The following is a 121,896-nucleotide window of genomic DNA, read 5'->3' on the forward strand; positions in this document are numbered from 1 at the left end:
CTTGGTACTCTTATTTGGATAAATGTTGCCTTTTCACCCAATGTTCATTTTTTTCTGCTAAAATGTATAGGGCACTGAAACTTAGTTATTTAACTTGTTGGGTTCATTTTGTGTTTTTCTTTTTTTTTAATTACTCTTTTTTTTTTTTTAACGTTAAATAATCTATATGTGGCTTGCCATTTTTGTTCATTTTTACAATTATTCCAGTGATTTTTTTTTACTAGGTCACATTTATTCCACTTGGTATCAGAGACATATTGTCACTGCATTTATCTAAAATCCCTTCTAAATTTCTCAAATTCATTTTCATGAAAGGTTAAGGCTCAGGAAGTAAAACTGTCCAATATTTCATGAACCAGTAAAGACTAGAAAATAGTACAAAATAATTTTCCAAATTTACATAGCAAAATATGATTTATTTCCACTTTTATTTATCATCTCATTACCCCTGAATTTATTATTTGACTCTCTGGAGGGGTCCAAGTCATATGTTAGGAGCTACTCAAAAAAATTAAAACAAATATATTCTGTATGGTATCAAATATTTAAACATAGCTCCACTTCAAGTACAACAGTAAAATGCAGCGTCAATCAGAATAATAAAGCATTTAATAATTTAGCCCCGAGAACTGTAGAGCTTTCTAAGTAAATAGAGCTGTTATTTTGGCCTTTTTCTTTAGCAGATCTTTACCTATAACAGATTTTTTTATGCTCTGTTATTTATATTTTCACCCAAGGAAGAGATCTGCAAGATTCTTCCTACAAGTCCCATCACCAGTCCAAAAACAGCCATCTATGAAGCTGTCTTCATGGCCAATGGTGAAACAAATCGCTGATTTACTCTAAAATGTCTTTCATGACGTGAATCTCTGACTTTAAAAATAAGATGCTGAGATTTGTACTGAATCAGATGAAGAAGAAGGGATTCACCCCAGGCGAGCCTTTGCTACACTCTCTGCAGGGTAACAGCCACAAAAAATAAAGGTTATTTTAAAGATGCAGAACTGTGAATAATATAAAACTAAGCTCAGAGAAGGACTGCTTTGCACACTTTCAAACCCACAAATTATTTGCACCATAATAAATCTCAAAATTATGCAAATGCATACAGTACATGCTCACATGTGCACACGCACTGACAAAGCAGTCATCTGTGCATGGCTGCTAAATCAGCAAAGTCCCTGAGATTTGAGAGAGAAATAAAAAAAAAATTCTTATTTAGTTTTTCAATGAATTTATTTATGGGGCTGTTTTGATGGAGTTTGGGTTTCTCTTACTGGCTGATGTGCTTTTGATGGCATGGCGTTGCATTCTGGGTTATTTACATTTTTTAAAGAAGATGAGAGGTGAGGAGGAAAGGGGAAAGTGAAGGGGAAGGAGATGAACACAGAAGGTAGAGACAAGAGGGGGAGATGGGAGAGGGAGGGGAGGGGAGGAGAAGCAAAGTGAAAATAAGCAAACTGTGAAGAGAAAAATGCACAGAGGGGAATGGCAAGGTGAAAAGAAAACAAGGAGGAAGAGTATGAATAAGTTAAAGCCATTTTTACACATTCACTTCAGCCCTGTAGTTTTATACACATTATCCAATGGAGGTGCAAATGAGAAAGCAAATGTACTATGCAAACAGAGTGGACATTAATGATCTTTAACCTCGCTCCCAATGTTAGAATAGCACTGGTAATAGTCTGGGGTATTCACAGCTATTGAATGGTCATCCTGTGTTCTGCCTCCTGCATTCCTAGGCAGCACTTTCACTAAACCAGAGTATTTCCAGAAGCAATACTCTGGTTCTGCTGTGTGCTGCATGTGAGGTTAAGCAATTCCCTGACCTGATTCTTCCAACATTTTCCAAAGTTAATGTGTGAAAATACCTTTAGGGATAGTCAGGAAGAGAAGGAGTGGATATGGAAAGAGGCAGAGAGTTAGAGTTAGTTGAGTTAGACTGATAAACCAGTAAAACTGAGTTGAACATCAGTGCTGGAGTACAAGGAGACTACTCTGACTCTATCCAGTCCTCAAAAATATATTGCATTTGGAATACAGACTTATTCGAAGAGGCACATTTGAGAAATGTCGCTTTTTAATTTGTATTTCCTGCTGAGGGCTACATGAGGAGAGTGAAACAAGCATAAACCTAGGAGGCAGTTAGCTTAGCCTAGCATCAAAAATGTTTCTCACACCAAAATAAAAGATTTGTGATTTTTTTTTTTTTTTTTGGAGGCGGTAAATGTTAGTAAATGTTACTAGGCTGCAGCTATTACTACAGAGCAGTTTGCCTCACTCTATAAAGGTTTTAATTATGATCTTTTTGTTGGCGGAAACAGAAACATTTGCCATCAAAGCAAAGCCAACACATTTCAAGAGGCTCAACTTTTACGGTCTCCATTTCCAGTTCACCGTTTCACTGCAGCTCAGAGTAACTGGTCAGTGTTTGTAGACAAGTCCATCATTTCCACTGAAACTACAACTACAGCAATATGCTAAGAGCCAAAGCAACTTCTAGGAGGTGTTTAAAAACTGGTTGAGGAATACACGTTTTCCCTAACAACAGGTGGTTTCCAGGGGGTCACTGACTGGTCTGTAGACGTGTCTGAATGCTTTAGTCGCTGCCATTAGGAAAACTCCTGGAGGAGTGGTTCCCAGAGGTGTCCAGCTGTTGCAAAATGGTCTTTAGGCCTGTGTGATTGGGGTTTTATTCACTTGATCCTAAAGTACCACCATGATGGTCACACAAAATGACAGACAAGTCAACAATATGATTAGCGGTCACATATCTGCAAAACCTTAATAGTATGACATGCTCTAAAGGTTCTGCCAACCATTTTTTGTTTCCTTTTCTTCTTTGAACTGTCCGAGTTAAAGTTAAGCTAAATATATCATCATGTACAGAGCTATTTAGCTTTACTAAATAGCTCTGTACATGATGATGTAGGCAATTTTCCAGTCATGTTTCTTTGGTGTTAATAAATTCACCATTCCTTTACCAGAAATATTTTTATTATAAAATGTGGCTGCAGAGGCTTTTTCACCATGCCAATTAGATATTGACACAAAAGCAATTCACAAAGCACTGACTTTAACCTTCAGCAACCTGTGCAAACATCTGATATCAGCTTCTGAAAACTCAGGCTAAGGTAAAAGAAGGAGAGAACAAAATTGGAGGTGAGCGTAATGAGCAGGTTCGAAAAGAGAACGGTATGAATATGGTAAATGAGGATGTCGAAAGAAAGGGAAAAAGAAAAAAGGGAGCGTTCCGCATTGAAAGTGTAGAATACGGGGCAGTTGCTGAGGAGCAATATCAGGCATGGATGCTTTTTAAGACAAAGAGAAACTGCATGAATCAGAGCATTACGATAAATAAGAATTGCTCATTCAGTATCTTTTATGCTGTTGCGGGTATGAATATCAATGTCTCTGGAAGCATCCGGTTTTAAACTGGGCTTTATGTGGAGCAGATATGTTGTTTGTGTTGTCTCCACTCCATTTGCTGTTGCATTAGATATAAATCTCTGTGCCGATTTGCCCCTGTATTGAATCTTAGCGGTAATACAATGTTACCACTGTTTCTAAAAGTTCTGATCCCACACTTTACAGGGAAACACACTCCAGAAGCTGGCCTTTTTCCCAGCTGATGTCCCCAGAGTGGAGATTGGTTGGATCATTTATGTTCGTGGTATAAAAATATCATTGCACTGTTGTTTTTTGCTTTGTTTTTTGTTTTTTGTTTTGTTTTGTTTTGTTTTGTTTTGTTTTGTTTTGGGGTTTTTTTGTGATGTTGTGTCTAGGTGAATTATGAATCTTTAAGGGATGGCACTAGGATTTCTTGTGTAGAACAGTAGAAATCAAAACAGCATATTTTGACTCAACTGTATATCAGGTATACCAACACAAATTCTCCCCTGCAAGAGTAGTGAGGTGTTATGAGATATTTATGGATTTAATATGTCTTATAGTGATATTTTAGCACAAATATTGATTGCTACAGTTGCTGTAGTCATTCATTTTAGCCTTCCTGGCTGGGAAGGGACCCATGGGTACCTAATGAAGACTACAGCAGATTATAAACAATCTCAACATTAAATTTCTATTGTCATATTCTCATTCTCCCTTCTTTTGTTGTTAGTCTCTGTGATGTTTATCCAAATCTCAGTAGGATCAGAGAGTAGCGTGTATAACTTCTGAGAAACAAAATTAACTTTTTCACAGTTTTTTCCATAATATGTGCTGCATGAAAGTCCGTGTATTTTGGGGTCAAAAGTTAATTCGTTGGTTGCAAAACCTTGCAGAAAATCTGAAAAGTGCATTGTGCAGTAACTCACACAGCTAGGTGACAGATCATCGGGGCTTTTCATTGGAAATAAGAGCTTTTCTTTCAGTAAGATTGAGCGTTTGGTGTGACAGATGGATAGCCAAAAACCACGGCAGCTAAAGCTGCAGTAATGAGAAGCTTCAGCTGTTTGACAACAAACACACATGAGATTAAGTCAGTGGGAAGAAGATAAAATTCATTCATTTTTAAGCAAAACCCTGAAAGCATTTGCTCGTTCTCACTTCTAATATATGAAAAAAAAGTCTGCTTTCGGCATCTTTATATTATTATAAATGCAGGTTGGTCGTATTAGATTTAGGACTGAAAATAATTAAATAATAATGAGCAAAAGATTCTTTTTATACATTTTTTTTTCAAGCACAACTTATTTAATTTGTGGATTTCCAGCTCACAAACTTTTTTATTGTTATTATTTTTTTACTATTTAACATACTAACATACATAATCACAGGCTTTAGATATTTGAAACAGGTGTTTTTAAGAGTTTTTTTCTGACCTTTTGTAGACTAAATTATTTCTTTTTACTTCTTAAGTTCCATCATCTCAGGCTTCGGCTATGGGAAGTTGTGATTTCCATAAATTGATTCTCTTTGGCGTTGATTTAATAAAATAGCTGACAGATGAAATAAAAAGTTGCCACTTTACCGTATTTCTTTATTAATGTGTTCTCGCTCTCCTTGTTTGTTACAATATTTTCTCAATAATCAGCATGTTTCCTCTTTCGGCTCCTCTTTGGCTCTCTTGGTTTCCTTTCTTTCTTTAATAGAAATTCTATCTGTATGTGTTGCAGGATCACTCTGAATGGGATGAAGGTGTCTAGGCCAGACGTTCGCATCGGCCGCTACAGAATGATTAAGCACGAGAGAGACAAACACAACGAGCCCAACCCACAGAGGTACTGCATCACTGTCTGAAGTCGTTCTCCAGCTTTATATTTGGATCGATCGTGCTGCTTTTGTTTCACAGCTACTCAGTTCAGACATTTCTTTCTGAATTTTTCATCTCGTTTTGAAAGAATTATGATAACGTAGCACTGCAGAAGTCATCAGTGGCATGGCTTTATAATTAATGTTACCTACAGTACAATATACTGCTCTGAAACATGAGGCTGTGTAAGTGGAGCAGTGAGAAATAAGAACATTTTATTGTGAGTCTGCTGTTCACTGCTGTCGTCCACATCATCCACCGTCACTCTGTCCAGTTTTTCAAGACTTAGATGCTAAAGATACTTTAACCTTTAATCGGAGGTGTTTAAATGAGGACTTGACCTTTATTTTTAGCTGTTTCTTACACTGTGCACATTCACACTTGGGAGCTGCCTACAGCTGACAAGTTCCACAGCTCGTCATAAGAAACAGCAGGCAAAAGGAAATTTACTGCCTTAGAAGTGTTTAAGTGTATTACAAAAGACCTTTTTATATTACTTCACTAGCCTGAGTGATGCAGCTTGGGGCAATTAGTTGCTGTTTGCCGAAGTTGAAGATGGCAAAATGTACCTGCAACACCACAATATTGTTTTTGTCTACTTGGCAAAGACCAAATGAAGCTGATCTTTTAGTGGCAACATTTAGAGATAAAAGAACATTTTTTGTTTTGCTGTACTGATCATTTCATATCAGTGAAAACTGTGTTCTAGGGAACTGTAACCACAGATATCACTGTATATACAGTACTGTTCAAAAGTCTTAAGTTACCTCTCATTTCTTTATAGTTTGCTTCCACAGAGCCACACTTTCTTGTAATTTGTTTAAAGTGGCCTTGAGCAACAGTTCTCCAGGCTTTCTGAAGGTCTGTCAAAGTTTTTCATTTTCACTCCAGTCCTTGTGCCTGGCCATTTTCAGAGGAATGTTTTTGTAAGCCACTTAATACCAACCTATGAATCATTCAAGCATGACAAAGGTCCCTAACTCAATGATGAACCAGTGTTAAATCTACACACTTATACAAAAAACCTATTGTATCTTGATGGCACTGTGTTACGAGCATTTTGTTGCGAGCACTGTGTCACAAAACACATAATTTCTTCCCATTTCTTTAGTTAAATCTATGAAAAATGCCAAAGATAACACAGTTTTATAGGCATAAAATAGTGTTTTTGCACCAGCAAGGTGTAGTGGCAGGTCTAAAAAAGATCTACAGCAGATGAACAGTATCTGAAAGTCAAGTCCTTAAGAAACATGAAAAAATCCAGCAAAGACCTGACACAGGACCTGAGAGATGCATCTGACTCTTCAGCTGATCCATGTACTGTTCACTGAAGCCTCATCAGAAATGGTCTCAGTGGGAGGGTGGCTGTCAAGAAGCCATTATTAAGGAAGCGAAACATGGAGGAAATTACAAATTACACAAGTACTGGACTGAAAATCAGTGGCAACAGGTCTTATGGAGTAATGAATCCAAATTTGACATCATTGGCTCAAATTGTCAGTATGTATGCAAGAGAGGAGAGAGGCACAACATCTGTAAGGACAGTGGAGGCTCTGTCATGGTTTGGGGCTACATTTCAGCCAGTGGTGTTGGGGATCTTGTCAAAATTGATGGAATTATGAACGTAGGAAAGTACAGGTGGATTTTGATCCACTATACAATACCATCTGGAAAGCATCTGATTGAGCATCTGACAATGGCTTCATTTTTCAGCATGACAATGATCCCAAACTGTACTGAAAAGCATACCTGGATAGAAAAATACTCAATGGAACACTTATCAATCATGGACTGTCCTCGCCAGAGCCCAGAACTCAACATTATTGAAGCAGTGTGGGATCATCTTGACCTAGAATGGAACAAAAGGTAGCCAACATCCAAAGAAGAGCTTTAAATGTCCTTCAAGAAGCCTGGAGAACTGTTCCTGAAGACTGCTTAAAGAAATTACAAGAAAGCTGCCTAAGAGAGTTCAGACTGTGTTGAAGAATAAAGGTGGTCATATCAAATATTAACTTTCAAGTTTGAATTGTACACACTCTTTTTTTATTTTTTTTTTTGCTTTCCATGTATGTTTGCACCTCTTTAAGACGCTGCACCTATTTCCTATATTCATAGCAAAAAATAAAGAAATAAGCAGTGGTTCAAGACTTTTAACACAGTACTGTAGTGCATCAGTGATGCAGTCTCAGGTGTAGGTTTAAAGTTTTAGCAAATTATATTCTGCTTTTTATTAGTTGTTTCTAGTAAGTAATGCTGGATCTGAATGTTTTCTTTCACACTTTATGGTACAGTACATGATAAATAAGCAGCATTAATGCAACATAAACATAACACACCTTTTTGCCCCAGACATTCCAAATTAGCTTAGTTCAATTAGTGGATTTGTATTATATGTGTTAAATATTTTCTTGTATTATTTAATCTTTGCAGGTCACGCTGTCGTTTTCCTACAACTGACTGACAACTAAAATGTTTCACTCGTAGGAAGTGTTAAAAGATTTGAGCAATAAACCAATGACAAGTAGACATGTTACATAATTAAAATCAATGTGGCTTGAAGATGCAATTATAAATTCTTGATTGCTGTTAATATTAGGTAAATAGTAAAAATACGAGCATTGTAATTTGCTCTCTTGTAAGTGCAGAGAACAGTAGATGGAAACTTCATGTCTGAAAGTGTCAGACGCCTGAACAAACTATAAATAAAACAAACCTCTGAAGGCCACAGCTCAACCTCTGTGGTCACCAAAAGATTGGGAGATTTTAAAATGCCAAGGACAAAATGTTTTCACTAAAACAAAAATTGCTTTTCAGAGATACAGCCCAGGGGCTTAAATGCTGCTCTTTTGGCTACACCCATTTAAATTGCTTTTCAGACAAATGCGTAAAAACCTTCCCCTATAAGTGTGTTATTTTATGGTTTGATGAATGAGACCCAATATGCAGAGATGAGCCCTTCTAGACACATTAATCACCAGGAGTATAGCACCTCACATTAAGCTGCTTAAATGTGGATTATCACTGTTTATTCTCCTCTAAGAGCCCCCGTTTTCATGCCTGAATAGGCTGGGCAATGATGCCTCTCAACACAAAAAATCAATAGTTGCTGTAGCTCGGGCAGAATGAAGATATAGTGAAATCTGTAGTCTCTTCCAATAACATTTAAGTGTGATCTCATGTGACATTACTGCTTTGCACCATTCTGACAAACTGTGCTGCCTCGTGGTTCAGAGGGAGGTCTGGTTTAGTTGTAGCTCCTAAATTGGTTTATAAGAAGATTAAAAACTGCTGGCAACAAGAGCCATGAGTGAAAGAGTATTGACTGTGTTTGCTGGAGCCAGACAAATTCTGACCAGCTTGATTTGAATTTTGAAGATAGCCTCTGAGCACTGTGTCTGATACATTGTTTCAGTTTTTATTTAATGAGCTAGCCTGAATGGGATCAATATCCCTTTGACAAGAAAGGTTTTTGTACAGCTAGTGAAAAAAAAAGCAACAACAACAAAACACATCAGAAAACGTCAAAAACTGAATTTGGAAACTAAAATTTTTTTTCTTTTCCTAATAAACTTTAGATAAATCTTCTAAGCTTGGTACTCTGACTTTCTCCCACAGTCCAAAGACATGCCGTGAGCTAGTCTGCTGCTCTGTCTTTCAGAATTTTGCTTGTTGGTAGCTCATTTTCTACAATACAAAATCAAGTCACAGCTATTGGACAACTTTTGTGTATCTGACAAATTCAAGGGAACCGATTATGATCATTTTCAACTCCATATTTTTATTCTTGGACTCTATTAGAGCAGCATTGCATGAGTCACAGTTCAAAATAATCCTTAATTGTCATAAACTGCACCTTGGTGCGTCCACTTAGTTCACCGTCCATCTGAAACATGCCATTTTAGCTCCTCTCCCTTTAAGGTGAAGGGTGAGGGTTTTTGGTTGGAATTCTGTGACTCCCTTGGTAGATCTGGGTTCTCTGGCGCAGTATCTTAAGCCAATTATCACAAATTTAGGAGTCAAAGAAGATTCAGACCTTAAGCTTGACCTTAGCCAGGTCAAGGCTGTAGTTAAGTCAGGCTTTTTTGACTTGAGACAGCTGGCCAAAATCTCCAGATCTCCAGAGGTGAGACTTTGAAACAGTAATCCATACCTTTGTTACAACTCGGCTGGATTACTGTAATGCACTTTCTATGCAGCATAGCAGGTCCTCTATGGCTTGGCTGCAGTTGGTGCAGAATCCCACTGGATGTCTTAACTGGTGCTCGCAAACCTTAGCACATTTCACCTGTTCTAGCCTCACTGCACTGGCTGCCTATTCATTTTAGGATCCTTTTTACAATTATTTTATTTCCCTTTAAATCCCTAAATGGACTTGCCCCCCCTTACCTCTCTGAGCTGCTACAGTCGTGTACTCCCATCCGGTCTCTTGGGTCAGCAGATCAGCTGCTCCTGATGGTGCCTAAAACTAGGCTTTCACTGTAGCAGCACCAAACCTGTGGAACAATCTACCCCTGCAGGTTAGACAGGCCTCATCACTGACTCATTTTAAATCACTTTTAAAAACTCTTTTCTTTGGCTTTTAACACCAAAATATTAATTCTGTGAGCTGTGTATTTAAATGCTTTGTGTATGTTATATGTAATATGTGTCTTTTAGGTATTTTATGTATTTATTGAGTTGTGTTCTATGAATTTTATTGTCCTACTGTACAGCACGTAAGCCCCTGTGGGTGATTTAAATTGCTTTATAAATAAAGTTTGATTGGATCGGATTGGGTGGGCTTGAAGGAAGCATGTCAGCTTTCTTCTGATTGGCTGCCCCACACAAACAAAAATTTGAAGAGCGGATGGGCAAGGCTACTTTTCTCATGGCCAAATCTATGTGCAGGAGTTGACCACATTAAGGATATTGGTTCTCTTTTACATCATCCTGAGCCAAGAGGAAAAAAAAAATCCAAACCTTTAAATGGCCTTCAGAGGGGTCACTGTGCTGAAAGGCAACTGCAGGGGCTCATTCTTTATGACACATAAAGAATGAGACACTTGTTTGATTTCACACCGGATGCCCTTCCTGATACAGGCCTCCCTGACACAGCCCTCCCCATTTAACTCCCTTGGGACTGGCACTAGGAATACACTGGCTTCTGAGATGATTTTTTTTTTTTCTTCAATTTGGTTGGTAGCTTGAAGAGAGAAATTCTTTCCCAACTCCTAACCTCAGATTTAAAACATGCCATTTGATCTTTTCTTTGTTTTAAAAAAATATATATATCTTCCCTTCTTCATGCCAAGTACAGTCTGCAAGGTTAGAAATTAACCAAAAGTGTTAAATCACCAGAAACAATATGGAGAGAGACAGAGGTTTTTTTTTTTCATGCTTCACGTCTCCAGAAGTAGAGATGTCAGACATTCATCTAGATGTGGTTTAACTTTTAAATTAACAATCTATACTGGAAAATGGCAGCAAGAACTTAAATGTGAAGATGTCTAAAATAACCAGGCCTGTGTAATGTGTCATCTATCATTGTTTTGTGTGTGTGTGTGTGTGTGTGTGTGTGTGTGTGTGTGTGTGTGTGTGTGTGTGTGTGTGTGTGTGTGTGTGTGTGTGTGTCAGAGAGAGAAAGATTCAACGATCCGTCTGTAATTGCCTGCTGAAATGACACCGATAGAAATAGGAGCCAGCTAGGTCAGACTGGTCTAGTTGCCTTCATCAAAATCAATAAATCAGCCAGTAGACTGAAAGAAAGTGTGTGCGTGTGTGTGTGTGTGTGTGTCCAATTGATACTGCTTTGTCGTTTTCCTCCTTGTCTTGCTGGTCGCTCTGGACTCCCTCTCTGGTCCATAGACCACACTTCCTCAATAAGAGGTGACACCAACAGGGACGCTATTTATTTGAGGTCGATGTATTATTCATAACTGTGGCGAGAGGCAGAAAATAGCTGCCTATTAGTCGGCAAAAACTTCATTTCTACAGCCCTTCTGGACACTCATTATAATGTCTCGGAAATTTCAGCTTAAAGGATCTGTTGAAAAGAAGCAGGATTTGGGCTTAAATAAAGCATAGCAGCTTAGAATAATCAGGAGGCTGTGAAAGGAGGAACGGCCACCTCATGGCAGTGTTCAGGCAGTGTGGGTGAAAGGAGAGTGTTTCTCTCTGTCCTCTCTCTGTGTATCTGTCTTTGGACATTATATTTAATTCACTTTTCATCTCCCGAAGTCAGTTTTGCATTTATTTCAATTCAGTTGTAAGGGTTTTTTTTCCTCTGGAGGAAATTTTTAAGTCAATTCAATATGTCAAAACATCTGGGGTTTTCTGAAGAGAGCATAAAAAAGGGCAGAAACAAGGGAATAGTTGTTTGGTTACAAAGGTAAACCGTGTTCATGGAGACACACCAAAGAAAACACATCAAGCTCACAAGAAAAATGCATATGACTTACTTTCTGATGATTGTCACTAAACCTGAAGTGGTATAAATATCAGTGTATGTTGTGGATATTTGGCTTTATACAAGATAGTGCTAGATATAACTTCAGGGGAGCACTAAAGTTTTTACAGTTTATTTATAATGAGGCATGAGTGCATTTGCTGCTTATCTCTGAAGATATTCCAGTGTGGACCAAACTACTAATTAACCAACACGTCCATCTCTCACACCACCAAGTGCAACTCAGGAAGGTCGTACGTTAATCATCTATCCATAATAATTTATATATATATATATATACACACACACACACACACACACACACACACACACACTCAAAAGTTTGATTAATTTTTACTTCAGCTGTACTGACATGGCCAGCCTAATGCATGCCTGACATACTGTGGGTGAGCAGGTGCTTCTAGTGTGATTGGATTAGAGTATTGTTAATGCTCAACACCACTGGATGGAAGCATGGACAGAACCAGCAGGAATAATACTGTGCACATTTACTCGAGTACTAAATTATAGGTCTTTTGTATGTGTACTTGTAAGTATCTCTATGTTATGCTACGTTGCTGTTCAATTCTACTATGGCAGAATATAAATATTGTACTTTGTACTCCATACTGTTTATTTTAAAGCTTTGGCTAGTTATTATTTTGCCAATAAATTGCATTATTATGGATCAAGTTGCCCAGCCTTATATAGGAAATTTAAATCATCAACAGCTATAATAATCCAGTAATATTATGTACAGTACATGTAAAGTACCATTCTACATAATGAGTATGTTAACTTTAGGTACTTAAGTAAATGTAAGTGTATAATTTCATCACAGCTTCAGTTACACAGGCCTAGAGATTAGTCAGTGACCCCATGGCAGCCTCTAGTCGCTAGGGAAAAATGTGCATTCCCCAAATGGCAGACGAGTGGCCCCTTAACAAGTCGTTGGTGGTGCAGACAGATCAGCGTCTTTCATACAAATTACTACACATGAAAACTAGTGCAGGCTGAGGGCCATGAAGATCCTAAAACAGCCCAGCCACCCCGGACACTCTCTCTTCTCCCTGCTCCCATCAGGCCGGCGTTACCGCTGCCTGAGGACTAAGACTGAAAGGTTGAAGAAGAGTTTTTACCCTCAAGCCATCCGTCTGCTCAACTCTGAGCCCTAACTGGACTATTATTGCACAATGTAAATATTATAATCTATAATTCCATGTAAAAGTGTGTATAGTGTATAGTATATAGAGTATAGTGTATAGTGTGAATTACCTATTTTTCTTTTTATTCTTCTTATTTATATGTGCGTGTATATATGGTTGCAGGTACAAAATACATTTCACTGTGCATTGTACTGTTTATAACTGTGCATGTGACAAATAAACACTATCTTATCTTATCTTATCTTATCTTATCTAACTAACACTGTGACGTTAACTTGTCCACCATTTTGGACGTATGACATGGTGACAATACAGGATCAAGTGAATAAGGCCCAAGTCACGCAGGTCTAGAGACCAGTCTGCAACCATCTGGCAACCACCAGTTGTAAGGAAAGAATTAGTATTCCCTGATCGGTTGTAAGTTTTTGCTGGAGGCTGATGGGAGTTTCTGGGAAAATAATTGCTAAAACCCCAGTCACACAGGTCTACAGACTGGTCAGGGAGAAACTACTGGCGATCGTGGCAATCTGGTAGCAATCAAAGGAATCACTATGAGGCTTTTGGTGCAGCACCTGCATCTGATTGCATCTGATTTCACCCAGTGAGAGCTAGGAACCTCCAGGAATCTGATTTCTGATTATCTGATTTCTTGTGAGGTCCCCTGCTGTGTTCTTGGTCCCTGGCATCCCATTTAAAAAATCCTGCAAATACCCCTGGTCCTGAGTTTGCTGTATAACATGGATTTGGAATCACTGTAGCTCAGGAGGTAGAATAATGTAGGTCCTCTACTAATTAGAAGTTTGGTGGTCCAATCCCTAACTGTTCCAGTCTTCATGCCCAAGTATCGTTGGACAAGATACTGAACCCAAAGTTGCTCTCAGATTCATCGATTGGAGTGTGAATATTAGATAAAAAGCATTTAAGCGCAGAAAGAAGTGCTTGTGTGAATGGGTGAATGAGGCATGTTGTATAACACGCTTTGAGTGCTCAAAGTAGATACATTTCTTAATTCTACTATAATTAATAATTATAATTCTTCTATAGCTTGCTATGTTTTCCATTTCAGGTAGGTTTTAGCTGATTCCTAACTTTACACTTTCAACATATTCACTCCACTAACCAGTCAAGTTGCAATCCATGTCTGTCCAAACTTTGACCTTTAACCACCAACTTCTAAATCAGTCAGTCCTTGAGTTCAAGTGATGGTTTGGCGATACTTTCTCAGAGCATTCCATTGGGATTCTATACTGGAAATTATTCAAAGGTTGACTGGCTACCATAAATAGGCTACATTTAAACCATTTTAAGGACCTTGCTCTGAAGTACATCAAGGACTTATTGGCTTTTGGCCCCTCATGTGCCTGGGTGTTATAAAGTAGATTTTTTTTCACATTGTTGATTTCTAACAGGAAAAACTTTTCCCTGAGGAACCCATCTCTGCTTTGATCATACTATACTTTGAGCACTAGACTTTCTCTCTGACCTGTCTGCCTCACAGTAATATAAAATGTTTACCTACTTCATATAGTCAAAGTTTTGTGACAGAGAACAACCTACAAAATCAATTTGTCTTTCAGAAATATAAAAAAACAGTTTTGTTTTAAGGTTGTTCCTGCAGAGGTCTGCCAGTCAATTATACTGATAAACTAAGCTTTTGTTTCCACTTTTTGTCTTCAGGTGCAGAGTTTCCTCTCTGTTTAGATTCAGATTAATGATTGAGCCTTTTGGGAGAGTTTATCTGGAGTGCCTGCGTAATGTCCAGCTTTTACCAAGGGAAGCGTTGTCTCGACTGTCTGATGAATGTTTACTATCTCCTCTGCACACATGCATTCACATTCACTCGAACATTCACAGGAGTCCATTCTCTCAGCTCATCTGAAATGCTGGTTAGGCATAGCAATGAGATGTCGGGTCGGTGGATTTAAGAAAGAGGCACATTCATCACATGCCATAAAGTATCAGTTAGAGTGTGCACGCACATACATACACACTTTGTGTCTGGCAAACAACACCCTGTGCATTGCAGTTGAATGAGCTGCACAGCAACATTGTTCAGTATGTCATTCCTTTGTTATCATCCTGGGATAATGCAGCTCGAGAGAGTGTGTATTTGGGATATGTGTATGTTTTTGTAAGAATGACCGTTGAAGAATTAATTTAACCTGAACATGACTTTAAATTTAGTTTTATTCAAAATACAGTAGAAGTGGGAAGTAGCTCATTCCCTTTATTACTGAGAGACCAATGATGATTAACATTAGCTTAGCTTAGCAGCTAACAGCTTCATAGTTACTATGGCTTGCTGGACAACAGCTAAAATTAAGACTAAATATAGAATAAATAAATAAAGGTTAGGTAATGTTTCTGATGGAGGGTTGATTGGACAAAGCAGTAAGGGTACTGAAAAAACTTACCATTACTTCTGCCTGCATTTGTTGTCCTGTAAAAAACTAAGTACACCCTTTAAAGCTGAATTTAAAAATAAGTGTTTTCAGTTACAGTTTTTAGAGCATTTGTAGCACCATCTTTCTCTTAAAAAACTATTTGGGGGGGGTCACTTTTTGTTGCCTCTGGCTGCAGCAATGAGTTTTATGTTAGAGACCAAGAAAAGAATATACACTTATAAATTTTTGTCTCTTAAGCTGTAAGTGCTTCTTCTTTGTTGGCTAGCCGCACTGAAACAGGAGAATTCACCTTTTAGCCATAATGCTGGGAAACAACATTGATCATAAAGCACATTATCCATTAGGACTGTGTGGAGGAGAGGCTGTTGGAGTCAGGTGCACCGGTGGTCCATCGGATCGACAGGATCAAGTGGACGATGTCCCCTGTCTATTTGATTTTTCCTTGTTGGGTTGACGGTGGAATGGCGCAATCAGCTGGCTGAGCATATATCCAGAAGATATGATCTGCACTTTTACTATCCTTCAGTATCTCCACCAAAAACAAAAAGCCACCTGACAGTCACCTTCACAAGTTTGACCACATTATTTCATTGAGCAATGGCTCAAAGGCCAGACCTTAACCTGAGTAAAATGCTGTGGCAGGACCCTAAGAGAGCTGCACATAATCGAATGCCTGCAAACCTCAATGAACTGAAGTAACACGATGACATGAAGTAACATGATGACATGACAAGAAACAAATAAATTACCCAAACTGTCAAACTATTCCTGTAAGCCTTTTTTTTTTTTTCCAACAAGGTTAAGTGGGTCAATTCAAAATGTGGCACTAGAGCAAAATAACCCTGATTAGCTGGCAAGGCAAGCTATTGTTGAGATCCTTAAACAGAAATGTTTTCCTGTGAGACCCTCAGTGGAATTAAAAGGAAGCTTTACTTAGCCCAGTCAGGACGTCTGGAAATCAGGCTAATGAATATGTAAGGAGGACTGTCTTTGGCTCGCCCTCTAACTCTATAAAGTAAGTCTTACAGCCTTGAAAGGATACATAACGTAACCCACTCTGTGTGTGTGTGTGTGTGTGTGTGTGTGTGTGTGTGTGTGTGTGTGTGTGTGTGTGTGTGTGTGTGTGTGTGTGTGTGTGTGTGCATGTGTTTACATGCATCTGATATTCTCTATACTGTATGTAGGTAGGGATTATGTTTAATATCCATCATATGATAGATTCATCCAAAGATTTAGCTTTTTTTTTTCTAACCCTCATTCACTTTATTTTTAATATCAGTATATCTCTGTCCATCTGTCACACCCAGATATGTTTATCTCATTGCCTATCTGTCCTTCATTTTTCTTCCCTGTCATCCAGCCACCTTTTTTTTTTTTACCTTAAACACACTCCCGTTCCTCTTCTGCTCCTCTCCCTTTCATTCCCCTCTTTCTCCTAAACTAATTTCCCCTCCTTTCAAGGAGAAAGTGCCAGCCTTTTGTAAAACACGTGATTCTATTTATATGTTATTGTATTATATATTGTGCAGCAGGAAGATGCTTGACAATGTTTTTGCCCGGCTTCCATTCATGCCAATAAAGCTTTTGATTTGATTTGAGAGAGAGACAGAATGCAAGAAGAGAAGCAAGATCTTCACTAGTCAAGCTCTGACAAGGATCTGTAGGCTCACTGGTCCATGTCAGACTCAAGTGTCATCTCCAGTTGCATGTCCAAGCATATCATTAAGAAGACATCTTTTGTTGCAGTCAGTCTCGGCTGCCTTTTGAAGTGAATGCAGTTCTAGGTGTTTGCACGCATCAGCTTTTTTTCTGTTCAGTGACCCCCCCCACCCCCCCACCCCCCCACCCCCCCTACCCCAAGAAAAAAAAAAAAGCATTTTAAAACAAGAGTGTTGTAAACACGCTGGTAGACACTGTGGCCTCATTTCCATTCAGACTGCCTGCAAAAACTCATACTACTACATGTACAACGGTGACAGGCGGGTTTGTGTTATGAATCACTTTTAATGCCAAAGGTTGCATCACAAGCTGAATTGAGGCTCAGCAGCCGCTCTGTGTAACTGCCTGACACACTGTGTGAATTATTTTCCCCTCTTTAATACCAAAATCAGAGCAGTTTCTGATGTAACTGCTGAATCACAGCCAATGGGGAAAGATATCCCAGCATAAGTCAGACAAACCCAGGTAGATATTATAGATCATACTGTTCAGAGTCCCTGCGCTAGGTCATAGCACCACCTGTTGGTCGAGTTATTTCTTATCTGTGCATTGTCCTGTGTGCAGAATATGATCTTTTGTGTATAATTGTGCATTGTATGTTGCATTTAAATATGTACCTGCAAAATAAAACAGCTGTGGTCTGTGCAGAGTGGGGCGAGTATAACTTTTAACTTTTTAACTTCCTCCTATCTCTTCAATTTTCATGTAAAGGCGGGACTTAGCAGTCATTATAAATTGTAAAAATTAAACCCCACCTCTCACCCTATGACAGTTTTGATAGGCTCCAGCTCAACCAATGACCCTGACTTGGATAAGTGGATGAAAATGGATGGATGGAAAAACTGTCCAATCATGGCACAACTTTAAGGTGCTGTTTAAAGGGCTTGCAAGAATAGAAAGGTTATAAATCACTGTTCTTTTTGATGATGGTATAGGTGTCAGTGTGACATGCAAGTGACTTAATTTTTTTATTATTAAATACTTGCAATGGACCCTACAGTGAAACTCTTTTTCCTTGTTTTCATTCTTTTTTTGTGTGTCCTTAGCACTGTGTTGGGCAACCTGAATTGAATCTAATTTTCTTTATTGTCTCCCTCATTTCCCACCCCCTTCCCTTCTCTCTCTTTATTTAATCCATTAGATTCAATAAAATACAGAACACCAAGAACACAATGAAGAAGGACGGCATCAGCTCTCTGGCCTACAGACTGGTTCAAGTCAAGAAGTATCCTCTGTACACGAACATCTCTGTGGAGATCGGCAAGCCACCACCTCGGCCCATTAAGGGCTAGAAGAAATGAAAGAGAGAAAGTGGATGATGAGGGGGAGGATGCATATTAACTGGTCTAGAGTGAGGAAGATGTGAAAGAACAGAACTTAAAGGATGGGAAATGTCTCACAGGCATCTGAAAGAATCTGAAATTGAAAATAAGAGAGTAAAACTTGGCACAAGCACATCATAGTGTCTCTTTCTGCCTCTTGTCCACTCTATTCAGCTTGATATTTCTCTCTTTAAGGACTCAGGCTCTTTCCACCAACAACTTCTTCAGGCAGCCAGTGGGTGGTATCACACCTGTAACAATCGATGACTGCAAAATTAATAACTTGTGGACCAAAGGTGGATTATCAGTGGCGTCAAACTTAAGTTTTTTTGTTTTGTTTTGTATCAAACTGGAGGGCAACCAATAGCATATCGACAAGGAGCATTAACAGGAACTACTGTTGGGTGATTAAAAGAATAGACAATGTCATGTAACACTTTATGGGAATGTTGGCAAAGGATTTCTCGATGCATCTTCAGACTGCTGCCACAAGAAAATGGACTTTTTCATGCATATTAAGACAGTTCAAGAAAGAATTAACTTTGTGCACATTAATAGCCCCTGGAGGCAAGCTGTAACATTACCAAAACATAATGACATGCAGTGATGGCTGTGAAACTGTATCTGATGGCTTGCATATCAGAGACATCAGCTTCTCTTGCCCTATGATGCTAACAGACAATTTACTTTGGACATTTTCGTCAGGGAGTGACTTGTTTGGATCTAATTACTCAATCAAACCCTCTGCTATCAATTAATGAATGTGTATTGTGCCTGCATCTACGGCAGAAGAGTCAATTGAGCGCTGATGAAACATGTTTGTCAGCTGCTACAGACACCTGGGAACTCTCTTTTTGGTCTCCGTTTTTCTACGTATATATGAACTTAAACTCTGGAAGCAGAAGCTGACTTGTTGGGAGTTTTGCAGCAACAGTAAATAAACTGAAAACATGAAAGGGTGTCTCCTGTATGCAGTGTAGTGGAACTATCTTGGGAGATTTAAAATCAAATCAAGGAACTGATGACAGCAGGTCTGATACATACTGACAGCTCAGTTATGATTTTGACCCCCTGCGGCACATAAGGAGATTATGTTTCTGGAAAGTTTTTTTTCACTCATCTTAAAGTTTTGTTAATATGCACTTTAAAGTCAAAGTTGAACTATAGTCCTTTATAAAATATTGGAAAATTACCATATTTTCTGCACTTTTTCCTTCCCCTGAGCTCCAGGTATCCATGGATGGGGTTTTTTTTGTTTGTTTGTTTGTTTGTTTTATTGCTAACGTCCCCATTACAGCAAAATTTGATTGAAAAGTGAGGGGGTGAAAATTTGTCTTGTTGGGATGCTGTAAAGATGTCTAAAATGGGATAAATTTGGTCCAAAAATGAAAGCATAATATTAAATTTAGTGCACAGAGTAACATTACTGGACATTCTGTTCAGATGGGTCCATAATTTGTTGGACAAAGACACAAATTTCCATCACTGTGGATTTTAAATCATACAATCAAGATGTGATTGAAGTGCAGACTTTCAGTTTTAGTTCAAGGGGTATTCAGGAATTACAGCCATTTTTTATACATAGTCCCCCATTTTCAGAGGCTCAAAATGAATTGGACAATTAATTGATAATCAGTTTCATGGCCAGTTGAGGCCTGTTCTCTCTTGTTATTGATTGACGAAAGAAGCAGACATAATATCTGTAATTGATTCAAAGTGTTGAATTTGCATTCTATAGCTTTTCACTGTAATTTTAAATATGAGGCCCAAAGAGATGTCAGTGGAAGTGTGGGAGGCCGTCAGAGAAAGAGCAAAAACTTTGGAAGTGGCTAAATCAACAATCCTGTCTATTCTTAAAAATAATGAATGCACTGATCAGCTCAGCAAAACCAAATTGCCTGAAAGACCACAGAAGACAACTAAAGTGGATGATGGCAGAATTATTGCTATGGTTAAGAAAAACAGCATCAGAACATCTGACCATGTCAAGAACACTCTTGGGGAGGCAGGTGTGTCATTGCCAAAGTCTACAATCAGGAGACGCCTTTGTGAATGGCAATAGAGGGTTTACAACAAGCTGCAAACCACGGGGTACACTCAAGACCAGGAAGGCCTGATTAGATTTCATTAGAAAACATCTAAAAGAGTCTGCACAGTCTTGGAAAAAAAAATCTTTGGAAAGATAGCAGAATGACGGGAAGAGAAAAGAATAGAGAAGGAGAGAAACCGCTCATGATCCAAAGTATGCCACATCATTTATCAAGCATGGTGGAGGCAGGGTTATGTCACAGGCATTAATGGCAGGTCACTAGTATTAATTGATCATGTGACTGCTGATAGAAGTAGCAGGATGAATTGTGAAGTGTATGGTGCTATATTATCCTCTGCTCAGAATCAGCTAAAAGCTGTAACACTGACCAGACAGCACTTCACAGTTCAAATGGATAATGACCCAAAGGATACTGAAAAATCAATCAAGAGTTTCTCAAGGCAAAGAAATTGATATTCTTCAATGACCAAGTCAGTCACCTTATCTCATCCCAACAGAGCGTGCTTTTCAGTTATTGAATACAAACCTGAATACAGAGAGATTCACAAACAAGCAGCAACTGTAGGTGGCTGCAATAAAAGCCTGGAAGAGCATCTCAAGGGTGGAAACACAGCATTTGGTGATGTCCATGTGCTCCAGCCTTCAGGCAGTCATTGCAAATGATTTTCATGGAAGTATTAAAAACAATCCTTAAAATTATGTTGGTTTGTTCAGTTACTTAGTTACTTCTGAAAATGAGGGACTGTCTAAAAAAAAAAAGACTGTAAATCCTAAACTATTAATGCTAATTTTTATTAAACTTCTTGAATTAAAGCTAGAATTCTGCATTTCTCAGTCACATATTGATTTAAAATCCAATGTGGTGTATACAGGGGCAAAATTAGAAAAATTTTGATTTTGTCCAACAAGTTGTGGACCTAACTCAAAGTATGTACACACATCTAAATGATGTTTCTCGTGGGTTTATGTCTCACTGTGCGTTGCGTAGAGTTGGTATTTGTATAAGCCTCTGGACAGTCTAAACACATCATTCAAGCACACTAGAGTGGCACAGTAGGAGCAGGATAGCACTGCAGCCTCATAACAAGAAGGTTTTGTGTTTGAATCTGCTGGCCATCAGAGGAAGAGCGTCCTTTTACTTTTCAAAGAATTTTAGACAGGAAATCATTTCATTGATCTGAGAAGACTGCTTTTCATCTTTCACTTTTTAACCAAATCTTGGATGTTGTTCAGACATCTGGCAAAACTGTCTCCCAGACGTCATCTCGCCACTTTTGAACAGGTTTTTGCTCAGTGGGATGTCAGCAAATGAGCTGTCAGATATGTTTCATGAGAAAAAAGCAGTGTGAATACAAAAGCTGACTCTTGCTCCACAGGCAGGACCAGGTGAAACAATTCTCAAGGTCTTTTTTAAGCCTAAAATGCAACTTCGTAGTTTTTTTTTTTTTTTAAGTATCACAATTCATTAAAAGTCAGTTGCTACTATTAATATCCCATTTTATCTCTGTGCCATCTTTCAATTGTTTAGCAAAAGACGATCATATCCGGACAGAGGAAATTATGAGGTGATGGTCTTTGGCTGGTGGAAATTGTTAATTTAAAGGCAGTAATGAGAAGTTAGAGTTTGAGAAGCGTGACTCACGTCTCCATTGCTGCTTCAGATTTTATCATCATCAGCTGTCAAGCCTACACACTAATCTGTTTTATCACACATTCAGATTTCACAAGCGATGGGCTAAATTAATTTTTTTTTTTTTATTGCAATGATATAAAAAGTTCTGGAACTTTTTGTCTTATATGTTTACTTCTGTCATTTCTTCCATCACCGCATTGAAATCTTTGACTGTTTTGTATTTTGATGCATTGCTTTTCTTCTTCCTGTTTTATTTTTCCTGGTCTCTACTGTCAGCGGTGTTACTATTGACGCCTAAATGCCAAACTGATGCCTTTATAAGTTATCTGTACTTAGGGGACGGGAAGGTTATCTTTAATTCCTTCTTTTAAGCAAAGATTACTTGATAGAAATCTGTGTTTAAATGAGCATGTTTGTTTCAGTGCAAAGATAGAGGAAAACATTATGAAGATGAAGAAGCGAACATTTGCAGTAGTCCATCAGTTGAACAGGGAAAAGGTTTGTATAAAATCTTGCAGCTGCTTGAAATTTGAACCACACGGAAAAATGTAGGGCTTTTATTTTGTCAAAAATTGAGCATTGTTGGCCTCCTCTCTGGTTAGCCTTGAGGCAAAAATGTTCCCATCTGTTTGGCGCTCTGTTATCTTTGCCTCAAGCTTGTTGGAAGGTATCGATGGTCTTCTTTTCTGCACACACTCGCGAGCACATGCATGTATTCACACTGCCCCCCTTTTCTATTTTTTTTTTTTTTGCATTATCTCCCTTTTCAGTGCCTCTTCTTTCTTACTCTGCCAGTTTGGGTTGTTTGTGGCAATGGCACACTGTTGTGCTTTGTGATGGACTCACTTCAGGCGCAGCCGTGCCTCACAAGGGTGCTTCGTCTTTCAATAGATATTGACAGGGCCTCTCTTTGAGTCTGTGAATCCCTGCCACTTACTGTATCTTTATTTTCTCCATTCTCTCTTTCTCAGCACACATTCCCATTTGTGAATCCTTCTGTCTCCCTTCTTTTCACATCCTCTGTGCATGTCGGCTTTTTACTTTTTTTTTTTTTGCAGTACTCTCCTGGTGAGTTTCTGTGTCCTCAGACTACACATGGAGGTCAACAAGAGCCCTTCTCTAAAGTGTTTACAGCTCACGCAGTGCAATATTATAGATTCATTCACATCTACATCAGGTTTTAAAGGCATTATTGAGATGACATTATTAAGGACTATTTTAATTTCTAATACAGTAATATTTTCTTCAAATTTTGTCTAATAAAATTGTTGATTAAAAATGCCAATAGAACATTACAGGCAGATCAAATTACAGTGATTCTAAGATTTTCACAATTCTCCCCACATCAGAAGGACAGTGCAGCAATTTAATGTGCTTTGTAAAGTTGTGGCACTGTACCCTAGGATATCTAAGCAATGGGGTAAGCTTTAAACAAAAAGTACAATGTCTTTCATAGTGTTGGCAAGTGCAATTAGAGACAAGAGAAAACTCTTTCAAAAAGCATCAAAAATATGACCCTGTTTACAGAAAGTTAATAAAGAACTAATATTCTGTAGGTGCATTTTGCATGGGCTTATAATGTTGTTGCATGCTCTGCCCTTAACTATGGATCAACCATGAGTGGATTCACTACTTTGTTTTAAATCAGTTTGAACAAGCTGCCCCCCGGATAGGCTGCTCTTATTGCCGCCTAAGGCAGTGGGGGGATTCATGGGTACTGTGCTATTTCAAGCCACACCCCACTCACAAATAAACTGAACTGTAAAATTGGTGGAGTGTCCCTTTAAACTTAAGCTCAATTCTTCTGACAAATTAATGGAAGGCCTTCATGAGATCAGTGAGAAGCTGACAGAAAGTTGGAAAGAAGTGAAGTTCATAGCAGGAGAGAAATGGTTGCAGTGCAGTGTGTATAAAATGTGGGTTAAGGATGTAAAAATCAGCAAAAAGAAACTTTAGCATAAGTAGTATTTGAAAGAAAGTGCTTGATGTTTCTTGTTGGACTTTTTGACTTTTGAAGCTGTTCCAGCTGTCAGGCAAACCTGGTGGTTGAAGTATTCAAAGCGCTTTTTCGGATACACTTTTTGTTGATCTGCTGCTGACAGCAGACGGGACTTTCAGGCCTGTGGGTGTTTTTAAAGATTTACTGTACCTAGCTATGTTTTCTTTTTCCTTTTTGTACATTGAATGTTGAAAATGTTATATCTTATATAGAATGCATTAAGTCATATCAAACCTACTTTTTCTATACAATCAATAAATCTGCTGTTGAAAAGTTAGTAGGATGACTGGGTTTTTAATGTGTTTGAGATCGAGAGGAAATAGTCAAACAGTCCAGCTCAACTTCTGCAGACTTTATTTTCTCTCTTCTCCTCCCTCCTGTAGTTACGGCTACAACACTAAAGCCATTTCGCCCTTTCGTTAATTGCTGCTTCTTTTTGTTGTTGTTGTTTTCTTTTTTTGTCCAGGAAGCTGCTTGTTTGACGCTGTCATCAGAAAAGCTCCGCAGGAAAACTAGGGGGGGTCAGAAGCCTGGTCAGAAGCCCAGTAAACTGTTCACTCGTGGGTAAAAAGAAGTGACGCAAAACAGGGACAGCAAATGGGCACGAAAAGGTGTTTTAATTTGGAAAATTTTAATACAATTTTTCTGCAAAGCTGGTGTGGATTACCAAAAAAAAAAAAAAAGACATACTGCATCATGCTGAGGGTACGACACATCACATCAGCTCCTTTCATTTCAGCCAGTGAATGAAAGCTGCGCTTACAGGAATTGTTCGATGTTTTGGGAAATACGCACACTGTTGTGTCTGCATAGTAATTATAAGAAGCTAGAAAGGTGCAATGGTAATGATGCACATAGCAGCCTGAGTGTATTATGTAACATAAATGCCATAAATATACAGTATTAAGCTGAAATCGCTTGATTTTCCTCTGAAGCTCCCTCGTGATTAAAGTGATAGATGATGACAAAGTACAGTAGGTAGACTTGCTGCTTATAAATGTTTACAAAATGACAATATAGTCATGCTACATTTAATTCTGAAAACAGTGAATCATAATTTTACTGTACCCTTGGAGAGTGTAAATAATGTAGAAGGTAGGTTGTATAAAAGCTGCACCGTCTTTCTCGTGAAAAATGAACAAAGTTGCAAGTTACAGATTGTTTTTCCTGCTCTACAGTGTACATGCACAAGAAACATTCCCCTAAATGAAACCCCATTTTCAAATATTACCCTTGTCTACAACTACTGTACAGTCATATGTCACTGCCATACTCATACATTATATTTCAATTAGCATGGAAATTGAACTACAAGATTTATAGAACAGACACAAAATTGTTTAGTGCTCTGTTCTGCCATTTCCTAGTCTAAATTGCATCACAGTGGTGCATGCATTTTACTGTTGCATCAGCTGGTGACAGGTCAATTATTATTTCTTGTCATCCAATAATTACATTGGCTTTGTTATGCTGCTTAAAATACCTCCATGGTCCCCCCCCCAAGGTCTTTAATAGCCCAGTCATCTCTCACTCAAAAAACCCCCACAAATCTCAATAGAAAGGTCACTACTCAAGGGCTGTTTAATTTTCATGTTCCTGTTAGATTTGTTTCATTAGAGATTCTTCTGTAAAACTGCAGGTATTAGGAACAAAGGTAGGTGTGTTTGTTGTTCCATTAAAACAAAATAACTGGAGCCTAATTTTGGTTTTTGCATTGTTAGAATTCTCCGCTAGTCTTACCTGTCCTTTTTTAAAACACTTCAGGCTTGTTTGTTAGACTGAAATGTTGGATTAAATATCTTTGTCCTGTCACCTGAGGTACAGTGCTGTGCAAAAGTCTTGAGCCAAATCTCATTCCTTTATACTTTGTTAGATTCAACTCACTGTCATTGTGCGCACAAGGCACACAACGAAATGATCGTTCCAGATCACTCATACAAAGACGAGCATCTGTGGTCATGCAGCCAGAGACCAGCGCTACCTTTAGACAATGTGGTTTAAGTGTCTTGCCCAAGGACACAACGCAGCGCAGGGACAGGGACTCAGTCCAGCAACCCTCCGGCTGCAAGGGGAGCGCCTACCCACTGTGCCACTGCTACTGCTACTAAGAGCGTCCAAAGAGCCAGCCTTTCTAGTAATATTTCAAAGTGATCTTAAGTAATATTTCTCTACAGTGATGAAAGTATTTAAAAAAAAAAAGCACCTAACTCAATGGATAAACCAGTGCTGTGACAACTTATCAAAGAATCAATTTTAAATTGTATTTTTAGGCACTTTGTAACTAGCAGCAGCACATTATTTGTTCTTACTTCTTTAATTGAATCTACAAAACAAAAATGCCAGAAATAACGCAGTTCATGCTCATACCAAACACTGACTTTCAGGCTCGTTAGAACTGTACAAAAAAATGAACTGTACAAACTCTGTTTTGCCTTAAATACTCTATTTAATTGTACAGTATGTTTGCATACATTTCAACAAATCTCTGCACCTATTTCCCATTTTCCTAGCAAAATAAAAAAAAAAATAAGTGGTGTCTCAAGATATTTGCACAGTACTGTACAGTAGAGTAGAGTGTGGTTTCTTCAAAAAACATGAATTTTAAGAAAGGTAGACCTCTGATGACACAGACAATCAGTTTTGCTGGGTGGACGGTTGTTCAGGTTTACAGTTTCTGAGGCGGGAACAGGTGGCGAGGCGGTTTCCCTCCCAGTAACCAGCATCCTGGCCATCGTGACAACGACACTTGGTGCAGGAGTCAACCCAGATGGGATCTCCCGCAGGAATCACTTGAGTGCGTGATGCATCAACATAGCAGTTAGGACCTGGAGGGAGAAAAGAAGAAGAGGTAATTTGCAGCTCAACAGACACATAAGCAGTCAAGTGGACAGAATTGCGTAACCACACACATCCCTGAATGCAAAGGCAAAAAGGTATTCTAATCCAATTATCGAAAACAAAACAAGACCATACTAGAGTGGGGCTAAATGACAACATTTGAAAATGATGCTCTCATTATAAAAAAAAGATAAATCTCTCTCGGTTGTCTCTCTGGAAGTGCTTTTAAAAAAAATCAGCTTTTATTAAACTGTGTTTTTAACATACCCTCCTTGCATTCAGGGCAGCACTTCCCAGGCTGATAGACAGGGTTGACACATGGTGGAGGAGCACAATCTGCCACAAGACAGCGGGCAATGCCATCACTGTCACAAGTGCACTGCTCACATTCTGATGGCTGGAAAACACACACACACACACACACACAGTGAGACTCAGCATGGATCATTTTCTAATCTCCTCATGATGCAAATGGGGATTAGTCACTGAGCAAGCAGACAAATTATGTATAAAGGTAACCTTTTTCAAGCATCTCCGTGCTAATCCTTCCTCGTGACACCTCAAAAGGGGGCGCCATTTACCTCCAATCTGGTTCAGGCTTTAGAATGAAAATGCATTCTATAGTATTCATCAACGGGTATCCCTGGATGTATGAAACACTGCATTCACAGTATGTACATAGCACAGTATATTATAGCTTATGGCTTTGAACTTTTATTTTAACTTGCAGACCATTTTCTAAATAGTTGCAACTACTTTTGAATACTATCCTTGCAAAACTAAACCATTATCTGAGAGAAGCAATGCGCAGCTGTGACCCCCTTACTGGCTCTGAAAATGCAGGTTTCTGGTATTCGCAAAAATAAATAAATAAAGGTATCATAAAATAGATGCAATCTTATCCTATCTAACAGAATATTTCTGTTGATATAATGTCCATTTTAACCTTTTGGGGGGACACTTTAGAGAGACATTAGACTGTCTGTATTGTGACTGCACATTAGAAACGATAATAAGAAGAGGGCACATTTTCCGTACTTTTTCACAGCATATCTTCATTTATGCGAACTACTATGTGCCACTGGCTTACCTGGAAGTTCTGCCCTAGCTCGTACACCACCCCTCGGTACTCACACCCGATTTTCTCGCACCTGGGGCAGCAGTCGGTAGGGTAGTGGCTAACATGGATGCATGCAGCCGGGAGAGAGGTGCATTCAGTGCGGGCACATAAGGAGCCTTCAGCGGTGCACTCACATTGGGTGCAGTGATCAGAGTCCAGGAAATACCATTCTCCCACGTAGTATATGCTGCCATTGGCTTCGCAGGTGCTCTCCTGCTGTCCAGCGACCGAGAAGCCAAAACAGGCCTGTGCGCAAAGTACGAGCGCCAAAACGATTGTGCGGACCCTGCGCGCTAATGAAAGGCGCTCTCTCAACAGCTTTTCCATGGTGTAGTTGATTAATCCAAATTAGTAAAAGTTCCTCAGTGAAGTGAAACGTCCACTGTAGTCCAGCTTTACAGATCAAGCAAGTTTTAAAAAGTAAAAAATAAATAAAAATAAAAACCTTTGCCTTGTTACATTGTTTAAAAAAAAAAAAAAAAGAACACTCAAAAATCCGCCACAGCAGTTTTCAGGGTCTGCGTACACTTTTGCAAGGCAAGGAGTCCGGAAGGGAGTGGAGGCTGGGAGCATGAGGGGGAAAGTTTCGCTGCTCTCATTAGAATATATGCTTGTCCTTAACGTTACTGAGCTGAAACCTGTCCCTCCCCTAGTTTAACATGCATGACTCCAGACTCTTACAAGAATTCTTGACGGTCTTGCTGAAACTTATTGCATCTTTAAATTTGTTTTTTGTTTTTATTGTATTTTATCTGTTTTATTTATTTTACTTATTTGTTTATTAAACAACTGAACAATTTTAACTGTAATCAAGCATAAATTGTTAATTTGTTACCATATATTTTGTTTAAGAAATTATTTTAAGTTAAATCACATCTGAAAGCTGTTTTAAACTAAAGGACTTAAAAGATTTGCGCCAAGTTTTACCCTGGAAACTGGAAACTTCTAACACTACCTTCGGTGCTGAGTGCACTAATGTTTGCGTCAGCGTCAAAGGGTCAGACAAATCTCGCGATATCTCTCCCTAGCAACTGGAATATTTTCCTTAGATACCGTAGTCTTGCAAGCTCAAAGCGCATCAAAACACTGAAAAGGTGAGCGTCGTTTTCTCTGTAACAGTTTAAAAGCTTTTGTTTGTTTTTAATGAACACCTGCCGTGTTTTATCGCCAGTGTTAAAAATGCGCTGTGTGAGACTTTAAACCAGGTTTAAACGGGTTGTTGCTTTCTGCTCCTGGCTGTCATTTTCAGGACTGCGGCTGGCGTTTATTAAGACCGCAGGCCTGTTTGGTTTGAATCCTGTAGTGACTTGATATCGTTTCCAGGAAAGGAAATACAGGGTAGCACCGCAAACGTTAAATAGATACTGATGATATATATTTTTTGTCATTATTTACGACAGCGACAGCAACAAATAACGAAAGGACGCAAATATTTGTCCAAACAGGTGTAGCATGAAGCTTTAGCTTTTTGCACCCACCCATTTTACATAACATATTTTTAAATTTCACCATGATGTAACCAAGTACAGGACTTCTTTCAAAATGTGATAGAAATGGAAAGTATGAAACCTCAGGGTTGTACTTCAGGTAAGCAGCAGTGGACTATCACGTTGCTTTACCTTTCCTACTAGTTGTAGTGTACAGTGCCGCGAAAAAGTATTTGCCCTCTTCCTGATTTCTTTCTTTCAAAAAGAACACAAAGGCTCGTCTCATACTTGCCAAATAACTTCTTGATGATCCCCAAGACTTTTGGGAAAATATTCTGTGCACTGACGGAACAAAAGTTGAACTTTTTGTAAGGGTGGCGTCCCATTACATCTGGTATAAAACAAACACAGCATTTTGTAAAATGAACATCATACCAGCAGTCACACATGGTGGTGGTAGTGTGATGGTCTGGGGCTGTTTTGCTGCTTCAGGACCTGGACGACTTGCCGTAATTAATGGAACCATGAATTCTGCTCTCTACCAGAAAATCCTGAAGAAGAATTTCTGGCCATCAGTTTGCGCCCTGAAGCTCAAGCTCACTTGGACAAAAGTGGCGTAGTTAAAGGTTGGACTTAAATCTGATTGACATGCTTTGGTGTGACCTTAAACGGGCTGTTCATGCACAAAAGCCCTCCAATGTGGCTGAATGAAAACAATTCTCCAAAGAAGAGTGGGCCAGAATTCCTCCACAATGATGTGAAAGACTGAGTGAAAGTTAACGCAAACACTTGATTGCAGTTCTTGCTGCCAAAGTTGGCACAATCTCTTATGAGATTAAGGGGGGCAATTACTTTTTCACACACGGCCAGGTCGGTTTGGGTAACTTCTTTTTTCTTAATAAATGAAATAATCATTTAAAAACTGTATTTTGTAGTTACTTGGGTTATCTGTCGAATATTAAAATTTGATGATCTGAAACGTGTTACAAATTTGCAAAAAAAAAAAAAAAAAAACATTAAAAAAATCTATAAGTTGGAAAATACTTTTTCACAGCACTTTATTTTGTTATATTTATACATTTCTACAGTAATTTTTATTCCTTCACCCTTAGATTGCCATTTACATGCAGTCACCTGATGGAAGCCAGGTCTGGTGCCCTGGCCAGTCCTTCTGGAGCCTGATTGCTGAACATGTTTCTGAGTCAGAGCTGCCAAAGATCTATACAGCACTGGGCCATTCCCTGGTAGACATGTACACAGACGTGCACACTGAGGTGAGAGGGGTTTTATAACACAGCACCTGGTTTGTATGTTGGAAGGTCGCTCTTGACAGTCAGCAGATTGTTTCATTATTTCATACGGTTTTATTTCTTCAAGAAATTCACACTGGGTCTGCTTCTAGTAGGATTTTACAAAAATGCTACCACAACATCTGCAAGAATTTCCTTTTATGCACTATAAGTAAAAAAAAATTGCTCAGCTAAGCATTCCTAGCCAAACAATATAAGGACTCTGGTTTAAGGCCATGTAAGTAGGTTAGTGTGGCTGCATATATTCATTACTCACAATTCCCAGACTCTATAATAAAAGTGAAATGTGGGTTAGCTGGCACTACGCCACAATGAGATCCAAATGTGAGCCAGACAGACTTCAATATTTATTCCAGACCAGCTAAACTCTCAGATCTGCAGGGACTTGAAATGGCTCGCAACTCATTAAACAAGCCCATTTAAAACCAAGACTGAGGTGAAAATGTTAATTAAAAGTGGAAGTTTTGTGAAAAGTCTAAGTGAAATATGTCAAAAAAACAACAACTGGGACAAAGAAATTTAATTGTATATTTATTCAAATTTAAATATGTTGTTCCAGCCCACATACCGTGGCTCGATGTCATACTGACACTGAACCAATCAAAGCTGAGGTAAAACATATTTCTATTGTCTGTTAATATTTTTCTTAAGCAATCATTTTTTTATGTGATTGTGTAGTTGTTACACATTTGCCTCGCATGCATAAGATTCCTGATTCAAGACTGAGAGTGTACTCCTGGAGATGGATAAATGTTAGGGCTGTGTCTGGAAGGGCATGTGCTGTCATATCTGTGCCAAATCAACATGTGGATCCATCCCCTGTGATGACCCCTTGGGAAATCAGGGAGCAGCTGAAAGTGCCTTCCTAAAAAAATGCAAAGTCAGGCCATCATATGTCTTGTTTTTCCCCAAACAACACCCAAACACCTAAAGAAAACCTAAAGAAAAATTAACTGTCACAATCATTGCTAATGAATGTATTATGAATGATCATTATATATGAATAAATAAATAAGTGAAAGTTGAAACACTGCAAAAAAAATGCAAAAAAAATTGACCTCAGACAGAAGGTCATACCTGTGCACTTAAGATCAAGTTTGTAGATGTAGGTCTTCTCACCACCTTCTGTAGGATAGAATTTCTCTTTCTGTTTTTCTTCTTTGCCTTTCCACTGTCTTACCTTCTTGGCTAGGCATGGTTGGCTGTTTATTTCCTGGCCCCTCCAGTTGCTGAGGTGTCACTGGGCAAGGCACTGAACCTAAAGTTGCTATTGATCACAGGCAAGCACCTTTCAGTGGCAGCTCTGCCACCACTTGGTGCATGTAAATGGATGAATGACAAACACTGCAAAGCATTTTGTTGAGCCTCTGAGGTTAAAAGTCACTATATAAGTGCAGACCATTTACTCTTAGCAGTAAAATCTTTCCATGTGTTGATCATCTGTCCTCTCCCTGCAGTGCCCCAGCAACCCCCCCACCCCCCCCACCCCCCCACCCTCCCAAAAAAAACAACCAAACACACAAACAACAACCTGGACATAGTTTATTTCATCATACACCATGTAATTTAGATGCTGACCACATATAATATTTGTAGTAGTTTTACATGTGAAAACTACACTTGACAACTGGACAGCATGCAGGTCCTTCTCACCACTGCAGAATAAATCAGATCATATGCAGACACACACACACAAACACATACACACACACTATGTATACACACAGAAAGAAGCTCAGTAAGCTGAGTCACTCAGGGGGTCAGTATAACAGGGTTAAAGAGGCTAATCCTCAACTGTTGATAAGACTGTTAGCAACATATAATTTGACTCAAGTGTGTGTATGCGTACGTCAGCTTATGATTGTGCGCCTGTACGCGTACACGTGTATGTGTGGGTGACTTTCAGTATTGCTCTGATATTTCTTCGTCTACAGTTCAGTGTGTGTGACTGTAAAGCGTCTAGGTAGAAAAACAGACTTGGGGCTAAGAGCTTTGAGAATTTTTTTCAGGGTAAAAAAAATGGAGCAAAGAGTGCCTTATCTGACTGTCACACAAGTGCATGCAGGTTTTGATGCAGTCTTTACATTTACTTTAGGGTGGATCACTTCCCCTTTTCTCTCCTTGTCTCTCTATGTCCTTGTGTTTCTCTGTTCTGTCTATGTTTCTCTTGCAGCCACATAATGCCTTCCATTCCTCAGTGAGCCACTGTGAAAAGTAATAGCAGATCTGCAGGTGTCTCCTTCATTCCTCACTGCTGCCATTCCTCCCTCCATCAAGGCCCTCATTGTCTAAGGCGGCAGGATCAGAGAAAATATTACTCTCTTTTCAAGTCTCCCTATAAGGCCAATCTCTCCCTAAACTCTCACTTCCTCTCTCTTTCTCTCTCTCTCCAAACTGAATGAAATCCAGTCCCAAAGTTAAATGTTTTCAAAAACCCATTTTAAATAGTTTAACATAACTGACACATTTTACCAGTGTTCCCTTAATAATAGCTCTTGGATGAGATCTGCAGTCTAACTGCTGAGGGAGGAGGGGAAAAACGTCCAGGGACAACTCATTAGCCAGTGAGCCATGAATCCTTTAACATAAACACCTCAACACCTAAAGGCACATGGAGGAAGGTAGTGTGTATATGTGTGCACCAGGATAGTGTGTAAATGCTGGTGTTATGAGACACCCACGCAAAGACCAGAAGTCCTGTGTTTAATATCCTTCTTAGAAGTGCACTCTTTGCAACATGGCAGAAATGATTGGCAGGCAACAGGTGCTGAGGTGCTAATGATATCCAGACTTGGCTGAGACTTGAGCATTCACAGACATTACAAAGAATAAAAAGGGTCTTGGCCTCAAAATGAAGAGGGCTGTTAGTCTGATTTCCAGCCTGAGATATATAGTACTCAGTGTGGTGCGAAAGCATATTAATGTAGTGTGGTGTTTTTTTCAGATATTGATGTGTTTTTTCTCCCTGTGCATGCAGAAGTTGTATTTCTTCCTGTTCCAAGAAGACTGTCAACTGGTCACAGCAGTTTACAGTAAACAAGGTCTTATCGCATCAGTGACAGCCATGAAAATGTCTTCTCCTTGTAGTATTTGCACTGTCAGTGGAAACATTTATCATCTCTCAGCTTAACAGATTCCTTTTTTTTTCAATCTAAAACTTCTGAATCACAGTAAGGGAATTCACTTCTATCTTTGCATCAAGTAAATATTAGATTACTATTAAAATAACTAGCTGAATAGAATTTCTTTTTAGTCTTTGTCAAGTCCTAACAATGTCGTAGATACAAATGCTATACTGCTTTTCTCCTATGAATCAACATAGCAGTATGGCCTATAATTCTCACAGTTTAATATCTTTTTCACATATTGTTTTCTTTCTTAACTTAAAACACAGCTTTATTGCTCAAGGAAACATGTAAAGGCTCTACAGGCACAAATAATCTAACTGACTAGGATTCTCAGAAAACCACAGAACAAGGAAAACGCACTAAGAGGGAGGACACAACAAGGAAGCAAGGAAAACTGAGGGCTACATATGCGCATGGTAATTAGGGGGAGAGGACACAGCTGGGGAAAACAAGACACGGGTGAGCAGAATCTGACTGAGACGAGGGGAAACTAAATCTGATGCACATGAGACTCAGAAGACTACAACTAAAAACCCGAGAATATAAATATAACGAAGCCAACCTGGAAATTTCTCTAAAAGGATACAAAGCTCAAAACTACAATAAATTAAGAACAGTGACTTTTCATAATAGAAATCGAAGCCCAAAACAGGAAACATTGGGTCATAGACCCAGGATCGCAGTACCAACTTCCTGAAATAACTGCCTTCCATAAGATTTTCAGACAGGAACTTGAACAACAAAGTCCCTGGAAGTCTGGAGCATGCTGCACATGGACTGTCCATTGTGCTTCACTGATCACATTGCGCTTATGAAATCCTTTGATATACTGATAGTCATCCAGTATCATATATTAGACCACATTTTAGACAAATTCTTGCTTTTGGCAGAACAACATCTCCTGAGTTTGATCTTTAAATGGCTGCAATGTGTAACCTCATCTTGTCCCCATTGTGGTACCATTTTTCAGGCTGAGATGTGGCACAAAATGTGGCAGGAGAGCCAGCGAGGTGGAAAGCATGGTGGTGGGGCAGGAACCTTGTTCCCACGTTCGCAGGACTCCCCTCTAGCTGACCCCCCTGCTGTGAAAGAGCTTTTGAGAGCTGAGGTCAAGATGTTACTGCAGACTCTCAGAGAGAGAGCCTGCAGGGCAGGAAGGTAGGTGTAACATCTCACATCCTCAGATCGGTTCTGCTGTACATGATTAATGAATTAGTCAATGAGGTTTAATTATGCATCCATACATCAGACCAATAACACATTCAATGAAAATATAGATAGAATATATATTTTCCCCCTGATCAGTGATGTAAAAACTGAATACAATTCTTTTTTTTTTTTATTATTCACTAGTCAATAGGTGGGAGGATCGGATGGTCTCACATTTTACGTCACCTCTCCCTACTGACAAAAATTTCCTTGACATGCTATTTTGTGTTCCCATGTCAGTTACAAATGGGATGGGAAGGCAGAAGGACAAAGGTTTCTGGAAATGGGAACTGGTCTGGGAATTGAGGAACAATAGAACAATTACAGGAGCGTAAAACAGTGATAGATGACTGCAAAGACTAGACTTACACTTGGTGCAAGCTCTGTTGGATTACAGATATGCTTTACTTTAAATGGGAGTTAAATATGCATCTTAAAATTGTGAAAAGTTAGTATACAATTGCAGTAACTTTGAAGAAATAGAATAAGGCTGATTTATATCAAGTGAAGGACTCTCAGGGAGACAGCTTTGAGGTTTAGTACTCTGTATCTCCTTTATATGTCATCAGGAAGTTATAAGCTTCTCAAGAAGTAGTAATAAAACTTACTAATTCCTGTTTCTTTTTCTTTCTTTTTTTTAAAGTTTTACAGCTAATTGTACAATGTGGGTCAGAAATAAGCTTGTAGAAACTGGCAATTTATGTATTAAAATACTCTGGAGAATGTCATAAAGCCACCGGCAGAGTAATATTGGTTACTCGCACTGCCCTGCATCCTCACATTAAAACATAATGCCTTTGTGGGGCTGTGTGTGTGAAAGAGAGAGACTATGTATGTTTAAGATAGTAACTATCCCAGCAACTAGCTGCTTTCAGTCAGGAATGTTAACTTGTGACTCCTCTGGCTTTGCTGATGGCCTTTTAGGAAGAGCACAACATAAGATAAATTGCTCTCCACTTTGTGGCTCACCATTTATTGCCTGTCAGTTTGTGTAGGGTGTTGTAAGCCAGAGGCAGCTTTTTATTCAGTGTTTCTGTGGAGCCTTACAAAGTCTTGAAAATCCAATAATCAGAAATTTAGGCTTTAAATTGGACTTGATGATTGCATTAAGAAGTTAAAGTTTACTTTTTGCTGTATGTACTCCACACGTGTTGATCGATTAAAATTACAAAGTGAAACTTGGAAACAATAACGGCTAAAGCACACTGTGAGGGATCTGGAATAAGAATAGTGCATTTAGTGCTTGTGTGAAGCCCTTTGTGCAAGAAACTGCTCAAATTAACTTTCGGTATAAAAGGGACTAAAGTGGCATGGTACTTAAAAAAGAATTGTAAAGGCACCAGCAAAGGCCTTCCCTGTTCTCAGCCATTCCAGCCTGATTGCCACCCAATCTGTGCTAACAGCAGAACTTCCAATCTGGGAGTCTTTCTTAGTTCTGTTCTTTTCTTTGTCTGATATGATTGTAAATACACTGATCAGGGATAACATTATGACCACTGACTGGTGAAGTGAATAACACTGATTATCTCTTCATCATGGCACCTGTTAGTGGGTGGGATATACTATGGAGGAAGTGAACATTTTGTCCTCAAAGTTGATGTGTTAGAAGCAAGAAAAACAGGCAAGAGTAAGGATTTGAGCAAGTTTGACAAAGGCCAGATTGTGATGGCTAGACGACTGGGTCAGAGCATCTCCAAAACTGCAGCTCTTGTGGAGTGTTCCTGGTCTGCAGTGGTCATTATCTATCAAAAGTGGTTCAAGGAAGAAATAGTGGTGAACCAGCAACAGGGTCATAAGCAGCCAAGGCTCACTGATGCACGTGGGGAGTGAAGGCTGGCCGGTGTGGTGCGCTCCAACAGACGAGCTGCTGTAGTTCAAATTGTTGAAAAACTTAATGCTGGTTCTGATAGAAAGGTGTACACAGTGCATCACAGTCTGCTGCATAGTCATAGACCAGCCAGGGTGCCCATGCTGACCCCTGTCACCTGCTGAAAGCGCCAGTAATGGGCATGTGTGCATTAGAACTGGACCACGGAGCAATGGAAGAAGGTGGCCTGGTCTGATGAATCACGTTTTCTTTTACATCATGTGGCTGGTTGGGTGTGTGTGTCTGTGTGTGTGTGTGTGTGTGTGTGTGTGTTGCTTACCCGGGGAACACTTGGCACCAGGATGCACTATGGGAAGAAGGCAAGCTGGCAGAGGCAGTGTGATGCTTTGGGCAATGTTCTGCTGGGAAACCTTGGGTCCTGCCATTGATGTGGATGTTACTTTGACACGTACCACCTACCTAACCATTGTTTCAGACCATGTACACCCTTTCACGGAAACTGTATTCCCTGATGGCTGTGGCCTCTTTCAGCAGGATAATGCGCCCTACCACAAAGCAAAAATTGGTTCAGGAATGGTTTGAGGAGCACAACAATGAGTTTGAGGTGTTGACTTGGCCTCCAAATTTGCCAGATCTCAATCCAATTGAGCATCTGTGGGATTTGCTGGACAAAGATTTGAACCCTCTAACACCAGGCGATCGCCATCAAAGTATGCGTTACCTGCCCTTACTTGCCGTGACCAGTTGATCAACACGTAGCGTATCACCGCTGAGACGTCAGATCAAACATACTTTGACCATTTGACACAGCCATTTGGCCTATCGGAAAAATTCAAACAGTTTCTGAAAGCTGAGAAATTGTGCTTTGCATCCAACATTATTATGGAAATTTTTACTGGAAGTCAAAATAAAAGGTCATTAAATCACAATGACAAGAAATAATTTTGGGACAGATTTGTCTTGCCAGTATTAATTTGAAATGTATTAAATTTGACTTGGTGAAACTTACAGAAACCCAGTTTACTGCCTCTAATGCCATGTTTCCACTAGTACCTACTCAGCGTGGGTCAACTCGACTCGCCACAAATTGTTTTGTTTCAATTATAATTGAGTACCACTTCAATTTGGGTGGAGTTGATATAGCAAGGTGAGCAGTAGTCTCTTGACGTAATTTGTATGCAGCTCAAACACAACATAACAATGGATGAGATAGAGGCAAGCTAATGTAGCTAATGCCAGTTTACTATCGTCATCATGCATAAGTCCCCCGTACAATGTTTTAATGGATGAAGGTTATTATTGTTAAGTATTAAAATATGTATGCTGTGTGCATATTTCAGATGGCTCTCTTATTGCAAAACTACTGCTGCAAACCGTGGATCTGGGGATTCAACCGAGCCTCCCAGTGGTTTGCGTGCCTCCATTTCCTTGCAGTCAGGTTTTAAAAATGGCGCAGGTGAAGGAGTTGCTCTCATGACTCAGCTAGTAACGACACTCACTGGCCAATCAGTGGCAAGCTGTTCTTCAATGTCACATTTTCGGATCGCCTTGGATCGCTTCTAACCCCAGCTGAGTGGGTACTAAAAAAGTACCTGGTACCTGGTACCAGGACCCAATGGAAAAGCCTACAAACCGTGCCGAGTTGAGTCGAGCCACGCTGAGTCAAGCCACGCTGAGTAGGTACTAGTGGAAACGTGGCATAAGCTGTCTGTGTGTAATTGGCACACAATTGACATACACATTACAGCTGAATAATTTGCAGTTACAAGTATTTGGTTGGACAAATTAATGTTTGTATAAAGTCTACACTATGTGGTCAAAAGTTTGCACCACTTACACATTGAACCTTCAGGAACTCTTATGGCAACCAGTTCTAAACCCAAAGGCTACTTTGCATCCATACTTTGCTGTTATACCCCCCTTTGTTGGTATAACAGCTTCCACTCTTCTTGGATGGGTTCCTACAAGATTTTGGAGTGTGTCTGAGGGAATTTTTGCCCATTCATCCGGAAGACGAGACAGCCTAGTTCACAATCTCTATTCTAGTTCATCCCAAAGGTGTTTGAGGTCATGGGTATGTGCAGGCCAGTCAAGTTCTTCCATACCAAACTCATCCAACAATCAGTGTTACTTTGTGCACTGGAGTATGCTGGAACAGAAAAGAGCCTTCCCCAAACTGTGGGAAGAAGGCAAGCCGGTCCCACAAAGTTGGAAGCATAGCGTTGTCCAAAATGTCTTGGTAAGCTGAAGCATTAAGATTTCCCCTCACTGGAACTAAGGGGCCCAGGCCATTCTAAGAAAAACAATTCCATTAAAGATTTTTGAAATTACAATGGTATGAAATTATTATTCCTCTGATTTTTCTTCATATCACTTGTGCTTTGTGTTGTCAGTATGGATGTGAAATTGGTATTAAACCCGATCCCTCCTCCACCAGACTTTACAGTCAGGCAGGTAACATTCTCCTGGAACTGGGCAAACCCAGGCTCGACTACCAGCTTGCCAGACAGAGAAGTGTGATTTTGTCACTTGACCGAACACATCAGTGGAAACTGGTCCAGAATCCTGTGGTGGCATGCGTCATACCACTCAATTCAATGCTGATATTGTGCTTGGTGATGTAAGGCTTGTATGCAGCTGCTCAGCAATGGAAATTCATGCCATGAAGCTTCCATTGCAGTTTTTATGCTGATGTTAATTACAGAGGAGGTTTGGAGCTCTACAGTTACTGAGTCAGCAGAGCGCTGGCAACTTTTACGGACTATGCACCTCAGCACTCAGTGACCCCGCTCTGTAACTTCTCTGTCACTTCATGGTTGAGTTGTTGTGGTTCCTAAATACTTCCGCTTTGCAGTAATACCACTTACAGTTGATGGTGGAATATCTAGGAGGGCATGAATTTTCACAAACTGACTTGTTGCAACGTGACACCCTGTTACAGCACCACACTTGAATTCATCCATCCATTAGTTGTTGAGATATTTCAGTCTTGATTGAAGTTAACCAACAGACCAGCACTGCCCTCCATACCATGGCTGTTGAATCTAGTTCATGGATCAAAAGAAATATAAAATGTTACACTGGTGCGTGTTATGATAGCTCAGTTGACAGGGATTTATTTTGAAGTAATTTTAAAGGGATTTTTTTTTTACAGATGGCAGCAAGGCCTGATTTTTAAGCTGACAATCCAATATCCATAAGGCTACAGGTCTGATGCCCAGAACAGCACAGTGTCTTATTAACATGTCACAGTGCAAGACATAAATTGAAGCCTCACTCGCTTGCATAACACAAGTCACTCTTGTAAAGTGCTCTGGTTTGTATGTAAATGGATTATAAAAAGTACCATTCAGACTGAGAAATGAAGCCTTTTGTTATTGGCTGTGTGGGAACTGTGCCAGAAAAAGTATTGGTGCCACACAGATTGTGCCAGCACAAATCGCCTTTTCTCTTTGAAGTTGGCTTCAGTGTAGTTGTTGACCTTGATGCATGGTACTGTGTGTGATCCAGGTCTTTGATCGTTCAATTAGGCTAAGTCCCAAGTGCATATCAGCTGAATGTCTTTCAGGAATAAGCCTAACACACTTCTCCCTGATACCACTTTCACTGTAATGCTTAAGAACCATCTGTTTAGTTTAATATGTTTTGTTGGCATGGAGATTGAGAAAGTATTCATCAAAATGTTGACCTCTTATACTCTTCACCACAAACTATTTGTTTGTATGTGCATTACTTAAAAAAACAATGGTTTACTGGACATTTTTAGCAAAGACCATTTTGCCTGAAACAACTGATTTGCAATAGTTGCTGACATATTTGGTGCTACCTTTTTCTGTGTTTGAAGGGTTTGTATAAGGCTGTGGGTGAGTGGGTGGGTGTGTGCCTTGTAAAATTGACTGATTTATCTTGTTGGCCTCCTCCTGTGTGGTCCTGATGTTCCAACTATTCAACTCCTTACACACACACACGCAGATGCATATAATTGCCTGAGTGGCATAAAAACATGCATTTCTATCACGGAGCAACTGTGAAATTAAGTAGAATGGACCAGACAGAAAGTCACCCCAACTGCAGCTGCCCCACTGGTTTCTTTTTCTCTCAAGTGAAGAAAATATGATGTTGCTGCTGTGTAACTTCTGCTTTGAGGTATCTGGACATGTTCGACCACAGCACATTCTCCCACAACTCGCCTCACATTTCCAACTAATGTTACTGTGATCATACTCCAGAGTGAAGCTGTTACATTAATTGCTTGGCTACATTTTCAGCCTCTTTTATGCATTGCAAAGGATTAAAACACTGCAGAATAGTACAGAAAAGTAAAGGCTCAGTCTTTGACTCTGTTTTAGAGATGTTGGGGAGCTCCTGCATCAGTACAAACCTGAGACTCTAAACTATGCCCTCAGCTACCAGGACACCTGTTACAGTAACCGCACCAACCCTGAAGATACTGATGATGGAAGCAGGTTAGTAACACTTGTGAACCCAGTTGTGCTTAATTTACTGAGATGATGCAGAACTTTTAATAATGCACTCTTGTAATGTTCTGTCTTCACTTTTCACCTCCATGTCTTTAGGCCAAACTCTTGTTGTTCAGTCCAGTCCAGAGCTGAAGATGAGATTGAAGCAGTAAGAGGCAAGCTTAATGTCACTGAGATAGACCAAGTGGTTGACCGACTCAGGTGAGTTTGTACCCTGTGGAGTGTTTTGTTTTTTTTTCTACATTGCTCTATGTTAAGGATTTTAAAAGCCTTAAAGCAACTTTTAAGTATTTGAATCAACCTTGAACTGGGTCATTTGTACCAAAGAGAATACACTGCCTGGCCAAAAAAAAAGTCACCACCTGGATTTAACTAAGCAAATAGGTACGAGCCTCCTATTGGATAATTACTGCGTGGGTGATTATCTTTCAGCTGGCAACAAGTTATTTAACCCCAACTAGTGCAATGAGTTGCTTCTCATTTCTTAAGCAACCATGTCAAAAGACACATTGCGTGGTCGTGGAAAAGATGTCAGTCATTTTGAGAGGGGTCAAATCACTGGCATGCATCAAGCAGAGAAAACTTCTTAAAGAGATTGCAGAAACTACTAAAATTGGGTTAAGAACCGTCCAATGCATTATTAAAAACTGGAAGGATAGTGGGGACCCATCGTCTTCAAGGAAGAAATGTGGCCGGAAAAAAATCCTGAATGATCGTGATCAGCCATCACTTAAACATTTGGTGAAATCAAATCGAAGAAAAACAACAGTAGCATTCAGGGCTATGTTTAACAGTGAAAGTAAGAGCATTTCCACACACACAATGCGAAGAGAACTCAAGGGATTGGGACTGAACAGCTGTGTGGCCTTAAGAAAACCACTAATCAGTGAGGCTAACCGGAAAAAAGTCTTCAATTTGCCAGGGAGCATAAAGATTGGACTCTGGAGCAATGGAAGAAGGTCATGTGGTCTGATGAGTCCAAATTTACCCTGTTCCAGAGTGATGGGCGCATCAGGGTAAGAAGAGAGGCAGGTGAAGTGATGCATCCATCATGCCTAGTGCCTGCTGTACAAGCCTGTGGGGGCAGTGCTATGATCTGGGGATGCTGCAGCTGGTCAGGTCTAGGTTCAGCAACATTATGTGCTCAAAGAATGAGGTCAGCTGACTACCTGAATATTCTGAATAACCAGGTTAATCCATCAATGGATTTTTTTCCTCCCTGATGACACGAGCATATTTCAAGATGATAATGCCAGGATTCATCTGGCTCGAATTGTGAAAGAGTGGTTCTGAGACATCATTTTTCACACAAGGATTGGCTACCACAGAGTCCAGACCTCAACCCCATTGAGAATCTTTGGGATGTGTTGGAGAAGGTTTTGTGCAGTGGTCAGAATCTGCCATCATCACTGCAAGATCTTGGTGAAAAATCAATGCAACACTGGATGGAAATAAATCTTGTGCCATTGCAGAAGCTCATCAAAACAATGCCACAGTGAATACATGCCATAATCAAATCTAAAGGCAGTCCAACGAAATATTAGCGTGTGACTTTTTTTTGGTGGCGACTTTTTTTTTTTGGACAGGCAGTGTATTATCATCTGAATTTGCAAATCTGCACTACTTTCAGACCTTTGTTGCAAGTTTTTATGTCCTTTGATGTTTATGGGTGAATTTGACTGTTCTCGGTACAGTTGGTGTTTCAAGCCACACCAGGCTGGTATTTTCTAAAAGTCCACTGTGCACCATACTCAGCACCAAACAGTGGATAGATGCAGTTAACAACAATCTGGCAAATCTAAGAAAGCTAAGGGTCAGACATTGGCATCAAAAGTTGGAAACTAGAAAAGAAAGTTAAATTTGCCGTGTAACTGTGGAAAATGTAAGTAAGCAACATTTTGTTACAAGTTTTCAAAGTTCACAGACTTGAAACAAGCTAGAAAATGTTTTTAATTCTCATGAAATTCATTTTTTTGAAAAAGAGGCCAAGTGCTGCAATGAATCCACAAAGCTTGCTCTTCAGGGTCAGATGATTAGAATTTATTGATCAATCCGGCTCTAATATATTGCTCTAATAGATCCAAGTTTTATACTTACCAATGACTTGCAATGTTGTCATTAATTACTTTTATGTATGAATAATATCACATATCAATCAGTCTGCATGCACTGGTCTAAATTATTTCATGTCTTCGCTCTACCTAAGGCTTCATGGATAACATTTTTCTACACTTTTTCCCTTTTTTTTTTTTAGTGTGATCCCTCAAACCTTTTTCATACTCTTATATAAGACCATATAGTGTAGATTATATACAGAAACATTATAGATGTATAACGTCAGGCCATACATACAACACAAACTGAGAAAAGAGCATATTTCATACTGGTACAGTAGTTAAAGAATGAAAGCTTGTCCTGTTTTTTGTAAGAAAGTCTAGCAACGACACGTCTTGCATATATTTATTTGCTTATTTATTTATTTTGTGAAGGACACATTCATATTTGCTCTTTCTAACTCTGAAAGTCAGAGTTTCTCTAAGCCCTCTCATTTTCCCCTTAATTTCCCCCTCAGCCTTTCTCTGTGGCTTTTGTCATTGCCCTGCCTCCTTCACGCTCCATCCCTCCTTTCCTTCCTCCACCCCTCACTTTGAGGCCCACAGGGCAATGCAGTCGCTGGAGCTACCTTAGAAGAGTGCCTCCCTCTCTCTCCCATTTCCTGCCTAGACCAGAACAAAAGGCCCCATTGTCAATAAATGGATCCCAGACCACAGCCAGCAGAAGATTCTTTTTCATTTGAAAGAAGTGAATAAAATCTACTACAGTTATGTAACCAGAGAAAGTCTGTGGGGAGATAGAGAGGGGGGGAAAAATAGGACACTGTTTCTTCTCTACCTTGTGAAAACTGCAAAGGATAAACTCTGAGCAGTGCACCTATTCTGTTGTCGCTGCCTCAGCTGTGCGATTCTTCCTATCAGTCTTCCTCTGTGTGCCTTTCCAACATGTTGAAATTGACATTGATCTGTTAGTGTGTCTGTCTGTCCACCCATCCAGATCTCTCCTAATAGAGCAATGTGAAGAACTGACCAGCCTGGTAAAGCATGTAAAGGTAAGAAGAACAGGATGGAAAACAGCTAACTATCAAATTAATCCAAACTCAACCTTGTTTTATAGTTACCAGTGCAACTGTGATAGAAATCCTAAAAATTATTTACAGGTAACTACACCAAAGCAGCTGTGAATAGATTTTACATATCCATACAATCCATTATGACCTTAAAAGCATCCTGAAGTACTATGACACCTGAATAGTTTGTGCTAATTGTAATATACATAGAGGATGATTTTTCTTCAGGTGTAATTTTATGTTCTTACCCCTCAAACTGAGAGTTTACCTTCCTCCAAAGTTTCTTTAGATACAGAAAAAGAATCTACATCCAAAATAAATTTTTTAGCATTCAGCAAAGAACAACTTGAGTTTGAGTTGTTTGCTGCATGTTCATCATTTCCATTACACTGACTTCCTCATTCATCAGTATATTTGTAGCCTAAAAACAAAAGATATTTCTCTTAGTTTCAGTCCTCTAGGCAGTCCTGCTAATTCTCTTTTTGGCGCTGAAGCCCAGCCAAGGCGTACATTTTCACAAACCAACATGCATGCACGCTCATGAAAGCCTGCAAAGCCTCAGTCTTAACTTGTTTTTCCATTTGTCTGGCCAAGTGTAAGATTAATCTCCTTCCAATCACTCAATTGGCATATAAAGAGATTTACACACACATGCACACACACACAAAAAAAAAACTCAAACCGCTCTCTCTGAAGAAGTACACATGTACATTATCAGAGAAACAGAGTGAGTTTAGCCAGATGTAGGACTTTTCTGCTGACCAGATGTGGAAGTTATCTCTGTGTACCCTCCTTTTGTGTCTGACTGTCTACAAGTGTTACATTGCCAACAACTTCTCTTGGAAATATTGGACATCTAAGCACACAACAGATACCCAAGTTCACTTGATGTTTTTAAGGAGCCAACAGTGGATGAAGTATCACTGTACCTGCAGCATTAAGAGCTTCTTTTATTACTCAAACGTTCATGTTCTCGTGATGCAAAGATGCCATTAAAAAGATAAAGCATAAAAGGTACACAGTGTTAAAACCCTCACTGGACATTTTATTGTTGACAAAGTAAAAACCCCATGTAGGAGAGTAAAGATAAAGAGGAAACATGACCCAAACCTATCTTAGCTTTAAAAATCTGACAGCGGGAAGTTAATTGTAACCACTTTTTCTTTGTCTTTCTTAGATCTTATTTAAAAGGGATTGTCATCAATCCCAGTAAGGAAATTGTTTCCTTAAGCAACTGTCTGATGTGCGAATGAGCATGAATTCACTGTGCATGTTTAGTCACAGATGTGGTGAACGTTGTTTATCTTACATTGTGCAAGTCATTGCTATCTTTATTAAGAGCAAGCACTTCAGATCTTGGGAACGTACTGTACTCAGCCCTCGGGATCCTCTGTATGACTTGCTAAATTGTTTAAAAGTCTACAATCTCGCCACATCTGAGACAGTCATAAAGGATATAAATCACCAATTCACCTTCAGTGTGTTTTGAAGAGGAATTCAGATTCTGGTCAAAACAATTTTACAGAGAAGCAGAGCTAAGCACAAAAACATTTGAATGTTCTAGTCACAGTTTTAGATCATAATTGTTAACCTCTGTTTTGTTCCAAGGGCTGTTTTTAATTTCCACGTTTTTTTTGGCTTTTTTGTCTTAGTAATCAACCACATGTTCTAAATGTTATGAAATGTTGAGTAACACTGTGAGCCAGGAAGCTTTTACCATACACAGCTGAGGTTTCTATTGATTTAGAGTTATGCAGTTAGATTACGATGTTTTTTTAAAACAGCTATTAAACAAAGGCATATCAGGCGTGTAGGGGTTGATACAGTACGAGCTAAATGCCTTTTTAGTGCTGCATGTAACAGCCAATCATAAAATGGTCCTAAACGCAGTCATAATGACCCAATTTCTCCTAGCAGGAGGGAAGCTCGTATAGTGACTTGGGCCAGTACCAAACAAACAACTCTTAATGAGTTAGAAGGAATTCACACACACACACCTACAAATCATTGTTTGAATGTACTAAGTATAAAACAAGTTGAGTGGGGAAACTGTAGTATCCCATTACGCTGAGGCTGTAGAAAGTATGTAAAAATGTTCTGAACTCTAAAGACTGCGGTGTCAGTGCAGCTTTACACACAAATGCACATAGTCCGTTAATAAGTGAGCAGCTTTTTAAACCAGAGGAATGGACACTAGCTGGTGGTTAGGAACCATAATGACTCTCCTCTTGGCTTTATTACTTCCTCCTATAAGGCCACTGATCTCCCTCCATCACTGCCTGTTTTTGGCTTTACGTTGAGCTTCCCAGAAGTTTATTGTAACTTATTTTTTCATAATAAATGAAGACATACCTCTCAGTCCAGCCTTTGAGATGTAGTCTGCCTCCATTCAGAACACATGGCCTAAACATCGCAGTCATCTTTAACCTATTGTTGTTAGTGCTTTCATGATGTTTTTTTTGTTGGCACCGATGGACTGATTTGGGTTTAGATGGTAAATGAAACCACTAAAGGTGCAATCAGAGTGAGCTGCTGCCTTTCAGCTTTTTTTTTTTTTATTCTTATTTTATTTATTTAATTTTAACAGCCCTGCTGTAACTCAAAGCTGTTTTGCCCCATACCCATCTGTAAATCACAGGCTTTTAAAATCAACGTAATCCCATCTCAGTGATAAACCGAGCACATCACAGTAAAACAGCAGCTATTATTACATCTTTATGGTGATGTATTCTGTCAGCACTGACTTTATAGAGGTTATACCACATAAAATGTGGTCAAAATATGACCATAACATACCAGCCAGCCATCTTTTACCTCTTATATGGGTTCAGGCCATGGGGGCAGCAGTCTGGAGGAGGTCTGGACCTCAGCATGCTTGCTACAAAAAAACAAGAAACATTTAAACTATCCATTTCTGGTCAGATTGGTGTAGCTCAGGAAAACAGCAGCTGGAGACTGTGGAACGACTGAAATTATTGCAACTGTGTGCAGTGAACCTGCTGTCTTGTTGCCTTTGAAATTGTTGCTTTGAAGTTTGGGAACCAGGTCTGCGACCACTAGTAGTCAATTGTCATCTTCAAAGCAATGTTGGAGCATCAAGACAGTAATAGAATGGCAATAAGACAGAGTCAGTCTGCTACACACTGCTATCACTGTTATCTGTTTCTGATAGTATGGCAGTTAATTGTGATAAAACAGTGAAAATTGCAAATCTGTTACCATCTACATACACAGAAATTCATATTAACTAAACTTAGCCCAAAGGTAATAAAATTTTGTTTGGTCAATAACTTCTTTGTTGTAACAGTGCTTCTTGGAAAGCCTGTTTATTTCTCTTTAAATGGTGCCACAGTTGTAAGGAAAATGCATTTGTGGGTTGAGCAGCAGAGTTGAGTATGTGGGTTGTGCCAATGAAAACTTGCCAAATCTTCTCTGTCAAATGCCAAACAGCTTTTTCTACTATTGACTCTGGTTTGGTGTTGTTTATTGGATTGGATGATTAAAGTCTGAAGGACATATTGGCAATTTAACAATTTATTCATTTAACAAACAGGGGCCTCAGCAGCATGTGGTAGAACCATACATAGCAACAACAGCCTGGCACCTCCTCTTCATGCTCATGCTTGGTCACACACTGCTGTGGGATGGCATCCCATTCTTCAACCATCATTTGTTGCAAGTCAGCCAGTGTGGTTGTCTTGGTCACACTGGCACGAACAGCACGCTCAAGCTTATCCCACAAGTGTTCAATGGGGTTGAGGTCAGGACTGCAGGGAAACCATTCCATCCTCTCCACTCCAAAATTGTGGAGGTAGTCTCTGATAAACCCTGTTCTGTGGGGGCAAGCATTGTCATCTTGGAAGATAGAGTTCAGTCACATATATGGGATTGCTGCTGGTTGCAGAATCTCATCTTGATGTCTCTCTGTATTGAGATTGTCTCCAATGATGGCAAGCCTGATTGTCAGCAAATGGAGTACCAGAAGTTCTAAAGAACAAGCAGAATAAGCTGTTTGACATTGGCAGCAAAGATTTGGCAAGTTGTCCTTGGTGCAACCCACATACTCTGCTGCTCAACCCACAAATGCATTTTACTTAAAAATGTGGCTTTCCAATGGTATAAGGTTTATTGCCAAGAAGCATTGTTACAACAAAAAAATAATTGACCAGACACAAATTTCCTTACTTTTTTGTGCTAAGTTTACTTACAGTCCAGCAAGAACCTCATGTAGGCACCTGACGTAGTTGCTGCAGGACAGCAATTTAATTGCAAAATGACAGGAGCTCAGCAACCTTGCTTTCATATAGGAATAGAACCAGAAAACAATCAGTTGACAGCCAGCTGAGTTGAGTCAGCTATTGCAAAGAGACACCTCACTGACAAATTGTGCTCATCAGCACAGACTAACTCAGATTGATTGCAACATGTTTGCAACCTGACTGCATTTACAGCAATTATTTGCAAGCCTTTGCCAATCTCTCAAAGATTGACTGCAGTCAGTCTGACTCAGACCACAATTGTTTGGTGACAGGTTGTCTCAGGTGCAATCGCCTTGCGATCAAAAGTGGTCACTGCAACTACTTGCAATTGCTTGCAAAATGCAAAAAAAAATTCACGCTTTCACCAGGCAACCACTGATTTCTCTTGTTTTTCCTAGCCATAAAGAGGTTGCTGGCCTTTTTTTACTCTAGTGCAGGGCTATTCATCCGGCCCGCGAACCCCCTTTGACTGGCCCACCCCCTGACTGACCCAACGTAATCTGCAAAAACGCATTTAAATCATATTTGCTGTGACAGTTTTACAAAAATCCCGCCCTTCCTCTTGTACTTGAACGCACCACTAGCAACGCCAGCCCAGAATACTCTCTCCAAGTGCGACAACCGCCAAAAAATATCAGTGACAGGTCAAAAACGTAAAATTGACAATGAAAATCGCCATTTTAACCCTGCTTGGACTGATAAATCTGTTTATTTTACCCCAAAGACTGAACTCTAAGACTGAACTCATTAAGTCAGCATTAACGCTGAATGTGCAGAAGAAGCTTTAATTTTACAGTTATTAAGTGTTCACTTGGTGCAGTTTCTTTTGTTGAAATATTTAATGCACTGCATCAATTGGTCTTTCTAGTTCAACAAATGCACTTTTGCAAATACATCTAAAATGTTATAGAAGACTTTACTGTTGCAAAAAGTTGTTATTATTACATTTTTTTTATTAAACATATGTGTGGTGAATAGATGTCTTGTTAAAAATATTCTGGTCAAGGTTTGGACCAAATGTTAAAATTTGCAATGCACTTGAATTATTTTGCTCATCAATAAATGATGCAGTATAAAGCCTTTATTGTGAATTCCTTTTTTTTATTTTTATGACTTAGTTCAGGTGTTAGCATATTTAGAGTTAAATCTCAAGAAATAAGATAAGTAGGGGTCTTCGGCCCAGTGGCATCTCAAAATTTTCAAATCTGGCCCAGAAGAAAAAGTAATTGAATAGGCCTGCTCTAGTGTGATTGAGCCATAATAAAACCTTACGTACATAAAGTGTTCCATCAGGATGCTGAAGGTTTTGTTTGTTGGTTGACCAGCTTGATCAAGCTTTACAGAACCACCCTAGAGAACATCACCTCAGGTTATGAAAAGATGGCAGTCATACTGCTCTGAGCTGGATTTTGTAGAGAAGGTTGCTGAATATGTGTGTTGTGCAGAGGCAGATTTGGGTTCTCTTGTATCAGAATAATCGCTAAAACATACAGCCTTTCCTAAAATACCACCAAGTCTGTGCTGCGGTAATGTGTTCAAACCCCACATGGACCACAAAGGTTATTTTTGGAGTGCGTGTGCTTTAAAGTTGTTTTAGATTTCAGTCACTTCTGTCAGAGTGAAGCACACACTTCGTCTGTCTCTCTGAAAGACAATACTGGGAGGTTTGGGTTTGAATCCCACTGGGAGAACAGGCCAAAATATGTGCTTTATCTGTCAGTCTCCAGGCCCGTGGGTATGTTTGGATATGTCTGTGTTTGTGCATGTGCGTGTGTGTGTGTGTGTTTGTGTAATAGTCTGCGGTCGCTATAAAGACTCTTAGCATTTGTGCTGCTGTAAAATGAGCAGGCTGTGTCAGTCACTCGTAACAAACACATGCACATAAAGACACATTTTGCAATCACGTCTTTGGTTTTGTAAGCTTCAGGCACACACACACACATACACAAACACACGGAGCGCTATGGTTTTCATTTGCTATGGATATAGATGTTTGAAGCCAAATTATGATGGAACACTGCTGCTCAATCGTTTAGTGGTCGCACACACACACACACATACACACATTCCTTTCCTTTCCTTCTCTTCCCGCTGTTAGTTTTATCCTCTTCCTTGTTCCTCTGCTATTTCCAAAGCCTCATCTTAAGCATGTTTAATACATTTATATCCCATTTTTCCAGTGTGTCCTAGTTTGTGTCACATTATTATGCTAAACACTGCTGAGATGAAAAGTAAAACTGCACAGTTAGCATAAGCTCTTGAGTTTCTTTTTCTCCTGTGCTTTGTTTTTCTTGCAGGCAAACATTAAACAAAAGTGTCAGATCGGACTTCATAAATCCGAACCTTCACTTGCAGGTAAAGTCACATTTTTGGCATTTGCTGCCATCTGCTGGCAAACTGTAACGTGTGCGCATTAGATTTCTTTTTTTTTTTTTATTTACAATTGGAAACTCGTTCCAAAACATATTTATGAATGAAAAGGAGAGGGATTCAGGGTCTGTCTTCTATTGATTAACAGAAGGTAGTTTACAAGTACAAAGGAGCATTCAGGCAATAGTTAGGATTTTGATTACTTGAGTTACATTTTGGTAATGAATAATGGCGATATCTCACAGTAGTTTAAATCATATTTGAAACCATTTCATATCTCAGATATGTTGTGTTTGTATACTTGTAGACCTGAGAGATCTTAGAGGAGCTATACAAATGGACTTGGAGCTCTGCCCCTCTTTGTTCACAGCTTCGTCCGTTCTGCCTGCAAAGAAAGCTTCCAGGTTAGTATGCGTTATTATTAACCACTTTATATTTAATACTCAAATAGCTGCTTCACTATCATTACTCATTTTTGTCCTCTTATTCCATTAAATCTTTTAAAATGTGAATATGATGATACTTTTGCTTTAGAGTATAACACAGTCTGAGTAAGTACCTTCAGTGATTTAACTGTGCTTCTTTTTGCTGTCTTAATGCATAAAAATTGCTTTAATTTGTCTTCTGATTCCTTTTCCACAGACTGTCAGCGGCACAAAGCTCAGAGAGTCTGCTAACTTTATCTCCTACATCAATCTTAAGACCACAGCCACCTCCTCTTCGGTCCCATCCTAAACCCAGGCCTCCAGCTGGACCCCCTCTCAGCAAGACTTCACAATCTAGGACTCACAGTCAGCACAGAATCACACCAGCCTTCAATAAGTCAAGCAAAAGACCTATATACAGCACTGCTGACACATCCACGCATGCACATGGCCTCCTCACCTCTGACCACGTAATGACTAAAAACAACCAGTGCAGTTTTTGCCCAGAGCAAGATATTGCTGATCTTTACTGCAGGACTCCAGATTCTAGCCCTAATTTTGAAATAAAATCTGAGAGAAGCTCACCCATCCACAAAACTCATCTATCAATAAACTGCAGCATTCACAGCCGAAGCATAGAGTGCGATTTGTCACCGCAGAGGGAGCGAAAGAGCAGCCCTGCCTGGAGGCCAAGAAACATCAATATCACCCCCTCACCTGTTCCTGCTCCCAGCGGTCTCTGTGATGCAGGCTGTTACAGCAGCAAGTGTACTGACCAATCTCTGGCAACACAATGGAAATCAGTTATTCAAAACAGGCAGCAGGATAGTAGCTCTGAAGGCAGTTTGGAGTCAGCAGGAGCACAGACATATCCTGACAGCAGGAGGAACACTTCTGAGAGTTCAGCCATGTCTGAAACAGGGAGAGCTCCTGCACAAAAAGGCAGAAGGAAGAGCAACAGTGAGGCTGCTAGAAATTTAAGTGGCCCCTTCAGGAAGGATGTCAAACAACAGCAAAGCCCAAGTAGCCAATGCGCAACAGATTGCTCCTCTCATCTTTCAGCCGAACCAAGTAAGCGACCATCTGGAAAGATTAATGAGCAGTTTTTTTCTTCCTCAAGAAAACCACACGGGGGCACCACAAGTCAACCAAAAGAACCAACAGAACCCCAGTTTCTCCAGAGGTTTCATCAGCCAGTCCCTCCTACAAGAGTGCCAACTTAAAGACAACTGCTAACTGGACTTTGATCAGGACCATCAGGGGAATAGCCACGTGTCTTTAGAAAAATAGTTAGCTTGTAGTTTTGATGGATATCCTGTCTTCTAGTCAATTGTTTCTTTCTCTTTTTATATTTTCAAGCAGGATGGATTGACAGGAGCATAACACAGTTTTTGTGGCTAAAAATAAAACAGAATACAGCAATGAGCAAAAGTCTTGAATCACCCCTCATTTATATTTTAGTCAGAAGGCACTTTATCTTTAGGCACTTAACTTATAGCAGCCCATCACAAAAACATATAATTTGTTCCCATTTTTAGTTGAGGCTACAGAAAATACCAAAGATAACACAGTATCACTTAAAGTAGGATTTTGGCTCTAACATTGTGTAATGCACCCTAAAAAGTTTGAGAAACTAGACAAGTGGAAGACAAAAGATGAAATGACAGGCCTAAAAAAAACTATCTACAGTATTTTAATTTATATTGTGAATAACTCAGTCAACAAAAACATTTGTTTTCTAACCCAGCTTCTGATCATTTTTGGTAAATTTCATGTACATAAAATGATCAAAACTTTGCTATATTTGTGTGTTTATTAAAATGTTTGTTGACTAGGGCACTGGTTTGGACTACTTTTTATAATGCACATGTTTAGTTTACTCTTTATTGCTTTTTTATGATAAAATATGAATTTCTAAAACAGGGACAGTGGCTTTGGCGCTATATTCTAATTCCTCTAAGTGTAAGCTTTCATTAGAGCCCTCATTGATGTCTGTAGGATGAAGTTATTGCATTTTTCCAGACGTTGTACAGAGTTATCCAAATTCATCCAAAGTGTCCATTTGTAGTCTCCAAAAATGTCCCTCTGAAAAACGCACAACCTATACCATATAAAATATGCTGTAAAATGCTCATTTTTACAGATATTGTTTTCAAATTTGAAATGGGAATAGCCAAGACCTTATTCTTCGTAATCATGGTGTGTTTTAGTCCATAAGTACCAACTTCAGCTGTCTACACTCTTGTTTTTTCCTTTTTCTTTTTTTTAAATCTAGGCGAGAAAAACAAATCTTCAAATCTGTCTGTTCCAAAGAGTTTAACTTTCTGATAGTTACATTTAGAGTAAATCTTACTTTTGTGGTAAAAAATGCAGAATGTTACCTGTACAAAATGCCCACGCTTTTTCGCACAGTCCTAAGGGTTTAGGAACAGCTTTAACTTAAAAATTGTATATTTTTTTAGACGTTTTAGAGTTTTTGCCAAAAAAAAATCCCGGACTGTTAAAGGGTTAATAACATCGGTAGAACTCTAGTTCCCCTCTGTTACATGGACGTTTCAAATACCCAGCGTCGTCTTTCAGGAAATTTTGAATCCTTCTTCCAAAGTCCGTGCTCTGTATCCACAGTATTCCTGACTCCGCCCCTCTACCCATAATTCATAGCGGAAACCGGTTGTTTACTTCCGTTTGCGCTGTTGTTCACGGTTGCGGGCTTACACACTTACACACGGGCTTACACCGTTCAGTTTAACATTTTAACACTGCAGTTTCTTTTACCTGGCCTAAATGGTACCACATTGGAAGTGGAGACATTGCAAGGATGTTTTAAAAAGCAGCGAGGTAACAGTGCCTCACCCATTACTTGTGTAAATGACATGAAATTATGGCCTGAAGTCGCTACATCCACATTATCAGTTACCTTGTTTTTTCCGAAGGTGTTGATGGCGGGGAAATCGCGTAATTATAAGAGCACCAGATTACCTTCAAAGCAATAAAATCAATAAAGTAATGCTTAACAAACAAGGCAACGCTGTTTTCCTTAAAGCAGCTGTAGAGCCGAGCCAGAGCATCGGTCAAGCACCGCGGTCAAGTGAGCCCTCATTTTCGAAGACGCAGTCAAGCTAGCCGCACATAGAATTACGTTGCCCATTTATACCGCATATTACGGTACGGCTGCCAGTCGCCCTAAATAACACATCGGAAGTGTTGTTATCCTTCAATGTACACCATTGCAATGCATTTTTCATAAAAAAAATACTGTCAAGCCTCTAAATACTCAGCTTTGTAAAGGTGTAATTTATTTATCATCTCAATCTTTTAAAACAAAAATGAATTCATGTATACTCCACTTTTTTACTCAAAGTGACATTTTTGAGGTGTATTCATAGGAGGACTGTTCGAGGTGACGCAGAGCTTTCGCCTGATTCTTGCTCACCTTGACCCCCACTGTATATGGACTGATTTTCATCTCAAATAACTGTACGGTTTTCGAGAAAATTGCATGCAAAATCCCAAGTACAGTAATGTATTATATTGGTATTTTTCAACTGTATTCATAGGAGCGCTGTTCGAGGTGACGCAGCTATTTCTCTGCCAGTGGCACATGCCTATTTTACCGATCAGAAGATTTTAAGATTTACAGTGGAGGAATTCCAAGTACATTAGATAAGGACATTGCAGATGGAGCTGTCAGGCAGGAGGAATAGAGGAATAACACAGAGGAAACTCATGGATGTATTGAAGGAGCACATGCAGAGGGGTGATGTGATGGAGGAAAATAATACAGTGAGTTACCAGCTGAATTGAAGAAGAAGATCCAAAAGAATATTACTAACAAACATTCAACTTATCTTGTTCTTAAACAGACATAATTAGGGCCATAACAATTTTCAGATCCTTTGGTGGTTTACTGTGGTCACTGTTGCCCCATTATTGTTAAGACCCTGTCTTTGAATTACTGTAGTTGCAGTTGTATTTAATCTGGGTTTGCCAATAAAAGACAGTGGTTTAATAATACTGTCAATTCAACTTTTGTCTTTCTTCAGTCTGTGCTAATTTGTGAGACTTTACTATTGACACTTACAGTCAGTGCACTACTAGGGCAATTTGTATGTAAAGCTTGCAAGCAATCCAAGAAAACAAACATATAACAATAAAACTATTGTCCATTTTTACCTGCTGGTTTTTTATTTTTTTCTACATTATTTGAAATCATAGTACAAGCATGTTCTGCATGGCCATGACCTCTCAACATCTTCTCACATGAATAGTTTGTAATTTTAGAAAACATCCTTTAGAGGCCTTATAGCTACCTACCTACTGACATTATCATTGATAATTATACAATTTTCACAGTTGAAAAAAATTTATGATGCTTTCCATCATCACAGAATCTTTTGCTTTCAAGAAATATTTATGTCTCCTTTTTAAAGCAGTTGTAACATTTAACTATTTAATACTGCAACATAGCCAGTATTTGACAGCTTGACAATGCCAACTTCCCAGAGGGCCGTTCTTTTTCATATTAATTTAGTGTGCTATTATCAGATCTGTTTCTCATAGGTTACATAAAATCAAGTTTTACTTCACTGTTAAAACACTTACAAAGTTTTGCCACGTCTGTAAAGCAGCCATTCAAAAAATCAGGAGTCCTGTGTCCCACTTGAAAACAAGAATTCCATGTGCCAGTAATCTTAAATATTCAATATAATTAAAATACAACACACGTTAATGTAGTTCCTCAAAATTTTAACAAATAAAAAACATTCATGTTTAATATAAATAAATAAATAACTTTATTAAAAATATGTTACTATTTATTTGATATTTTTTGATATGAATTACAGAGTTAAAGAATTTATTACTGCGGCCCACCTGGAGTACCTTTGTAGCCCACCAGGGTGCCCTGGTGACATGGATTACTTTGGCGCAATCTTTGATTGCAAATTGAGACAATATTTAATTGATCTTTTTTGTTTTGTTCGTTATATTTGTAATTAAAATGAAAATGCATAGAATAATCATAGTGCTTGACTTTAGATGGCCAAAGCAGTAATGAAAGCCTTCCCAGAGAAACCAAAGATGAAATTTGGGACCACTAAAAAAGAGATGGCCCAAGCACGACGGTCTTTGGCCCAGACAATCATTGATGCCTCAGGTGGATAAGATTTTATTGTTAAATTCAAGTCTGTATATTAAGCAATATTACTAATCTTAGATTTGGTTTTAGTATTTGACAGCGACAACAACTGTGCCATGTGTGCATCAAGTAAGCCACCATGTGCAGGGCCATCCACCACTGACTGGGTACAGTAGTCCTTTATATATAATTTCCTTTTCATTCATTCATTTCTTAAGTACATTGTTCTCTAAGACAAAGTATTTTCCTGTTTAGGAGAACATTGATGTATTTATGTCAAACTCATCTACTTGGACAGTTATAACGCCCAGTTATTTGTTACAGATACAGTGTGATAGCTGTATGCGCTGGTTCCACTCAGAATGCCTGGATATGGAAAAAGCCCAGCTTGTCCAAGCACGCAGCACAGACTGGAATTGCGTTCTGTGTCTGAAATAAGTCCCCATGTTAAAAATGTGTTGTTACTGCTTTATAAAAGCAAGATATTTTAAATATTAAGTGGTTTTTTTTTGTTTTTTTTTTAACATGACTTTCTAGATTTAATTATCACTGTTCATGCATGAATGTTCTATATTGCCAGTGTGTTTAATCTGAAATCTTTTTTTTAAAAATCTTTTTCAAATAGATAGTTAGAATTCATCTTTGTCCTTTCTATCATTCTGAAATTGTCATTCACTGTCTTGACTGGGACTCCAATTTCAATACACAAGCACTAAGGTCGGTAATATCACAAACTAACCACTTATTAGCAGTATCACATTTGGTAGAAACTTTATATAACCTTGAAACTATGCATATATTTGAATACATTAAAACTGATTTTGTCTTATTATTGTGGGTCCCAAAGAGTACACCAATTTTAGGAACAAATGAAGTACAGAAATGTAACTGGTTTTTGAAAGCAATTTTCTCAAAAACTGTACAGTTATTTGAGATGAAAGTCAGTCCATATACAGTGGGGGTCAAGGTGAGCAAGAATCAGGCGAAAGCTCTGAGTCACCTCGAACAGCACTCCTATGAATACACCTCAAAAATGTCACTTTGAGTAAAAAAGTGGAGTATACATGAATTCATTTTTGTTTTAAAAGATTGAGATGATAAATAAATTACACCTTTACAAAGCTGAGTATTTAGAGGCTTGACAGTATTTTTTTTTTATGAAAAATGCATTGCAATGGTGTACATTGAAGGATAACAAGACTTCCGATGTGTTATTTAGGGCGACTGGCAGCCGTACCGTAATATGCGGTATAAATGGGCAACGTAATTCTATGTGCGGCTAGCTTGACTGCGTCTTCGAAAATGAGGGCTCACTTGACCGCGGTGGCCAACCTAAGCATCCCTTAGCATGGGTCATGCTAAGGGAAAGTGGAGCGGTGGAGACAGTCAGCTGTTCCTGTATCGCGGATTAGGGAAATCATGTAGTGATGCTGCAGCTATTCTGTGGAAGGTATATCAATTATCTGGATATCAGTGTTCAGATCACATGAAGGCACGCATTGTTTAAGCTTTGTGCAGGCTGTATGCTGCAGTGTCACACTATAAATAAAATAACGTAAAAAAAAAAGAGGCTGTACATTAAAGGAAAACTTAAAACATAAGGAGTAATACAGTAATAGGATGTGCAACTGAGTAGTATAATTTTGGGGAAAAAGAACAAATTTACAGAATAAAATAATTTGAAAAAATGTACAGACTGATGTAGTGACACCGACAACAGCACAAGTTGAATCCGAGCTCATGTTCCAACTAATAAAGCCGCCTGTTACAGCACAAAGTAACCGATTTTTGTCATTAACTCTGGCTGTAACTTTGGGTAACCGGAAGTATAAAACCGAACAGCGGAAGTAGCAGTCTGTCATAGCAGCACTACGTGTGCGCTTCCAGAAACCCGTGGATATAATAAGATATATAATCTGTCAAATAGACATTTTCTGAACCGGGAGACATTCCCACTCTTTGGTTTCAATTCCTTAAGTTTCAGTTTCACAAAAACAACCTATCCCACGCCCCCACCTATAACTAGGACTGCACAGCTGTTTTCCATGATCTTTGGATTCACGTCAAGGTAAGAGCTCCTTGTCCTTATTTTATTCAAGAATTAGCTGAATTAGTTTAACTATTTACTATTACTGTAGCTTTAATATTTCTCTATCATAGCTCAACATACTATTGAAGTTCGGTGTTTCGCATTTAATTGCAAAACAAAGCACTACCATAAAACACCTGTTCAAAAGGTGGACATCATGACTCAAGCGGGGATTATACTACCCGCCACTGTTTCCAACTTTTGTGTAATAAAAACTCGCTGTCAGCTGTCTCAGAAGTCGTCGAAGTCTCCTGGAAAGTTGCTGTGTTTGTCGCTAGTCGCTTTTTGGAGAAGTCGCTGCAGAGGTCTGAAAAGTGCTAAGTTGGCAGCACTGCTACCCGCGCACTCTTGATTCTGCTTATAGACAGTCTTTCATAAAGACACTCTTTAGTCTATGATTGCATGTTGTATAACATGGAGACATGCTGCCAGAGGACCGCAGCTGAAGATCTACACTGGCTGTTTACAGTTGATGGATGTGAGCTCCACTGAATAAATAAATGAACTTGCTTCAGGTTACTAGAATCTCTTGGAAAAAATGTGATTGCTCTTCATATTTATCTGAATAACCAAATAAACAGTATTTTGTGAATACTATTCATATAGTGTTTGTATTATTTTTATTTTCAGTCAGGGAGAGCCACAATAGAATTTAATGCCATAATTTCTCTGCTTTTTACCATTTGGAATGATTTGGAGTGATGACCAATATCACCTCCTGGTTTTTGTTTAGATGGGTGCAATATTCAACCTACTTGAGCAGTACAGACTGGAGTCATACTACAACCCGTTTCTTCAGATGGGTTTGAAAGATGAAAGAGATTTCCTGGATAGTGTGACGGAAGAAGATCTAAACCGCATGGGTAAGAGTGCTAGATATTCCTAAGATTTTCAGTTTTGCTTTCTCTTATAAAACTGAAAACTTTGTTTGCCCTTAATAACAAAAATAAAGCATTATGTTTAAAGTGTAGTCTATTTTAAATCTGTGTATCAGAGTCTTAAAGAAGTGTAGCTTCCTGTGATATTGCACTCATTACTCTCTGACCTCTGTTTAAAAACCATAGTTGGACTGTTGGGGACAAAAGTAGTTGATGCTCAGTTAAAAATATTTTTGCTGTTGTTGGTTTGTTTTAGGAAAATTATCAAAGTCCAGGAAACACGGAGCACTCAGAACAAAGAATTATGAAGGATTTATTTACTTGTAAGGGAGCTTTTACATTTCCAAAAGGCTCGTTGGGGCAGTGTCTTGACCTGTCTTTCATAGGTGTATTTCAAGCAGCATATTTTGCAAATGAGCAAAGGAAGAGGTGTGTCTGCAGCTGCTCATGGTTCTGGAATAATGCTGCATTTCTGACTTCACTTCTCAGCATCAAACACAATGTTCAAGGTTAAAGTTCCTTTGCTGCAACTCATTACCACACACTAATTAGCTTTTTCACTTCTATGAAAAGCCAGTAGAATAAAACAGAAAGGAAACAAACATTCTCTAAATGATTATCTTTTTGGGCCTGTTGTTCTCTCCCAGAATGCTGTGTTCCTTGCATCAAGGTCAGGACTGTGGAGAGTTACACATTTTTTTCACACAAAACAACCCAACACAGCACACAGCATCCCTACTGGCAGTTAAGCATGACAAAAGCATAATGATGATAACACTCAGACTTTTTCCAATAGTTTGTTTTATAAGGTTTTTTTCCACATCTGAAATATATATTTTTTTTAATTATTGCTGTTAAATGTGTTAATCTGTGTACAATTGACTACATATCAATTTGTAGCTCATGGTTTGTACTTATTTGTCATTGCAGGTCCCCTTAATATATCAGTCATTATCTAGCTTTGAATAAAAGAGCCAATCTTGTAATATCATAAATAAAAAAATATTTTGTCTTTCTTTTTTCAGGTTTAAGTCATGTGGAAAAGAATCGATTTGCAGTCATGAAAGACTTCATTCAAAGGCTCAGAGCTCCAGACCGCCAAGTCCAAACCGTTACACCTGTGCAAAAATCAGTGAAATTGTTCTCTCTGCAGTACACATACCCCAAATGTCTTAAACCAAAGCTTATTTCAGGTAACCAGAACACATCTTTTAAAGGCTATCAACCTAAGTAGCCCCTTTGGCATGTTTAAATAAATTGCATAAGGGGATAAAGGTGAAATGCTTAAAATTTCAATCCTACAGGTATGGATCCAGCACAAAACACAGTGGAAGATATAATGTTGAGGATCTGTCACCTTGAAAATGTTGGAAACACCAAAGGAGTTTGTCTCTACACAGTCGATGGGATGCCCTTGACAGAAGACCCCTTCTTCAACACGTGTGAGTCAGCAGTGGTTCTTTTGAGAGCAATTAATGCTTCAGTATAGTTAGGTCTATTTATTTTTGGATGCTGACATTTTCATCATTATTTTTTTTTTAATTCTGTGTATCAAAATATGTTCAATTCATATAAATATGATTAATATCAGCCCAAAGTCCAGACTTTAATATGGGTCTCGAGGGGTTGAACAAAAAGTACTGCAATAACCTTTAAGGAATGTTAATCCTGTGTCAGTGTCCAAAAATATATGGACCTAACTGTATTTAGGATGAATCAAGTTAATCTTTCAGGACTGCTTCTTAATTTATCCTATCAGAAAAAAGCTAAACAAATTATTTGTGTTTACATTTACACTCGAAGGTAGAGAGAAAAGCTGGCCTCTAGGGGAAGGGATATATTTGTACAAAAGGCACATGTATTCAGAAACTTTCTCCAGGGAGACATCAACAGTGTTGGTGTTGTTGACATGAAAAATGCCATAAATAGTTCTGTAACAACTGAAAAACAAAGTTGAAAGGCAACAATGCTCTGCTCCCTTTAATCACAGCAGGAAGTAAGTGTATCTCACAGAGATGGAGAGAGAGGTTTTCTAAAACTATGCAACCATCAACTATCCCACCATAGTTCAGGAAGATTAGAAGTTAAGCTTAAACTGCAGTACAAGCTACAAACAAATCCACTGTGAATGCACATAGACATTAGTTAAAGATGTTGTACTTCTAACGTCAGCTTGCCTCCAACTGCTTACATGAATTCTTTAGGTTCAGTTTAAGGCCTACATGGACAGGAAAAAGCACAATATGAAGAAGAAGAAGAGGAAACAGCCTTTATTGTCCCACAGAGGGGAAATTTAGATGTAACAGCAGCCACAGATATAAAAACAAAATTTTATTTATATATATATATATATATATATATATATATATATATATATATATATATATATATATATATATATATATATATATATATATATATATATATATATAGCTTTACAGTATTTCTGATAATTACATATTGGAATAAAAGTAAAAAAATATCTACTTTGATACAGTAGAGGCTTAACTGCCAGACTAATTGACAGACTTCAGGGCCAACACTGAAAGTCAAGTTCTATTACATCTCACATAGCAATTCGTTTTACATTTGGAAATCTAGTGTTTTTCCAGTCATGGAAGGCAGTGTCAGTACTTCAATATGTGAAAACAAACAAAAAAACACATATTATAAATCCTTCTGGAAAATGAGAAGCAACCACAGTTTCACATAGTGATGGGTTATAATAAGGATTACTGAGTGTAGTGGCAGTAGAATAATGACACCATTGCAGCTTAGATTTCACTCTGTAGTTCTTTCTGCTACTAGGTGAGAAATCTCGTGGAAAGAAGCAATTAAATGAATACAGGCTGTATTATTGAAACAGGATTAGTTGGAAGAGTTGAGCTACAACACCAGCTTTGATGAAAGAGTTTTAAGACTGATGGTGCCAGCAGTTTGTAATCATGGGAGATAATTACACTTTCATACATGTACATAGGAAAAACAATTTATTTTTTTTTGCTTTGTGTTTAATAAACTGTAATGATTTGCTTTAACGACAGACGATCTGGCAGAATTACTAATTTTACTGTTTTCTTCTCCAGGGTCTCTGAAAGACAGACACATTGAAAATGGAGCTCTGATTTACGGCATATTTACACCAAAGGAAAACCTGACACAGGCTCATCAAATGCCAAAGGAGGAGTCTGGTCCATCCTCTGGAACAGATGTCATTCGATGCCACGTCATGCTCAAGGTGTGTCTTAGCTGTGGTATGTTGCATAAATGATGATGTTAGGCATTGAAATTAGCCATTTTGGGGGAAAAAATAACCAGTGATGATTTCTAAAATCTTTTACTGTATTAAGACAAGAAAGTGGCACCAAGTAGCATCTTAGTTTATCTAAACTCCATTTTATTTAAAAAAAAAAAAAAAAGGGAAAAATAACGTCACTAGAAATCTTTTTGATCAGTTCAACAGTTTACCTGCTCGGGAGGGGGGGAATTAAATGGTAGAAACGTGAATCAATTTCTATATTAATGTAGAGTTTACTGCTGTAAATGTCAGCCTGTAGTTATAACATGCATATAAAGTACTAATTAATTTCTGTTTTACCTAATAAGGGAAACTTTGAAGTTATGGTGAACTTGGAAACAGACACGGTGGCAACTCTAAAGCTCAGGTTGTCAAATGCAAGTGGAGTCCCAGCACATGTCCTCCATCTCGGGTAAACTGCCTCACAGAACACTGATTTTGTGACATGTCACCCTCTCTCTGCTCCATTCAAAAGCTAAAGTCTTTGCATTGATGTATTGTTTCTGCATTACGGAAGCATTGATGTAGTGTTCCTATTCTCTGGTGTCCCTGTATCATTCACAGATGTAAATATTCTGGTGCTGATACACTCCAAAAGTGTGGAATCTCTGAAGGATCAACTGTTGCCTTTGCGTTGTCTTCCTTTACTAAAGAGATTTCCCATGATGAGACTTTCTACATCAATGATGTTGTGCCTTCAGTGCAACAAACCCAGAAAGGAATCAGTGTCTTCCTGTCTTCTCTTTATGCTGTTGGAGTAAGCTGTGTTTTATATTTAACATACTGTCCCATTATCTAAACTCTTACCTTTGTTTACTCTTGTCTAGCCCTTATTTTCAGTGTCAGACTGGTGATAGTCTGTTTTTTAAACTGCCAACTGATCTTACAGACGTAGCCACCGTGAGGGCACCCATTGGATAGTGAGGTTCTGTTGGAAAATCTTGAGCTGAGTTTACGCAGAAGTTCACATGAACTATTTGCATTCAGAGTCCAGCCAAAATCTCATAGATTTAAAACAGAGATTCGGAAATTCCTCAACAAATAGTGACATAGTTGCTGCAGGATGGCGATTTAACTGCAAAATAACATAAATGCTTGGCAACATTGCTACCAGTTGACTGGAGTCCCCTATTGCAAAGAGACGGACCACAGACAAGTTGCTTTCATCTGTGCAGGCTGACTCAGGTTGATTTGCAATATGTTGATAATCTGTCTGTGTTCATAAATTAGATGGCATATGTTTGCAGATGTTTACAAATCTGGGTGAGAGTCAGTCTGAATCAGACCGCAACTGTTTGGAGACATGTCGCTTCCCACCAGTCGACCTGTGCGGTCATCTTCTGATTGAAGTGGTCACCACAACTGCTCGCAATTGTCATGATCCTGGGCCAGTTTCCCAGTGTTTTTAAGTTTTTGGACCTTTTGGTTTTTTAAAAAATATTTTATTGATTTTTGGTTTGTTTAATGTTTATATTGTTTCATGTATGTTCCCTTTAGTGTATATAGTTGTTCCCGGTTCCCCATTGCCTTAGATATTATTCTTTCTTCGGTGTTGTTGTATTTCTTCAGTGTCTGTCTTTCTGTGTGGTGTCAAATCTGCTTTCCTGTCTCCATGCTCATTTTGTTTCCTGTTTTATTTTTTTGTCAGTCTTTTGTGTTTTGTTTACTTCCTTTTCCTGTGCTCTGTAATTTAGTTCAGCTGTGTGTTCCCCAGCTGTCTCTGCTTCCCTAATCATCCCTTTGCGTATATATTGTCTCGGTCTTCCTTTGTCAGAGTATCGGTTCTTCTTCCGTAAGTGTCTCCCAGTTCCCGTGTCTCCACCTCGGGTAGTTCCTAGCTTTAACGTTTATTCTTAGTTTAGATCTCTGTAATAGTAGCTTTCAGTTTCCTTTTGTATTTTCTTTCACCTTAACTTGTATCCCAGTCTTCAGCCAAATAAATGGCTTGCTCTAATTTCAATTTCTGTTTCCCTCACACGTCCTATATTTGGGTCCTCACTCCTCGCACTCCACTACATGACAGCAATTTGTCATCAACTCCAAGCGATTCATTAAGGTGCCGTCAGCCTGCTGTCAGTCTGCTTATAGTTTTGTCTCTTTGTGATCTCTATACTTACAAAAAATAGTGGAAGTCACACGGCAGCTAACATAACTAGTCTGTATGGTGATTTTATTAAAAAATGCCACACTTTCAGCTCTGCTACTAACCTCTTACATGAATCAATGACCTCTTTATGAAAAAATCAGTCATTTATGAGATTATGTGTCCAGTATTAAATCTAATATTTCTCTTAATTTTAAGCAGTCCGCTTGTTATCACTGTGCCCTATGCTGGTGTGTGTTCAGGCTGAATTGAAATGTGGTTAGTCCAGTTAGCTCATTGTATTCAACCTTTCTCAGTAGCATTAACCTTGTTTTCAAATACTTATGTTTATTTAATTGTAGAGCGACCATTCCGAAAGCGTCCTGAACAAACTGATTGCGTACATACGAACACTGACCGGATGTAACCCCCTCGCCCAAAGTTTGCATCAGTTACTCTGCAGGAATGAAAGGATCAGCAGGAACCAGAAGGTAAACAATATGAGTTGGTTGACCTCCTCCTAAGGTTGTTAGAGTACCTTACTTAAATCTTGGCAATTTTCTTTATAAAAGAGATAACAGCTTGCATGCTGCTGCAGTTTTAAGTCTTTGCACGACTGGCCTGTGTCACTTTCGTACATGAAATCCGGCTTTAAATCAGACTTTTATGGGACATTTTGCATGTTGTGTCAACTGATTCTGACACAATATATTTACACATGCCATCTTGCACCTGCTGTTTTTACTAAGTATAAAAAAAAAATGTTTAAAAGCAGTGGTGACTTGGGCGGTAAAATATGGATAACGTTTACATTCATTTTAGTTGTATTTTATTTATTTATTTATTATATGATCATGATGTTGTGAATGACACCTAAAGATTACAGTACTGCATATTCATTAATGTGGAGATATCACATACTTGTTTCCATGTGTCTGCATCTAGAGCTATCTTATTTTACTCATGCTAGTAGCATTTAAAAAGCTCATTGTTTGTAATATAACTGATTTATTTTGTGTGTTTTGCATGAAACAAAGCCTTTGATTTATTTTTTTTGTTCATGTAATTATTGACTTCTTGTAGATTGCAGTTGTTGAGGGCCTGTACATGCTCTTCAGAGAGTTGTTGCCTCAGCAAGCATCACAGCGAGGGGAAAAAGTCATAGAGGACCAGGATGTCTTTGAGAACTCATTGTACTGCTGGGCTCATCTCTTTTCAAAAATTGAGGTATAACTGAGTCTTATTTTGGACAGAAGCTGGTCTTTTCAAGTATTTTGTGTGGATGTTTTCTCTACAGTATAAATGTATCATATTTGGCCTTATTTTGACAGAAACAGGAATCAAAACATGAAGTTTACGCTCCCATTTCTCTGGTGTCCAATGACCGTGACCAGTTCTACGAACCGGTGAGAGTACCCGGAGTACCAGACGTCTTTGAACGAGCATATGTTCTCAAAAAAATTAGAGGTACAAATAACATTTAAAAGGTTTAAAACTATAACTAAATGCATGTAGTTGGTTTAATGTTTTATCTGCTGTAATGCTAGTTTACTTGTTACTTTGCAAAGACAAAAATTATTGATGCAAAAACTTCATCCTCAGCTTCATTATAAAACATCTACAATTCCTCCTCTAGCTAGGCGCAGTAATAGTCATGTTTTAATCTGTCAATATACAGTATGATACAAAGTATATATTTTAAATTTGACTGCACAGCCATTGCTGAATGAGATGACCTATTTTGTTGAAATTTTTTTTTCGTAATAAATTGTATGTGCTATAGTGGTGCATTATGTATTATTGGCTTATGTTCTTTGGATTTTGTTTAGATGGAGAGAAAATTCCAAATTGCACTGAAGAGCCTTTGCGAGAATGCTCATTACAGAGAGCCACTGACATTGAGAAAATCCTGCTCAGCGTTCCTCGATTTGTCCGAACGTATCCTCTCTGGACTCACCAAGACAATATGTCTGGTCAGAAGTATGTGTCACCGAGCTATTTCTTATAACAAAACTTGCTTTTTTTGTTAGTATAAACAAAGTTGTCTATATAAGTTGTGAAGTTGCCTTGTTTAGCAGGAACAAATTAAGATACACTTATGTACAGCTGAACAATGAAAAATCTGAAATCTCGTTTGAAATATGTACTTTTTCTTCTAAAGGTTTTTAATGGATGGAAACACAGTGTCATTACATTTAGCATGAATATCCATTATGAACCACTGAACACTGAGCTATGAATCATTTGAGAAAAAAGGCATCTAATTTAAGGGATGAACCAGTGTCAAAGAACCAATTTTAAATTATATATTTAGACACTTTGTTGTTAGCAGTCTGTTGCATAAGCACTTAATTTGTTCCCATTTCTGTAGTGGAATCTATGAAAATTGTCAAAGATAAAACAGTTTGACAGGCATAAAATAACATTTTTGCACCAACAAGAATTGTACAAACTTTGTTTTTTACCTTGTAAACTGGAGGTGGGTGATATAGCCTCACGATCTATTAATTGGTTCAATGAAATGACAGCTTTCAGGTGGATATTCAGTGGACTTTTGGCAGTATGGTGGAAGTTTTGAAATCTTTCCCTAGTCTTAATGTGACCCCGCCTCTACATCTGAAGGATGTGGGACAACATCAGAGTGACCTTATTCTGCTCAGTGAAGGTATTTCATCCTGTTATGGTCCAAATATTTACTTCTTTCAGTGCATTGTCATCTTTGTACCATACAAGGTATGCTAGTGTCATACAAGGCATACCACTGATTTGCCAGGCATTAGGCCACAGATGTGTTTATTTTGTAGCAGTCAAGTGTATTTTAATGTAGGAGGATAGGAGACTTTTAAATGTGCTTTGAAATTTACCTCAAAGGACATTCTACCTATGCTTACATTGCCAGTACTATTACTCCTAAATTTAAATCAAGTGGGAAAGGAATTTCCACTAATTTCCTTATTTTCCCTTTCACTTCTGATAGGAAGTCTTGTTTATCATGTCTGCCAGGAGCTGTTATACTTAATGTGATTTGTTTTGTTTTTTCATTGTTTTCCTTGTCAGATAATCTGGGCATTTATTTGGGTAGGAGCAAAGGAGCAGCTGATATGATCCAAGTGCGCGATTGTCTAGATGGAAAAGTGAAAATAGTGGATTTAAATTTGCTGGCAGCCAAGTGAGTACCTAAACCAGAACCAAATGGCAACAAAAATTTCCTACTGGAGAGCAGGAAAGAATTTTGCAGACATGTAGATCTTCATTACAGTTGTATTGTGCATTTTAAGCTGCATTAAAAGCCCCCAGCTCCCCAGCCAAAAATTCTCACAGTTGATGCTTGTTTACTATCATCTGTGTAAAGATGTGTTGGTGGTGTGTATTTTTGGATGTGTATCATTATAAAAGTATATGAAAACTGTTTTTGGTGATTGGTTCCTCTCTTCTTTTTTTTTTTTTTTTTTTGCAGGACTGGTGACCACAGAGACGACCAATCATTTGTCACAACCAGAACTCCAAAAGAGGCAATACTGGTGAGACTTGGAAAAATGTTTTTGTTGTAAAGAAACTGAATCTTAACATTTATTAAATATGACCTCTTCCTGATTTTATTACTTTAGGTCTTGGTAGATACGAGCTCCTCGATGGAAGAGGAGTGCTTCGAAAATGCAGAAATAAAGAAAATCAATGCTGTCAAAGAGCTCTTTGACAATTTTGCCACCAGGAGCATGGCATATGATTTCCATCATGTCATTGGTCTGGTCAAGTTTGACTCCATGGTGAAAACGCTCCACACGTTCACGGAAAATCTGGAAAAGTTCAAAGTAATTGCACAACTTGTGTTTGCTTACGTAAAGATCCTGAGTGCTTATAGAAGCTTGTTTCCACCACTGAAGAAAACTTTTTTTTGCTGTCTGTAAGTCAAAATTTTGGGTCAGTGTCTCAAATTTTTTGAGTTAGGTATCTCAAACATACTCAAAAATAACTGTTTTGAGAGATACCTGTTAAGTAACTCAAAATTTTGATGTAATAACCCCAAATTTTGAGATAATAAATCCAAACTTCAACTTAGCTCTGGTAATTCTTTTTTTTTATTGTTTTTTTTCCAGTGTAGGAAACAAGCTTCCATACTTTTCATAGTGTAAATAAACTTTTCTTTTTGTAAAACATAGAAACATTGTGTAAATACATTAAATGTGTTTTTAACATGCCATTTTACAATTCAAATTTCTGTTAAATTTTTTACTTAAAGCCCATTGTCATTTTTTATTGCCATTTTCTATTGTCATTTTACAATTTCCAGTTCTCAGTGGAGAAGTTATAGTTGTTGACAGATGTACTTGTATCTACTTTCAACTGCTTTATTGTGTTAAACAATTTATTATGTTTGGTTGTAATTGTTGTACCTGGAAATGCTAAACAGGTGGACCTAACTGCTACTAATACTCATTTATAGGTGCACACACGTAGCCTTGAGGCGAGTGGATGTACTCTGCTGTATGACGCAATGCGACGTGGAGTTTTAGAGCTGGAAAAAGTCAAGGCAAGCTTCCCAGATTGTAGACTCCGCATCATATGTCTCACAGATGGCAATGATTCTGGGTAAGTGTATAGTGGTGAGTGGGTCATTTATTTCCTTTTTTTTTTTTTTTTTTTTTTTTTTTTTTTTTTTTTAAATATTTCGCACTTGTCTGGCTGGTGGTCTTTTGTCCTCAGGTCCTCTAACAGAGGCCTGGGAGCTTGAGGGTCATGCACTGTATCTTAGTTGTTCCTAAAACTGTGCTCTTCTGGAGAGAGATCTCTGATGTTGTTCCTGAAATCTGCTGGAGCCACTCTCCTAGTTTAGAGGTCACTGCCCTGAGTGTTCTGATTACCATAGGGACCACTGTTGCCTTCACCTTCCACATCCTTTCTACCTCTTCTCTTGGTCTTGGTATTTCTCGAGCTTCTCTTGTTTCTTGTTCCTGATGTTTCTATTACTCGGTATTGCTAGAATAGAATAGAATTCCTTTTATTGTCATTATACAGGATGTACAATGAGATTGGAGGGCCACTCCTGTTCAGTGCCATGCTTTAGAAAGTCACACTTTCTAAAATATAAAATAGAACTTCTAAAAATATACAGAAAATAAAAGAGAATGTATAAAAATGTATACATTGTAAAAAATAAAATATGTATATACATATAATAATGAAAATGGTGAATATTGCACAATATAGGAGTGATTAGATATTGTTCAGTATGAATAATATAATATTGCATAGAGATGTGGGTATTACACAGTTAGAGCGGGTGAGTGAGATCAGGGTGGTTAATGCATTGGCGAATAAACTGTTCTTAAGTCTGTTTGTTCTGGCTTTGATGCACCTGTAGCGCCTGCCAGAGAGCAGCAGGTCAAACAGTTCAAAGCCAGGGTGTGAGCTGTCCTTGATGTTTTTGGCTCTGCTGATGCAGCGGGAGGTGTAGATGTCCATCAGGGAGGGGAGAGGGCAGCCAATGATTCTTTGTGCTGTCTTGACTACCCTTTGGAGCCTCACCCAGTCTGCCTCAGTGCAGCTGCCGTACCATGCTTGCCATGGTTTACTCTCATTTATAAGACCCTTTCGGGTTATTTACCTTCATACCTATGTCAGTTTCTGCAACTGGGTTGTGCTACAAGATACAATACTTGTTCTTCTCAATATTTATTGTTAAAGACTCCGTGGGCAAAGTCTCATTTTGGCTTGATTGCATTTGCTGCTTCGAATGACTGAAACTTGTTTCAGAAAACACTGAGACTGACTACATTTGTTTCAGTTCCCATTTCTAAGGGCCATTTAAAAAAACTTTCTTAAGGATATTTGTAGACCATCCATCCATCCATCCATCCATTCTCTCCCGCTTATCCGGGGCCGGGTCGCGGGGGCAGGAGGGGGCAGGGCCTAAGCAGGGCAGGAGCCTAAGCAAAGAAGCCCAGGCTTCCCTCTCCACCTCCTCCAGCTCATCCGGAGGGACCCCAAGGCATTCCCAGGCCAGCCGAGAGATATAATCCCTCCAGCGTGTCCTGGGTCTACCACGGGGCCTCCTCCCGGTGGGACATGCTCGAACACCTCACCCAAGAGGCAGCCAGGAGGCATCCTAATCAGATGCCCGAGCCACCTCAACTGGCTCCTTTCGATGTGGAGGAGCAGCGGCTCTACTCTGAGCCCCTCCCGAATGGCTGCACTCCTCACCTTATCTCTAAAGGAGAGGCCAGCCACCCTTCGAAGGAAACTCATTTCTGCCGCTTGTGTTCGCGATTTTATTCTTTCGGTCACTACCCAAAGCTCGTGACCATAGGTGAGGGTAGGAACGTAGATCGACCGGTAAATCGAGAGCTTCGCTTTTATACTAAGCTCCCTCTTCACCACGACAGACCGGTGCAGTGTCCGCATCACTGCAGAAGCAGCCCCGATCCGTCTGTCGATCTCCCGCTCCCTTCTCCCATGACTCGTGAACAAGACCCCGAGATACTTGAACTCCTCCACTTGGGGCAAGAACTCGTTCCTGAGCCGGCGAGGGCACTCCACCCTTTTCCGGCTGAGGACCATGGCCTCAGACTTAGAGGTGCTGATTCTCATGCCGGCCGCTTCACACTCGGCTGCGAACCATTCCATTGCGAGCTGGAGGCCACCCCCTGATGAAGCCAACAGGACCGCATCATCTGCAAAGAGAAGAGATGAGACTCTGAGGCCACCAAGGAAGAAGCCTTCCGCCACCTGGCTACGCCTAGAAATTCTGTCCATAAAAATTATGAACAGAATCGGTGACAAAGGGCAGCCCTGACGGAGTCCAACACCCACAGGAAACGAATCCGACTTATTACCGGCTATACAGACCAAGCTCTCACTGCGGCTGTACAAAGACTGAATGGCCCACAACAACGGGCCAGACACCCCATACTCCCACAGGACCTCCCAAAGGACACCCCGAGGGACACGGTCGAATGCCTTCTCCAAGTCCACAAAGCACATGTAGACTGGTTGGGCAAACTCCCACGCGCACTCGAATATCCTTGAGAGGATAAAGAGCTGGTCCAGTGTTCCGCGACCAGGACGAAAACCGCATTGTTCCTCCTGAATCCGAGGTTCAACTAACAGACGGACCCTCCTTTCCAGCACCCTGGCATAGACCTTACCAGGGAGGCTGAGGAGTGTGATCCCTCGAAAGTTGGAGCGCACCCTCCGGTCTCTCTTCTTAAAAATGGGGACCACCACCCCGGTCTGCCAATCCAATGGCACTGCCCCAGATCTCCACGCGATGTTGCAGAGGCGTGTCAACCAAGACAGCGCTACAACATCCAGAGCCTTCAGGAACTCAGGGCGAATCTTGTCCACCCCAGGGGCCTTGCCACCAAGGAGTTGTTTAACTGCCTCAGTGACCTCACCCCCAGTGATGGTCAAGTCATCTCCCTCGTCCCCAGACTCTGCTTCCACTACAGAAGGCGTGTCAGTGATGATCTTTTGTTTTCATGGTGTTCAGTGCCAGGTTGTTCTCTGAACACCATGCTGTCAACTCTCTGTAGGCTGCCTCATCTCCCATTGAGATGAGTCCGACCACTGTGGTGTCGTCAGCAAATTTGACAATGAGGTTATTGTGGGCCGGACTGCAGTCATGGGTGTAGCGGCAGTACAGAAAGGGGCTACATCTATCACTACGGCCTTCTTCCTCTGCTTGTGCACCACTACTATGTCCGGTTGGTTAGCCATCACCAGTTTGTCTGTCTGTATCTGGAAGTCCCACAGGATCTTAGCTTCTCGATAGTGTAGTGGCAGCACTACCATCTTCAAATTCCAGCCACAGCATACCTAAGAATATGAATGACACACATAACTGAAGCCATATTGGCTTGGACATCGCCCGGATTAACAAGGTCTGCATCAGGTGTTGAAGAACCATGACATGCTGATAAGTGGGCTACTGGAACATGGCAAGAGTGGATACAAGATGTGAATGAGGAACTGTTGGAATGCTACTACGCATATAACCCCAGTGAAAGGGGTTACATGAAGAGGATGTAGGACCCACGGGTTCTTTGACACCCAACATCTAGACTAACATTAAAACCGTTAGTAGCTTAGTGTTCCAAGGACCAACTGCTGTCACAACTAGAGGGGCTACAACATAAATGCTATGGCAAAGGGCAACCAGGACATCAGGTCAGGGGTCATTCCTGCACTCCGAGATTGGGTACAAAGCCCCAGGAACAATTGGTACTTTGAATGTAAGAGCAACTGACCTGAAAGATAAGATCATGGCTAAGCTGAAAACGTGGACCCTCCATGGCTGATTGCCAAGACTTTGTGAAGTACTGAAAGTCTACTAGAAGATGTGAATGCAGCATGCATAAAATTGTTTTAGCATTAATACCAAATAAATTTTTGATCAGTCTTTTTTCCATTTTAATTATCTTGTATGACCCATCAGTTAAACATAATGTTTTTCTGGGGGAGCAGCTGACACCATAATGAGATTTTCATCTTGCTATAGATCCTTTATGGACCCTGTTGCTGTTACAGCCAAGTTGCTGAAATCAAACATCACTGTGGATTCAATCCTTCTTGGAAAAGTGGAAAACACCATGCTCCATGGAATCAGCAATGCAACAGGTAAAACTGAATCCTTATTTGAGTATGATCTGAAGTATATCTGGTATTTGGCATTACTTTCTGTATTTTATTTACAGAGCTGTCCAAAAGCCTAGTTTTTATAAACATAAAAGTTAAAGAGCATGGACAAGACATTAAGTGGCAAAAAGGGTCAAACAGTGACTTGTGTTTTAATAATCAGTAACTGACAAACTGACTGTCTTTAATCTGTCAATCTGCTTGCAGGTGGCTGCTGTTTCAAACCAAAGACAGTCAAAGAAGGTCTGAAGCTGTTTGAGATCGAGACAGTTCTGTCTCTGGAGCAGAGGAAACCCAAGGAAAAACTTGACCCATCTTCCATCAGTGAGGTCAGTTTATAGTCTGTTACAGTATTCTATAGAAAAATTGATTTCTACTTAACTTCATACGTTGCCATTGTATGTTTATTTTTATATATATATATATATATATATATATATATATATATATATATATATATATATATATATATATATATATATATATATATATATATATATATATAAATTTTTTTCTTTTTTTTTTTTTATAGCACATATTAACAAGCATGTTTGCTACTCGGGGCTATGATGAATATCCAGAGACGTCCTTGCCAAGCCAGATGAACAGCAAAGTGATGGTGACGGAGAGGTGAGCGACAGAAACAAGCATCCCATAGATGCTGATAACACACCCGGTCGAAGAAAATGAGTTAATTCAGCTGTCAATAAAAACTTTTAACCTGCGTGGTTGTTTTTTCTAATCAGATCCAGTGAGTAGATGGTGATGAAACTGGAAGGAGTGATGATACTCCACACTTTTGCTGGGTGGCCAATTTTTAGCCCAAAAAATTCCATAGGCTTACATCAGTTTTGCCTGACAGTCTAAAATATTCTGTTGAATCCAATCAGGAACCTTCTTTAACCTCGTTATGTATGAACAGTGATAATGTTTTTCTTTTTTTCAATATTACATTCATCATATGTGAAATAAAAACTCTTTAATTCAAAACAGTGCTCTGAAAAAGAAGATTCGAGAGGCAAAGGACGGCCGTTTCATGGAGAAGGACAAACGTATCCTGGAGGAGCTCAAGTGTCTGCATTGTGACCCACATCCCTTCTTCAGGGTCTTTCCATCAGAATCAGACTTAAGTAAGTGATGTGGTCTCTCCTAACCTGCATTTTTATTGTGGTTTGTAGATTTTATGACCTTGGTTGTTATCCGTCATAGACCTGTGTGATAGGTGTTTTCATTGTGATGCACGTGATGGGTTAGGGTTGATTGCTCCATGTTGATTGTGGTGCAGTAGACTCCAGTGTGCTGCAGATATGTGTGAAACAAGATCTTTATCTTCTAAAAAGATTTTTATTTTTACTGTTGGGATGTACATCTCAGCACTTTCTAAGATCCTTAATGATTAAAATGATTAAATCCTTGAATAGCAATGATTTTTCTAACATTTTCAGCATTCTGGAGGATTCTCATGCAAGGACCTCCTGACACACCGTATGAAAAAGGAGTGTTTGAGCTGTACTGCCAGTTTGTTCCTGAGTACCCAGTGAAGCCTCCCATCGTTCGCTTTGTCACACATGTATCCTACCAAAATACAAACCAAAAAAACTACTGTATTGCAAGCTAATTAGACATCTACACAGTGTGTATGTTAAAATGGTTACCAACTATTAATGTCCTATAATAGCAGCAACTGCATACGTGTTTCTCGTAGCGAGTATTTATCTTAACACAATGGCAGGTGTACCACTGCAATGTCAACAGCATCGGTCGCATCTGCCACAACATATTTGACCGCAACTACAACGCCCACATTACCATGAGAGAGATCTTTGATGCTGTGTATGGACTGCTCATCATCCCTGAGCCTGATGATCCGCTGGACAGGTGAGACATGCACACTTATTCCTGTATACACAAAGTAATTTAAAGTACTTTTCTTACCCATTCTGATGCTCAGTTTGATTTTCTGTATATCATCTTGCCTACATGCATTGATTTGCTGCCATGTGATTAGCTGATTAGATATTTGTGATAATTAGTTGAACAGCTGTACCTAATAAAGTGGCTGATGAGTGTATAGTTGTTAGTATTTATTAGTTAATGAGCTGGATGATCAGTTCTCCAAATGTAAATAATTTTTATATTCTTTGTGAGGGGAAACATGTCCTTAACACTAAAGCAGAAATTCACATCTTTCACAGTTTTCCGGGGATTTGGGACTTTCTGTGTTCTCTTTTGTTTACACGGTTCGACAAATCTGAAAATGCATAAACAGAAGTCTGCTATTTATTTTATGCTTCTTGTGGAGCTCAATCTTTCTGCAGATGCTGTTAAAACCCCAAACATGAGTATTTAAATTTGCATCTTGACCTTTTTCTGGAAGCATTTTAGCTGAGGAATTCCTGGCAAGCCGCGAGACGTACGAACAACAGGCCAGAAAGCACACAGAGGAACATGCTGGAACATCGATGGACAGCATGGAGAAGGTGAATGAGTACATCAACAAAGTATTGGTGATTTATTCTGTTGTTTGAAAAAAAAACACACACACATTATCACATTACTTTGGCGTGGTTTGTTTGTTTGTTTTTCCTATCTAAAGGAACTGGTCGATCCTGTGCCAGAGTTTATACCCCAGCATCTGATTTGTCCTCTCACCAAGAAGATGTTTGTGGATCCTGTGAAAACAGTATATGGCACCGTATATGAAAGAAAAGCCATTGAGGAACACCTGAAACAGTGAGTTCATGTGTTGCTGTTGACATCTATTAAAATCCTAGTTGCCAGCCCAGCTAATCTGTTTATCGACAACTTTAACGAGGTGCACAGGCAGGTCATGTTCTGGGATTGTGAAACTTCTCTCTCTTCCAGACACCAGTATGATCCAATGGCTGGACCAGGAAACGAGCTTGAAGCAAGTGACATGATAGCAGACAGGGAGATGAAGAAAATGGTGATGGATCATCGAGCTCGTCAAATTCAGTGAATCTGGAGAGAAAGCTTTGATTTGTGATGCCTACACTTAATGTTAGGACAATGTGTGAAGGATGAAGAGTAGCTAGACGTCTGTGCTGGTTTCATTTTTTTTTTGCTTGTTTTTTTTTTTCCCTGTTGTGTGACAAGCTGAGTTCAAATAAGCTTCAAACAAGTTACAAGTACCAAGTTAGAAAAACAGACCTGAGACTTTTAATTATTCCTGAAAATGTTTACAAAAGTCTCACTTAATAAAGTTTGTGTTTATTATTCATTGCATAGTTTGATAGGCATATTATTCTAGAAACTTCAGATGCATAGCTGCTAATGCATAATCACATGTTCTGAATTGATTATGCTGTTCTTTTTTTACCTGATTGTCTTTTGTTTTTGGAGGGCTTAATAAGAGTTTGTTGCAATTATCTTGGTTGTGATCATAGAATAAAGCATAAAAATGAGGGATGGCAGCCTTTCTGGTATTACTTTACTGTCACACAGGTTCAGAATGGTGTTCAGACTAAATTCTAAAATATTTGTACTCTGTATTTTAAAAGTTATACTTGTTTTAAACTAAATAAAGTTTTTTTTTTAATCTCTAAAACCTTCCCAGTGTGATTAGGTTTAAACTGTCTGCACACATTGTGCATGCAAAACAGGAAGAGTGTGTGGACTGTCATCAATGTAAAGATTATTGACAAATGTTGGTTTAAAAAATTTTTGGGGTAGCTTTGATAAAGCTTTGAATAAATATGTTATTAATGTTAAGTGGGAGAAGCGTGCTTCACCACTGGTCTACTATTGTGAAGCAATTTTTTTTTGGGGGGGGGGGGGGTGGTTAAGAAGCTGCTTTTGAAGTTGCTCTTCGGTGTCCTGTACGTGGTCTATAATAGGTGACTAAACAACCAATTATATCCTCCTACGTCACGTCTCGGTGATGGGAAGTGAATCACTATCGCCTTCAAATTAAGTATCCATGAGGTTGAAAAACATTGAACACTTCATATTATGAATTTCATATAGGATTATTGTAGGTCATTTTACAAAATTAGGCATTTACAAGGTAAATCGTTTGGTTTTAAGCCTGGATACGTCCTTCCAGTGGAATTAATACAATGCATATGCTTTTATTTTGAAGGCTGTGACCGGAGGCGTTTTAAACGCGTTTATCGCTTTTTGCTTTACTCTGAGTGTTGCAGACTCGGCAGATTTGAGTTTGAACGGGACGGAGCTGATATCAGGTAAACGCTTCACTTTCTGTAGGAAGTAAAAACTTTAGGGATATTTTGTCTTTTTTGTGACTGTCCACTTTTACTGAAAATACACAACGTAATACCTGCATAATGTGTCACAACAGGTGTTTTTAATCTCCCCAAACGTTAACCGTAATCTTAGCTTAATCTGACTCAAAAGATGAATCACATTTCGGAACCTGAACAAATCTGTTTTATTAACTAAAATGAATGCTGTGATTTATCGCCTATTATTATCAGCGTCTCACTAATCATAACCTAAGTGGTCTAATAGGAACCACTGTGAGTTGAGAATGACTTAAAATATGCATTAAAATGCATTAAAATCTCCATAAGCCTGCTTTTCCTGCAGTACAGGTTTATCCTCACATCCGTGTTGCGAAAGTAGAAACGTTCAAACTTTGGCACAGTACTAGTAGATCACCGTGGATATGCAGTGGAGGTTCCCGTTTGTCATTCCTAATAATGGAAGAGTTGACTTCGGAAAGGTGTGATCACACAAACGCTGGATTAAACTGATTAAATCACACCAGCATGCTGCAGGTAGAGGAGGTTAAATGTTCCCTTTTGTTACATGAAATAAAGTTCACATAAAAATGCGTACCTGTGTATAAGAATTTGGACATTTGTAAAGCTGCAAATAGGTGAAATTTTAAATCAGCGGTTCAGGTTACTCGTGCTGTCTGAGGTGCTGGAAGGGAAAATAAGTGTCCACGTTCACCTTGAATAAGCAGCTACAGCACACGCTCAGCTAGTTAATACCTACAGCCATAATAGGCTTTTTATTTGTATTGCTCTTTCACACACCTCACTTGTCCCACTCTGTCACCTACTTACTTAATATTGTCTTATAGTGAAGTTAAAAAGAATGCTTTCACAGGACTCTGCTGTCCTCTGAAACACTAAGTACACCCCATGATTCAGTAACTTGTAGAACCAACTTTACCAGCAATAACTTGAAATACTTATTTTCTGCATGACTTTATCAGTCTCTCGTATCATTGTGCTGGAATTTTGTCTTCTTTTAACTCTTTACAATTTTGCTTCAGTACATTGAGATTTGCAAGCATTCTTTTATGCACAGCTCTCTTATGGTCCCACCAAAGCATTTCAATCAGGTTGAAGTCTGGACTTTGACTTGGCCATTGCAACACCTTCTTTTCTTTTTCAACCATTCTATTGTTGATTTGCTGCTGTGCTTGGGATAGTTGTCCTGTTGCATGACCCAATTATGGCCAAGCTTTAGCTGTCATATGGCCTCACATTTTTGCTGACATGCCATGTTTGGTTTTCTCCAAACGTGGAGCAGTGCATTATGGCCGAACATCTCTACTTTGGCTCACCTGTCCAAACGACATTGTTCCAGAAGTTCTGTGGTTTGTTTAGATGCAAGTTTGCAAACCTAAGCCATACTGTCATGTTCTTTTTAGAAAGAAGAAGCTCTCTCTTGGCAACCCTTGGTAAAATGGTTAAAGGGCTTTTACTCAGCTGACCACTCTAAGCATTTTTTTCTCCAAGCCTTATTCACCCAATCACACGCATATTCATACAGTGCTTTTATCTAAGCCTAAGTGCTTTCTAGCACTCACACACTCCAGTGGCTAGGGGGAGGATGGGGACTCAGTATCTTGCCCAAGGATACTTAAACTGGAGGAGTCAGGGATCAATCCATGAACCGTCTGATTGGTAGACGACCTGCTCTAGCACCTAAACCACAGCCACCCACCAAATAAGCCATACTTGTTCCGAGACCTGTGGTTGTGATGTTTCCCGTTTCACAAAGGGTGGTACGTTCAGCTGAGCACGTAATCCGGACTGAGCTTCCTGACCTGCAGTCCATATACAGGAAACGGTGCTTGACAAGGGCCAGGAGGATAGTAAAGGACCCCAGTCATCCCAGTAACGGACTGTTTTCTCTGTTACGATCTGGGAAGCGGTTTCGTACTCTAAAAGCCAAAACAGAGAGGATGAGAAGAAGCTTTTCCCCACAAGCTATTCAATTCCTCAACAAACATAGCATTTAGGACTCATTTACACAACGTCAGACTTATATGTATACGTATGTGTATATATGTGGACATATGTATGTGTATATAAGTATATGCATGTATACTGTTTTTATGTGTATATGTATGTATAGATTAGTACTTGTGTATTTATTATTATCACATCTGTATAGAATTATGTAGCATCTGCACTACTGTCGCTTTACACACTGGTTCGCTTTAAATTGCCTCTTGTAATTATATTGTTAATGTTTACTTAATTTATTTTGTTCTTTTTAATTATATTGTTAATTTTTCTAATGTTTATATACTTTTAAATACATTCTATTTCTGTATAATATATTTTTTAACTATTCTGTAGTTTTGTAAGCAGGGTGGCGGAGCAGTCACAAAAGCATTTCACTGCCAGTTGTACTGTGTATGACCAGGTATGTGACAAATAAACCTTGATTTGATTTGATTTGATTTGATTTGTTTATTCTTTTTCTAATCGCACTGTCGTGAACTTTAACATTTAACCTGTAGAGTCTGAGATGTGGCTGTTGGGTTTTTGCAGTTTCTCTGAGCATTAAACAGTCTGACCTTGGGGTGAATTTGCAAGGACGTTCACTCCTGGGAAGACTGTGATTGGCAGTAGAGATGCACAGAAAATGAGACCAAGAGACTGACCTGCAATAAAGGTCCGGCCTGGCTGGGTGTTAAACTGGGGATGCATTGAGCCCACATTTGAGTCATAATATTTTATCTTCATTTCTGTTTTTGGACTAAAATGCCTGTCCGTTGCAGAGATTGCTGTCAGGCTTAAGTTACACAGGCACTGCTTGTTATCTTTGTACACCTTACAGTCTGTATTAATGCCAGTATATATTTATGCCCTTTCTCTAGAGAGATGTGGTGGGTGCTATGGGTGCTCGCCATCTTGCTGGCTCTCTTCTGCATTCTGGATGTGTGGTACTTCCTGCGGGCCGGAGCGGTGATCCTGCGAGCCTGGTTTCAGCCTCCAGTCTGGGATGTCACAGCAGAGCAGGTTCTAACAGGCCGGGTCACTCCCCGTGACATCGACATGTGCCACATGAACAACGCTCGGTACCTCCGGGAATGTGACTTTGCTCGCTTCTCTCTCTACATGCGTAACGGCGTCTTTAAGGCTGTGCGAGCCCTCAAAGCTTCGATGGTGGTGGGGGCCACAACCATTCGTTATCGCAGGGCTCTGTGTATAGGAGAGGGTTATGAGCTGCGCAGTCGGATCGTCACTTGGGATGACAAAGCCTTTTTCCTGGAGCAGAGATTTGTGTCGACAAAAGACGGCTTGGTGTGTGCCGTGATGTACTGCAAGCAGAGCGTCATACGCAGCAGCCCAGACAAGATCCTGCAGCACCTGTGTAAAAGAAAGGTAAGAGAAGAAACCACACATGTATGCATGTACATGCATGTATTACACGTGTAGTCCCTTTGAATGATGATAGGCTTGTGGTTGGCACACTGCAGGTGGAGTGCCCCGAGTTTCCAGAGGATCTTCAGCACTGGGTCAACTTCATCTCTGCCAGCAGCCAGGCCCTCAGGAGTGAGAGTGGCCTAGAAGACAAGAACAAATAAGATTATATGCGTGGGCAGATATTAGGAGTGGCTTTTTGTCAGCCAGCCTGTTTACAAGCCCAGGATGAAAGTCCTCTAAGAGAGAGTCCTTTCCACAGTCACTTCACTTGAACACACTTGTGCCTGCACTTTGTACAAGCGTTATTTAGATCCCAACGTTTGCAGAGATGAAACACTGGAGTAACAGCACACTACATTGTGCTGATAGGTTGTTATGTTAAATAACAGCCCAATTCAATATTAGAAAATATTATTAATACAATTTTATAAGGTGTGTCATGATGTGCTATAACAGCAATAAAACAATTCAGGAGATTGGTTTAGAGTTTTTACTATAATTAGTATGGTACAAAACACAATAGTATGTGAGTGTGTGTGTGTGTGTGTGTGTGTGTGTGGGGGGGGGGGGGGGGGGGGGGGGGTCACAGTTTTTGCTGCTAACTAGGGATGCTCACATGTTTGCATGCTCACAGCTGCCAGGACACACCAGCCTTTGCATCATCCACAGGTTTCATTTAAAACACATGAACTACGCTGCCAATTAGAACAGGATCTGGGAATGGATACTGGCTGGACCTTGAATCAAGCATGTCACAAACACTTCTCATGCACACAGCTGACACAGTAAAATAATAAACACTGGTGGTTACATCCAGTACATTGTTACTCTGTAACTAAGGTGCCCCTTGTAGGCAAAGTATCATTATTTGCCATTAATTGTGGGGCCAATTAAGCTCATTTTTAGCTCCATGGTTGTTGTTTTTTTTCATGGTTCAACTTTTTCAGCCTTTCAGTTGTAAACAAAGCTTTTTAAGCTCTTCTTCCTCTGTGGCCATTTTTCTGACTGGCTACCCCTTACATACAGAACAATAACTTTTGTTGAATGAAAGGGGGCATGGCTGCATCATGACTATGGCCTTACATACTGTCTCTGTTAACCAAGATACAAATAAACAAACAAGAAAGACTGAGAACCAAACCTTTGTATATATTTTTGTTTACTTTGTTCTTTTTAAATGTACTTTAAAAAGTTTGTAGTGCAGTAAAATAGTTTCTTTAAAGATAAATGCATTTTGGGGTCAACTTAAGAGAAGGCAGATGTGAAATGTAAAGATGAGATCAGAGATTAAATGTGACATTTAGAATACACATATACCATTATGATTTCCTAAATATTGTCAATAGAATTTGAAGCATAGTTTCAAAGAGAAGACATTTGATGAAAGTTTGACTGTATTTGACCTTGAAGAAGAGGTCAGAGGTCAAAAGTAATGTGATATTTAGAATCCCCGTACAGCATTCCTCATATGCCTATATGTTAATAGTTTTAAACAGCTCTATATAGGATTGTTATCGCTTTAACCTTCAGATCAATCTACTGACCTTCAAGGAGAGGTCAGACCACACTTGTAAGAATCATAGTTTCTAGGTTATAAGGCTTTCTGTCAATTTTCTACAAAGAAATCATTAAGTTGACCTTGAAGACCTTGGCAGATGTAAGCCAAATTTTAATGCCAAGCCAACTTTGTTTATATAGCACTTTAAAACAGCAAGTGCTGACTGAAGTGCTTAACATTAAGAGCAAAATAAAAATTTTAAAACTGCTGATACAAAAAAAATAATAAATCAACTCACACTATGGCCAATGGATTGTTAACATGACCTCACTCTACACCCCTACAACGTTTTATCAGAATTCATTCAAAAATTTCCGAGATATTGTGTTTAACAGACAGGATGACACGCAGACGATACCAAAAACGTAACCTCCTCGGGAGAGGTAATAAATAAATAAATAAATAAATAAATCACGCGTTAGTGAGGTGACGTCAGTCCCTTCAGACGCGAAAACGTTTTTCGTGTAACCATGCCAACAAGTCAACCAATGAGGCTACTTGTCGTCACACACCCGGAACTTATGTTCATTGATTCTACCGGTTCCTTCAAGTTGCACCGCTTCCCATGATAGCGCTTTCTTCGGGACGCACAGTGAGTTTCGCGGCCATTAAAAGATATTTCTGCCGTCTGTATGATTATTGCTTCCTTTCTGATAAGGAGAACTGGAGTGTGGCGGCTGTGCGAGGAGCGGTGTGCTCGTTTTTTTTTTTTCTCCGAGGGCACCAGCTGCTGGCAGCTAGCAGCTAAGCTAACAGATTTGGCTTTGGCAGCAGGCTGCAGCCCGTTAATTTTAAAGGAGAAGCGTTAGCTTCACAATCCTCTCAAGGTTGAAGTGGCTGCTGGTGGAAATGTGCTGCTTCTGTGTTTTTAGCCAGGTTAATCAGTCAGCCAAAGAAAAAAAAAAACACTGATCGCTGGTTTTATCCCACATCTGCACTGTCATTGATGAGGTCAAAGTGGCAGTTTGTTTAATCCTGACGGTCCTCCTCAGTTTAGACCCTTTAAAATCAGCTTCTTCTTTTTTTAAAATAGGAAATGACTGTAGACCTGCAAATAAATACCTGCTGTCTTTAAAAGCATCAGTTTTGATTCTTGGCACTAATATCTGCACTGTTGTTCCAGAGAGATGTTTCTGCTGGTGTTGGGTGCCCTCCTCCTGCTCTTCTGCAGCCTAGATGTTTGGTACTTTCTGCGAGGGGCCCAGGTTTTCATCCAGGCATGGTTCCAGCCCAGAGTACGGGACATTTTAGCCGAGCAAAGTATCGACGGCATGGTCCTTCCACACGATTTGGACTACTTGGGCCACATGAACAACTCTCGGTATCTGAGGGAGTGTGACTTTGCACGCTTCCACCATTACATGAGAAACGGGCTGTTCATGGCCTCACGCAAACTGGGGGCAAAATTGGTGGTAGGGGCCTCCACCATCCGGTACCGCCGCTCCTTGGCCTTCCGTGAGGCTTTTGAGATTCGGACCAAAGTTTTGGGCTGGGATGAGAAAGCCTTTTACTTGGAGCAGCGTTTTGTGTCCAAGAAAGATAGCTTTGTCTCTGCGATCATGCTCTGTAGGCAAAACGTAGTGCACTGCAGCCCCGAGACAATCATCGAATATATCTGCAAAAAGAAGGTGAGAAAAGTGGTGGCATTACTCTGAGGGCTTCTGTTCATGGTCATTTTCCTTATAGAATCCACAAGACAAAGAAAAGCGTTTCATAATCACACTTTAGTATCCTGAACTTGACAGTGTGTGTGTTGTTGGGTGTTAACTGATTTATCGGCTTCAGACTGTGGCTTTATTCATCTAACACTGTGTCTGTTTACAGATCGAGCGCCCAGAGTTTCCCGAGGACCTCAAACACTGGATGAACTTCATTGCGGCCAGCAGCCAAGCCCTGAGAGCAGAGAGCGGCCTGGAGGAGAAGAACAAGTGAAGCCACACCATGACACTGTGCATCATGAGTGTAGACACATATCATACAGCATTGCACGCACATATACATGCACACAAACATGTAAAACATTGTAGAGCATTTTAGTTGACTTCCAGGAGTATCTCCGTTTTGGATTAATCCTACCTGCTGTGTAATTTTTGTAAGGTGTGAAATTCTTTGAACTGAAGGGAGGTGAATATGAAAACTTGAACTGTAAGGTTTCAAAAGTACTGTATGTAAAGGGATCATAATGGAGTTTGTAGCTTTACCCTTGCAGCTTATTCAGTAGTTGACTGTGAGTAGACTGGCTTTAGACATCTTCATTCTCATTCAGAAAAATCCTCTAACCTCAGATAAGCATGTAGAGCAAAATTTAATCTTCCACTGACATTGATGCATGTTTTGAATCATACAGAATATTTTTGTGCCTGTTTCTAGTAGATTAGAAAGACTTATAACTTTTCACACACATAAAAAAAAAAGAGTAATGAAATACTTGAATGGACATAATGAACATGTGCTGATGATTGTTATAATCTTCCCATCAGTATTTTGCACAAATATGGTATTAACCTAAATGAGAAAAAAATTCTTTATGAGGGATCAATTTATTGGTGCAATATAGGTTTGAAATACCTGCTTTTAACAGGACGACCCCTCGATCGGGACTGCGTGTGGTTTTAAGAGAGCGAGCTTACATGTTTTGATTGACAGGTGTAATGAGCAAACATGAGGTCTCTGGCAACTTTTCAAAACCCACAACGCACAATTAACAATGAATGTCTGAGTTTGATTTCACTGAGGCGGCCATTTGAAAGCTGAAATGTTCTCATTAATGCGTCAGTTTTTCCTTTGTGACCAAAGTAATGTACTTGTTCTGTGTGAAGGAAATTAGATTTTTAAAGATGTCTGATCTGTTATGTTTATGTAGTTAATGCACTGACCACAAAATCCTGTTAAAGTTTGAAAATATGCATTTTCTGTTTATCTTCCACTTATTTATGATTTACAAAAATGGGTTTATGTTCCAAACTTTATTTATTGTGTTTAATTATTTAAATGCATTTTAAATTAAAAATGCTCTGGAAACTGTGTTTGGATCATTTTTACTCTCAGCCTTTATACAATGGTTTCACAGTTTAACTTGTGTAGGTCTGAAACGTCTCATTTGGAGAGTTTATCCATTCATTCAGAGCTGGAAAAACTGCATGTGTGACTTTGGCAAAAAGCATAAGCACAGAGTGAACTGTTGACTTACTGTGCTTGTATTTTATGAGCATTTCAACCTCCAAATTAATGTTTTTACAGTTATAGTTATATTTGTAGATACACAGTTGTAGATACAGGTTAAAAACAGCAGGATTGTTAATCGTAGAGTCAACGAGAAGGTTGTAAGTAGATGACGTTAACTGGACCTCGATCAGCTACAGATGTTTCCTCTTGGTTATATTAAACAATCCAATACCAAAAAAAACAAACAGTTCTAAGGCAGCATCTTTGACTTTAAACAGAATATATTTCCCAGACCCCAAAATACATACAATACAAATGATTCAGTGCATGATTACATTTAGGAATGATAAGTATGAAATTATATTTCAAAGTTTCTTACGTTACTGGTTTAAAATGACCCCAGCTGCTGCATTACAAATAGGAATGAGTGGAAAGCCACTAGAAACCAGAAGACCGCAGCTATCACTAAACTACTGGGAAAATTTACAGGGTCAGAATGAAGATCATCCACCACAAAACACCCTCATATCTTACTGGAAGAAAGAAAAAATAAAGAGCTGTGGATGGACAGTGGTACAGAAAGCAGCCATGTAAGATTATAAAATATTTTATTCAGCCCAAACTTCAGAAATTCCTTTGTTGTTACAACAATTAAAAATTTAGTTAAATACATTACAAAATAGCTTAAGTAAAAAAGATATCACTTTTTGCCAAAATGTACTATTGAGTATGAAATCCCACCCTGACAGGTGCAACAAAAACAACACATGCACCAAAGAGCTACTAGATAAGAATATTTTTAAACTATATTACTGCATGTCACAAATTGCTACTCCCTATGAAATGAGGACACTGTCTTATATTTGTTGCAAAGATATGAAATTGCATGAACATGTTTTCAACAAAACTGATAAAATCCAGTAAATGCAATGAGACTATAACAATTACATGGAGAATTTTAAAAAGTAAATAAATAAAAACAGTATACAAGTTCATAAAAAGCTATTCAGAGTTGGCCATACTTTCATGCTTGCTCATTGATAAGTTTGATTGGCAGAGGCACAAATGAGTGTTTGTACCCATTATGTTTACAGAGGGGAACCCTGTACCTCCTACCTGAGTTCAACGATGTATATTCTGTGTGCAAAACATGGGAGCTGTCAGTTAAGATGTTTGCCTGTAAAATGACTGCTTGGTCAAAAAGCTCCAGGAGGTTAAAGCGAATCTGACCCATAATCTTGTCTGCTGCTTATTAGATTGTGAATCAGAGTTTTGGATTTGAATGTTCGGTACAGTTTGGGAACCACCTCAAGTCACTGTCACTGTGAACACCAAGGTATTTGCATGAGCCAGTGTTGCTTACCAATGTATCTACAAGGGTAGAGTTGAATCTAACGTGCTGTAACCCCCACCAGTTCTTTCCAGTGCCCCTGTTGTTGCATCTCAGATGTTGTACATACATCGTACAGTCTTGAGCAACCCCTCATTTCTCCATACACTATATTGCCAAAAGTATTTGCCTTCACATGCATATGTACTTGAGTAACATGCCATTCTTAATCTGTAGGGTTTATTTGCTGCTGGCCCAGCAATAACAGCTTCAGGGAAGGCTTTCCAAAAAAGTTTAGGAGTGTGTTTTGGGGAATTTGACCATTCTTCCAGAAGCACATTTAAGGTCAGACACTAATGTTTGATGAGAAAGCCTGGTTCACAGTCTGCACTCTAATTCATCCCAAAGGTGTTCTGTCAGGTTGGCTGAAGCATTAAGAGTTCCTTTCACTGGAACTAAAGGGGCCGAGCCCAACTTCTGAAAAACAACCCCACACCATAATCTCCCCCTTCCATCAAACTTTACACTTGGCACAATGCAGTCAGACAAGTACTGTTCTCCTGGCAACCACCAAACCTGGACTCATCCATCAGATTGCCAGATGGAGAAGCATGATTCATCACTCCAGAGAACACGTCTCCACTGCTCCAGAGTCCAGTGGCAGCATGCTTTACACCACTGCATCTGACACTTTCCATTGTGCTTCATGCTGTAAAGCTTGGATGCAGCTGGTCAGTTATGGAAACCCATTCCATGAAGCTCTCTACACACTGTTTGAGCTAATCTGAAGGCCACACGAAGTTCTGAGGTCTGTAGCAATTGACTGCAGAAAGTTGGTGTCCTCTGTGCACTATTCTCCTCAGCATTTGCTGACCCTGCTCTGTGAATTTACAGAATTCACCGAGCTCCTGAGAGCGACCCGTTCTTTTACAAAATGTTTGTAGAAGCAGTCTGCATGCCTAAGTATGTGGTTTGATACACAGTCATTATGGTCATTATTTTAAGAAGGTGTCAATGTATAACATTGCTGTAGTTGAATCTATTAAAATCTATTTTTATTTTCAATGTAGTATTTATTTAAGAGATTGTACTAGATTCCAAGTATTCATTGTTCTTTAAGTGGAATCAATAGTGTTTACAAAGTCGGTGAGTAATCGTTAAATAATCATGATTATGACCCCCCCCCCGAGCAACCCTACAATCATGTTTGTTCAAGTTCAATTACTAATACGAGTTATAAAAATCCAAATAATTTGACATTTTTCATTACTGTTCCACAGCCTTATTTGTAATATTCTATACCAATTTTTTTATTTTTGCTAATAACCATTTAAAAAAAAAAAAAAAAAAAAAAAAAAAAAAAATTTAAGTTCTTGGAAATAAACTGTCCATGAATTGCCTGTCCCCTCTGTTACTCTTGTGGAAATCCTGAATGGGTTCCCTCACTCTTCTTCTAGTCACAGGAATTTCAGTAAGTCAAAGAAAATACAAGAACCAGAGTAAATATCACTTTTTTCATTTACAGTATAAACCAACTTTTTTTGCAATTTTAATTATATGGTTGATAAACATGTTAAAATTTGTAGACTTCATGTGCTGCCCTGTTGTGAGGAGGAGGAGTAGTAGTATTAATAATAATAATAATAATAATAATAATAATAATAATAATAATAATATTATTAATAATAATAAACCTAAAACATCCTCCCTGTTACTGCTTTGCCCATTGGTGACATGCGTACTGGTGTAAATTCTGCCTTATAGCCCATTTCTGTGTATGTTTGCACGTTTCAACAAACCTTAAGATCCACACTCCATGCCAGTTGGTGGCGGTAGAGCATCAATTAATCGTTTGCTAATCGCCGATGCAGAAACCGGAAGTAGTGCGGGGGGGGGGTGTTAACCATAACAACTACAGGCCCGCCTCCTTCACTTCCTGTAAACAAAGCAGCAGTTGGCTGTCAGTTACTTTCTCGTTAGTTTTTAACCTGTTATTCGGCGTTTTCAGTGATGGCTCAAGCCGGAGTTCTCCTGGACAAGGACCAGTTCAACTGCTCCATCTGTCTGGACGTGCTGAAGGACCCAGTAACTATACCGTGCGGACACAGCTACTGCTCGGTCTGCATCCAGAACTACTGGGGCCAGGACGACTACCTCGGGGTTTTTGTCTGTCCGCAGTGCCGGCAGAGTTTCAACCCGAGGCCGCTGATCTCCAGGAACACCATTCTGGCCGACGTGGTGGAGAAATTCAAGAAGACGACACTCCAGGAGGACTCGGCTGTCTCGGCAGCTGGCCGAACTTTCGCCGAAGCAAACGACGTGGAGTGCGACGTCTGCAGCGGGAGGAAGAGCAAGGCGGTCAGCTCATGCCTGGTTTGTCTGGCCTCGTACTGCGAAGACCACGTCCGGCCTCACTACGAGTCCTCGACATTCATGAAACACAAGCTGGTGGCGGCCTCCAAGCGACTCCAGGAGAACATTTGTCGGCGACACGACAAGCTGTTGGAGCTGTACTGCCGCACCGACAAGCGCTGCATTTGCTCTATGTGCCTGACCGACGAGCACAGGGGACACGACGCGGTTCTGGCCGAGGAGGAGATACAGCAGAAGCAGGTAATCACCTCACCTGAATTACTCAGGAGGCGGCTTACCCCCAGCTGCAGCTCGTTTTGGTAATTGGGAAAAAAAAAAAACGAGAAGACAAAACAAACCCATAACAGTGTACTCATGAAAGTAACTAAAATAATAAATAATTAAAATAAATAAATACCATTGAAAGTATTTATAAGTCTCACTGCTAATGTGGATTTTTTTTTTTCCCGAGACTAAGTTAACTACCTCCACAAGGTGCTGTCTATATTGTTTCCCCGATTTTAAACTCTATTCTGCCCAATACAAATACCTCCAAATTATTTTAAAAAACAGAGTAACATTTAAACTATCCATCCATCCATCCATCCATCCATCCATCCAATCCAGTATCCCAGCTGCCATAGGGTGAAAGGCAGGGTACACCCTGGACGGCGCACTTTCGTACAGTTTAAACTAAATTAAATGAGTAAATTCACTATGGAAATTACTGTGATTTAAAAACTAAAAAAAAAAACCCAACAAAAATTCCAAATGAAGTGAAAATTAAAAACTAATGAAAAATATTATGAAGAATATTGATATCTAAGAATATTTGTGCTCCTGTAGGTAGTGTAGTGGTTACACATTTGCTTCACATGCAGAAGCACATGCAGACACAAATCCCTTTGGGATCTGGAAGGGTCAGCTGTTGCTCAGGAGCAGATTGTCTACCAACCAGAAGGTCAGTGGTTCAATCTGCGGGGCCTCCAGTGTGCATGTTGAAGGATACTTGTGGGAGAGATACTGAACCCTGAGTTGCCCTGATGTGTGAATGTGAGGTGAACAGTTTAACACATTGGAAGGACATCATCCACTGGAGGAAAAAAATAAGACTAAAGAAAGCAGCCTCTTCTTCTAAGTAGCTGAGACAAAAGTAGAGGCTGGTGGTAGCTTTTATTTTATGCTGTTTTTATGCTGAAAGTGTTGCTATAGATCAGTGGTCAAAAGTCAAAAGTGCTGCGGCCCACTTAAAAAAACAGAAAATCCCATGGGGCCCTCCCCCAACCCTTCCAGTTGTCTGATAGCGCTGGCTTTTGAAATTTTCCTGGCTAGAAGCCTGTCCTCACTCTCATCAAAATCCAAGAGAAAGTGAAGTATTTCCTTGAACATTTGATTCAAAAAACATAAACAACACAGGCTGTTGGCTATAAATTGCCAATACTACCCAGTCATATGTAAAGTGTAAGTGTAATCACAATTATCACATTTAACACACATTTAACATTGGATGGTCTGAATGAAGGAAAAAGTGCTGCTTTTCTCTTCTCTTATTATAAGTTTCATGACTGTATCGTGGTGTTTATTGTAAATCATTGTGCACTTGTCTTAACAAAGCTTTCGTGGACCATCTGCAGGTTCTTCAGAACGCTGTTGCAAGTATCACACCATTGCTCCCCATTAACTTCAGAGTACACTTTAAGGTTCTGGTTTTGACTTTAAGAGGTCTGCATGGATGAACACCAGCATGCATCCCCAGCAGGTCCCTGAGGTCATGTGATTAGGGCCTGCTGGCTGTGCAGCATACAAAGATGAGAACTAAAGGACACAGAACTGCAGTGCAGTATTTAAATGTATCTCTTAAAGTCCACTGTTAAACAGCTGTCTTTTAACAGTGGGCTTTTTTTTTTTTTTTTTTAAAGAATATCTAATCTAGAACAGATATTTGGCTTTATTTACAGTTAGACAAAATCAGTCTAACTGTTGAGATGCAAACACACACACACACCCCTATGAATCATTCAAGTATAAAAAAGGCTGCATTTGAGAGGCTGTAACAACATGTTTAAATATGTCTGTGTAGATTCTCAGTTATCCAGGTCATAGTAGTCTCTGGAGCTTGAAAAAGGCGACTGGACTTCTTTTTGTTTCTTGAAGACGTTTCACCTCTCATCCGAAAGGCTTCTTCAGTTCTCAACCAAATGGTGGAGAGACCCAGGTATTTAAACCCCTGTGGGCGTAGTCCCCTGGAGGTGGTTATGACCCTCTATTGATCATGGTTGAGAACTGAAGAAGCCTTTCGGATGAGAGGTGAAACGTCTTCAAGAAACAAAAAGATGTTTAAATATCAATTTCTTTAAATCAACTCATTGTTTCACTAATTGTCGTATTCTCTATTCTTTAATTATAAATCAAGCAAGCCATTGCATATTTTAAGCTCTGAGTGGGTTTTGTTAATCAGTTGGCATTTGTAATCTAATCAAATGCAGTGTGACAGAGAAAAGCAGTGACAACCCTCCTCCCAGTCTTGAAGCAGGATCTTTTAGATGTAAGGTGAATGCATTAATCACTATATCTCAGGGCCACTTATCTAAGTTAGAACAGTACACTGCTCATAGAAATTCAAGGAACACTTTGAACACACATCAGATCTTTATGGGAAAATCATGCTGGATATCTATACTGATATGGACTGGATAATTTTTTAAGAACCCAGGGATGCCACATCATTTGATGGAAATGAAAAATATCAACCTACAGAAGTCTGAATTCAAAGACACCCAGAAAATCAACTCAAGATGGTACTCATTAGTTTGTATGGCCTCCATGTGCTTGTATGCATGCCTGACAGTGTCGAGGCATGCTGCTAACGAGACAGATGAACTTGCTCTTATTTGTAAAAAGCACAGTGCACCAGTGGTGGACCTGTCAATTCTGGTATTCTATGGCAAATTCCAAACAGGCTCCATGGTACCAGGCAGTGAGCACAGGACCCAGTAGAGGATGTCAGGCCACCCTCATGAAGCCTGTTTGCGATTGTTTGGTCAGAGACATTCGCACCACTAAGCTGGTGGAGGTCCTTTTGTAGGACTTTGACAGTGCTCGTCCTGGTCCTCCTTGCACAAAGGAGCAGATACTAGTCCTGTTGATGGGTTAAGGGCCTTCTACGGCCCTGTCCAGCTCTCCTAGAATATCTTCCTGTCTCCTGGAATTTCCTGCGTGCTCTTGAGACTGTGCTGGGAGACACAGCAAACCTCCTGGCAATGGCACATATTGATGCGCCATCCCGGAGGAGTTGGTCTACCTGTGCAGCCTCTGTAGGGTTCAGGTATTGCCTCATGCTACCAGTAGTGACGCTGACCCTAGCCAAATGCAAAACCAGTGGAAAAACAGTCAGAAAAGATGAGGAGGAAAAATTGTCAGTGGCCTCCACCTGTAAAACCATTCCTGTTTTGGGGGTTGTATAAGTTAATAATCACTTAAATGATCATCATTTCATTTTCTTTATATCAATTACTTGTTTCACTACTTCTGTTCATTAATCTTTTATTGTCAATTAAACTCATCATTGCATTTAAGTCTCAGTAGGTTTTGTTACCAATTTATAATTTACAATACAGTTTGAAAGAAGGAAAGCAGTAAAGCAGATAACTCAGTTCCTTTGTATTCAGAAGGTCCAGTGTTCATCAGTGACTGTTGCAGTGTCTTTTTGAATCAAGACATGATCTAATCTAGAGCAAATATTCAGCCAGATCAGGAGCAGAGTGACACAGTCTTAACCATTAAGACACTTAAATCAGCTCAATAAGTTTAAAGGTTGTGTTTCTCAAACCTGGTTTGTAGTTATCTGTATGGAATACAACCAGCAAAGGTTTACAATAATAATAATTTCAAGGTTTCAAAATAATTTTTAATCATCAATGGAGTTTCTGTGATCTCATCTAGCTTTCTAAAGTTTTTTTAAAGTTTTTTTTTTTTAAGACCTGATCAAATAGGATGTAGATGGTACAGAGAAATGTGCTTTTACTTGCACCCTGATTAACTTTATTTTAAGTGATTCAGTTTTAGTGGCAACTGAGACAACTTCAGTCTGTGCCCAGGAGCACAGCAGTAGGAAAATGTGTCTGCTTTTATTGAGTTACATTCACTTTTCTTTCTTACTGACTTTTTCCCCTCAGAGGCAGCTCAGTGAGATTAAGCAGAGCTCCCAGCTGAGGATTCAGCAAAGAGAAAAGGAGGTGCAAGAGCTGAGAAAAGCCATTTTCTCTCTCAGTGTAAGTGCTGATATTCAGCATCTCACTGTTAGATGATAAAAATGTCTCATCTTTCTAATGTTGCATTTCTACACGTATTTTATTAACTTATGAAGTTTTTTTGGCTTTCTTCACTCTTCGCCTGCTCTTCCTTCCTATGTGTCTCCCTCCAGCGTTCGGCTCGTGTAGCAGCTGAGGAGAGCGACGCCGTCTTCTCCGAGCTGATTCGGTCGATAGAGCTGAAGCGCTTTGAGGTTAGAGAACTGATAAACGATCAGGAAAAGATGGCCATCGGTGAAGCGGAGAAGCTGCTGGAGCAGATTCAGAAGGAGATCGCACAGCTGAAGAAGAATGAAGATGAACTGGATAAGCTTTTCCATGCTGAAGACTCCGTCCACTTTCTTCAGGTGATGCCTTTCATGGTTACATGTGGTTTTTCAGCCTCTCAGGACAGTGATTCTAAACTGTGTTACTGTGGTAATATCAAGTTGCACAATGAAAATAGTCCCTGCATGCAAAAAGTTCCCAAAACCTTATAATGTGACCTTCTGATCCCATCACCCCTTTGCTATATTTTGGTATTTTACCTTATCAAATTCAGACCCTTTCACCTATTATCTTTCATTACTGTGGTCCCAGTCTTGGATCCTGGTGCCGCCCCCACTTGTTGATCAAACTATTTTATGTCTTACCTCTTGTCACAAATGGCTCTGGGTCAGTTTATCTTCCCATATGATGGAACACTTAATAAACACACCACCATAGCAAACTCTTGGAAAACAGGTTCTTAAAGTCATTTCTTCATCAGCCCTCTTGGTCTCTGTTTTTAGAGCTGTCAGTCCCTCCACGCTCCACCTGTGCTGTCGGCTTCGCCTTCATTCACAGATGACCCCGGCCTCACATTTGGCCTGGTGACGACAGCCGTGTCAGATTTTAAGACGCTGCTGCAGGAGGTCTGTCAGGATGGATTTGTCATCATTTATGAGAGAGGTAGATACAGAGATTTGCATCGCATTTGGGTTTTGCATCATAAATGATTCTACTGACTCTCTGTTGATGTTATTGCACTTTTTTTTTTCTTTTACAGTGAGAAATGTAGTAATTGTAAGGAGTCCAAATCTCACAGTCCAGCCTGACAGGACAGAGATGAATGAAACTGGGGCGGCTGTACAAATGGAAGCAGCTGCATGTGAGTGTGTTCCTGTGTGTCATACATTTACAGCTTTTAATACAGATGTTTAAACAGTGCAACACTTTTGGTGGGTGGGGACATTTTTTTGTTTTGTTTTTTTCCAGCTTAAATCACACTTTTAAATTAAAATGAACTCATTCAGAAATCTATCTTTGCTGTATTTAACACTCACACAAAGCCAAGCTCTTTTTTTTAGGGGTTTGTTGATGGAAGTTTCTTAAACATGCGTGTTGCACAGATTGTACAGACTGTGATTAGGGTTATATAATTAATCCTGCCCTGACAGTAGGGTCACGCATGATTAAAATATTAAAGATTAAAAATATTAAATCTACAGTCAGATAACCCTTAGAGAATAAATGGCAGTTTTATAAATAAAACGATAAAAACCATTTTAATTCAGAAGTGTTTGCTATGTGTTTAATGGCAAATTAATGATATCATTAGGTGATTTGTTGTGTGATTATAAATATAAAGAAATTCAGGCACTTTGTGAATAATTCCTCACCCTACTGGTTTACACTGATATTTTTCATATTTGTGATAACATGACAGCAAAACAGATATCTTTCTATCCTTTTTCTAGGAGGAATGTGTCTTAAATTAAACTTGAGAAACCCTAATATGAATACACAACACACTGTTACGCATGACCAAAAACGTAGTAATATGGAATGTGAATTTCTGTTCTACTAAAAATCTGTTTAAATCTTAGTTTTTTTTATTGCTAATAGTGTCATCATCTATACATTTTGTTCATCAGTGTAGCTTTTTTTTTTTTTTTTTTTTTAATTGCAAAAAAAAAAAACAAGACATGCCAATCTAACCCCTTTATCTCACAGCTGAAACTTCTTACCAAGTGTGTTTGTTTACATTTGACTTTGCTGAATCTGCACAAATGTTGCCGATATTGATCGATACCTGAGACTCCGTAGTAACCGTGTTTGTTGTCTGTCTGTGTTATCACAGTGGGCCCTTCACCTGGTCTAGACCAAAGTCCCGTGAGCCCTCTCAACCCCTTCCGCACTCAAAAACCTGTCATACCAGCGTCGGCCTTCTCACAGTTTGGTAACTGCAACCATTACAGCATTTATGTAGAGGCTACTGCATGTGTGTGGAGCACACTTAACCTAAACAAACATTAAAATGCGTCCACAAATATTATTGTTCTAGTGTAAGAAAGAAAGAAGTAAATTGAGTGTAGACGTACTTAAACCTGACAGTTTTAGACTTGGCTGTTGGATTTTCTCTTTTTTTTTTTTTTTATACATAGTCACTGTTTTAAAGCTAATTCAGTTAATAGGTAATAAGTACTAAAAGCTACTTTCAGCTGCTTCCTTATTCATAAGGGACCTCCACAGTGGGTGGCTCCACATGCTTGATTTGTCAGATTTTTATTAACTTATTTTTTTAATGCTGAATGCCCTTCCTGATGTAGCCCAAGGGATTTGTGTCTCCTCCTGGGATCCTTCACTTGTTGGGTGAATGAATAAACCACTACACTACAGAGTACTGTTTCAGACAAATTCAAACATATCAGAAAATTCTGTTAAGTGACTGCATGGCACAGATAGTGCCAGCCCCGAGCCTGGATAAATGGGTGGGTTGTGTCAGGAAGGAATGGACACTTGTTTCCAGCACTGGAAAAATACACTTTTCTTTTTTTCTTTTGCCATCCATAAGTCAAAATTTCTGGTTATTATCTCAAAATTTCAAGTTGGGTAACTCAAAATTTTGACTTACTAACTCAAACTTCAATTATTCTATCAAAATTTTGAGTTATGGATGGCAAAAAAAAAGTTTTTTCGGTGGTTGAAACAAGCCTCCATATAAAGGGCATCTGATGTGTTTAAAAAAAGTGGCAAATCAAATATGCGGACTGTGGCGACTCCTTGGGAGATAAGGGAGCAGCTGAAAGAGCTTTTAGGGAACACTACACTGGGTATATTTGATATCATGTTGTAGGAAATGTCAAAGTAAAGAAGTAAAGTTTGCCTTTTTTTTTGTTTATGCTGGCTAATTGATGTCATTTAGGTCAAGTTTGTGGAATGACCATTTTAATCAAAGCTTAAAGGCAGGCAGGAATTGATCCTCTTAATCTGAGTCCTGCGTTGGTGAAATATGCAAGTGTGTATAGATTTTTTTTTCTTTTTCTCCTTATTCACTTGCGTTATTGTTGACCATTCTTTGTAAAGGGGGGGCTCTTTCTCACTTAGCATCTCATTAACATCATACAGTTTTCAAAGAGCCAAAAGGAGAAGAATCCAGCACTGAGCAGAAGTCAGTGGTTAAAGCAGAAATGTAGTACTCCAGCAGTGCTCTACCTTTTCTTTATATTTCAAGCTAAAAGCTGCTGGTATAATTTGTGGTATTTGTTTGCGCTGACAAATTTTTCTTTTTTCTTTTTTCCAGTCTCTACTTTCTCCTCTGGATCCAGACATAAGCACCCTCAGCGACGTGCTCACCCCAGGAGAAAATAAGACTTCTTATGGAGATCAAACTCGCTAGCTGAATGCTATTATGCTATTATACTCAAGTGCTGTCCTCACACAAAGCCACAATGACACTCCAGTCATTTAATTGCTTTTTTTTTTTTTAAAAATCAGCTATACTTGCATATTGCATGTAAGCAGTGGTAGAACAGGCATGGGGGAAGTACCACTGAACATCCCACTGACAGTGTATTCACTTCCTGAAGTGTTAAGCAGCAAAAAGCAGGACTGACTTACTGGATCTTATTTCAGGACAATATTTTGTTATTTAGTAAAGAATTATCTTTTATGCCTTTATATTATTTATTTTTTAACCAACACTCTGTAAACAGTCATTTGGCTTCAAAGATAATGTGAATTATGTGACATGCTGCCATTAAAAAGCAGACATCCTTTGCTTTCTCACGGGTGGTTTTTCTTTGCACATGAGCTGCGTGACTAAAACGCTGACTTCACACACGAAAACAATGGAGTGCTTTTCTGTACAGCCTTTTGTATCAGATTCTATTCAAATGTAATCTCATATGAGCTACCCTGATGTGCACCTGGAGGTGTTTCAGTGAGCAGGTTGTTTTTTGCACAGGCTCTCTGGGACAGCCCACATGCTGCTTTGCTGGCTGTGATTGGAGGCTTCAGGGTGCAGCAGGTGAAACCTGAGAAGCTGCAGTAAGGACACCTGTGAACTACGCCCAGCTTTCCCTTTTCTGTTTCAGTTGAGAGTGCAGGAAATGGCAGCCACAACTATTTCTGTTGAACAGGACCAGTTCTGTTGTTCCGTGTGCCTGGAGGTGTTAAGAGACCCCGTGACAATCCCCTGTGGACACAGCTACTGCCTGGAGTGCATTGAAGACTACTGGAACAGGGCCAAGCAGAAAGGCCAGTGGAGCTGTCCTCAGTGCAGGCAGGTGTTTCGCCCGAGACCTCTGCTGAGCAGAAATACAGTTCTGGGTGAATTGGTGGAAAAGTTTCAGCAAAGCGGATTACAGGCTGAGGCTCAACACTCCGCTAAAACAGAGGAGGTCAAATGCAGTTTTTGTACAGTGAGAAAAAGCAAAGCCGTGAAGTCGTGCCTTGTGTGCCTGGAGTCCTACTGCATAGCTCACCTGAAAGTCCATGAAGAACGCTTTCATGGAAAGGCTCATAAGCTGATACAACCTTCAGATCAGCTGAAAGAGAAACTGTGCCCACAGCATGATAAGTTACTGAGGCTGTACTGTCACAACGACCAGCACTGTGTATGCTCACAGTGTGTTAAAGAGAGCCATAAGGGCCATGAAACTGTCTCTGTGGGGGACGAGAGGGCAAAACAGCAGGTAGGTTTGAACGGGTTTTAATCATGTCCAGATTCACTGATTAGAAATTCAGATAGTTTAAGTTGCTCTTCACCTTTTAATGGTTCTCTAAGATATCCATAGAAAGATGCACCAATGTTTTTAGACAGGGTTTTATTGTCAGCGTGAATTTGGATTTTAAAGGGAAACTGCAGGTTTTCCATATCAAATAGTGTAGTTCTTAGGGTTAGTACTTCTTAGTCTGTAAAGGTAAATAGTAAAGATAGAAAATAAGGATTGAGAGAGTAGTTTATGTAACTTAACATTTTTTATTACTAAACTGAATAAAAATCAAAATGAAAAATGTTTATTTGCTTCCTCTGAAGATCAGATTCCCTTTTTTCCACTGGGTACCAGGCTAAGCTGACGGGATGGTGCCTCTAATATTTGAATATTTTCTCAACAGATAAGGTCCTGTGTTCACAAACTTCTAAGTCTGTGATGCAGACTGTGGACAAACAAGCAAATATAAATTAATAACAACGTCGCTCCCATGAAGCTTTGGTAATATTAACCCAAAAGCTGTCATGTAGTCTGTGGCCCATAACTTCCTCCAAATGTTTTTAGGTCCTTATATTTCATTCACTGTGCACAGTGCACAATTTAAATATGCTGAAGTACCTATGAGTACTTCTGGTTTGTAAAAACTATAACTGGTTTAGCCTGGCGCTAAAGAAAACTTTAAAACAAATGTATTTTTTTAAGGAAAGTCTTGTATTTGATCATATAGTGATGTGAAAAATCATTTTCCCCCTTTCTGATTTTATTTATTTATTTTTTAAATAATTACTACATCCACCAAGGAGGTTGTGTTTTTGGTAGTGTTTGCGTGCGTGTGTGTCATTCTGTCTGTAAACACAACAGCTTGTAAAGCTCTGAATAAATTCTGATAAAACTTTTTAGGGGAGTAGACTGAGGTGACGTTAACAGTCCTGGCTTACATCCACCGAGGTCTCCAAGGTCAACTTAATGATTTATTGGTTGAAAACTGACAAAAAGTCTTAGAACTTAGAAACTATGGTTCTTATGAGTGTGGTGTGTATTGTTAACTTATAGAAAGTACCGTATAAAGATTTAAAACATGTCACATTTGACCTCTGACCTCTCCTTCAAAGTCAATAGATGATCTAAAGGTCAAAGTGATAACCTTATAGAGCTATTTAAAACTTTGATTCTTACTGCCATTATTTGTATTGACAACATATAGGCATATAGAGAATGATATATGGGGATTCTAAATATCACATTACTTTGGACCTCTGACCTCTTCTTCAAGGTCAGATAAAATGTCTTTTTTTGTTTGTTTGTTTGTTTTGTTTTATTTGTTCAACTCTGCTTAAAATTCTACTGCCTTTGTTTGTATTGTCAACATTTAGGAACTGATACTGGTATATGGGGATTCTAAATATCACATAATAGTATCTGTCCAAATATCATGTCACATTTGACCTCTGACCTCACTTTTACATTTTTACATTTCTTAAATTGACCCAAAATGTGTTTATATCTTTAAAGAGAATGAATCCACATACATAAAAAACAAATAATTAAACTCAAAATTATGTCAAGTATATTAAAATGGGTTTCAATGGGGAAAATTCAAGCCTGCACTTTTTACTGCACTACAAACTCTTTAAAGCATATTTAAAAATAACAAAACAATTTGAATATATACAAAATACTTTTCCTTTAAATACTCCCCAGAGAGTGAGCTGCCCTGCGGGAGGTTTGCATTTTCAGAGTCGTCGTTGTTGTTGTTGTTGTTATTGTTATTTTGCATATTTGTCACACTTGAATGTTTCAGATTATCAAAACAAATTTTAGTATCAAAGATAATCCAAGTAAATACAAAATGCAGTTTTTAGATGTTTCATATATTGAAGGAAAAAAGCAATCCAAACTTACCTGGCCCAAGGAGAAAACCAAAAAGAACACAAAGGCTCACATTTGCCAAACAAATATATTGATGAGCCCCTCAAGACTTTTGGGAAAATATTTGATGATTCTGATTAGACAGAAGTTGAACTTTTTTGGAAGTTTTGTGTCCTGTTACATCTGGCATAAAACAAACACAGTATTTCATAAAAAGAACATCATACCAGCAGTCAAACATGGTGGTGCTAGTGTGATGGTCTGTGTATGCTTTGCTGCTACAGCATCTGGATGACTTGCTGTAATTGTTGGAACCATGAATTCTGCTCTCTACCAGAAAATCCTGAGGGACAATGTCCACCCATCAGCTCGTGCCCTGATGCTCAAGCACACTTTTGGGCCATTCCACCTCTGAATGACCCAAAAGGAATGAAATGGAGTGTCCTAATCAGAGTCTGGACTTAAATCCGACTGACATGCTTTGGCATGACTTTAAACAGGCCGTTCATTCTCAAAAACCCTCCAATGTGGCTGAATGAAAACAATTCTGCAATGCACAGTGGGCCAAAATTCCTCCACAGCGATGTGAAAGACTCATTGCCACTTATCGCAAACACTTGATTGCAGTCTTAAATGATCTCTACATATGGTGTATAACGAATCTGTGGAGTGTCCTTTTTTAAAAATTTGCCTTATATAAAAAATGTAGCCTATAAGTATGTTTCATTTATAGCTTCCTGTAAACCATTTAAAATATTGAACACAGGGAGAGTGACATGTGCTTTGGTCCTGCAGCTATATCTTGAGCTCAACTGCTGCTGTGGTTGGAAGACCAAAGGCCTCCTACTGCATTGCCATCCTTTTGATTTTTGAAATCAAAACTTTCCACTGTGAAAAAAAATTATTCGCCTAAGCGGCACAGGGGACTGCTCCATGTGATTGATATTCATCTTTTGTATTCTCTTAGAAAAAACTCCAGGAAACCTCTTTGAAGTCTGTGCAGAAACTGAAGGACACTGAGAAGGAACTTCGATACATTATCAGATACATCAAGGTGAGAGCATCTCCACTCTGGGAGCTTTAAGCATGTCTTTGCCACACTGTGTAGAGTCGAAAGTGCGACGTTTCAGTGATTCTGGGGGACCAAAAAGAGCAAACTTTATCTTCCACAGCACTCCACAGAGGCTGCACTGGAGGAAAGTGACAGGATTTTCTTTAAGCTGATACAATCCATTGAGAAACAGAGCAGCGAGGTGAAGGAGCTGATCAGAGCGCAGGAGAGAGCGGCTGTCAGTCATGCTGAGGAGCAGCTGGAGAAGATACAGAGGGAGATGGCCGAGCTCAGGAGGACTGGTGCTGAGCTCGAGAAGCTCTCTCACAGTGAAGATCACATCCACTTTCTTCAGGTATGAAACAGAAGCTTTAAAAACGTGGAGATGTGACTTTGATACCATTTTTAAGCCACATTAGCAAAATTTTAAAGTTACAATTGATCTTTGTAAAAAAAAAAAAAAGTCCAATTTCTATATTTTATCAAGGAGTAATAATGCAAACTAAACGCATGCTATCAGCTTTAGTTACTGTACTGTATTAAACTAACACTAAAGGTCTCTCAAACCAAAATGAAGATGTGCTTGCATTTCTATGCAGGATCAAATCCCGAGTTCAGCATGAGTAAAACTGAAGAGAACCAAAATTGCAACCTTTAAATTTACCTTTTTGTTTAATTGAGTTTAATACAGGGCAAAACTTTACTCATATCATCGTCACCCTCTTAAAAAAAAAAAAGACAAAAAATGAACCAAATACTGAAAATATGATTTAGGCAAAAATAAAATTAATTAATAGTGACTTAGGCCATTATTTTAAGAGGGTGACAATATGTACCTTCCCAGAAAGACTCCTGCATGTTTACTGATACAGAACTACGCAGAAGGTCAACCTGCTGACCTCTATTTTTTGTCTCAGGCATGTTAACACGATCCTGCTTTCCAGTCCGGTTTGAACTGCATCCATGTGGCCTATTTATCAAACACATCATCCCCAAATATTCAGCACTCAAAAGATTTTCTGTCTATATAATGTATTTGAACTTTAAAGGTGTTACCCCCTCCCACACACACATTAAAATATCGTAGAAAACCTCTTCAAAGCTTTGTTTCACTTGGTCTGTAAGTGCACCACCTCAACTGTTCTGTGAGCCTTCCTGGTTTATTTAAATGTGTTGCATTTGCATTCAAATGCTGTTGTGTAATTTGTGTTACATGTTATTGCAGAATTGCAAGTCTCTTCATTTCCCTACAAAGACTGTGGAGATGCCCAGCACTGACGCACTTCATTATTTAATGTATAAAACCACGAGAGGCGCCCTGGTTGATCTGAAGGACAGTCTGGATGAAACACTTCAAAGAGAATTCACCAAAATATCAGAAAAGGGTATGTTTGCTCACTGCTGATTGCCAAAAAGATGATTTAAAAAATAAAATGTTTGCTCACCTGTGTTTATAGTGACTCTACTGAAGGAAAGCAGCAAGAACAACTCTGAAAAGCCTAAAGGTGAGATTTACTAACCTCACAGAGAATATTAACTTATCAAATGGTCATTTAAGTATAACCATTTTTATCCCCTAGATCTAACGGCTAAAGACACTGATATACCATACAACTCAGAACCAAAGACACGAGCAGACTTCCTACAATGTGAGTTCAATTATTTTCAAGTCTTACCACCATCATTAAAACCCAGTGACCCAGCACACACACTCTAATTCCTCTCTAGATTACAATGATGTAAGCCTGGACCCGAACACGGCCAACTCTTTCTTGTGCTTCTCTGACGGGCGACGAGTGGTGACCACACGCTCGGACCTGCAGCCCTACCCGGACCACCCAGACCGCTTCACCAGCTGGGCCCAGGTGCTGTGTAAGGCTGGGATGGCCAGACGCTGCTACTGGGAGGTAGAGTGGGCTGGAAACGGAGGAGTTTCCATCGGTGTCTGCTACAAGAACATGAGCAGGGCTGGAGGAGGGACCGAATGCCAGCTGGGACACAACTCCAAATCCTGGAGCCTGGACTGCTCATCCACAGTCTGTTCATTTCAGCACAATAAGGAGAATGTGACCATCAGTGCCAAGTGCTCCAGCAGAATAGGGGTGTATCTAGACTACAGAGGTGGGACTTTATCCTTCTTCAGTGTTTCTGATGCGATGGTTCTACTTCATAAAGTGAAGACCACATTCACACAGCCTCTATACCCTGGATTCTGGGTGGGCTTGGGCTCCACTTTGAAGCTGTGCTCAATTTAACGTGAAAACAGACTGCCTTGTATGATTACATGAAAATTAATGTCAGTGTGAATAATAATGAAACAGATGCTTGTGCTCAAAGATTAGCTTTTTATTAACCACACATGCCCAAATTAGCAGCAACACCACCACTTTGGAGCAGGTGAAGGGCTGGTGGAGCTTAGATCTTATTGAAGGCAGCAACATCTACACTCTGGACCTACAGAAAAGAAGAGGAAGAAATCAAATGTAAAGTTACATGATTATTGCAACATTTACTGTATAATGAAAGCCAAATTATTTAAATAAAGCTGATATTGCAGAATCCTTTTAATGTTTTTGTAATTTTAATGAGTGCCACACTTTTTTTTTTCCCCCTACAGTCTTAAATCAACCAAGCTAATTATAAACTGGTTGCAATAAAATTTACTTGAAATAAAAACTGAAAAGCTTTTGTAAACTCAAACTAAATGTCCTCAGGTTTGTCAACACAACCTGCCTGATGAGGCTTTACCAAAAGTACTTAATTAAAGACACAGGAACACCTTTATAAATTATTCCCTCTCTGGACGTACACACTCCCTCTCCTCAACACAAACACTGGCATGTAAAACTAGTTCAGCTCAATTGTATTGACTGTGGCATCAATGTCATTGTTAAAGCTAAAACATGGCTCAGCACCACAAACTGACTTACATAGTCCTCAAACTTGGTGATCTCCTCCTCCAGGATGTCTGTGCCGACTTTGTCGTCCTCAACCACACAGTTGATCTGCAGCTTCTTGATGCCGTAGCCCACTGGCACCAGCTTGGAAGCTCCCCACAGGAGCCCGTCCATCTGCACCGAGCGCACACACTCCTCCAGCTTTGCCATATCAGTCTCATCATCCCACTAAACACACACACACACACACACACACACACACACACACACACACACACACACACACACACACACACACACACATTAATCCAAAAGAAAATATTCAAATCAGAACACAGGATCCACACATTAACAGCAAAATGTACAAATTTGCAAACATTCAATGACAGCCTACATGGTTTTAAAAATCAACGTGAATCCCTTTACTTAAACTTAATTTTGAAGAACGGTATTAATATGTATATAGTAAAAATCACTATCACAGGTAAGTTAATGCTTTAATTTTTCTGCACTTCCCAGATAAGATTTTAACAACTCAACTAATCTATGAAATAAAATTTAAAGACAAAAACTTTAAGATTCTTATCCCAGAGCAAACCTGCAGTTTCATTGGATACATACAGGTTTGACATCCAACAGGATGGATGACTTGGCAATGAGGGCGGGTTTCTTTGCTTTTTTGGCTGCATAGGCCTCCAAGCGCTCCTGCTTTATTCGTTCTGCCTCCTCATCTTCATCGCTGCCAAACAAGTCTATGTCGTCATCGTCCTCAGCATCATCACCATTTTCCTGTTTGACTAGGGCAGCTTGGACTGGAGCAGCCTGGACAATATAAATGGAAAAGACAAATGGTTGGTGCATTTCTTCTTTGTGACACAAAATATCACAGTGAAAGGCATCAAAAAAAGAACTTCAATAGATTATGTGCATCAGAGGAAGAAAGGGTCTCCTGACAAGATATGACTACTTTATTAAACTAAAAGTAACAAAAACAGAAAATGAAAGAAAACTTAAAAGTGTGCTCTGCCACTGTAAACATTTACCATTTGACTAAGATCTTATTGTGAAGACGAAAATTTGAATCCCAGATTGTGCTGCCATTTACCCCTAGATGTCATGTTCTAGAAACCACGAACATCTTACGTTACCCACCTTTGCAGCGGGGACGGCCACTGGTGCAGGGCTCTTCTCCAGCACAGCCACTCTGGACTCCAGTTTCTGCAGGGCTGCCCTCATCTCCTCCACCACTGCAGAGGCAGACACATCAAAGTCAAACAAATGCGTTTGCCACTTGGGGGCAGCAAAAAGGACCTTCGAATAAGGACAATTCTTAAGCAGGTATGCATTTTAATTATTGAGTTTAATTTTAAAGCGCTCTTTTTGTTCTGGTTTTCAGACTACCTCCAGAAAAACTCTCCCCTCTCCAGCCTCTTCAAATTTCTCCTTTTTTTGGAATGATCTACAGACTGTTCCATTTTTGGAGCAGTTACAGCAAAATTTAGTACTTTTTAAATCATGTATGTTCACATAGGCAGGAGTGTGCAGGTAAGGAAAGACTGAAGACTTTTTCCTTTAATGGAATTAAAACATTCACTTAATGACATTTACATTTCCACTAAAACAGACCTGCTTTAGGTAAGAGAGCACCACAAACAAACACCAGCTCAGTTTCTTTTTGTTGGAGTTAGAGCTAATAAATCCTCAACAGTTTCTTTTAAATTACAGCAGTGCAGGAAATGTGGAATCAAGTGAATTTAGGCTTTAAGAAAAAGAAATGACAGATTTCACACCAGCTCCTGCATTGTGTTACAAGAAGCCAGATACAGTTCAGCCAATTGTGCCACACACTTTAAGAAATCCCTGTGCTTATAAATATACCCTAATTGATCTGCTTGTTAACATGGCATATTGCTGCAACACTGACAAGCTACAATTGTCATGGTCTGCATCGCAGTGACATTTCTGGACAGGCTGTGCTGATTTATCAAGGATTAACCAAGGATCATTATCACCGATTACTGTGCACACCTTTGTGAAGAGTCTGGTTCTCCAGCTCCAGGCTCTTCATGCGTGAAACCAGCTCCTTGTCTCCTGCATGTGAGGATGACTGTGGGAAAAACACCACAAATTAACTACCAAGATTCGCACTGCAGGACAGCAAAAAATGGCAACAAATTCAGTGCATTAACATCCAGGTTGAGATCCAATCCAAGCCCGATGTCACGCAGCAAGCAGGGAAAAAACAAAACAAAAAACAAAAAACCCATGCAGGGGTAAAAATCTGTCACAACAATGATTTGAACAGACAATGCTGAGATAAACTCCAGCTCCAATACAGGTAGAAGCACAGTAAGATTCTGCTTCTTTACAAGAGCAGTCAGGTTCTTTAGAGCAGTGGTTCCCAAAGTCAGGAGTGCTGGGGCCCCCTCACCCCCCCTTAAAAAAAAAAAAAAAAAAGCAAAACAAAAAAAACAAAACAAACAAAAAAAACCCCAGAAAATCCCATTTGTGTCACTGGACACAAACTTCAATACAAGAGCAGTAAATTTAGGTCAGAGTAATGACTAATACCACAAACTAACCACCTCCTATTACCAGTTGTCATTCACTTTTTATATAAATATGTAACTATACATACTGAGTAATTTCTGCTATTACTGCCCCCCCACAGTACCTTTTGCAGCCCACACTTTGGGAACTACCGCTTTAGAGAATCAGATTTCTAGCACTCTCATCATTAGCCTACAGCCTGTTAGCACAGAGACTGAAAGCAGTTTGATTTAAAAATGGTGAACAGAAATACACCACTTTGATAATCATTTATAAAGTATGCATAATGATGTTCAGTATAATGAGATCAGGCTTTTTTGCTTTCAGGCTGGTAATGATCTTATCCAACACTTTGAAAATGGTTGGCTTCCAAGAATCATTACCACGTGATAATCATGATCACAATATCTAGAATAAATGAAATCAGGATCAGAACTAAAGCAGTCCAAATTAATTCTACAGAGTGAAAAGGAAGCTGGATGGCAAGATGGTGGAACAGGATGAGATGCCACGATGCTGTGATGAGTAACACACTCCATGTCAGGCAGCAGCAGACAACCAGCACGTCGGCCGACTGTTTCAGCCATGCAGCATTCCCAGGCCTGAGCGGCAAAGCTGTGACCACTTACGTTTCTGTGCTGCCGTTTCTGCTGGCGCCCTTTGGCCTGCTGCACAGCAGTTTTCGCCTGCACCCAGTGATGTCAAAGGTAAGGAGGGAAAACATGAAGACAAATGTCGTAGGTACAAAGACAAATATTTTACACTTGAATTTGGCATATTAATGTGAATTAGTGGTCAAGTTTATACATCCATAAGAACAAAAGGGGACCCGTTATAGCTTGTCCTCTTAGCTCTCCCCATGAAAAGCAGTTCTTATAAACCTCACCCTAACCCAGTGGTTCTCAAATCCAGGCCTCGTGGCCCAGTGTCCTGCAGGTTTTAGATGTGTCTCTGCTTCAACACAACTGAATCAAATATAGAAGTCATTAGCAGGACTCTGGGGAACTTAACTGCATACTGGGAAGGTAATTCAGCCATTTGGTGTGTTGGATCAGGGACACATCTAAAACCTGCAGGACACTGGGCCACGAGGCCTGGATTTGAGAATCACTGCATTAACCCAAAGAGATTAGAGTGGTGTTTAGAATATCAGTGCATACTGCTAGCAAAATATGAAAACCACAGACACACACACAAAAAAACCCCACAATGAGCACTCTCATAATTGAAAAGTTAAAATTGCGGTTTACACTTGAATTCTCCATTATGTGGACATCTGCAGTTTAGGCATAATGCAGTATGGATTACTACATTTTCTTTGTGGATTTAGCAGTGTCCTACATGATGACATTATCTCATCTAACCTGCAGGCATGTGTGGGCAAAGAGCTAACAAAGTAGAAGTAGTCAAAGACAGAACGCAGTGTGAAAAAAAAAAAGTGGGATGGCTGGTTTAGCAATTTGATCCCATTAATAAAGGCTTAAAGGAGGGGGAAATGAGTCATTGAATTAATACATGTAAGACAGGCAGGCAAGCTAAAGTACACATGTAAGGCTTGTCTTATATGCATCTGATGTAGCAATACAGAAGTTACAGACGTGGGGTATACAAGCCTAGCACGATGACCTGACCAGCAACTGTCATGCTGCAGCTGTCATTTCTCCCCAACTTCCATGCACCAAATCCTGAGATTAAACCTTTCAATAAACTGCAACGACAGCTCTATTGTTGAAAACCTTAAGCAACATCAGTTGAAGACAGTAAGAATGTATACATAGTCTGACCCTAGAGTGTTTTTCTAGATACTTTCAAAAGACAAGACAGTTTCATTATTAGGAGCATGGTGAATAGTTACTGTAAATACCACATCGCAGATCTAAATTTGGACAATCAGTATTCTCCATAAAGACTTGTCATCTATGGAGCACATAACTGAAATCAAATTGATTACAGATATTAAATTGTTCACAGTAGAAGTCAAAGGAAAATCAGGTAAAGGTAAATCAGAGCTGCAGTCATATTATACTATAATTTGACATTTTTGGAAATAATTTTAATTTATATATCTTTCCTACACTATATTTTTCTATTATGTGTATTTATTGTAGCTTCATAGTTATAGTGCATTGTGATTTTATGTAACTGAATGCTGTAAATCTTGTTAGGGACTGTGGATGTAAAGGCAGACAAAGGTTAGAAATAGCCAATAGCTATAAACTCTGTGCACATCATATAGACTATGATGCAATATAGACATGAAACGGGACATCATATACTAGAAATAAACTGGACACATATCTAAGACTCTTCCATTGTTTTCCCAGTGTTGTGTAGAAACTCCAAGAACTGCTGCCCTGAGAAGATGAGACAGCTGCCAAACCACCTGACCCCTCTCACTAGTGCAAACCACTTCTAAATTGAGAGGCTTAACTCACATGCACACAGCTGCTCCAGGCTGCCATGCGCTGTAACGGGCGATGATGTAACTACTGCCTAAATCAACAGGGCAGTGACTAAAAGGGAGCTGCGCAGCCACTGACTGGGCAGCTTGAGCCAAAAGGCAGCATAGCTTTGAGTAAAGACAGACCTTTCCTTCAAAGAACAATCCAGTTTATACAGATTAAAAACACCTAAAAATCAAACCTTAACTGCAGACTGCAAAACACAGACTTTTTAAAATCTTTAGTATTCAAGCTTCAGTACCTGCTGCGTGGTGGGACCATTGACTCCCTCGTAGAAGCGCTTTTCCGCCTCATCGTAGCAACATTTGTCAAACCAGATGTTTTCTGTGGCAAGGCACTGCAGTCCACTCATGTTGGTACTAATGAAGGGAGAAAAGAATTCATGAAAAATGAAGCAACGCAACAGTATTTGACAACTTATCTGTAAACCAACATGACCAGGAGTTTAGTTGCCATAGCCAAAATGCTCAGACAGAAAGCAACATAACTTCAACAGATGCTTGACTGTGATGTTGCTGTATTACAGGAGTTGTAGGTGGAATAGTTTTACACTGATTTGTCACTCCAGAATGCTTTCAGGTACAGCCGTACAACCAGTAAGCTGACACAACAAGCAAGCAATCAAACCTGTAACGTAGCTGCTGATTTTAAAAAAAGTGCAAACACTTTTTTTTTTGCACATACACAATTTACCTCCCTTTCACATTCTGCCTATGATTTACTGCAGCAGTCATCTAGCTACACACTCACATAAGCAGAGTTGCCTGGTCTGCAAAGTCTGGATTACTGAATAAAAGGCTGGTCACTGCATGCCAACAACCCCCTCTCCAGTGAACATACCACTGGCCCTTGAAAAAATAAAATATTTTAAATACTCTTAATAAAATTTACTTTATAGTACTAGACTACACCTGACAGTTTCATGTGAAAGCCCAACAAAGTCAGTGTGGACATAAAATGTTCTTTAATCTTCTAGCTCCCTAGTAGAAATAGTGTGCATATTTTTTTATTTATTTATTTATTTATTTTTTTAATAAATATACACAGGCAATGGGAATTCACAGCAAGCTAGTGGGCATCCATGCAGCACTCCTGCATAAATGAAGTGAAGCATTTCCATTACGAGAATAAGTTTAAAGCAGATTATCTCCTTTGTAAGTCACATGTGAGAAAAAGACAATTTCAGACGATGTCCCGACCCAACAATCCCAACATTCTCTGGAATTCATGTGTGAACACAGACATGGACACAGAGTCAAAAGCACCTACAGCATGTTATTGTATTAACACACTTTGAAGGGCAAACCCATATTAATACACATTGGTGCCATATGCTGTGCATAACTTCCCCACCCCCACTTTTGAGTCCAATCTGCAGGTCTATGTTAAAGAAAGTAAAAACAGGACAAATTAACAAACAGCCAACACACAGAAAATAAGAGTTGTTAAAATGAGCCAAATGCACACATCACATCTCTATGTCAGAGGTGTCATACTTGTCCCATTTAGGCTTGCTTTCCGTTTCAGAGAAGCCTCTCTTCCTTGGGTGTGGCCCCCTGCTACCTTTGCCCCCCTGTTCTGTCTCAGAGGAGCTGCGATTGCGGCCTCTGCCAATCTGACGGTGGGGTGTACCAGAGGCCTTCACTGTGGTGACAGAGTGCTCTTGCCCCTGAAGATGACTTTGGATGGGTCTGGACTGAGGGGGCAAGGATCCTCTGGTGTTTGGGCTCCTGGGAGAAGATGACAGCTGTCCGCTGCTCTCGACCTGTTTGTAAACATTGCGGTTGTACCATACTGCCTCTGCCTGTAAGACGGGGCTTTCACCATATGAGCCACTTGCCTCCACGGAGGAGCCCAACCATTCCTCTTCAGCCCCGGAGCTCTCCGACTGGGACAAACGTGTGTGACGACGCAGCCTCCCAAACTGGATGTTGTCTCCACTAATGATGCCCCTCTCCAGGGCAGGAACATTACCCTGCTTGAAGGCTCCCATTGGAACAGCATTCTGAGGTGCTCCGCTTTGCTGGTGATGTGGACAAGACTGATCCATTTCTCTACTCTCTTAACTTTCAGAGGATTTTTTTTGGAGACAAAAGAAGCAACAGGTGGAAACTAGAGCCATTAGTTCAGTGGGAAGGGGGCACTGTACTGGAATTCACTGGTTAGAAACCTCAGACAAAGCTCAAAACAGCTGATGTGTGTTGCCAATGTAGTCTTGATCAATAACTTAATTTTCCCAATAAAATTTGCAAATCTTTCCAAGACATTAATGAACTTTACAACATAAGAATTGATTAAATAATGCACAAAAAGGTTACACAGTGGATTCATATCTCACACTGGACAAGCCATGCCAAAATAAACCAGGCCAACATTTGGTTAACTTTTGCTTGCAGTATTTCCTTGGTGTTCATTACAAATAAAATTGTTTAACGATTTATGGTTTAACAATTCAGCTCAGATAAAGACAGATATGCTGTAAAACTAGAACAAGGCTACTCCTTTTAGACACAGCAGGGCAAGAAAACAATGCATTTATGCACTAAATAAGACCAGACATTCATTTTAACTCAGTGTGTGCAGCTCACCTTTGCCTTGGCATGATGGGGATAAAGTACAGTGCCTATTGCAAAGTTCAATATTTAATTCAAACCATTTACTGCAAAAAACAAACAAATGCACGCACACACGTACAAAAACAAAACTAAAAACTAAAAACACATGCACTCAATCAGGTTCCATGCATAGAAACTTAAAACAGTATACTGACAAACTTGCAGTCACACATAGCAGATGTTCATTGATCAGCCACAAGATTAAAATCACCAGCATCTGGATTAAAGTGATCTGCTTAAAATGCATTGGTATTCAAGTGAATGTTACTTTGACATATTAACAATGACAATGGCAATGAGGGTGCTTGAGCAATAGATAACTCAAGGCATCAATTTGGTCTTCAAACTTCCAGCATTTAAAGCCAATCATGACCTGCAGGATGCCTGATCCATGAAAAGCTCCACCTTAAAACCCACAGGACCTAAAAGGTGCTGCCAAACCCTGTGGGACAAAGCTGCTGGACATAAAAGTTGGTTTTAATACTGTGGCTAATTGTTGTAGTCTCATTTGACAGTTTATTAGGTCGACCTACATAAAATTGATACAGATCTAACTTCACAAGATATTTGAGGGACAGTCATTATTTTTGATCATTTTAAAATGATACCGTTTGAATCTGGCCTAAAACAACGCCTTTTTTTCCCCCACTTATTAAACAAAAATCTCAAATATGCACCTGCATCAACTTTTCACTGTTAATATATTTAAGTTTTGTACAAAATAAGCTAGCAATTTAAATATGCTCCTTTTATACAGAAAAAAGGCACTTGATTATTTAAATAAAACACTCGATTGATTATGGAATACTAATTGGTCGTAGAAATACTAGGAACATCTCTTAAAATGTAACTCAGTTTCAAAAACTGGCAAATGAGGGAAAACACCTGAACTATCACTAGAAGACTGCAAAAATCCAGTGCACGAGTTAATTAGTTGAAAAGTAGCCTCAACATCGACACTCACCTTTGTAACTGGAATACCAAGCTAATGTCCAACAGAGAAAAAGGAGATAAACACTCAAATTCAACATTTGCCTAATGTTAAAATGCTTTGTGGTAAACCAACTCCGAAGTGCAAACTGCACAGGAGGAAAAAAACCAAATAGAACTAAAATAAGTGGACAGTTCATGTGTAATAGGAGTCCCTAACCAGAAATACATCACAGACAAAGCGGCAGCAGTGACAGTAAATGTCCGTGCTCTCTCTCGCAGGTTGCCTGCACACTAGCTCAAGTTTTTGACAGCCCCACCAACTCGTAGTTTAGCTGACCACGTGGCATTAAAAAAAGTTTAATTTCCGAATAGTTTGCGGGTTTAACAAATATCATACGTTTTAAACGTTTTAACTTGTAAAAATATAACTTTATTGCACTTACTATTGGGGTTATTCGACGTTTATAGCTCAGTAGACGTCCTTTCGCGTGCCGCCTCGGTTGTAATCCGACGGTGGAAAAGGGCTTGCATTAACGGACAACCTCTATTCTTCAACGGAAGTGTGGGGGGGGGGTGAAGTCCGATTTTAACGACTTTAACGATGTTTTACACGTTTCTGTAACATTTATATAAAATAACACAGCTCACCAACACGAAAGAAAACACGTTACAAGTTTATGGATTCTCACAATAAAGGTAATTCACTGTGTAGCTAACATTGTACGACAAAATTGGTAGAATCCATTTTGGCTCAAAGACTTCATTTCCCATGATCCTCGAAGAACTACACGGCAGAGAACGGTAGCTGTCAGCTGTGACAGTTTACCAACAGTTTGACTTTCTCAGCACATTATTTTTTTATATTTACTTTAAACAGACATGCACTTCTTTTGCCCCCCCCCCCCCCTCTTGTTTTTTAATCCTCAGAACAACACGACAACGGTTAAAAATAAATAAAAATAAATTCATAGTAACAAACATAAGTAAAGCAGTTTATCTCAGGTCTACTTACTTGCTGAGGCAAATACCTTTTCTCCCATTCACCTCCAGAGGGTAGACTATCCAAATTAAAAACCTCTACCCTAAAGGAATTTTAACTATTTATTTAAGCATATAAAGAACATATATAACATAGAATAGTCTCTGGAGCTTGAAAAAGGCGACTGGACTTCTTTTTGTTTCTTGAAGACGTTTCACCTCTCATCCGAAAGGCTTCTTCAGTTCTCAACCAACCTCAACCAACCTCAAACCAAACAGCCTCTTCACAAACGAATGGCACAACATAGAAGAGCCACCTCGACAGGACAAGATTCAGCAGTACATCTGCATCTGAAGGAAAAAGGGCACTCTTTTGAGGATGCCAATGTTCACATTTTGGACAGGGAAAACAGATGGTTTGAAAGAGGAGTGAAAGAAGCCATCTATGTCCACTGTGAACAACCATCATTGAACAGAGGAGGTGGATTACGTCACCAACTTTCCCCCGCTTACAGTGCTGTCCTGAGCTCCCTTCCCAGACGTCTCAACCCCCATTCACACCTTTGTTCCAGTGACCTCAATAGGCCACAGGAAACTATGGAGCGGAGTCCTAAATTGGTTTCAACTGAAACCACTGATTAAATATGACCCACGCCCCCTTCACACCTGGGCACATGTGTTCACGCACATGATCAATAGAGGGTCATAACCACCTCCAGGGGACTACGCCCACAGGGGTTTAAATACCTGGGTCTCTCCACCATTTGGTTGAGAACTGAAGAAGCCTTTCGGATGAGAGGTGAAACGTCTTCAAGAAACAAAAAGAAGTCCAGTCGCCTTTTTCAAGCTCCAGAGACTACTATGACCTGGATGACTGAGAATCTACACAGACATAACATAGAATAGTATAGACTGTTAGACTAGAAGTTTTAGTTATTCTTATTATTATTGAGATAATTGTTGATTCATATTGTATTTTATTTTGCTGAGCTTTATTCAATATATTCTACTTGTTTAAGCTACTTTGTTAATTTTTGGTTGTTAGGGAAAAAATAGGAAAAGGTCGGAAGCTTAAGGGTTTTTAACAAAACAACCACAAGAGTAACAAATGTATACTTTTGATTTTTTCTTAAATATGTGTTGGTAATATTCTAATATTTATTATTATTTTAGATCACACGCGTGTGTGTGTGTGTGTGTGTGTGTGTGTGAAGTCTAAAATAATATTAACAATCATAATAATAGTATTACCAACACATATATAAAAACAAAACAAACATTTAATTGCTATTCTTGTGGTTGTTGGTTTACATCAGTGTTTCTCAAATAGTAGGGCGCTACGAGGGGGGCACGTCTGACCCCGGGGAACATGCTTTTTTTTTGCCGTACTAGAATAAAGTGTAATTACACATCCACAACAGTAGGTGGCAGTGGCGCTCTTATTGTCAGAGTGTGCGCAGTGTGCGCGCGGTTTTTTTTTTGTTTTGTTTTTTTGCCTACTCACAGCGTAGAGCAGGCTCTGCAGCGAATAGTCGCACCGGAGAGTGGGGGAGGGGGCGCAAAAGGTTTTTTTCTTCCTGGGGGAGCATAACAGAAAATAATTGAGAAGCACTGGTTTACATTCAGAACATTTAAAACTCCAAATGTTTTCCTATTTTCTTACACAGTAGAGTTTATCAGTATTTGTCTATTGACCGAATAGGACATTTGATATAATATATACTCTAACAGGTATTATGTGATTTAAGCCATAGGTGTATGATTTTTATTTTATTTCTCCAGCAATGTTACAATAATAATAATAGACTACCTAAAATAGGTGAGATTTTCTGCATTAAAAGAACTAAAGGTATACTAATGACTTGAATGAAAACACTGCTAGGAGCAGGGCCCAAACTCATGAAGATTATTGCCTATTGGATCTTCAGCCCTCTGCCGTCCTGGTGAACCAGAATGTTACTACTGGAAGAGAATCAGCATTCTGGAGAGGCTGTATGTAGATCAGGCTGATTAAATACAAAAGAAATTTTTCATGTGTTTTTGACCTTCATCCTTCTTTGATCTCAGGTGTTCTTGGATGCTGTTCAACAACATCATTTTACCGACTACCTGATCTGTTTTTCTGTCATCAAACCTTCTCCTGTCCCAGTTTCTTGTTGCTTCCAGTTCATGATTTTTTGCATTATTTATTTTCAAGCAGCACAGCATGTGTCTGCTGGGTCCTGTGCTAGTGCACATTGCTTCAGGGCTTTTAACGTAAGGTTGTATCAGGAGGCCAACAAGTGAAGTCAGCAACACTTACAGGTGGGCAGGTGTTAAAATCTGAATGACTTTGACAAGGGTCAGCTTGTGATGGCTAGAGGACTGGCTCAAATCTTCCAAACAGCAGGTTCAGTTGGTATGTTCCCAGCGTGCGGCATGAAGCATTCACCAAAAGTGGTTGGAGGAAAGACACCAGTTGAAACAGTGAGAGGTTCACGGTCACCCCAGGCTCAGGGATGTGTGTGGGGAAGGAAGGCTGCCTCGTGTGCCCATGCTGACCTCTTCCTACAATGGGCATGTGAGCATCACTGAGCAATGAAAGAAGCTGGTCTGATAAATCACATTTTGTTTTGCATCCTGCAGACTGTGACCTGAGTCATTATTGTTTACAAGGGGGAAGAAATAGCAGGTGGATGAACAACGAGAAGAAGCAGTGCTTTACAGTTCGACGGTCTGGAGAGTCTGCTGGTGTTCATATGAATGTTACTTTGACGTTTACCATCGACAATAACTTCATCAGCATTCCCTGATAGTAGTAGCCTCACTAATTAGGATAATGCTCCACCACACTGCAAACATTAGTCAGGAATGGTTTGAACACGACAGAGAGTTCAAGGACTTAGCCTCCAAATTCTCTAGATCACAATATGATTAAGCTTCTGTCAGATGTGCTACAAGTTTTGTTCTGCGAGCCCCAATCTTGCTATTTACAGAACTTAGAGCTGCAGGAAGCAGAAACTTAGAAAAGGTAACAATAACAATCAGAATGTGAACCCTCCTTGTCTGCCCCACCAGCAGACGAGCACAGATTTCACACACACTAACAATACCGCTCAGCTTCGATTCAAACTCTGGTCTCCCAAGTAACAGTAATGTTTAACTCATGTACCACATTTTTTTCCATGTGAACTTTTTTCTGCTCTTTACACTGCTCACCTGATCTGGCCTGAAAAGGCTGATGTCTCCTTTCACAGGCTGCATTTTCTAAAGCCTGAGAGCAGAGCCCAGAGTGAGTGTGTTACTCTGAATCCCTCTCAGACAACTTGAATTACAATATGTTGAAAGGTTATTATGGATTTTTTGTGCTCCCTGCTTTTAAAGGATCTGCTGCTAACATCTTAGTCCCTGATTCCAGGACACGTTTAAAGTTCTTATGGAGTCGCTGCCTTGATGGGTCAGAAATTTTGGCAGAATAAGAGGGAACTATACAATATTAAGCAGGGGTTTTGCATGCTGAGGCAGATCTGTGTATACTTACAGGGTTAATTTGGAGCCAACTGCAAAATAAATAGATTTAAATGCTATTTTAAGGTTCTAAAAAGCTCCACTTACTTTCTTGAATTTCTTGAATTAGTGAAGCCCTCTGGCTCTAAAATTAGCATGTGCTCCAGTGGCTATAAGTGAGTGAGAAGTTCATTTTGTGTTGCTGAAACATGCTAAGCTGAGCTGTCAAACTACATAGAATTCATACTCAAGCATTGCTAACAGGTATGAAACAGAGTTGAGCATAATTTAGCTGTAAGACCTGACACAACACATTTATGGCCAGCAGAGTGAGCACAGCCATATTGTATACCATCAACATTAATTATGATGGAAAAATTAGTGCTTTATGGTAGCTTTTTTAAACCTTTTATGATAAGGGTTTAACAAAGACTCCATCATCCCTGACTTCAAGTTTCCAGACAAACACGTACCCTTTTTTTTTATCTGCACACTGGATGTTGTGAGATTTTCAGACTGGCTGTGAAAATCAGCTCACATGTAAAAACGGAAGCAAAGAAACTTTCCACCTCCAGCAGAGTGTCAGTGTGCACACTCGCCACTGTAAAAGATAATTTATGTGGTGGAGCATTTGTCTTTTCAGTGTAGCCCCTTAACTGGCAAGGGCCCGGTGACGGGCCGTTTGTAGTCCCTTTTATATGGCAGGCTAGACCCTCCCATTTTTATTGACACGTCATTCGGCCAATCATGTAACTGGCTGCACCAAATCACCTGACAAAGCTACGTGACGCCCTCTGAGTATTATTGGCTCTGGGAAACCCATTTCTTAACATGATTGGCCGAATGAGGTGTCAGTCAAAATGGGCGGGTCTAGCCTGCCATATAAATGCACTTCATTCGGCCCGCGGACCAGACGCAGCCGATTAATAGGCTATGAAATGGGTTGTTCAGAGCCAATAATAACCAGAGGGTGTTATGTAGTTGTTTCAGGTGATTTTATTTGCTGCCAGTTAAGGGGTTAAGCAACATTGAAGAAGAAAATGTCCCCAAAAGGTCCAAAGTGGTGTTCATTTTACTGCACTGGTTTTGATTGGACATTTATGAAAATGCATCCAAAAGTACCCCTACAATTAGGCCATTTCACCACATTTGCATATTAACATAACTGTAATATATATTTTTTTCAAATTTGCTACTTTTCTGTGGTGACTTGCCTTAAATCAAAAAGGGTTCTTGCGATTATGAGGTTAAATGAGTTCCTCCAAAGTAAGAGCAAACCAAATGTTTTTTTGTTTTTTGTTTGATTAATATTTGATTTTATCTTTGTTTTCTATTTTGGATCAGCTGTGTGACCAAAGCTGAGTTGGTAGGATATGGTCCTCAGATGTTACTTGCATACAGGAAATCATAAATAACAAAATACAAGTGCAGGCTCACCAGTTTTAGATCTTCTGCCTCTCTCCCCTTTGTTGGTCTTTCATCATATGAAACAGCCACAGACCAGCTGGGTAAACAAGGGCATCCATGTGAAATTTTTAATGTTCGTTTTGAAATTTCAAAATAAAATTTCCTTTTGCTTGGATCCCAGAGTGGGAGATTGCTGCATACAGGTTTGAAGTAAACAAATTCCAAAGCGTGGTAAAACAACTGCTGCTGTTCTAATGAGAAACAATTTTATTTCAAAGTTATTTTAAATTAAAAATAAAAAAATTGTTTGTCTGTATTACTGTAGGGTCTTTACCTTACAATATAAAGTGCCTTGAGACAACTGTTTTTGTGATTTGGTATTATATAAGTAAAATTGAACTGAATTTTCTTTTTTTTGATTTCACTGTTCTGGACTCTGGGTCTGACAAAACTAGAAATTTTAAGAAAGTACACTGGCTTCAGCTGACATGTGCTTTCATTTTAAAACAATTTTATTTTTTTTTTATTCAGAGCTGTGACTTAAGAAACGGTCCCGGTGTTTTCTGAAAGCACCTGCATGAAAAAGGGACTGACGCCTCTGGTAATCAGACACTCAGCTGCTTTATAGCATCCTTGCACCATAAAGATTGGCCTCTCCGGTCCATAGAATTGAAACCAGTGCTCAAATAGGTGATGTCCAGTCTCGATAAAATGCAAGCAAACAATCTGAAAAATAAGTCAGTATCCCCCAGGCAGCAGGCATTTCATAGGTGACGTGTTGTAGGATTACCTTGATGGGAAACCTGTGCAGACGTGACGCCCTGATAACATGCAACCTTTTACAGAGACATTTGTTTTCAATTATTCTTGAGCTGCATGGACAGTTTTACACCTGGAGAGGGATGAAAACCCTTACAATTGTGCTCCTCTATTGTTTGAGAGGAGTTCTTGTTGAACTTCTGCAGAGAAATGTTCTGTAAATGAATCACTCAGTCACTCTGGAAAAGCACTGGAAGGCTGAAACCTATATTCCTGTTCTTAGAAACCTATTCTGTAGGGATGGCCTTGGCTTTTTTTTTTTTTTAGCACTGCGCTGCTCTGCAGTCACACCTGAAAACTGTGTAATGTGACCCATTTGTAAACCACCTTCAGTGGAAGGTGACAATGTAGACTTGTTCAAGGGTGCAAATATGGTAACACTGAGTTCAGCCACTTCATTTCTCTAATATTCTAGATGTTTTAGAAGTTGTTTTTTAATTGGAGCACACATTTGGCAGCTTTTTACAGTTTATCGATACATTCGTAGGCTGCCAAATGATATGCCCTCCTTAGAAAATTAAATGGAAACTACTCTTTCAAAACACAATGCAACCATATAATGCATTGGAACTTACCTGGTATTCATTCTATATGCTCTCATTAAAAAAAGATCAAATCATGCATGATAATGACACATTCAGTATATTGTGTATTACTTCTCTTTTGTTCAAAGTCTGTTTTTACACACTTGAATTGACAATATATATATAAGTTTAAACAGGAAGAAACCCACAACAGAATGACACTGGTGGGTTACCATTAATATTGCCCTGTTGGTGTGAGAGGGAGGTGAGCACTTTTTATTCTAAAGGATGACCATAATTCTTTATTTTACTTTTGCTGTGCTCCTTTGTTTTTTCCACAAAGAAGCCCATAAATTCCTGCTCTGAGCAGCTCCAAGGCCAGATTTACGTTCCCATTTAGCCCCAGATTTACTGTGTGGTCATTTCAAAACACAGCAAGCAACACAAGTGACAGCATCAGCAAATTTCAAGTGAAAGCTAACACTATGTTTCTTGATTTAAAAACAAACAAAAAGACAGTTGGTACAGAGATTAGCCAATCCGTGTTATGGGCTGGAAACGTTCCTCCTCTGTCTTCAAACTGGTGCATGTTATCATGGATGCAGACTGTGTCTTTTGGCTCATCTTGGCCTCTAATGATTAGTTGGGGAAATGTCAGTCCCCTCTTCTTTGGAAATTGATTACAGTGGCAAAATTACAAGAATGAAAGGACTCAAAAGCAGAACCCTAGAAACCAACGCATGTTTTAAGACCTTTTATTTTGACAGGTTTATCAGGCTGAGAAACAGGTAAGTTTAACTCAGGTAAGTTGTCTTTCAGCACAGGGACCTAACAGGATGACACCACGAAACTGCCAGAGGGGAAAAGAAATGTAAATATTAATGCAGCAGAATCATTTTGCCAGAATTGTTGACAAACTTGACTTGAATCCTTACTTGTGCTTCCTTTGTGATTGGCAAGCAGTGAAGGTTCCAGAAGGCAGCGCTGGTGCAGAAAATCCTTCCTCTGCAGGTGAACAGTGAAGAAGGCTTGCAAGTGACTTGAGCCCAGCCAAAGAACACACCTGAAAGGAACTAAGAGCAGAGATAAGAGAACAAGGCCAGGCAACAGAAGGTACACATGAAAACTACTCACAAGTTGAGCACCAAGTTACCACTGCAAAGGTAACAACAATGTGGTGAAGAATGAAGAGTTCAGCTGGACTTTTATCCACAGGCATTAATGAGCTAATGATAGGCAGGTGTGCTGGCTGGAATAGGGGCAGGACACCAGGCCTGGCTTTACTGCACCTAAGAGCAAAAGAGATAGCAGGAGAAGAAGAGAGAGAGAGACAGAAGAAGCAATACAAGACCTGCCGGGGC

At 39.4% G+C, this 121,896-nt stretch overlaps 9 protein-coding genes across 18 annotated transcripts in view; 7 read left to right on the forward strand and 2 right to left on the reverse strand.

Moving 5' to 3' along the window:
* Window positions 1-18,819, forward strand: part of b4galt2 (UDP-Gal:betaGlcNAc beta 1,4- galactosyltransferase, polypeptide 2) — a 203,640-nt gene extending 184,821 nt beyond the window's left edge. Inside the window, exons 6-7 of the mRNA XM_030752923.1 lie at window positions 5,121-5,225; window positions 18,113-18,819. Of these exons, the coding sequence (XP_030608783.1) occupies window positions 5,121-5,225; window positions 18,113-18,263 (256 nt within the window). The 3' untranslated portion in view covers window positions 18,264-18,819. The remainder of the gene's footprint in view (window positions 1-5,120; window positions 5,226-18,112) is intronic.
* Window positions 18,820-25,943: 7,124 nt separating this feature from the next.
* On the reverse strand, window positions 25,944-28,535 carry LOC115796414 (von Willebrand factor C domain-containing protein 2-like). The gene is made up of 3 exons (XM_030752819.1): window positions 27,904-28,535; window positions 27,081-27,210; window positions 25,944-26,800 (listed from the first exon to the last, which is right to left on the reverse strand). The coding sequence occupies exons 1-3, from the start codon at window positions 28,258-28,260 to the stop codon at window positions 26,610-26,612; spliced, it is 678 nt and encodes a 225-aa protein (XP_030608679.1). The 5' UTR covers window positions 28,261-28,535; the 3' UTR covers window positions 25,944-26,609.
* A 394-nt stretch (window positions 28,536-28,929) lies between these two features.
* ccdc24 (coiled-coil domain containing 24) lies at window positions 28,930-53,235 on the forward strand. Of its 3 annotated transcripts, none has more exons than XM_030752815.1 (9): window positions 28,930-29,027; window positions 30,473-30,634; window positions 34,769-34,956; window positions 41,185-41,301; window positions 41,413-41,517; window positions 44,368-44,422; window positions 50,997-51,054; window positions 51,377-51,473; window positions 51,712-53,235. In XM_030752815.1, the coding sequence occupies exons 2-9, from the start codon at window positions 30,485-30,487 to the stop codon at window positions 52,715-52,717; spliced, it is 1,776 nt and encodes a 591-aa protein (XP_030608675.1). In that variant the 5' UTR covers window positions 28,930-29,027; window positions 30,473-30,484; the 3' UTR covers window positions 52,718-53,235. The 3 variants fall into 3 exon arrangements, with proteins under 3 accessions (XP_030608675.1, XP_030608676.1, XP_030608678.1); XM_030752816.1 differs by having other exon boundaries at window positions 41,242-41,301; XM_030752818.1 differs by lacking the exon at window positions 30,473-30,634 and having other exon boundaries at window positions 28,937-29,027.
* Window positions 53,236-58,485: 5,250 nt separating this feature from the next.
* Window positions 58,486-77,181, forward strand: LOC115796003 (uncharacterized). Of its 2 annotated transcripts, XM_030752179.1 has the most exons (26): window positions 58,486-58,699; window positions 59,454-59,583; window positions 60,624-60,791; window positions 60,903-61,040; window positions 62,685-62,836; window positions 63,205-63,308; window positions 63,461-63,653; window positions 64,920-64,952; window positions 65,342-65,470; window positions 66,063-66,206; window positions 66,311-66,446; window positions 66,809-66,959; window positions 67,508-67,644; window positions 68,037-68,148; window positions 68,437-68,500; window positions 68,588-68,791; window positions 69,424-69,569; window positions 73,477-73,595; window positions 73,821-73,942; window positions 74,146-74,243; window positions 74,607-74,743; window positions 75,059-75,183; window positions 75,346-75,491; window positions 75,991-76,093; window positions 76,210-76,346; window positions 76,479-77,181. In XM_030752179.1, the coding sequence occupies exons 2-26, from the start codon at window positions 59,454-59,456 to the stop codon at window positions 76,591-76,593; spliced, it is 3,243 nt and encodes a 1,080-aa protein (XP_030608039.1). In that variant the 5' UTR covers window positions 58,486-58,699; the 3' UTR covers window positions 76,594-77,181. The 2 variants fall into 2 exon arrangements, with proteins under 2 accessions (XP_030608039.1, XP_030608040.1); XM_030752180.1 differs by lacking the exon at window positions 64,920-64,952.
* Window positions 77,182-77,744: 563 nt separating this feature from the next.
* Window positions 77,745-81,812, forward strand: LOC115796013 (protein THEM6-like). Of its 2 annotated transcripts, XM_030752196.1 has the most exons (4): window positions 77,748-77,818; window positions 80,198-80,264; window positions 80,722-81,229; window positions 81,325-81,812. In XM_030752196.1, the coding sequence occupies exons 2-4, from the start codon at window positions 80,257-80,259 to the stop codon at window positions 81,430-81,432; spliced, it is 624 nt and encodes a 207-aa protein (XP_030608056.1). In that variant the 5' UTR covers window positions 77,748-77,818; window positions 80,198-80,256; the 3' UTR covers window positions 81,433-81,812. The 2 variants fall into 2 exon arrangements, with proteins under 2 accessions (XP_030608057.1, XP_030608056.1); XM_030752197.1 differs by lacking the exon at window positions 80,198-80,264 and having other exon boundaries at window positions 77,745-77,818.
* A 1,514-nt stretch (window positions 81,813-83,326) lies between these two features.
* LOC115795757 (protein THEM6-like) lies at window positions 83,327-85,243 on the forward strand. The gene is made up of 3 exons (XM_030751821.1): window positions 83,327-83,421; window positions 83,953-84,457; window positions 84,654-85,243. The coding sequence occupies exons 2-3, from the start codon at window positions 83,957-83,959 to the stop codon at window positions 84,759-84,761; spliced, it is 609 nt and encodes a 202-aa protein (XP_030607681.1). The 5' UTR covers window positions 83,327-83,421; window positions 83,953-83,956; the 3' UTR covers window positions 84,762-85,243.
* A 3,976-nt stretch (window positions 85,244-89,219) lies between these two features.
* On the forward strand, window positions 89,220-97,980 carry ftr67 (finTRIM family, member 67). Of its 2 annotated transcripts, XM_030752134.1 has the most exons (7): window positions 89,226-89,937; window positions 93,852-93,947; window positions 94,100-94,333; window positions 94,757-94,916; window positions 95,014-95,115; window positions 96,088-96,186; window positions 97,531-97,980. In XM_030752134.1, the coding sequence occupies exons 1-7, from the start codon at window positions 89,335-89,337 to the stop codon at window positions 97,596-97,598; spliced, it is 1,362 nt and encodes a 453-aa protein (XP_030607994.1). In that variant the 5' UTR covers window positions 89,226-89,334; the 3' UTR covers window positions 97,599-97,980. The 2 variants fall into 2 exon arrangements, with proteins under 2 accessions (XP_030607995.1, XP_030607994.1); XM_030752135.1 differs by lacking the exon at window positions 96,088-96,186 and having other exon boundaries at window positions 89,220-89,937.
* A 347-nt stretch (window positions 97,981-98,327) lies between these two features.
* Window positions 98,328-104,488, forward strand: LOC115796106 (E3 ubiquitin/ISG15 ligase TRIM25-like). The gene is made up of 7 exons (XM_030752357.1): window positions 98,328-98,923; window positions 101,781-101,867; window positions 101,986-102,219; window positions 103,090-103,249; window positions 103,322-103,369; window positions 103,445-103,513; window positions 103,593-104,488. Exons 1-7 carry the CDS (start codon window positions 98,339-98,341, stop codon window positions 104,117-104,119), a joined length of 1,710 nt encoding a protein of 569 aa, XP_030608217.1. The 5' UTR covers window positions 98,328-98,338; the 3' UTR covers window positions 104,120-104,488.
* eef1da (eukaryotic translation elongation factor 1 delta a (guanine nucleotide exchange protein)) lies at window positions 104,190-114,015 on the reverse strand. 5 transcript variants are annotated; one of them, XM_030752360.1, is made up of 11 exons: window positions 113,765-114,010; window positions 113,353-113,373; window positions 111,614-111,839; window positions 111,270-111,538; window positions 110,015-110,132; window positions 107,941-107,997; window positions 106,790-106,868; window positions 105,914-106,008; window positions 105,383-105,583; window positions 104,795-104,989; window positions 104,190-104,318 (listed from the first exon to the last, which is right to left on the reverse strand). In XM_030752360.1, the coding sequence occupies exons 3-11, from the start codon at window positions 111,821-111,823 to the stop codon at window positions 104,280-104,282; spliced, it is 1,263 nt and encodes a 420-aa protein (XP_030608220.1). In that variant the 5' UTR covers window positions 111,824-111,839; window positions 113,353-113,373; window positions 113,765-114,010; the 3' UTR covers window positions 104,190-104,279. The 5 variants fall into 5 exon arrangements, with proteins under 5 accessions (XP_030608220.1, XP_030608218.1, XP_030608219.1 ...); XM_030752358.1 differs by having other exon boundaries at window positions 111,270-111,839; window positions 113,765-114,015; XM_030752359.1 differs by lacking the exon at window positions 107,941-107,997 and having other exon boundaries at window positions 111,270-111,839; window positions 113,765-113,866.
* Window positions 114,016-121,896: the final 7,881 nt, after the last annotated feature.

Source organism: Archocentrus centrarchus, chromosome 17 (genome assembly GCF_007364275.1).
Source record: "Archocentrus centrarchus isolate MPI-CPG fArcCen1 chromosome 17, fArcCen1, whole genome shotgun sequence".
NCBI classification, from domain to species: domain Eukaryota; kingdom Metazoa; phylum Chordata; class Actinopteri; order Cichliformes; family Cichlidae; genus Archocentrus; species Archocentrus centrarchus.

Bases quoted from the DNA above. Each gene is read 5' to 3' on its own strand.
- ftr67 (XM_030752134.1), top strand. From the start codon at position 89,335: ATGGCTCAAGCCGGAGTTCTCCTGGACAAGGACCAGTTCAACTGCTCC. The intron at 94,917-95,013 runs GTAGATACAGAG...TTTCTTTTACAG, and splicing joins TGTCATCATTTATGAGAGAG to TGAGAAATGTAGTAATTGTA. The intron at 96,187-97,530 runs GTAACTGCAACC...TCTTTTTTCCAG, and splicing joins GTCGGCCTTCTCACAGTTTG to TCTCTACTTTCTCCTCTGGA.
- LOC115796003 (XM_030752179.1), top strand. From the start codon at position 59,454: ATGGGTGCAATATTCAACCTACTTGAGCAGTACAGACTGGAGTCATAC. The intron at 62,837-63,204 runs GTGTGTCTTAGC...TTACCTAATAAG, and splicing joins GATGCCACGTCATGCTCAAG to GGAAACTTTGAAGTTATGGT. The intron at 68,149-68,436 runs GTGAGTACCTAA...TTTTTTTTGCAG, and splicing joins TTAAATTTGCTGGCAGCCAA to GACTGGTGACCACAGAGACG.
- eef1da (XM_030752358.1), bottom strand. From the start codon at position 111,823: ATGGATCAGTCTTGTCCACATCACCAGCAAAGCGGAGCACCTCAGAAT. The intron at 110,133-111,269 runs GTATGACACCTC...TCCCTTCATTAG, and splicing joins AGCAAGCCTAAATGGGACAA to TACCAACATGAGTGGACTGC. The intron at 106,009-106,789 runs GTGTGCACAGTA...CTGCCTCTGCAG, and splicing joins GAACCAGACTCTTCACAAAG to TGGTGGAGGAGATGAGGGCA.
- LOC115796013 (XM_030752196.1), top strand. The intron at 81,230-81,324 runs GTAAGAGAAGAA...GGCACACTGCAG, and splicing joins AGCACCTGTGTAAAAGAAAG to GTGGAGTGCCCCGAGTTTCC.
- LOC115796414 (XM_030752819.1), bottom strand. From the start codon at position 28,260: ATGGAAAAGCTGTTGAGAGAGCGCCTTTCATTAGCGCGCAGGGTCCGC. The intron at 27,211-27,903 runs GTAAGCCAGTGG...TGTGTTTTCCAG, and splicing joins AGCTAGGGCAGAACTTCCAG to CCATCAGAATGTGAGCAGTG. The intron at 26,801-27,080 runs GTATGTTAAAAA...TTCTCCCTCCAG, and splicing joins CTGCCCTGAATGCAAGGAGG to GTCCTAACTGCTATGTTGAT.
- LOC115795757 (XM_030751821.1), top strand. From the start codon at position 83,957: ATGTTTCTGCTGGTGTTGGGTGCCCTCCTCCTGCTCTTCTGCAGCCTA. The intron at 84,458-84,653 runs GTGAGAAAAGTG...GTCTGTTTACAG, and splicing joins AATATATCTGCAAAAAGAAG to ATCGAGCGCCCAGAGTTTCC.
- LOC115796106 (XM_030752357.1), top strand. From the start codon at position 98,339: ATGGCAGCCACAACTATTTCTGTTGAACAGGACCAGTTCTGTTGTTCC. The intron at 102,220-103,089 runs GTATGAAACAGA...ATGTTATTGCAG, and splicing joins ATCACATCCACTTTCTTCAG to AATTGCAAGTCTCTTCATTT. The intron at 103,514-103,592 runs GTGAGTTCAATT...ATTCCTCTCTAG, and splicing joins ACGAGCAGACTTCCTACAAT to ATTACAATGATGTAAGCCTG.
- ccdc24 (XM_030752815.1), top strand. From the start codon at position 30,485: ATGCAGTCACCTGATGGAAGCCAGGTCTGGTGCCCTGGCCAGTCCTTC. The intron at 30,635-34,768 runs GTGAGAGGGGTT...ACCATTTTTCAG, and splicing joins ACACAGACGTGCACACTGAG to GCTGAGATGTGGCACAAAAT. The intron at 51,474-51,711 runs GTTAGTATGCGT...CCTTTTCCACAG, and splicing joins CCTGCAAAGAAAGCTTCCAG to ACTGTCAGCGGCACAAAGCT.